The sequence below is a fragment of the Macaca fascicularis genome, chromosome X, assembly GCF_037993035.2.
Source record: "Macaca fascicularis isolate 582-1 chromosome X, T2T-MFA8v1.1".
Classification (NCBI taxonomy): Eukaryota; Metazoa; Chordata; class Mammalia; order Primates; family Cercopithecidae; genus Macaca; species Macaca fascicularis.
In genome coordinates, this window is record NC_088395.1 from 140,581,142 (window position 1) to 140,707,712 (window position 126,571).

The following is a 126,571-nucleotide window of genomic DNA, read 5'->3' on the forward strand; positions in this document are numbered from 1 at the left end:
AGACACAAAATCAGCATACAAAAATAAGTAGCATTTCCATATACCAATGAACAGCTATCCAAAAAAGAAATCAAGAAAACAATCCCATTTGCAATAACTACAAAGATAAAACACTTATGAATAAATTTAATTATAGAAATCTAAGACCTGTATGCTGAAAACTATGAAACATTAATGAAAACACTGAAGAAGATTTAAAAAATGGAAAGGTATCCTGTGTTCATGGAATGGAAGAATTGATTTTGTTAAAATGTCCATACTACCCAATATGATTTACAGATTCAATGCAATCACTATCAAAATTCCAATGACATTTTACACAGAAACAGAAAAAAATTCTAAAGTTTGTATGAAACCACAAAAGACCCCGAATAACCAAAGCAATCTTGAGCAAAAAGAACAAAACTGGTGACATCTCACTACCTGACTTCAAAATACATTACAAAGCTATATTAATCAAAACAGCTTAGTACTGGTATAAAAACAGACACATCGACCAGTGGAACAGAATGGAGAGCCCAAAAATAAACCCATACATTTACAGCCATTTGATTTTTGACAAAGATGCCAAGAACACACAATGAGGAAAAAACAATTCTCTGTAATAAATGATGTTAGGAAAACTGGATATACACCATGCAGAAGAAAGAACTTGGGCACTTACATCATATACAAAAAAAACTCAAAATTGATTAAAGACTTAAATATAAGCTCTGAAGCTGTAAAAGTCGTTTGAAGAAAACAGGTGGAAAACTCCACAACATTGGTCTACACAATGATTTTTGGCTATGATCCCAAAAGCATAGGCCACAAAAACAAAAGTAGACAAATAGAATTGCATCAAATTAAAAAGCTTCCATACCACAAAGAAAATAATCAATCGAGTGAAGAGACAACCTATGGAATGGGAGAAAATATTTGCAAGTCATATAACTAATAAGGGATTAATATCCAAAATATATAAGGAACTCAAACAACTCAATAGCAATAAATCAAATAACGATATTTAAAAATGGGCAAAGGACCTAAATAGACATTTCTCAAAAGAAGACATACAAATGGCCAACAGGTATATTAAAAAATGTTCAACTTCACCCATCTTGCAAGGAAAATGCAAATTAAAATCACAATGAGGTATCACCTCACACTTGTTAAAATAGCTATCATCAAAAATACAAAAGATAAGTGTTGATGAGGATATGGGGAAAAGGGAACCCTTGCACACTGTTGTTGGGAATGTAAATTAGTACATCCATTATGGAAAACAGTATGGAGGTTTTTCAGAAAATTAAAAATAAAACTACCAAACAATTCAGCAATATCTCTACTGGGTATATAGCCGAAGGAAATGAAATCAGTATGCGGACTCGATATCTGCACTCACATGTTTATTGCAACATTATTCACAATAGCCAAGAAATGGAATCAACTTAAGTGCCCATCAATGGATGAATGGATAAAGAAAATGTGGTACATATATACGTGCAATGGAATACTCTTCAGCCTTAGAAAAGAAGGGAATCCCATCATTGGCAACAACATGGATGGACCTGGAGGACATTATTATTATTATTATTATTATTATTATTATTAAGACGGAGTCTCACACTGTCACCCGGGCTGGAGTGGAATGGCGTGATATAGGCTCACTGCAACCTCGGCCTCCTGGGTTCAAGAGATACTCCTGCTTCAACCTCCCGAGTAGCTGGGATTACAGGCACCTGCCACCATGCCCAGCTAATTTTTTTGTATTTTTAGTAGAGACGGGGTTTCACCATGTTGGCCAGGCTGGTCTGGAACTCCTGACGTCGTATTTCACCCGCCTCAGCCTCCCAAAGTGCTGGCTGGAGGACATTATTTTAAGTGAAATCAGTCAAGCACAGAAAGACAGATACTGCATGAGCTCACTTATATGTGGAGTCTAAAATTGTTGAACTCATAGAAGCAGAAAGTAGAATGGTGGATATTAGATGCTGGGGGTGGGAGGTTGGGCAGGTGTTGGTCAAAAGTACAAAATTTATTTTAGATTGGAGAAACAAGAGATCTATGGTACAACACGGTGACTATAATTAATAACAATATATTGAATTCTTGAAAATCACTGAGAGTAGATTTTAATTGTTCTTACTATAAAAAATGATAAGTATATGAGATAATGCATATGTCAATTAACTCAATTTAGCTCTTCCACAATATATGCATATTTCAAAACATCATATTGTATACAATAAACATATACAATTTGTATGCATGATTCCACTTGTATGAGGTATCTAAAACAGTCAAACACATAGAAGCAGAGAGTAGAATGGTGGTTACCAGAGGCTGAGAGAGTGGGAAATAGGGAGTGGGTGTTCAATGGGTATAAAATTCTGGTTATGCGAGATGATAATTTCTAGGGATCTGCTATATAACATTGTGCCTATAGTTTAAAAAACTGTATTATATACTTAAAAATTTAAGAGGTTATCACGGGGTTGTTGTAAGAACTAAAAAATTGTCAACCTAGAAGTTCTTAGCACAGCCAAGAAATTTTTTATGTTACTTTTTTTTATTAAATGATGTTCATTTTTGTTATCAATGTAAAAAAATGTAGGCATTTAAATCATATGTGAGGTATATTTTTGATATCACAATCATGATTTAATTAAGCATTACAGAATTTTAATAGAAATTCTAATCCACGTTTCAAAGAGTTGAGTCTTTAAAATTGCATAACAATTTTATATCTTAAATTTATATTACTGTATCCTCAATGGTCCTCATAATTCTCATTTAGACAGTGTGCTCCCAATACGCTTTTAAAAAAATTATTATGGGTACATAATAGTTGTATATATTTATGGAGTACATGTGATGTTTTGATGCAAGCATGCAATGTGTAATGATCAAATCAGGGTAATTGGTGTATCCATCACCTTAAGCATTTATCATTTCTTTTGGTAGGAACATTCCAATTCCACCCTGTTGGTTATTTTTAAATACACAATATATTATTGTTAACTATAGTCACTCTATTTTACCACACTAAAAATTTTTTTTCAAGGTTGATAAGTACAGTTTTAGATTTTACAACTAGATGTCTTGGCACTGTGAGATAGTCTTAAAAGATACAGAAAAAAACTTGAAATGTAAGCCAACAATATAGACTGTAGTACCATTTCTGGATTAGATGCTAACAGATGGTGTCAATAATTCTGGAGCCTGAAAAAATGTATACTGATTTGGCTAAATTCATTTTGTTTATAAGTAAGTTGCCTTCCAACCAATTCACAAAAATCTTAGATTTTGTTTGTGGGGCTTTTCTTCTAACATTAATTATCTTCTTACCAAAAATTTTGTCTTTAACATGCTTCCCAGGAAGAGGTTAAACAATGGACGCATACACAGTACATGGCAAAATTACTCTACATTTTATGAACTGAATTGTTGTCTTCTGTAAGTCTATTTTTGAATAGCTACAGAGAATATTATTGTCAGTCAGTGAGTAACAAAATCATAGCTGATAAAACCAAGTCAAAGCACACCGGATCATTTTGTTCTCTCATCTTTGAGGTTTGTGCCATAAAATATATAATACCATCTGATATGTTGCACTTGTGTAGCATCTCACTGATTAGAAAAGTGTTCACATCTCTTTTCATCTGATCCTCACAACAATCTTGTGAATACACAAAATTATCCAGACCTTACAGATGAGGAAACTAATATTTAAAGAACTTAAGTGATTTGCCCATTTGCCTCACAATAAGAAAAGGCAGTTCCAGAATTCAAACACAAGTCTGCTGATTCTGGTCCCTTTACTGCACCAGAGCTGCCACGCTTTACCTTGTGAAGGATACATTAGGCCTCATAGCAACAACCTATTGCTCCATCAGTAACTAAACCATCCTGATTAAAAGTCCAAAATAGATGTTTCTTATGCTGAACTCCACTCCAATGGAAAGAGTTATAGCAAGTGCTACAATTTTAAAATATTTTGACATTTTAGTTATGATTTCCCAGAATGTGTACCAATACGTGTCATGAGAACAGACAAGCTATATCATTGTCTGATCTGGGTAACTGAATTGAGCACTAACCCCTATGTATTTTCTTATTTGCAGAAGAAACAATGTATAATAAATATGTTACTTGTGTCACCCCATAATAATAATTACATGCAATAATAATAGTACTACCTGTCAGATACTGAGCATCTATAATAAGCCAGATTCTGTTGGGCACTCTATGTACATTTCCTCACAGAATTATCTGTGAAGCATGTGTGTGTATCATTTTACAGATGAAGTATCCAGTGGCCAGAGAGATGTAATAATTAGATTGAGACCATATAGCTAATAAGTGGGAAAGCTGGGATTTAAACAGAGACTGACTCCAAAACAAATTCTGTTACCCAATACGCTCCTAACACAAGAGTATGAAACCATGTATGGTTTCAAAAATGAAAGGATGTTTTAATTTTAAAAATGAATGAATGAATAAATAAATAATAAAAGCAGGAGCACTTAGTCAAATTATGGGTTATTTTTAAAACAACCTTTAAGGGATCATTTCCTAATCAGGAATTTTATAGAATTTTCTCTCTCTCCCTCCCCCTCGTCTCTCTCCATAGGTATACTTTCTAGTATGATAGAATCTGTCTCTATCTATGCATCTATGTAGAGACATATACATCTACATACATATATATATTTAATACTTTCTAGTTCACATTCATTTTTTTCCTTAATTTCAGAGAAATTATAAGTGTATAGTGGTACTTTCAATTCCATTACAACCCTACAAGGTACTTCCTGCCTTCGCCCATTGTATGATTTTATCTCCCTTCTTAAAATGAGAAGCCTAGTTCTCAACAATATTAACTCATTTAATCCAATACACGTAGAATAGTGTATATCTGCCGGTATGTTTGTAACCATTAATCAACTTCTCTTTATCGCCTCCCACCCACACACTCTTCCCAGCCTCCCGTAACTATCATTCTATTCTCTACCTCAATGAGATCAATTTTTATCGCTCCCACATGTGCATGAGAATGTGCAATATTTGTCTTTCTGTGCCTGGCTTATTTCACTCAACATAATGTCCTCCAGTTCCAACCATGTTGCTGCAAATGACACAATTTCATTCTTTTTATGGCTGGATATAATAGTATTCCATTGTGTATATATAACACATTTTCTTTATCCATTCATCCATTGACGGACACTTAGGTTGGTTCCATACCTTTGCTATTGTGAATAATACTGCAATAAACAATTGGGTGCAGGTATCCCTTTGCTATACTGATTTCTGTTCTTTTGGATAGACACCAGTAGTGGGATTGCCAGATCATATGGTAGTTCCTTTTTTAGTTTTTTTGAGAAATCTCCATACTGTTTTCCATAGTGATTGAACTAATTTACATTCCCACCAACAGTGTACAAGAGTTCCCTTTTCTCCACATCCTTGCCAGCATCTGTTATTTTTTGTCTTTATAATAATAGCCATTCTAACTGGAGAAAGATAATAGTTCATTGTGGTTTTTGATTTGTATTTCCCTGATGATTAGTGATGAACATTTTTAAATATGCCTGTTGGCCGGTTGTATGTATTCTTTCCTCCTTCTCCTTCTCCTTCTCCTTTTCCTTCTCCTTTTCCTGCTCCTCCTCCTCCTTCTCCTCCCCCTCCCCCTCCTTCTTCTTCTTCTTCTTTTTGACAGGGTCTTGCTGTGTCACCAAGGCTGGAGAGCAGTTGCCTGATCATAGCTCGCTGCAGCCTCAAACTCCAGGCCTCAAACAATCCTCTACCTCCCAAAGTGTTGGGATTACAGATGTGAGCCACTCTGCCTGACCTGTATGTCTCCTTTATAGAATTATCCATTCATGTTCTTTGCCCACTTTTCAGTAGGATTTTTTGTTATTTTATTGTTCACTTGCTTGATTTCCTTGTTCTGGATATTATTCCCTTGTCAGATTAATAGTTTGCAAATATTTTCACCCACTCAACAGGTTATCTCTTCACTCTATTGTTTCTTTTGCTATGCAGAAGTTATCAGTTTAATATACTCCCATCTGTCCCTTTTTAAAAATTATCTGTGCTTTTAAGGCCCTAGCCATAAAATCTTTGCCTAGACCAATATCCTGAAGTATTTTCCATACATTTTCTCCTAGTGGTTTCATAGTTCGGGGTCTTATGTTTAAGTCTTTAATCCATCTTGATTTGATTTTTGTATATGGTGAGAGATAGGGGTCTAGTTTCATTCTTTTGCATGTGGATATCCAATTTTCCCAGCATCACTTATTGAAGAGGGTTGTCCTTTCCCCAGTGTATGTTCTTGATGCCCCTGTCAAAAATTAGTTGGCTGTGAATATGTGGATTTACATATGGGTTCTCTATTCTGTTCCATTGGTCTATGTGTCTATTTTTATACTAATACCGTGTTGTCTTGATTACCATAGTCTTGTAATATATTTTGAAGTCAGGTAGTGTGATGCATCCACCTTTGTTTTTTGTGAGTTTTTTGTGTTTTGGGGTTTTGTTTGTTTGTTTGTTTTGCTTTTGCTTAGGATTGCTTTGGCTATTTGGGCTCTTTTTTGATTCCATGTGCATTTTAGGATTGTTTTTTCTATTTTCATGAAAAATGACATTGGTATGTTGGTAAGAATTACAACGAATCTGTAGATTGCTTTGGGCACTATGGTCATTTTAACAATACTAATTCTTATGATCCACGAGCATGGGATGTCTTCTCATTTGTTTATGTCATCTTCAATTTCTTTCATCAGTGTCTTGTAGTTTTCCTTGTAGGGATCTTTTATCTCTTTGGTTAAATTTTTTCCTAGGTATTTTATTTTTTGTAGCTATTGTAAATGGGATTGCCTTCTTTATTTCTTTGTTGTCTATTTCATTACTAGTGTATAGAAATACTACTGATTATTGCATGTTGATTTTGTATCCTGCAGTTTTACTGAATCTGTTGATCAGTTCTAAGAGTTTTTGGTGGAGTCTTTTGGTTTTCTAGATATAAGATCAGGTGATCTGCAAAGTGGAACAATCTGACTTCCTCTTTCCCAATTTGGATGCCTTTTTCTTGCCTGATTGCTCTGGCTAAGACTTCCAGTACAATGTTGAATAGGAGTGGTGAAAGTGGGCACCCTTGTCTTGTTCTAGTTCTTAGAGAAAAGGTTTTCACTTTTTCTCAAATAAATATGATATTAGCTATAGATATGTCATATATGGCCTTAATTATTTTGAGGTATGATATTTGTATGCCTAGTTTGTCCAGAGTTTTTTTCTTTAATCATGAAGGGGTGTTGAATTTTGTCAAATGCTTTTTGTTTGTTTATTGAGATTATCATATGGCTTTTTTCCTTCATTCTGTTGATGTGATGTATCATGTTTTTTGATTTGTATATATTGAAGCATCCTTGCATCCCTGGTAAAAATCTTACTTGATCAATCCCATTGCTGGGTATATACCCAAATGATTATAAATCATTCTGCTATAAAGACACATGCACACATGTATTTATTGCAGCACAATTCACAATAGTAAAGACTTGGAACCAACCCAAATGCCCATCAATGATAGACTGAATAAAGAAAATGTGGCACATATACACCATGGAATACTATGCAGCCGTAAAAAAAGGATGAGTTTGTGGCCTTTAAAGGGACATGGATGAAGCTAGAAACCATCATTCTCAACAAACTAACACAGGAACAAAAAATCAAACACCACATCTTCTCACTCATAAGTGGAAGTTGAACAATGAGAACACGTGGACACAGGAAGGGGAACATCACATACCAGGGCCTGTCTGGGGGTTGGGAGTAGGGGAGGGATAGCATTAGGAGAAATACTTAATGTAGATGACAGGTTGATGGGTGCAGCAAACTACCATGGCACGTGTATACCTATATAACAAACCTGCACGTTCTGCACATGTATCTCAGAACTTAAAGTATAATTTAAAAAAAAAAAAACCTTACTTGATTAAGGTGTATTATCTTTTTCATATGCTGTTGGATTTGGTTTGTTAGTATTTTGTTGAGGATTTTGCATCTATGCTCATCAGGGACATTGTCTGTAGTTTTATGTTGTACCTTTGTCTGGTTTTGTTATAAGGGTTATGTTGGCCTCATAGAATTAGTTAGGGAGAATTCTCTTCTCTTCAATTTTTTTGAATAGTTTGAGAAGGATTGGTATTAGTTCTTTATACAAGTTCAGCAGTGAATCCATGTGGTCCTTGGCTTTTTATTGTTAGGAGACTTTTTGTTATGGATTCAACCTCAGTACTCATTATTGCTCTGTTCAGGTTTTCTATTTCTTCCTGATTCAATCTTGGTAGTTTGTATGTTTCTAGGAATTTATCCATTTCCTCTAGATTTTCCAGTTTGTTGGCATATAGTTGTTTACAATAGTCTCTGACGATTGTTTGTGTTTTTTGTGGTATCAGTTGTAATATCCCCTTTTTTTATTTCTGATTTTGTTTATTTGGGTCTTCTCTCTTGTTTTCCTGGTTAATTTAGCTAGTAGTTTATCAATTTTATCTTTTTGAAGAACAAACTTTCATTTCATTGATCCTTTGTATTTTTTTTAAGTCTCTATTTCATTTAGTTCTGCTCTTATCTTTATTATTTCTTTTCTTTTGCTACCTTTGGGCTTGGTTTGCTCTTGCTTTTCTAATTCCTTGAGGTGCATTGTTAGATTGCTTATTTCGAATCTTTTTTTTAAAATGTAGGCGTGTATTGCTATAAACTTCCCTTTTAGCACTGCTTTCGCTGTGTTCTATAAATTTGGGTATGTTGTATTTCCATTTTCATTTGTTTTAAGAAGTTTTCTGATTTATCACTTAATTTATTTATTGACTGAAAAATTGCTCAGAAGCATGTTGTTTAATTTCCATGTATTTTATAGTTTCAAGGTTCTTCTTGGTATTGATTTCTACTTTTATTCTCCTGTGGTCTGAAAAGACACTTGATACGATTTCAACTTTTTACAAATTTGTTGAGACTTCTTTTGTGATCAAACACATGATCAACCTTGGAGAACATTCCATATGCTGATGAGAAGAATGTGTATTCTATAGTTGTTTGATAAAATGTTCCATAAATGTCTGTTACGTCCATTCAGTCTAAAGTCCAGTTTAAATCCAATGTTTCTCTTTTGATTCTCTGTCTAGATCATCTGTCTAATGCTGAGAGTGGGGTGTTGAAGTCCCCCACTATTCTTCTGTTGAAGTTTATCCCTTTCTTTAGATCCAGTAATATTTACCTTAGGAATCTAGGTGCTCAGTGTTGGGTGAATATATTTTAGAATTGTTATAATCTCTTGCTGGATTGATCACTTTATTATTATATAATGACCTTCTTTGTATCTTTTGTTTTACTGTTTTTTACTTAAGGTCTGTTTTATCTGATATAAGTATAGCTACCCCGATTGCTTTTGGCTTCTGTTTTCATGGAATATCTTTTCCCTTCCCTTTACCTTCCATTTATATATATGTATTTACAGGCAAAGTGCATTTTTTGTAGGCAGCACATAGTTGGATCATTTAAAAAACCCATTCATCCTGGGCAAAAGCTGGAAGCATTCCCCTTGAAAACAGGCACAAGACAAGGATGCTGTCTCTCACCACTCCTATTGAATGTAGTATTGGATGTCCTGGCCAGGGCAATCAGGCAAGAGAAAAAAATAAAGGGCATCCAAATAGGAAGAGAGGAAGTCAAGCTATCCCTGTTTGCAGATGACATGATCCTGTATCTAGAAAACTCCATATCCTCAGCCCCAAATCTCCTTGATTTGATAAACAACTTCAGCAGAGTCTCAGGGTACAAAATCAGTGCACAAAAATCAGAAGCATTCCTACATACCAACAACATGCAAGCTGAGAGCCAAACCAAGGATGCAATCCAATTCCTAATAACCACAAAAAAGAATAAAATACCTAGGAATACAGCTAAACATGGAGTGAAAGATCTCTATGAGGAAAAGTATAAAACACTGCTCAAAGAAATCAGAGATAACACAAACAAATGGAAAAACCTTCCACGCTCATGGATAGGAAAAATCAGTATCATTTAAACGACCATACAGCCCAAAGCAATTTATAGATTCAATGTTATTCCTATTAAACTACCATTGACATTCTTCCAAGAGCTAAAAAAAACTACTTTAAAATTCATATGGAACCAAAAAGAGCCTGAATAGCCAAGGCAATTCTAAGCAAAAAGAACAAAGCTTCCTTCTGTGCCTCAGGTATTTCTCGTGACTTTTCTATTGGATTCTAGTGTTCTCTCCAAGATGTTCTATTCAAGGTGTGATTATCTATTTGTAATTTTGGTTCTTCTTTCTGGAGAGAACAAGTGTTAGATGTCTCTAGTCAAGCATCTTGAACCAAAAACCTCTCTCATGTTCACTTATGTGGACATAAATTTTCACTTCTCTGGGGTAAATGCGCAGGAATGTAATTGCTAGGTTGTATGTCAAGTGTATGTTTAATTTTATAAGAAACTGTCCAACTATTTTCCAAAGTGACTGCACCATTTTAGATTCTCAGCAGCAATGTATGAGAAATCCAGTTTCTCTACATCTTCACCAGCATTTGCTAATGTCAGTATGTTTTATTTTAGCCATTCTGATATATATGTAATACTATTTAATTGTGATTTTAATTTGCATTTCTCTAGTGGATAATGATGTTGAGCATTTTTCATGTGCTTATTTGCTTATTCATAGTTTTCAGCACACAGATCTTATATGTGTTTTGTTAGAATTATACCTAAGTATTTTATTTAATTTGATAATTGTAAATGGTATTGTATTTTCAATTCTGATTCCACTTGTTCACTGCTAGAATACAAAAATACAATTGATATTTATGTGTTTATCATATGTCTAGTGATCTTGTGCATGTGAAGTGCTTTGCATGTAAGATCTCAGTGCTTTCTGGTAAATTCATTAGGATTTTATATTTAGACAATAAAACATTTGCAAATAAGGGGAAATTTCCTTTTTTTTTTTTTTTTTTTTTTTTTTTTTTTTTTGACAGAGCCTCACTCTGTTGCACAGGCTGGAATGCAGTGGCGTGATCTTGGCTCACTGCAACCTCCCCCTCCCGGGTTCAAGCAATTCTCCTGCCTCAGCCTCCTGAGTAACTGGGACTACAGGTGCGTGCCACCATGCCAGGCTAATTTTTTGTATTTTTAGTAGAGATGGGATTTCACTGTCTTAGCCAGGATGGTGTCGATTTCCTGACTCCATGATCCACCCGCCTCGTCCTCCCAAAGTGCTGGGATTACAGGCGTGAGCCACTGCGCCAAGCCTATTTCCTCTTTTCTAATTTGTATGTCTTTTATTTCTTTTTCTTGCCTTCTTGTACTGTCTAGGACTTCTGGTATATGATGAATAAGTGATGAGCATAGACATCCTTGCCGTGTTCTTGTTCTAGGGGAATAGCATTCAGTATTTCATCATAAAGTAAGATGTTAGCTGTAGGTTTTCTGTAAATGTTTTTTATCACGTCGAGGATATTCTCCTCTATTCTTAGTTAGGCAAGAGTTTTGATCAGGAATGAGTATTGAATTTTGTCAAATGCTTTTCCTGAATCAGTTAATATGATCATGTGGTTTTTTTTTTTTCTCTAGCCTGTTAATATGGTAGATTACACTGATTTTTGAATATTGAACAAGTATTGCATTTCTGGAATGAACCCCACTTGGTTGTAGTATATAATTCTTTTTACATGTTGCTGGATTCGATTTGCTAATATTTAGTTGAGGATTTCTGCTCTTATCTTTTTTTTTTTTTTTTTTTTTTTTGGAGACGAAGTCTCCCTCTGTTGCCAGGCTGGAGTGCAGTGGCGCCATCTCGGCTCACTGCAACCTCCGCCTCCCGGGTTCAAGCGATTCTCCTGCCTCAGCCTCCCGAATAGCTGGGATTACAGGTACGTGCCACCACTCCCAGCTAATTTTTGTATTTTCAGTAGAGATGCGGTTTCACCATGTTGGCCAGGATGGTCTCAATCTCCTGACCTCATGATCTGCCCATCTAAGCCTCCCAAAGTGCTGGGATTACAGGCGTAAGCCACCACACCCGGCCTGCTCTTATCTTTACTATGTTCTGCTTTCTGCTTGCTTTGGGTTTATTTTGCTCTACTTTTCCAGGTTCTTGAGGCAACAGCTTAAGTTGTTGCTTCTAGAGCTTTCTTTCTTTTTTCTAAGCATGTAATGCTACAAATTTCTCTCTCAGAACTGCCTTAGCTGCATCCCACAAATTTTAATATGTTGCATTTTCATTTTCACTCAGTTCAATGTGGTTTTGATGTTCTTTGAGACTTATTTGAGCCATTAGATTATTTGCATGAGTGCTGTTTAATTGCCAGTGTTTGGAGATTTTCCTTTTATTTCTCTGTTACCGATTTCTAGTGTGAAAACATTATGGTCAGAAAACAATCTACACATGATTTCCATTCATTTAAATTTTTAGAGGTGTGTTTTATGGCTCAGGATATGGTCTATTTTAGTCAACACGCCATGTACTTTTGGAAAGTATGTACGTTTTGCTGTTGTTAGGCAGAGTGTTAGATTCAGTTGATTAATGGTTGTATTAGTTTTCTATGGCTGCTGTAACTAATTATTACTGGCTTAATAGCTGAAAACAACACAAATTCATTATTTTACAGTTCTGTCATTCAGAAGTCTAAAATGGGTCTCACTGGGCTAAAAAACAGTTTGTCAGCAGGGCTGCATTCCTTTCTGGAGACTCTAGGGGAAAATCCATTACCCTGCCCTTTCCAGCTTTGAGAGGCTGCCCACATTTCTCAGCTCATGATTCTTGTATTCCATCTTCAAAACCTGTTATGGGTTGAGTTTTTTCACTTTATATCACTCTGACTTCCACTTCTGCCTCCCTCCTCCACATTTAAGGATCACTGTGATTACACTTAGCCTGCTCAGGTAATCAAGAACTAACTCCCTATTTTAAAGCCAGTTGACAAGCAACCTTAATTCCATCAGCTACATAATTTTCCTTTGCCATGTAATGTAAGAAACATACAGGTTCTGGGGATTAAAACATGGATATCTTTAGGGGAGATATTATTCTGCCTACCACAATGGTGTCTTTCTGTTCTTCTGTATACATGCTGATTTACTATCTAATAGTTCTATCTATTGCTGAGAGGGGTTATTAACATCCCCAACTATAATTATGGATTTATCTGTTTTTTCTTTCAGATCTACCAGTTTTTGCTTCATATATTTTGAAGCTCTGCTCTGTGATGTACACATTTAGGAGCAAGGTGTCTTCTTGTGTGTTAAACCTTTTGTCATTATGCGATGTCCCTCCTTATATCTGGTAATATTTGTTCTGAGGTCTGTCTACCTTATCTGACTTTAATATAGCCACCCCTGCTTTATTTTGATTGATGTTTGCATGATATATCTTTTCTATTCTTTTACTTTCAATCTCCTTATATCACTACATTTGAAGTGAGTTTTTATGGAGAGCATAGAGTTGAGCCCTGTTAATTTATCCACTCTGCCAATCTGTGACTTTAAATAGATGTACTTACATTTACATTTAATAAAGATTAATGTGCTAGGGTTTATGTCTTCCATTTTATTATTATTATTTTTTCTTTGTGCTCATTCTTTTTCGTTGAGGTAAAATTCATACAATTTAAAATTAGCCATTTTAAAGTGTATGATTTAGTTGCATTTATTACATTCACAGTGTTGGGCAATCATGCAACTATGTAGTTCTGAAATATTTTCATAAGTTGTCTCTTCACTCTGTTGATTATTTTATTTGCTGTGAAGAAGCTTTTTAGTTTAATGTCATTCCATTTGTCCAGTTTTGCTTTTGTTTCCTGTGCTTTTGGGGTCATATCAAAAAGTCATTATCTAGACCAGTGTTGTAGCCTTTCCCTTAAGTTTTCTCCCATGAGTTTTATAGTTTCAAGTCTTATGTTTAAGTCTTTAATCCATTTTGAGTTGATTTTGTGTATGGTGTGAGATAAGTGTCCAAGTTCATTCTTTGGCATGTGGATATCCAGTTTCCCTAACACCATTTATTAAAGAGACTTTTTTTCATCGTGGGTTCTTGGCATCTTTGTAAAACATCAATTGGCAAGGGAGAGGTTTTCCAAGATGGCCGAATAGGAACAGCTCCAGTCTACAGCTCCCAGTGTGAGTGACACAGAAGACGAGTGATTTCTGCATTTCCAACTGAGGTACCGGGTTCATCTCACTGTGGCTTGTCGGACAGTGGGTGCAACCCATGGAGCATGAGCTGAAGCAGGGCGGGGTATTGCCTCACCTGGGAAGCACAAGGGGTTGGGGAATTCCCTTTCCTAGCCAAGGGAAGCAGTGAGAGATGGTACCTGGAATATCGGAACACTTCCACCCTAATATTGCACTTTTCCAACAGTCTTAGCAAACCAGGAGATTATATCCCACGCCTGGCTCGGAGGGTCCCATGCCCACAGAACCTCGCTCACTGCTGGCACAGCAGTCTGAGATTGAACTGCAAGGCAGCAGTGAGGCTGGGGGAGGGGCATCCACCATTGCTGAGGCTTGAGTAGGTAAACAAAGTGGCTGGGAGGCTCAAACTGGGTGGAACCCACCGCAGCTCAAGGAGGCCTGCCTGCCTCTGTAGACTCCACCTGTAGGGGCAAGGCATAGCTGAACAAAAGGCAGCAGAAACTTCTGCAGACTTAAACGTCCCTGTCTGACACCTTTGAAGAGAGTAGTAGTTCTCCCAGCATGGAATTTGAGATCTGAGAACGGACAGACTGCCTCCTCAAGTGGGTCCCTAAACCCCGAGTAACCTAACTGGGATGCACCCCCCAGTAGGGGCCGACTGACACCTCATACAGCCAGGTGCCCCTCTGAGACAAAGCTTCCAGAGGAAGGATCAGGCAGCAACATCTGCCATTTGCAATATTTGCTGTTCTGCAGCCTCTGCTGGTGATACCCAGGCAAACAGGGTCTGGAGTGGACCTCTAGCAAACTCTAACAGACCTGCAGCTGAGGGTCCTGACTATTAGAAGGAAAACTAACAAACAGAAAGGACATCCACACCAAAACCCCATTTGTATGTCACCATCATCAAAGACCAAAGGTAGATAAAACCACAAAGATGGGAATAAACCAGAGCAGAAAAGCTGAAAATTCTAAAAACCAGAGTGCCTCTTCTCCTCCAAAGGAATGCAGCTCCTTGCCAGCAATGGAACAAGGCTGGATGGAGAATGACTTTGATGAGTTGAGAGAAGAAGGCTTTAGACGATCGGTAATAACAAACTTCTCCGAGCTAAAGGAGGATGTTTGAACCCATCGCAAAGAACCTAAAAACCTTGAAAAAAGATTAGATGAATGGCTAACTAGAATAAACAGCATAGAAAAGACCTTAAATGACCTGATGGAGCTGAAAATCATGGGACAAGAACTACGTGACACATGCACAAGTTTCAGTAGCTGATTCGATCAAGTGGAAGAAAGGGTATCAGTGATTGAAGATCTAATGAATGAAATGAAGTGAGAAGAGAAGTTTAGAGAAAAAAGAGTAAAAAGAAACAAACAAAGCCTCCAAGAAATGTGGAACTATTTGAAAAGACCAAACCTATGTCTGATTGGTGTACCTGAAAGTGATGGGGAGAATGGAACCAAGTTGGAAAACACTCTTCAGGATATTATCCAGGAGATTTTCCCCAACCTAGCAAGGCAGGTCAACATTCAAATTCAGGAAATACAGAGAACGCCACAAAGATACCCCTCAAGAAGAGCAACTCCAAGACACATAATTGTCAGACTCACCAAAGTTGAAATGAAGGAAAAAATGTTAACGGCAGCCAGAGAGAAAGGTTGGGTTACCCACAAAGGGAAGTCCATCAGACTAACAGTGGATCTCTCAGCAGAAACTCTACAAGCCAGAAGAGAGTGGGGACCAATATTCAACATTCTTAAAGAAAAGAATTTTCAACCCAGAATTTCATATCCAGCCAAACTAAGCTTCATAAGTGAAGGAGAAATAAAATCCTTTACAGACAAGCAAATGCTGAGAGATTTTGTCACCACCAGGCCTGCCTTACAAGAGCTCCTGAAGGAAGCACTAAACATAGAAAGAAACAACTACTACCAGCCACTGCAAAAACATGCCAAATAGTAAAGATCATCGATGCTAGGAAGAAACTGCATCAACTAACGAGAAAAATAACCAGCTAGCATCATAATGACAGTATCAAATTCACACATAACAATATTAACCTTAAATGTAAATGGGCTAAATGCTCCAATTAAAAGACACGGACTGGCAAATTGGATAAAGAGTCAAGACCATCAGTGTGCTGTATTCAGGAGACCCATCTCACATGCAGAGACACACATAGGCTCAAAATAGAGAGATGGAGGAAGATCTGCCAAGCAAATGGAAAACAAAAACAGCAGGGGTTGTAATCCTAGTCTCTGATAAAACAGACTTTAAACCAACAAAGATCAAAAGAGACAAAGAAGGCCATTACATAATGGTAAAGGGATCAATTCAACAAGAAAAGCTAACTATCCTAAATACATATGCACCCAATACAGGAGAACCCAGATTCATAAAGCAAGTCCTTAGAGACCTACAAAGAGACTTAGACTCCCACACAATAGTAATGGGAGACTTTAACACCCCACTGTCAACATTAGACAGATCAGTGAGGCAGAAAGTTAACAAGGATATCCAGGAATTGAACTCAGCTCTGCACCAAGCGGACCTAATAGATATCTACAGAACTTCCCACTCCAAATCAACAGAACATACATTCTTCTCAGCACTACATCACACTTATTCCAAAATTGACCACATAGTTGGAAGTAAAGCACTGCTCAGCAAATGTAAAAGAACAGAAATTACAATAAACTGTCTCTCAGACCACAGTGCAATCAAATTAGAACTCAGGATTAAGAAACTCACTCAAGGCCGGGCGCGGTGGCTCAAGCCTGTAATCCCAGCACTTTGGGAGGCCGAGGCGGGTGGATCACGAGGTCAGGAGATCGAGACTATCCTGGCTAACATGGTGAAACCCCGTCTCTACTAAAAATACAAAAAAGTAGCCGGGCGTGGTGGTGGGCACCTGTAGTCTCAGCTACTTGGGAGGCTGAGGCGGGAGAATGGCGTGAACCCGGGAGGCGGAGCTTGCAGTGAGCCGAGATCACGCCACTGCACTCCAGCCTGGGAGACACAGCGAGACTCCGTCTCAAAAAAAAAAAAAAAAAGAAACTCACTCAAAACTGCTCAATTACATGGAAACTGAACAACCTTCTCCTGAATGACTACTGGGTACATAACAAAATGAAGGCAGAAATAAAGATGTTCTTTGAAACCAATGAGAACAAAGACACAACATACCAGAATCTCTGGGACACATTTAAAGCAGTGTGTACAGGAAAATTTAAAGTACTAAATGCCCACAAGAGAAAGCAGGAAAGATCTAAAATTCACACCCTGACATCACAATTAAAAGAACTAGAGAAGCAAGAGCAAACACATTCAAAAGCTAGCAGAAGGCAAGAAATAAGTAAGATCAGAGCAGAACTGAAGGAGATAGAGAGACAAAAAACCCTTCAAAAAATCAATGAATCCAGGAGCTGGTTTTTTGAAAAGATCAGCAAAATTGATAGACTACTAGCAAGACTAATAAAGAAGAAAAGAGAGAAGAATCAAATAGATGCAATAAAAAATGATAAAGGGGATATCACCACCAATCCCACAGAAATACAAACTACCATCAGAGAATACTACAAACACCTCTACGCAAATAAACTAGAAAGTCTAGAAGAAATGGATAAATTCCTGGACACATACACCCACCCAAGACTAAACCAGGAAGAAGTTGAATCCCTGAATAGACCAATAATAGGCTCTGAAATTGAGGCAATAATTAATAGCCTACCAACCAAAAAAAGCCCAGGACCAGACGGATTCACAGCTGAATTCTACCAGAGGTACAAAGAGGAGCTGGTACCATTCCTTCTGAAATTATTCCAATCAATAGAAAAAGAGGGACTCCTCCCTAACTCATTTTATGAGGCCAGCATCATCCTGATACCAAAGCCTGGCAGAGACACAATAAAAAAAAGAGAATTTTAGCCCAATATCCCTGATGAACATCGATGCAAAACTCCTCAATAAAATAATGGCAAACCGAATCCAGCAGCACATCCAAGAGCTTATCCACCATGATCAAGTTGGCTTCATCCCTGGGATGCAAGCCTGGTTCAACATATGCAAATCAATAAACGTAATGCAGCATATAAACAGAACCAAAGACAAAAACCACATGATTATCTCAGGTGTGGAAAAGGCCTTCGACAAAATTCAACAGGCTTTCGTGCTAAAAACTCTCAATAAACTAGGTATTGATGGGACGTATCTCAAAATAGTAAGAGCTATTTATGACAAACCCACAGCCAATATCATACTGAATGGGCAAAAGCTGGAAGCATTCCCTTTGAAAACTGGCACAAGACAGGGATGCCCTCTCTCACCACTCCTATTCAACATAGCGTTGGAAGTTCTGACCAGGGCAATCAGGCAGGAGAAAGAAATAAAGGGTATTCGATTAGGAAAAGAGGAAGTCAAATTGTCCCTGTTCACAGATGACATGATTGTATATTTAGAAAACCCCATCGTCTCAGCCCAAAATCTCCTTAAGCTGATAAGCAACTTCAGCAAAGTCTCAGAATACAAAACCAATGTGCAAAAATCACAAGCATTCCTATACACCAATAACAGACAAACAGCCAAATCATGAGTGAACTCCCATTCACAATTGCTTCAAAGAGAATAAAATACCTATGAATCCAACTTACAAGGGATGTAAAGGACCTCTTTAAGGAGAACTACAAACCACTGCTCAACAAAATAAAAGAGGACACAAACAAATGGAAGAACATTCCATGCTCATGGATAGGAAGAATCAATCTCGTGAAAATGGCCATACCACCCAAGGTAATTTATAAATTCAATGCCATCCCCATTAAGCTACTAATGACTTTCTTCACAGAATTGGAAAAGCCTACTTTAAAGTTCATATGGAACCAAAAAAGAGCCCAATTGCCAAGACAATCCTAAGCAAAAAGGACAAAGCTGGAGGCATCACACTACCTGACTTCAAACTATACTACAAGGCTACAGTAACCAAAACAGCATGGTACTGGTACCAAAACAGAGATATAGACCAATGGAACAGAATAGAAGCCTCAGAAATAACACCACACATATACAACCATCTGATTGTTGACAAACCTGACAAAAACAAGAAATGGGGAAATGATTCCCTATTTAATAAATGGTGCTGGGAAAACTGTCTAGCCATGTGTAGAAAGCTGAAATTGGATCTCTTCCTTACACCTTATACAAAAATTAATTTAAGATGAATTAAAGACTTAAATGTTAGACCTAAAAACATAAAAACCCTAGAAGAAAACCTAGGCAATACCATTCAGGACATAGGCATGGGCAAGGACTTCATGACTAAAACACCAAAAGCAATGGCAACAAAAGCCAAAATTGACAAATGGGATTTAATTAAACTAAAGAGCCTCTGCACAACAAAAGAAACTGCCATCAGAGTGAACAGACAACCTACAGAATGGGAGAAAATTTTTGTAATCTACCCATCTGACAAAGGGCTGATATCCAGAATCTACAACGAACTTAAACAAATTTACAAAAAAAAAATCAAACAACCCCATCAAAAATTGGGCAAAGGATATGAACAGACACTTCTCAAAAGAAGACATTTATGCAGCCAACAGACACATGAAAAAATGCTCATCATCACTGGCCATCAGAGAAATGCAAATCAAAACCACAATGAGATACCATCTCACACCAGTTAGAATGGCAATCATTAAAAAGTCAGGAAACAACAGGTGCTGGAGAGGATGTGGAGAAATAGGAACACTTTTGCACTATTGGTGGGACTGTAAACTAGTTCAACCATTGTGGAAGACAGTGTGGCGATTCCTCAAGGATCTAGAACTAGAAATACCATTAGATCCAGTCATCCCATTACTGGGTATATACCCAAAGGATTATAAATCATGCTGCTATAAAGACACATGCACACGTATGTTTATTGCAGCACTGTTCACAATCGCAAAGACTTGGAACTAACCCTAATGTCCATCAATGATAGACTGGATTAAGAAACTGTGGCACATATTCACCATGGAATACTATGCAGCTATAAAAAAGGATGAGTTCATGTCCTTTGTAGGGACATGGATGAAGCCGGAAACTGTCATTCTGAGCAAACTATCACAAGGACAGAAAAACAAACACCACATGTTCTCTCTCATAGGTGGGAATTGAACAATGAGGACACATGGACACAAGGAGGGTAATATCACACACTGGGGCCTCTTGTGGGGTGAGGGGAGCGGGGAGGGATAGCATTAGGAGATATACCTAATGTAAATGACGAGTTAATGGGTGCAGCACACCAACATGGCACATGTATATATATGTAACAAACCTGCACATTGTGCACATGTACCCTAGAACTTAAAGTATAAAAATAAAAAAAATCAATTGGTTGTAAATATGTGGGTTTATTTTTGGACTCTCTATTCTGTTCCACTGGTCAATGTGTCTGCTTTATGTCAGTACCATGCTGTTTTATTGCTATCACTTTGCAGAGTATTTTGAAGTCAGGTAATGTGATGTCACCAGTTTTAGTCTTTTTGCTCAAGATTGCTTTGGCTACTCTGGGTTTTTTGTGGTTTCATGTGAATTTTAGGATTGTTTTTCTATTTCTGTGAAAAATGTCATTGGAGTTTTGGTAGGGATTGCATTGAATCTATAGATCATGTTGGCTAGAATGAACATTTTAACAATATTAATTCTTCCAATCCACAAACACATTTCATATTGTTTTTTGGATCTTCTTCATCATTTTCATCAATGTTTCATAGTATTCAGAATACAGGTCTTTCGTCTCTATAATTAAAATTATTCCTAAGTATTTTATTTTTTGGTAGCTATCGTAAATGGGATCGTTTTCTTGATTTCTTTTTTGGCTAGTTCCTCATTAGTCAAAATCACACAAAATCATACTGATTTTTGTATGCTGATTTTGTAGGTTGCAACTTTACTGAATTTGTTTATTAGTTCAAATGATTTTGTTGGTGGAGTCTTTATGGTTTTCTGTATATATCACCCTGTTGTCTATAAGCAGGAACAATTTAATCTCCTTCTTTCAAATTCAGATGTGTTTTTTTCTGGTCTAATTGCTCTTGTAGGACTTCCAGTACTATAGAGAGTAAAGTAGTAAAAGGAGACATCCTTGTCTTGCTTCTGATTTTAGAGGAAAATCTTCCAGTTTTTTAACATTGAATGTAGTGTTACTGGTGGGTTTGTCATATGTGACCTTTATTGTGTTCAGGTACATTCTTTCTATATCTAATTTGTTGAGAATTTTTATCATGAAAGGATGTTGAATTTTGTCAAATGATTTTTCTGCATCTATTGAGATGATCATATGGTTTTTGTCTTTCATTCTGTTAATGTGATATCACATTTATTTATTGATTTTCCCATGTTGATCTAGCCTTGTTTTCCAGGGGTAAATCTCAGCTAGCCATTGTGTATAACCCTTTAATATGCTGTTTAATTCTATTAGCTAGGGTTTTCTGTTTGTTTGTTTGTTTTTTGAGACAGGGTATCACTTTGTCACCTAGGCTGGAGTGCCTCTCACTGCAGCTTCAACCTCCTGACTCAAGCAATCCTCCCACTTCAGCCCTCCAAGTAGCTGGAACTACAGGTGCATGCCACCATGCCTGGCTAATTTTTTGTATTCTTTGCAAAGACAGGGTTTCGCGGTGTTACCCAGGCTGGTCTCGAAATCCTGAGCTCAAGTAATCTGCCCATCTTGGCCTCTCAATTTGCTAGTATTTTATTGAGGATTCTTGCATTTATGTTCATCTGAGATATTGGCATGTAATTTTCCATTTTTGATATCAGGGTAAGGCTGGCCTTATAAATTGAGTTTGAAACTGCTCCCTCCTCTTCAATTTTTTGGAAGAATTAAGAAAAATTGTCCTTCAAAAATGAAGAGATAAATGCTTTCCCAAACAAAAGCTAAGCAAGTTCATTACCACTCAACCTCTTTTTCATGTGTGTAAGATTAATCTATGTCATAGATTCATTTCAATTACCTAGTTATTTATATATTTTGTGCCTATACAATCATGCATTACTTAACAATGGGATACATTCTGAAAAATGTGTCATTAGGCAATTTTGTCATTGTGAGAACATCATAGTATACTTACACAAGCCTAAATAGTATAGCACACTACACATCTAGGCTGTATGGTATAGCCTATTGCTCCTAGGCTACAAACCTGTACAGCATGTTACTATACTGAGTACTATAGAAAATTGTAACACAATAGTAAGTATGCATGTATCTAAACATATCTAATCATAGAAAAACATTTCTAAACAGTAAGAATATGCTGGGGGCAGGTGGTGCACACCTGTAATCGCAGCACTTTGGAAGCCTGAGGAGGGCAGATCACTTAAGTTCAGGAGTTCGAGAACAGCCTGGGCAACATGACGAAAACCTCTCTCTACAAATAAATGCAGAAATTAGCCAGGCATGGTGTCACGCATCTGTAGTCCCAGCTACTCAGGAGGCTGAGGTGGGAGGATAGCTTGAGCCCAGGAGGTCGACATTACAGTGAGCCAAGATCATGCCACTGCACTCCAACCTGGGCAACAGAATGAGACCCTGTCTCAAAATATATTTATATATGGTATAAAAGATAAAAAATGGCGCATCTATATAGAACACTTACCATAAATGAAGCTTATAGGACTAGAAGTTGTTCTGAGCATGTCAGTGAGTAAATGGTGAGTGAATGTGAAGGCCTAGAACATTACCGTACACTACTGTAGACTTTATAAACACTGTACACTTAGACTATACTACAGTTATTTTTGAAATGTTCTTGCTTTTATAACAAATTAACCTTAGCTTACTGTGAATGTTTATAAAGCTTACTTGATAAACTTTTTTAACTTTTGAACTCTTTTGTATTAACACAGCTTAAAACACAAGCTCATTGTACAAGTGTACAAAATATTTTCTTTCTTTATATTCTCACTCTGTAAGCTTTTTTATATTTAAAATTGTTTTCACTTTTTAAACTGCTTGTTAAAAACTAAGACACAAACACATGTATCAGCCTAGGCCTATACAGAGTCAGTATAGGTCTTCTACCTCCATATTTTGTCTCACTGGGAGGTCTTCAGGGGCAATAACACAGAAGAAGCTGTCATCTCCTATGATAACAATGCCTTCTTCTGGAATATCTCCAGAAGGACTTGCCTGAGGCTGTTTTACAGTTAACTTTTTCTATAAGTAGAATGAATACACTCTAAAATAACAACGAATTATCTCAGAATAGATATGCTTATTCTGACCTTCCAAGTTTGACTTGCATAACATTGTTGTCATCTATACTCATCTATATCACCCTAAGTTCATATTTTTTGATATGCACCTTGCAGGATGGCCTCAGCACTATGTGGATTGAGTAATTGGATTTGAACAAATGTATTAAATATCTCCATAGCTGGGAAACATGGGGACAATTTAACATTGGTTTCTGAAAATATTCATATATTTTGGAATACCAGGTTGCTCAAAACTCAGTTCTGATATGTTGTGTCTTTGATTTTTATCCCCAGTGGCAGTTTTTTAATTGGCCTTTTACCTGGATATAAAATAATAGTGCCTACCACCACCATCAAATTGACCTGGTGCTCTAATGCCAGTTGTACATGAAACACTTGCTGGCATGTCTTCATTGGCACTATAAAATGTGGCTACAAAGATAGGTTCTCAGAGTAAGAAGTCTACGTCGGTTAGGATTAACTTTGCCCCAGAACTCTGTTATAAGGCTCTCTCAAATGTGACTGTATGAATCTGGATGGGATGATGGACTCAGTTCTATCTGCTCAATGCCATTTTGCAGAGAAGCACCCTAATGTATAAGCTTTTTGTTCCCACCAAAATTCATATTAAGGCTTGGCCCCAGTGTGGCAATGTTGTCAAGTGGGACCTTTAAGAGGTGGGGCCTAATGGGAGGTGTATCATACTTTATTTTTTGTAGGGAACAAGCCATATTTAAACAATAGCAGGTAGACTTACTTTTTAAGTAAGTAATAAAAAATAAAGTATGATACATTTTTCTATGAAACTTTCTTTTCTGGTTCGTTCTGTTTCACATTTTACTTAAAATGATCAAAAAAAGAGGATGTTTAGGTCATTTACTGAGTCAAACTTCCTGATTCAAGCTTTCTCATTATAGCAGTTACAGTCTGTGAACTCCTAAGCACTAGTCAATAAAAGTCTATGAAAGTACAAAGCTTTATTATTCATTGTGAACTCCATTAAAAACTCAACCAGACAAGATGGCGCCGAAAGCGAAGAAGGAAGCTCCTGCCCCTCCTAAAGCCGAAGCCAAAGCGAAGGCTTTAAAGGCCAAGAAGGCAGTGTTGAAAGGTGTCCACAGCCACAAAAAAAAGAATATCCGCACGTCACCCACCTTCCGGCGGCCCAAGACACTGCGACTCCCGAGGCAGCCCAAATATCCTCGGAAGAGCGCCCCCAGGAGAAACAAGCTTGACCACTATGCTATCATCAAGTTTCCGCTGACCACTGAGTCTGCCATGAAGAAGATAGAAGACAACAACACACTTGTGTTCATTGTGGATGTTAAAGCCAACAAGCACCAGATTAAACAGGCTGTGAAGAAGCTCTATGACATTGATGTGGCCAAGGTCAACACCCTGATTCGGCCTGATGGAGAGAAAAAGGCGTATGTTCGACTGGCTCCTGATTATGACACTTTGGATGTTGCCAACAAAATTGGGATCATCTAAACTGAGTCCAACTGCCTAATTCTAAATATACATATATATATATCTTTTCAACATAAAAAAAAAAAACTCAACCAAACTTTACATTTTGTTCTCAGATGTCACTCCTGAATCTAAGATTAAAATTTTGAGTTTACTTTTCTCCCTGAAATGATATTTGCTTTAAGAAGCACTTAGGAACATTTCAAAATTTTGTTATATTATTCTTCAGACTTTCCTCAGCCTTCTGTAACCAGGAAGTCTGGCCCACTATTTTTCTCTGTAACGATATAAAGGAATTAGAGTAGAGGCTGGGGTCTCTGATGTGATTACAAAAGAGTCTCTTGTAAACTAAATAGCTGAAAAAGAAACTAAAGTTTCCTAGGTCAACCTGCTTTTGTTTAGGTCCAAATGAGGTTTGGTGAAGAAATTGGAAGGTAGAAGGTGAATAGACCTTATGCAGTCTCTAGGGTAGGAAAGAGGAAAGCATTTTCATATCATTATAGACTTTTCAAGTCTGGAATAATTAAGGAACCTTAAAGATTATCTACTCAAATCACCCATCTGATGCTAAAATATCCTTTATAACACCATCACAAACTATTTGTCTAGCCTCTGCTTAGACACCTACAACAACAGTTAATAAAGCCAATTCCAGTTTTCTCACATTGATTTAAAACCTTGGCTTCCACCAATTAATTCTAGTTCTATTTTATGAACTCATTCAGAAAGAGATTAACGCCTCTTCCTCAAATATTTGAAGACAGCTTTCATATCCTCCACAACATGGCATCACTAGGTTGAACACCCTTAGTTTCTTCGTGTGTTCCTCCTATGAGAGTGGTGGTGGTTAATAAATATTTGTAGAATGAGTCAATAAGTGGTTACTCTTCTTTGAATATATTTCATCTTGTCTACATAATTTCAAAAACTAATATTTATGAAGTACTTACTATGTGTTACTTGATTTAATCTTCACAGCAACCATATTATTATCTTTATTTTACAAGTGAGGAAACTGAGACATCAAGAGGTTAAGTCACATGCCTAAAGTCATAGATTTAGAAAAACGAAACTGGGCCGGGCACGGTGGCTCACACCTGTAATGCCAGCACTTTGGGAGTCCGAGGCAGGTGGATTGTGAGGTCAGGAGTTTGAGTCCAGCCTGGCCAAGATGGTGAAACCCCGTCTCTACTAAAAATACAACAATTAGCTGGGCACGGTGGCGGGCTCCTATGATCCCAGCTACTCAGGAGGCTGAGGCAGGAGAATCGCTTGAACCCGGGAGGTGGAGGTTGCAGTGAGCCAAGATCGCACCACTGCACTCTAGCCTGGGGGACAGAGCAAGATTCCATCTCAAAAAAAAAAAAAAAAGATAATGAAACTGGAATTTGATGTAGGGCAGGGTAATGACAATAAAGCTCATATTACACTATTCTCTGTTTTTAAAAGTGTAACTGGAAAATGAACACCAACACCTGAAGTGTGGAACAGAGTAAAGTATGACCAGCACCTCCATTTTCGATATTACATTTCTACTAACATAACCTAACATCAGATTAATGTTTGAAGGGACACTTAAACACTATTGGCACACATTCAGCTTACTCTTTTAAAGGGACAGCATTCTCAAACTGTACTCATGCCATTGGTTTTTTGAACGCAAGTACATGAACTTGTATTTTTCCTCTGCGAAATTCTTGTCTCTTGATTCAGTCAGTCTCTCTAACTCATCAATCTCTTTGACTTTGAATATTGCTGACTAATACAGTTATCATTCCTCCATGTTTGTGTTGACTGCAAAACAAATTAGCTAATCATACCTTCTATATCTTCTTGAGAAAACTGATGGGCAGAAAAAGTCTGCAGGAAGACCCCTGTGGCAAACCACTGGAAACTTCCTTCAAGGGTACCATCATTTCACTTTCACTTTCATCATCACCCTTTGAGTACAATCATTCAGCCAGTTGCCAATTCACCAGATTGGTTAAACAGTCAACCCATTCATTATTCACAATAGCTGAAAAGTAGAAGCAACCCAAGTATCCATCAACAGATGAATGCATAGGCAAAATGTGATATATGCACACAAAAAAATTCAGTCTTAGAAAATGTATGAAATTCTGATACATACTATAATATGAATGAACCTTGAAAACACGCCACGTGAAATAAGCCAATCACAAAAAGACACATATTGTATGATTCCACTTATATGACATACCTAGGTTAGTCAAATTCATAGAGACAGAATGTAGAATAGAGGTTACCAGGAGCGAGGGGAAGGAGGAAATAATAAGTTATTGTTTAATGGGTACAGATTTTCTGTTTGGATCAATGAAAAAGTTCTGGAAATGGAGACTGGTGATGGTTTCACAAAATTATGACTGTACTTAATGCCACTGAATTGTATGTGTTAAAATGGTAAATTTCATGTTTCGTGTATTTTAACATTTTTTAAAAGCCAGTCAACCCATATTTGTTCACTTGTCAAACAACCCTTGTCAAATGCCTTACTGAAGTCCAGAGCACTATACCTATGTTATATGATCAAGCAGTTTGGTAATCCAGTCAAATCTGCCTAAATTACCCTGCCAAAGAGAGAAATGAAATTATATATATATATATATATATATATATATATATATATATATATACACACACACACACACACACATATATATATATATAAAATTCCAATTGGTCCCTTTTCTATCCAGGTACTCAAAAGCATTTTAAATAATGCTTGCTAGAATCTTACTTGTGTCAACATCAAACATGTCTTTGGACAAAAATACTCTGTAGTATATTAAGTATCAAGCACCCAGCATTCATCATTCAAATCATTATTTTACATGTTAGGTATGTCGTCGTTTTACATGTGGGAAAAACTGAGTCTCAGAGAATTATTTATGTGACTTAACCAAAGTCACATAGTAGTAAGAGTCAGAGCCAGGATTCATCACATTGTTGTCTACTTCCAATGACTTCACATATTCCTCCAAGCTCTTTTGCCTACTTTCCCTCCTGTAAAGTATTTCTTTTCTCCACAATTCTTCAATCAGCAAAGAAAGGAACACAATAAGAGTTGAAGAATTAGATCCTTCTCTATGTCATCTATCAAACTGCATCATCAGCTCGAAGCACTAGGTATATATCTTTCCTAATATTCCTCCTCCTGCTGCTCTGAATATAAATTTCCTAAGAGTCTTTTTCAGTTTGCAGCATTTATTGCAAGTTTCAGATCTTTTAGAGCTCCTTGTCACTATTCAAAATTAGTTATGCCACCCTTTATGTATTTGCTTTTGCTTATATGTCCTTCCCTTTTTGTTTTCATTCACTCATTTTTTTTTTCAGTTAGCAAATGTTAACTGAGTACCATATGGGTTAGGCACTGAGAGTATGGTGGTTAGCATGATGAGCACCATTCCTGTCCTCATGGAGTTTATATCTAGTGAGAAAAACAGTTGAGAAGACACTTGGATTACAATGGAAAAAGTGCTATGATAAGGGTAAACCACTGAGTTCTGTGAAACCTTAGAGGAGGGAAACCTAATCTTAACCCTATTAAAGGTGCATGGTAGGACAAGTGAAGGGAGGTAAGGCAGGACCATGGAAATCTTCCAGGAAATAACACGTGAAGTGAATTTTAAAGGATTATTGTGAGGCTTGGAGGAGAGGTCAGGGAAAGCAATTCACACTAGAAGGGCCAAAATGTTCAAAGGCCAAGAAGTAAAAGAGAGTTGGATGACTTCAGGGAATATGAATAATGTGGTGTGGCTGAAATATAGGATGAAAGCAGAGGAGTACATTTGTTGGAGATGGAAAAAGTATGTAGATCACAATCGTGCAAAACCTCGTAAACTATACATAAACTATGCTAAGGTGATTGGACTTCATCCTGGAAGTTATAGGAAGTGTTTGATGATTTGAAGCAGGGAAGTAGCATGAAATGAGCGTCTTATTTTCTAGCCAATCTGAAAGCAGAGTGGAGAATGAATTGGGTGGGGATATGAAGAATGGAAGTGTCAAGACCAGCGAAGAAGATGCTATATGGGGTAGGAGGTTAAAACTTAAGAGAAAAATCTCTGAAAATCAAAGCAGAGTTTTCTAGTCTCCTGTTGCTGAGGAGGCAAAGAGCAGCATTAAGGACTCTCCAAGGGGAGAGCCCTGGTAAGCATTGCAGGCCCTGGAGGGGTCTGCTCTGGGAACAAGTGAGAAGCAAACCAGCCCAAACATTACCAAACTGCAACCAACCTTAACTAGCTAAGCCCCTGACTCGGATAAGATGATTGAGCACCAGAGCAAGGATTCATCACAATGTTGTCTACTTCCAACGACTTTATATTAGATTGGTGAAAAAGTTATTGCAGTTTTTGTCATTACTTTTAAATGGCAAAAACCACAGTTACTTTTGCACCAACCTCATATATTCCTCCAGGCTCCTTTGCCTTCTTCCACTCCTGCAAGACATTTCTCTTCTCCACAATTCTTCAATCAGATGAGGATAAGATGATTGATCACTCATTCTATCTGTCTAGCAGAGGAAAGCTCTAAGAAAAGGATGAACACTTTCTGAAGGAAAAGAACATGATCAGGAGTCAGAGTCTCTACAATGTTTAGATACAATGTCCAGCATTTAATTAAACATTACTAGGTAGGCCACAAGAAACAAAACTATAGAAATGGACCCGTAGGGAATCCAGAAATTTGAGTTAACAAAAACTTTAAAGTAAAGATTATTGATGTGTTGAAGAAAACAGAGAAAATTGATAAAATAGATAGTAAGTTGGAGAATTTCACCAGAGAACTGGAATCTATAAAAAAATAATCAAATAGCCGGGCAAGGTGGCTCACACCTGTAATCCCAGCACTTTGGGAGGCCGAGGCAGGCAGATCACCTGAGGTCAGGAGTCTAAGACCAGCCTGACCAACATGGAGAAATCCTATCTCGACTAAAAATATGAAAAAAAAAAAAAAAAAAAAAAAAAAAAAAAAGCCGGGCATGGTGGTGCATGCCTGTAATCCCAGTTACTCGGGAGGCTGAGGCAGGAGAATTGCTTGAACTTGGGAGGCGGAGGTTGCGGTGAGCCGAGATTGCGCTATTGCACTCCAGCCTGGGCAACAAGAGTGAAACTCTGTCTCAAAACATAAAGTAAAATAAAATAAAATTCTAGAATTGAAAATCAGTATTTGAAATTAAGAAATAAATATAAGCATTTAACAACAACATACACCTGGGAGAAGACAGAATTGGTGACCTGGAAGACAGTTAAATGCATAGCGCCCAAGTCAAAGCAAAGCAGAGAGAAAAAAGAATAAAAATTTTAAAAAGAACAAACAAACATGTGGGACACATTGCAAATGTCTAATATACATGTAATTTAAGGCCCAGAAGGAGAGGAAAAAGAACAAATGGGGCAGAAGTAATTTTGACGAGAAAATGGATGAATATTTCTCTAAACTGAGTAAAGATGTCCAAGAAATTCTGTGAACCACATACAGAATAAATACACATATACAAAAAGATACACATAGGCAGATCATTGTAAAACTGTTGAAGAGCAAAGACAAAATCTTAAAAGTGGCCCAAAGAAAAAGGACAAATTATCTTCAAAAAAGCAAAATAAGTTTTAAAGCTGACTTCTCCATTCCACCTTTTAGCATTTTAAAATCAACTCACTTAAAATCAGGGATACATTTATGATTATGCCTTTAGTTCTTCTCATTACAACTCCAACTGTCAACACAGTCACTTTCTTTCAGTGCTATCAATACTTCCATATTATCAACAGGTTCTTCAGAGTGAGGCACATACTCAGTGGGAGGCATTGCGGTATGACAGAAACAGCATGGTTCTGCCTCTAATGAGCTGTGTGACCTTGAGCAAGTTGGTTATCTTCTCTAAACCTCGGTGATGCTTCTCATCTGTAAAATGTAGATGGAATCCACCTGTTAGTGTTAGCGTGGCAATTATGTAAGAAATACTTTTAGCACAGTAGATATTATGATATAGGATGTCTATGAAGGCAGCCAATATCTTCTTTTTTGTTCTTTTTTAAAGACTTTTTTTTTTTTTTTTTTTGAGATGGAGTTTGGTTCTTGTTGCCCAGGCTGGAGTGCAAAGGTGCAGTCTCAGCTCACTGCAACCTCTGCCTCCAGGGTTCAAGCAATTCTCCTGCCTCAGCCTCCTGAGTAGCTTGGATCACAGTCATGAGCCACTACGCCCAGCTGATATTTCTTTTGTAGCTTTAGTAGAGACAGGGTTTCACCGTGTTGGCCAGGCTGGTCTTGAACTCCTGACCTAAGGTGATCCACCCACCTTGGCATCCCAAAGTGCTGGGATTACAGGCGTGAGCCACCCCGCCCAGCCAGCCTATTTTTTAAGAGCGGTTTTAGATTCACAGCAAAATTAAGGGGAAGGTAAAGAGATTTCCCATATATCCCTTACCCCCACACATGCACAGCCTCCCAATATCTTGTTTTAAGATGTAAAATTTTCAGCAGAGTAAGTAAACAGTTGACCAGATGCTTCACTTTCTGCAGAAAGAGAAGCAACTTCCACCATCTGATGATGAAGAGTATGATGGTGATCATGATGACTGTAACTACCATTTATTAGAGCATTCACTATGTGCCAATTTACCCTTATTTACTCTGAACAGCAGCCCTATAAAACATGAGCTATTATAATTCCACTCTACAACTCGGGAAACTGAGGCTTAAAGAAGTTAAGCGACATGCTTAGAGTGGCAGAGCCAAGATCCAATTCAATAGGTACCTGACCTGGAAGTTTGTGCTTGGATTGTTAGATGACCCCCACCACTTGCCTATGCCAGGCTGGCCATGGCCCTTGGCAAGTCTGTTCACACAGTCCATATGAAAGATCTGTGTTATACCCCACAGTGGCACCACTTCCATGCCTCCTTCCATTAGCCTGACTCAGTTTATTCCTTGGTTTCTTCACTTTGTGATCTTTGTACTTGCACATGAATGCCTCTGGAGTCCCAAAATATATTTCCCTGTGATTTTATCTTTTAATGTAGTTACCATTCCGCTGTATTTTGAACTTTCCTTTCTTCTCCACTTTGCACTTGTCTCAAAGGCATCTCAGTCCTTTCCCACAAGTTTCCAGTCTCCTTTAGTAACACTGTTTCAGTTTAGTAATTAAGATTCAATCATGCTGATTTCTAAGCTTCACTCTTTGATTCCATTCAAAGCACTCTTTTCATAGGGCAGGAAAGAGTTTCCAACAGGGGTCTAGAAGAGAGTAGGGAGTTTCCTTCTCTCTTGCTCTCTCTGCCCTCTTCTCTGCACCAAGGACTTTAGAGTTGGGATAGGAAAAAGTGAGTGGAAAGCAGACTGTCATTTTGTCTGACCATCTGTGGTGAGATTCTGCTCCCCTATTTATGGGTCATCATTACAGCAGAGTGGATAGTAATGATCCTCAGAATATATAATACACCCAGAGGAGATTCAAGATGTTCCGTTTGTGCTATAAGAAAACACTAGAACTTCTACCTATATTTCTTCTAATTCAAATAAAATTTTGAAAGTCAGCTTTACTAACGTTTAATGTGCATATCGACATCAAAACTTCCCCAAATCCATGTATCAGATGATCACACACAAGGCCTAGAGGATTCTTGAGTAAGAGGGAGAGTTCCACAAAGCAAACGGCTTGCCAGTAGTACTCTACCACACGCCTTGGTTTTTGCAATTTACCTGTGGAGGATTGCTATGGTTCAAAGATGGCGTCCCCTCCAAAATTCATGTTGAAACTTAATTCTCAATGCAACAATAGTAAGAGGTGTAGCCTTTGGGAAGTGATTAAGTCACGAGGCTCTGCTCTTATGAATGGGATTAGCACCCTTATGAAAGGGCTTGACGTTGAAGGGAGCATTCTTTTCCCCTTCCACCTTCCACCATGAGAGGATACAGATTTCCTCACCTCCAGAGGATGCAACAACAAGGCACCATCTTGGAAATGCAGATCAGTCCTTTAACAGACACTGAACCTGCCCATACCTTGATCTAGGAGTCCCAGACTCTAGAACTGTGAACAGACAAAGACAAGGGTTAAATGTATTCATGTATATTATCTAATTTTAGCTAAACCAATCCTAATATAATGTAAAAATGATTTGAACAGACCTTTAAAAAGAACCCATGGAGGGTGGGTGCAGTGGCTCGTACCTGTAATCCCAGCACTTTGGGAGGCCAAATTGGGCTGATCACTTGAGGTCAGGAGTTCAAGACCAGTCTGGCCAACATGGCAAAACCCTTTCTCTACTAAAAGTACAAAAGTGAGCTGGGCAAGGTGGTGTGGGCCTGTAGTCCCAGCTACTCTGGAGGTTGGGACAGGAGAATCACTTGAACGCGGGAGGCAGAGGTTGCAGTGAGCTGAGATTGCACCACTGCACTCCAGCCTGGGCAACAGCGTGAGACTCCATCTTATAAAAAAGAACCCATGAATTGAAATGAATGCTAATAACGTAAGCACAAACAAATGAGAAAATGGCAAAGCAAATGTTTCTCATTCTCCCAGTATAAGCGCTTCTTCATCTCTATTTCCTGGTGAAGACTGAAATACTGTAATTAGATATGAAAAAGTCAGCTAAAAGTTTTTTTTTTTTTTTTGAAACAAGAGTTTCACTCTGTTGCCCAGGCTGGAGTACAGTGGCATGATACAGGCTCACTGCAACCTCCACCTCCCAGGTTCAAGTAATTCTCCTGCCTCAGCCTCTCAAGTAGCTGGGATTACAGGTGGGCACAACCATGCCTGGCTGATTTTTTTAATTTTTAGCAGAGACGGGGTTTCACCATGTTGGCCAGGCTTGTCTTGAACTCATGGCCTCAAGCAATCCTCCTGCCTCAGCCTCCCAAAGTCCTGGGATTACAGGCGTGAGCCACCATGCCTGGCCCAAAAGTCTTTCTAATTATCAAGAAGACTATTAGAAATATGGATTTACATTCACATTTTTTGTCTAGTTTGCTTTACTATGCAGTGTTATTCTATACACTTCAGTATAAATAGTTGAAACATAAGCATCTCTCCTGATCCAATTATGTTGCCTGTTCCCTTTATTCTTTGATACAATATAAAGAGATAGAGGGGCCGGGCATGACGACTCACTCCTATAATCCCAGCACTTTGGGAGGCTGAGGTGGGAGAATTGCTTGAGCCCAGGAGTTTGACACCAGACTGGGCGATGTAGTGAGATCTTGTCTCACTATGTTTTTTTTATTATTATTATACTTTAAGTACTGGGGTACCTGTGCAGAACGTGCAGGTTTGTTACATAGGTATACACGTGCCATGGTAGTTTGCTGTACCCATCAACCCGTCATCTACATTAGGTATCTCTCCCAGTGCTATCCCTCCCCTACCCCTCTACCTCCCAACAGGCCCTGGTGTGTGATCTTCCCCTCCCTGTGTCCATGTGTTCTCATTGTTCAACTCCCACTTATGAGTGAGAACATGCGGTGTTTGATTTTCTGTTGTTTGCTGAGAATGATGGTTTCCAGCTTCATCCATGTCCCTGCAAAGGACATGAACTCATCCTTTTTTTATGGCTGCATAGTATTCCATGGTGTATATGTGCCACATTTTCTTTATCCAGTCTATCATTGATGGGCATTTGGGTCGGTTCCAAGTCTTTGCTATTGTGAACAGTGCCACAGTAAACATACATGTGCATGTGTCTTTATAGTAGAATGATTTATAATCCTTTGGGTATATACCCAGTAATGGGGTTGCTGGGTCAAATGGTATTTCTGGTTCTAAATCCTTGAGGAATCGCCACACTGTCTTCCACAATGGTTGAACTAATTTACACTCCCACCAACAGTGTAAAAGTGTTCCTATTTCTCCACATCCTCTCCAGCATCTGTTGTGTTCTGACTTTTTAATGATCGCCATTCTAACTAGCAGTCTCACTATATTTTTTAAAAATTAGCCAAGTGTGGTGGTGCATGCCTGTATTCCCAGCCACTCTGGAGGCTGAGGTGGGAGAATTACTTGAGCTCGGGAAATGGAGGTTGCAGTGAGCCGAGATTGAGTCACTGTACTTCAACCTGGGTGACAGAGCAAGACCCTGTCTAAAAAAAAAATCAAAATCAAAAGAAATAGATGGAGAAAAAGAAGGATTCCAAAATAATTTCAAAGTTTTGATCCTGGATGATTGGAACAGTTAGGATGTAGAAAGTTGAGAACACAATGCTAGATAATGTTGCTTTTGGGCAAGTTAAGACTGAGGTCAAAAGAAGATGTTTCTGAAAAGCCTCAGTAATGCACACACACATGCACAAACACACACACATACAATAGTGCATATAGAGATATATACTTAAAGAGTTCCACTTTGAAGAACTTGAAAAAGTAGATTTGTAAATTAAAATTTCTATAAATGGAAGCGTATTGCCACAGAATGCTAAAGCAATGTACTATATGAGACTTTTTATAAAAATATGGATATTAAATGTTGAGTGCATTTGTAACTAATAACACATTTGGAGTGAAAAGTGTCAGTTCTAAAGTGGTAGTACATAAAACAGTGTAAGCACCATGCCATTTTAGTCACACATTTTGCAAATAAAACTTTTTATTTATTTTATTTATTAATTTTTTTTGAGACAGAGTTTTGGCTCTTGTTGCCTAGGCTAGAGTGCAATGGTGCAATCTCGGCTCACTGCAACCTCCACCTTCCGGGTTCAAGCAATTCTCCTGCCTCAGCCTCCTGAGTAGCTGGGATTACAGGTACCCGCCATCACGCCTGGCTAATTTTTGTATTTTTAGTAGACTCTACTAAACATGGTGGTTTAGTAGAGTCTACTAAACATGGTTTCACCATGTTGGCCAGGCTGGTCTCGAACTTCTGACCTCAGGTGATTCGCCCACCTCAGCCTCCCAAAGTGCTGGGATTACAGGTGTGACCCACTGCGCCCGGCCAAAACATTATTTTTAAAACATGATTTCTCAACAGAAACAATGGTAGAGGAAACACAAAGTAATGGCACTGTTACAGTGTGAAAAAATGACTGCAAAATCACAAGTCCATAACCAGTGAAAATACTCTTTAAAAATAAAGGTACCATAAAGACATTTTGGGCAAACAAAATCTGAATGAATTTATAGTTAGCTAGCCTGAACTGAGTGGAGTTCTTCAAGCAAAAGGGAACTAATCCCAGATAGACAATAAAAAATGCAGGAATGAATGAGGAGCAATGGACAGATAAACATGTGGGTAAAAAGAAATCAATTTGATTGTAGATAGCAGTAATAGTAAACTTTCATAGAATTAAAATGCATGATAACACTATGGAATTTGGATGGGGTTCATCCCAATCCCTAATTTCAGGGTTGGGCATGCAATACTGACCTGGCCAATAAAATACCATGATGACTGGTTAAGCGAGGGGTATATGACCAAAGATGATGCCATAAGAACCAGCAAGTACCAGCCCTAAAATTAATCAAAAGTATCATGATGTAAGCATTCTTTTTTCACTGGGGTTGCTAAACAGCAGGATGTAAGCCTTGAGATTCCAAGCTATCTTAATGTAACAGTGAGATGGCTTATCTGAAATGAATCCAGAACAGAAGAAAGCAGAGATAATAGATGGAGAGAGATTGATATTGGATTTAAGTTCCTGGATCCAGCCATATCTGAACCTAGTCCTACCTCTGAAATTTGCAAGTGTATGTGTCAACTTCTTTCTTTCTTTTTTAACAGTGAACACAATAATGGAAAATGAGGGTGTAATTGGAGTTAAAGAGCTTTTGGATTAAAATATTATTGGGAAAGTGGGAAAAAATAATTAGTATTAGGCCCCAGTAAGTCAAAGATGCATGTGTAATCTCTAAGGTAACCACTAAAAAGTAAAAAAAAAAAAAAAGTACAACCAACCAAGCTAATAGAATAGAAAACTTGAATAACAACGATAAAAGATTAATCTAAAAGAAAATGAAAAAGAAAAGTGAAGGAAACATAAAATAGTATGATCAAACAGAAAAATATGTGGGAGTTGGCCGGGCACGGTTGCTCACGCCTGCAATCCCAGCACTTTGGGAGGCTGAGGCAGGCAGATCATGAGGTCAGAGGATTCAGACCATCCTGGCTAACATGGTGAAACCCCGTCTCTACTAAAAACACAAAAAAATTAGCCGGGCGTGGTGGCAGATGCCTGTAGTCCCAGCTACTTGGGAGGTTGATGCGGGAGAATGGCGTGAACCCAGGAGTCGGAGCTTGCGGTGAGCGAAATCGAGCCACTGCACTCCAGCTTGGGCGACAGAGCGAGACTCCGTCTCAAAAAAAAAAAAAAAAAAAAAGAAAGAAAAGAAAAAGAAAAATACGTAGGAGTTAAAAACCCCAAATATATTGCTAATTAAAAGTAAATGACTGGTGATGAAAATGTTCTAATGTTGATTGTGGTGATGCTTGCATAACTCAGTGACTATACTAAAAGCCATTGAATTATACACTTTAAATGGGTGAGTTGAGTGGCGTATGAATTGTATCTCAATAAAGCTGTTTCAAAAGTGAATGGGGGCCAGGTGTGATGGCTCACACCTATAAACCCAGGGCTTTGGGAGGTTGAGGTGGGAGGATCACTTGAGGTCAGGAGTTCAAGACCAGCCTGGGCAACATAGTGAGACCCTGTTTCTATGCGCACACACACACACAACAACAACAACAACAACAACAACAACAACAACAACAACAAAATTAGCCAGGGGTGATGGTGCGCACCTGTAGTCCCAGCTACTCAGGAGACTGAGGCAAGAGGACCACTTGATCCCAGGAGTTCGAGGTTACAGTGACCAGTGATGGCACCATTGCACTCCAGCTTGGGCAACAGAGTAAGACCGTTTCTGAAAAATGAAAAACAAAAGGCCAGATGCGGAGGCTCACGCCTGTAATCTTACCACTTTGGGAGGCCAAAGCGGGAGGATCACTTAAGCCTAGCAGTTCGAGAACAGCCTGGGCAACACGGTGAGACCATATCTCTACAACAACAACAAAAAAAAATTTAACCAGGCATGGTGCCATGTGCCTGTGGTCTCAGCTACTCAGAAGGCTGAGGTGAGAGGATCATTTGAGCACAGGAGGTCAAGGCTGCAGTGAGCTGTGTTTGCACCACTGTGTCACCCAACATGGGTGACAGAAAGAGAATCTGTCTCAAAAAAAAAAAACAATAAAAATAAATAATAAAACTAATTTCAAGTGAATGGATTAAATATACCAAACAATCAAAATTGTTAGACTGAATAAAGATAAAACCCAACTACATACAGCTTACAGAAGATACACCTTAAATATAAGGTTGAAAGTAAAAGAATGGAGAAAGATATATCCTGCAAGTACTAACCACAAGAAAGCTGATACTGTTGTACTATGTATAATATCAGACAAAACATGACTAGAGATAGAGAATAATATTTTATGGTGATAAAAGAATCAATCCACCAGGGAAATACAGCACATTTTAAAGCTACATGCACCCATAACAGACATAAAGCAAAAATTAATGGAACTAAAGGAGAAATAGACAAATCCACAACTATCATAGAAAGTTTAAATAAATGCTTTTTTGATGGCTGCATAGTATTCCATGGTGGATATGTGCCACATTTTCTTAATCCAGTCTGTCACTGATGGACATTTGGGTTGATTCCAAGTCTTTGCTATTGTGAATAGTGCCGCAATGAACATACGTGTGCATGTGTCTTTATAGCAGCACGATTTATAATCCTTTGGGTATATACCCAGTAATGGGATGGCTGTGTCATATGGTACGTCTAGTTCTAGATCCTTGAGGAATCGCCATACTGTTTTCTATAATGGTTGAACTAGTTTACAATCCCACCAACAGGGTAAAAGTGTTCCTATTTCTCCACATCCTCTCCAGCACCTGTTGTTTCCTGACTTTTTAATGATTGCCATTCTAACTGGTGTGAGATGGTATCTCATTGTGGTTTTGATTTGCATTTCTCTGATGGCCAGTGATGATGAGCATTTTTTCATGTGTCTGTTGGCTGTATGAATGTCTTCTTTTGAGAAATGTCTGTTCATATCCTTTGCCCACTTTTTGATGGGCTTGTTTGTTTTCTTCTTGTAAATTTGTTTGTGAGTTGATGGGTGCTGATGAGTTGATGGGTGCAGCACACCAACATGGCATAAGTATACATATGTAACAAACCTGCACGTTGTGCACATGTACCCTAGAACTTAAAGTATAATAATAAAAAATAAAAATAAAAAATAAACTCTAATAAAATCCTAAAAAAACAAAACAAAACAAAACAAATAAATGCTTTTTAGTAGATGATAGAACAAGGAAACAAAAAATTATTAAGAAGATAAGGCCGGACACGGAGGCTCAGGCCTATGATCCCAGCACTTTGGGAGGCCGAGGCAGGCGGATCATGAGGTCAGGAGATCAAGACCATCCTGGCTAACATGGTGAAACCCCGTCTCTACTAAAAATACAAAAAAATTAGCCAGGCGTGGTGACAGGCGCCTGTAGTCCCAGCTACTCGGGAGGCTGAGGCAGGAGAATGCTGTGAACCCGAGAGGCGGAGCTTGCAGTGAGCCGAGATGGCGCCACTGCACTCCAGCCTGGGCGAAAGAGTGAGACTCCATCTCAAAAAAAAAAAAGAAAGAAAAAGATAAAAGATTTAAATAACAAAATTAACCATCTTCTCTCTCTTTTTCTCCCTCGTTTTATATATATATAAGTATATATAGAGCGAGCCATGTGCTACATGACAACATTTTGATCAACAATGAACTACATGTATGACGGTGATCCCATGAGGTTATAACGGAACTAGCTGAAACTTTCCCTGTTGTCTAGTGACAGCATAGCCATCATAACATCGCAGCACAATTACTTTTTAAAAATAAATTTAGTAAGGCCAGGCATGGTGGCTCATGCCTGTAATCCCAACACTTTGGAAGGCTGAGGTGTGTGGATCACCTGAGGTCAGGAGTTCAAGACCAGCCTGACCAATATGATTAAACCCTGTCTCTACTAAAAATACAAGATTAGCCGGACGTGGTGGCAGGCACCTATAATCCCAGCTACCCGGGAGGCTGAGGCTGGAGAAACGCTTGAACCCAGGAACCGGAGGTTGCAGTGAGCCGAGATTGCGCCACTGCACTCCAACCTGGGCAAACTCCGTCTCAATAAATAAATAAAAACAAAATAAAATAAAATAAATTTAGTGTAGCCTCAATGTATAGTGTTTACAAAGTCTACAGTGGTGTACGGTAATGTCCTTGACCTTCACATTTACACACCACTCACTCACAGAATCACCTAGAGCAACTTCCAATCCTGCAAACTCCATCCACGGTAAGCGCCATGGATGTTGTGTCATTTTTTCTTTTAAACTTTTTTTTTTTTTTTTTTTTTTTGAGATGGAGTTTTGCTCTTGACACCCAGGCTGGAGTGCAATGGTGCAATCTTGGCTCACTGCGACCTCCGCCTCTTGGGTTTTAAGCGATTCTCCTGCCTCCGCCTCCCGAGTAGGTGGGATTACAGGGATGCGCCACCATGCCCAGCTAATTTTGTATTTTTAGTAAATTTTGTTTTTAGTAGAGATGGGGTTTCTCCATGATGGTCAGGCTGGTCTTAAACTCCTGACCTCAGGTGATCTGCCCGCCTCGGCCTCCCAAAGTGCTGGGATTACAGGCGTGAGCCACTGCGCCGGACCTAAACTGTTTTTTGTTTGTTTGTTTTTTTACTGTACCTTTTCTATGTTTAGATATACAGATACTCACTATTGTGTTACAATTGCCTACAGTATTCAGTACAGTAAAATGCTGTACAGATTTGTAGCCTAGGAGCAATAGTTTATACACTATAGCCTAAGTATATAGTAGGCTATACCATCTAGGTTTGTGTAAGTATACTCTATAATGTTCACACAACGACAAAATCACCTAATAGCACATGACTGTATATGGAATGAGAGACAGAGAGGGAGGTTTGTTAATTTTGTTATACACACACACACACACGACACACACACACACACATAAACACTCTACTCAACGACAGAATATGCATTATTTTCAAATACAAATGTAACATTTACCAAAATTGACCATATACTAGGTCCTAAAGTGAGTATCAACAAATTTCAAAGGATTCAGATTATTCAGAGTATGTTCTCTCACCACCATAAAAGCAAGCCAGAAATCCATAACACAAAGGTGACTAGGAAATTATTGACCGGGCACTTTGGCTCACGCCTGTAATCCCAGCACTTTGGGAGAGTGAGGCAGGCAGATCGCTTGAGCTCAGGAGTTCAAGACCAGCCTGGGCAACATGGCAAAACCCCATCTCTACCCAAAATCCCAAAATACAAAAATTAGCTGGGTGTGATGGTGCACACCTGTAGTGCCAGCTACTCAGGAGGCTGAGGTGGGAGAGTCACTTGAGCCCAGGAGGGAGAGGTTGCAGGAGCAGAAATCATGCCACTGCACTCCAGCCTGAGCGACAGTGTGAGACCCTGTCTCAAAAAAAAAAAAGGAAAGGCAGGAAGGAAGGTAGGAAGGAAGGAAGGGGGATTCTCAACTATGTGGAAAGTAAGCAACATACTTCTAAATAACGAATGGATCAGACGGTAAATCACAATGGAAATTTGAGAACATTTTAACTGAATGATTATGAGCATACAACATTTCAAAACTTCCAGAATCAAGCAATGCATAAAAGGTCATTTATAGCCTCAAATGCATACATTAGAAAAGAAAAAACGCTGAAAACCAGTAATCTAGTCTTCCATCTCAAGAAGCTAGAAAAAGAATAGCAAATAGATACCAAAAAAGAAGAAAGAATGAAATGATAAAGTGAAATAATTAATTAACTAAAAAACTAACATGCAATCGAAAAAAATCAATAAAGACAAAATTGGTTTTCTGAAAAGGATAATAAGTTTTATAGCCCTCTAGAAAGATTAATCAAAGAAAAAGAGAGAAAAAACACCAATCACCAATATGAGAATAAAAAAGCCTACATCACTATAGGTCCTATAAACATGAAAAAATAATATCAGAATATAATGAACAAAATTTAAGGCCAATAAACTTGACAATTTGTATGAAATAATGAATTGCTCAAGAAACATAACTTAAAGCTGGGTATGGTGGTGCACACCTGTAGTCCCAGCTACTCAGGAGGTTGAGGAAGGAGGATTGCTGAGTACAAGAGTTTAAGTCCAACCTGAGCAACATTGCAAGACCTCATCTAAAAAAAAAAAAAAGTCACAAAACTTACCACAAGTGACTGCTATAGTCTGAATGTGTTCCCCAAAATTCATATGTTGAAACAATTGCCAGTTGATAGTATTGAGAGATGGGGCCTTTAGGATATGATTAACACATGGAGGGCAGAGCCCACATGAATGAGATTAATGATTATATAAAAGAGGCTTCAGAGAGTTGTCTAGCCCTTTCATCTCTTCCACCATGTGAGGACACCGCAACAAGATCTTGCCATCTAGGAAGTAAAGAGCAAGCCTTCACCAGATGTCAAATCTGCTCTAATGGGTGATGTCTGTGAAAATGAATTAATAAAAATGAAAAAAACAAAAAAGAACACTGTATTTCCTGAATTTGAATGTTGGCCTGCCTTACTAGTTTGGGGAAGTTCTCTTGGATGATATCACACACCGGAGCCTATTGTGGGGACGGGGGATGGGGGAGGGATAGCATTAGGAGATATACCTAATGTAAATGACAAGTTAATGGGTGCAGCACACCAACATGGCACATGTATACATATGTAACAAACCTGCACGTTGTGCACATGTACCCTAGAACTTAAAGTATAATAACAATTTAGAAAAATAATGCTACTGTCCCAGACAACAATTATATTTCTTGTATCCAGGAGCAGGTTATTCCTAAAGCCTATACTTAATGGCAATTGCTTTAAGGTTTGCCTAAGGAAAATGTTTAAATATTAATAAACCAGTAACCCATTCATTGATAAAATTCAAAAAACAACAGAAAAACAAAAAAAAAGAAAAAAAAAAGAATCAAAAAATCTGCTGGTGCCTTGATCTTGGACTTCCCATCTTCCAGAACTGTGAAAAATAAGTTTCTGTTGTTTATAAATTATCCAGTCTAAGGTATTTTGTTATAGCAGCAGGAATGAACTAAGATATTGACACAAGAAAAAATAGGAAATCTAGTTATCCATTACAGAAATTGAACCACCTTATTAGGCACCTTCCCAAAGAAAACCCTAGAACCTGGATGGCTGTACAAGTGAATGCTTCTAGAAATCTAAGGGAAAAAAGAAAGTTAATCTTCACAAGCACTTTCAGAGAATAGAAAAAAATGAACACATTTAAATTATTTTTATGAGGCCAAAATGACATTTTCCTCAAAACTTGACGAGGATTATAAGAAAAGGAAATTACAGAAAATTATCTCATGAGCATAGATTCAGAATTCCTAAATACAATATTACCAAAGAAACCAAGAGCTACATACAAAGAATAATATATCAGAAACGAGATGAATTTATTCTGGGAATGTAAAAGTTAACATTTTAAAATGAATAAATATATTTACAATATAAACAGAAAAAGGAATAAATCTTATGACCATCTTGATAATGCCAAACAAATTTTAAATACAACATTCATTCATGATTAGAAAAAATACTCGTAGCAAATTAGCAATAGAAAGGAATGCTTTTAATCTTATAAAGTATATCTACAAAAAATCAACATTAAACATCACTTAAGGATGAATTTTTATTTATGTTTTAATTTTTTAAACATATATTTTAGGTTTGGGGGTACATGTGAAGGTTTGTTGCACAGGTAAATGTGTGTCATGGAGGTTTGGTGTACATATTATTTACTCACCCAGGTATTAAGCCCAGTACCCAATAGTTATCTTTACTGCTCATCTCCCTCCTCCCACCCTCTCTCCTCAAGTAGACCCCAGTGTCTATTGTTTCCTTCTTTGTGTTCATAAGTTCTTATCATTTAGCTCCCACTTTAAGTGAGAACATGCAGTATTTGGTTTTCTGTTTCTGTATTAGTTTGCTAAGGATAATGGCCTCCAGCTCCATCCATGTTCCTGCAAAATACATGATCTCATTCTTTTTTATGGCTGCATAGTATTCCATGGTTTGAATGTACCACATTTTCTTTAATGATGAATTATGCGAACATTGTTTCCTGAGATCTGGAATGGGAAAGTGTTACTACCACTTCTGCTCAACGTTAAACTTGGTGTCCTAGCCAGTGCAATAAGACAGGAAAAAGCAATAAATAAAGAGTACATGATAGGAAAGAAATAAAACTAGTATTTGTAGACAATATGATTGTGCACAAAGAAAATCCAGAAGAATCTACAGAAAATCTATTAAAATTAATGAGCAAATTTAGCAAGGCTGCTAGATAGGTTTATCTTTTAAAAACAGATCAAGTATACTTCTATATGTCAGCATTAAATAAATATAAAATGAAAAAAACATTGTTTTTTTGAGATGGAGTCTCGCTCTGTCACCCAGGCTGGAGTACAGTGGCACAATCTTGGCTCACTGCAACCTCCTCCTCCTAGGTTCAAGCAATTCTCCCTGCCTCAGCCTCCCAAGTAGCTGGGATTACAGGCACCCTCCACCACGCCCAGCTAATGTTTGTATTTTTAGTAGAGATGGGGTTTTGCCATGTTGGCCAGGCTGGTCTTGAACTCCTGACCTCAGGTAATCCACCCACCTCAGCCTCCCAAAGTGCTGGGACTGCAGGTGTGAGCCACCACACCCAGCCGAAATTTTTAAGATACCATTTACAATAGTATCAAAAAATCAAATAATTAGGGGAAAAAAATCTAACAAAGGATATCCAAGAGCTTTATACTAAAAACAAAATATTGAGAAAATTCATTAAAATTTCATTTTAAAAGTATTTTATAAGAGAGGAAAAAGCAATAAATAAAGAGTACATGATAGGAAAGAAATAAAACTAGTATTTGTAGACAATATGATTATGCCCAAAGAATATCCAGAAGAATCTACAGAAAATCTATTAAAATTAATGAGCAAATTTATATAATTTATATAAATTATATAATTAATGAGCAAATTTATATAAAAGTATTTTATTTTTTAATTTTATTTTTCCATAAGTTATTGGGGTATGGGTGGTATTTGGTTACATGAGTGAGTTCTTTAGTGGAGGTTTGTGAGAACCTGGTGCACCCATCACCCAAGCAGTATACACTGCACCATATTTGTTGTCTTTTATCCCTCACTCCCCTCCCCCTCTTCCCCCAAGTCCCCAAAGTCCACTGTATCATTCTTATGCCTTTGTGTCCTCATAGCTTAGCTGCTACATATCAGAAAGAACATACAATGTTTGGTTTTCCATTCTTGAGTTACTTCACTTAGAATAATAGTCTCTAATCTCATCCAGGTCATTCCAAATGCTGTTAATTCATTCCTTTTTATGGCTGCATAGTATTCCTTCATATATATATGCTATCATATATATATATGCTATTATATATATATGCTATTATATATATATACATATATATATATCTATCAGAATTTCTTTATCCATTCATTGATTGATGGGCATCTGGGTTGGTTTCACAATTTTGCCATTGTGAATTGTGCTGCTATAAACATGCACGTGCAAGTATCTTTTTCGAATAATGACTTTAAAAACAGAGGAATATACCATATATACCATGTTGATGGAGTATAAGAATCAATAAGATGAAGATGTCAATTATTCCCAAATGGATCTATAAACTCAGTGCAATGGCAATCAGAATCTCAATAGGTTGTTTCGATTCCATTAAGAAATTAACACATTGATTCTAATATTTATGTGGAAATGCAAACAGCCAAATAGCCAAGATGATCTTGAAGAACAATGCTGGACGACTTACACTGTAACACATCAAGACCTATTGTAAACCTGTAGTAATTAAAACAGTGTGGTGTTTGCACACAAAAAGACAAATAGATTAATGGAAAAGAAAATGGCCAGAAACACATTCACATATATATAGCCATCTGATTTATGATAAAGGTGATAATAAATAAAATGGGGCAAAACTATCTTTTTAGTAAATGGTGTTAAATGTACTGGGTATTCCTGTATACAATAATTAATAAATCTTGATCTCTTACTTCACACTATATATATATATGTGTGTGTGTGTGTATATATACACACACACACACAGATATATGTAATACATATAATTTTCAGATGTATTGTGGATCTAAATGAGAACAGTAAATCAATAAAACTTCTACAAGAAAGCAAAGGAGAATATCTTTACGAACTTAGCAAAAGCAATGATTTCTTTAAATGGACTTAAAGAAAAATAAATAAATAAATAAATAAATAAATGGAACAAAAGGCACTAACTGGCTGGTCATGATGGCTCACGCCTGTAATCCCAGCCCTTTGGAAAGCTAAGGTGGGCGGATCACCTGAGGTCAATAGTTCGAGACCAGCGTGGCCAACATGGTGAAACCCCGTCTCTACTAAAAATACAAAAATTATCTGGGTGTAGTGGTGAACGCCTGTAATCCCAGCTACTCGCGAGACTGAGTCAGGACAATTGCTTGAACCTGGGAACCTGAGGTTGCAGTGAGCCGAGATTACACCACTGCACTCCAGCCTGGGTGACAGAGGGAGATTCCATCTCAAAAAAAAAAAAAACAAAACACACACACAAGCAAAACAAAACAAGGCATTAACCATAAAAGAAGAGCTGATAAAGTGGACTAAATTTAATTCAATAAATTATTTTTATTATGGGATGCTATTAAGATAATAAAAAGCAAGACACAGAGTGGGAAACTATATTTGTAAATTAGATAGCTGACAAAGGGCTTACTTCTATTTAAAATATATATGGAATTTCTGTAAATTGGCTGGGCGTGGTGGCTCATGCTTGTAATTCCAGCACTTTGGCAGCCTGGGGCAGGAAGATTGTTTGAGGCCAGAAGTTCAAGATCAACCTGGGCAACATACTGAGATCCTATATCTACAAAAAAATTTGAAAAATTAACTTGGCATGGTGGCAAGCACCTATAGTCCCAGCTACTTGAAAGGCAGGAGGATCCCCTGAGCCCCATTTGAGGCTGCAGTGAATTATGATCACACCACTGCACTCCAGCCTTGGTGACAGAGTAAGACCCTGTCTCTAAAATAAATAAATAAATAAATAAATAAATAAAATTTTTAAAAAAGAATTCCTGCAGATAATTAAGAATAGGGCAATCAGGTAGAAAAATGGGCAAACAATCTAAACAGGCATTTCCCTTTTAGCACTGCTTTAGCTACATCCAACAGAGTTTGATATGTTGTCTTTTCATTTTAATTCGTTCAAGATAATTTCAAATTTACTTTCAAATTTCCACTTTGACTCATCGATTGTATAGAAATCTGCTGCTGAATTTTTAAGAGCTTGGAGAGTTTTTTCTTTTGTTTGTATCTTTCTGGAATTGATTTCTACTTTAGTTCTTTATTACAGTCAAAGAAAATCTCAATTCTACCAAATGTGTTTTGTTTTATGACCCAGGATATGGTCTAGCAGGCTTACTTTACAAGAAATACTAAAGGAAGTTCTTCAGGCTGAATGTAAGTGATCCCAGATGGTAATTTGAATCTACTTGAAAAATCAAAGGCACCAATAAAGGTAATTTTATAAATATGTAATTATAAGAGACAGTATCAATGCATATTTCATCTCATTTCTTCTCTTAATTTAAAAATCATTTTATTAAACAATATGTGTACAATTATATTGTTGTACCTATAACATAAAAATGGCATATATTTGACAATAAGAGCACAACAGAGGTGGGTGGGAGCAAGTTGTATTAGAGTAAAAAAATGATGCTAAGTGGTAACTCAAATCCACAGGATCAAATGGAGAGAACCAGAAATGGTAAATAAGAAAGTAAACTTCATGAATATATACCTGTTTTCTTTCCTCAGCTTCATTAGTAGACACAAAATTGTATATTCTTTTTTTTTTTTTTTAGATGGAGTCTCGCTCTGTCTCCCAGGCTGGAATGCAGTGGCACAATCTCGACTCACTGCAACCTCCGTCTCCCGGGTTCAAGCGATTCTCCTACCTCAACCTCCTGAGTAACTGAGATTACAGGCATGCACCACCACACCCAGCTAATTTTTGTATTTTTAGTAGAAACAGGGTTTTGCCATGTTGGCTAGATTGGTCTCAAACTTCTGACCTCAGGTGATCCACCCGCCTCGGCCTCCCAAAGTGCTGGGATTACAGGTGTGAGCCACTGCGCTCAGCCAAAATTACATATTCTAACAACTATAACTGTATATTTGGGTTTGGAACACACATACATGTAATATGTATAACAACAGCAAAAAGGGGGAAGAGAGAATAGAGCTATATAGGATTAATGCTTATTATATATGTCACTGGAATTAAGCCGGTATAAATGTGAAGTAAATTCTGATAAGTTGAGATGTACACAAGAAGCCCTAGAGCAACCACTAAAAAAATAAAAATAAAAAATAAAAAAACCCAAAAAATACAGTGAAAAAGATCATCAAAGGAATGAAATAGTTACGCTAGAAAATATTCATGTTGTGCAAAAGAAAGCAGTAAAGAAGGAATACAGGGATAGAAAGGACATGGGATATATAGAAAACAAAATGTGAAATCGCAATGTAAATCCAACTATATCAATAATAAAATTTAAAATAGATGGACTAAAGAATCTGATCCAAAGGCATAGAATGTCAGACTAGACAAAATAAAACAAGATCCAACTATATGCTGTCTACTGGAGGAGACACACTTTAGATTCAAAGATACTAAGAGGCTAAAAGTCAAAGGATGAACAGAGATATATCATGCAAACAGCAACCGTAAGAAAGCTGGAGGGGGTATACTAATATCAGACAAAAGTCATTACTATTGACAAAGGATATTTATATAAATAAAAGAGTTGACCCATCAAAAACATACACCAAGTATAAACTTATATGCACTTAACAACAGAGCCCCAAAATGATACAAGAAGCAAAAAACAAGATGTAAAGGGAGAAATTAAATAAATCAACAATAATAACTGGAGACTTGTACCCCACTTTCAATAATAGATAGTCAGCTGGGTGAGGTGGCTCACTGCTGGTAATCCCAGCACTTTGGGAGGCCAAGGCAGGCGGATCACTTGAGATCAAGATTTCAAGACCAGCCTTGCCAACATGGTGAAACCCTGTCTCTATTAAAAGTACAAAAAGTAGCCAAGTGTTGTGGCACACACCTGTAGTCCCAGATTCTCAGGAGGCTGAGGCATGAGAATTGCCTGAATGCAGGAGGCGGAGGTTGCAGTGAGCCGAGATCATGCCACTGCGCTCCAGCCTGGGTGACAGAGCAAGACTCCATCTCAAAAAATAATAATGATAATAATGGATAGAAAAATTAGGCAAAAGATCAAAAGAAAATGAAAGTCTTGGAAAACACTATAAACCAACTAGAGCTAACAGATGTATATGGAGAGAACACACCAAACAACAAAAGCACATGCATTTTTTTCAAGTGCACATGGAACATTTTCCAGGATAGACCATGTGTTGGGCAATAAAACAAGCCTTAATACATTTTAAAATATTAAAACCACACAAAGTGTGTTTTCTGATCAATATGGAGTAAAATTAGTAGACATTAATGACATAGAGAAATGGAGAAATTCATAAATTTGTGGGAATTAAGTCACACATTCCTAAATAATGAGCCAAAGAAGAAATCACAAAATTACAAAATACTCTGAGATAAATGAAAATGTAGACACAACATATTAAAATTTATGAAATGCAGCTAACATATTATTTGTAGCTATAACCACCTACGTTAAAAAAAGAAGATTCAGATCAATAGCTTAATCTTCCACTGTCAGAAACTAGAAAAGAAGAGTAAACTAAATTCAAAGCAAGTAGAAGAAAATAATAAAGATTAGGATGGAAATGAATGAAATAAAGAATAGAAAAAAAATAGAGAAAATCAATGAAACAAAAAATCAGTTCTTTGAAAAGAGTAAGAATATTGAAAACATTTAGCAAGACTGGCCAAGGGGGGAAAAAAAAGAAAGAAAAGTCAATTCACTAAAAGCAAGAATGAAAGAGAGGACATTACTACCAACTTTTCAATAGAAAAAGGATTATAAGGGAGTACTATGAACAACTGTATACCAACAAATTAGATAACTTAGATTAGATAATTTGTCCAAATTACTAAGAAGACACAAACTATAACTGATGTAAGAGAAAATCTGAATAGACCTATAATTAGTAAACAGATTAAATTAGCAATTTTAAAAGTATTCACAAAAAAAGGCTGCACTGGGCCGCGCGCAGTGGCTCACGCCTGTAATCCCAGCACTTCGGGAGGCCGAGGCAGGCAGATCACCTGAGGTCGGGAGTTTGAGACCAGCCTGACCAAAATGGAGAAACCCCGTCACTACTAAAAATACAAAATTAGCCAGGCATGGTGGTGCACACCTGTAATTCCAGCTACTGAGGAGGCTGAGGCAGGAGAATTGCTTGAACCCAGAAGGAGGAGTTGCTGTGAGCCAAGATGGTGCCATTGCATTCCAGCCTGGGCAACAAGAGCGAAACTTGTCTCAAAAAAAAAAAAAAAAAAAAAGAGACTGCACTGGTAAATTCTACCAAATAATTAAAGAATGAATACCAGTCCTTTACAAATTCTTCCAAAAAATAAAAAAGGAGGGAATACTTCCTAACTGATTTTATAAGGCAGTATTACTCTGACACCAAAACCAGACAAAGTCATAGCAAGTAAAGGAAACGAAAGACCAAAAATTCCTTATGAAAATAGAAACAGGCCGGGCGCGGTGGCTCAAGCCTGTAATCCCAGCACTTTGGGAGGCTGAGAAGGGCGGATCACAAGGTCAGGAGATGGAGACCATCCTGGCTAACACTGTGAAACCCCGTCTCTACTAAAAAAAAAAAGATACAAAAAACTAGCCGGGCGAGGTGGCAGGCGCTTGTAGTCCCAGCTACTCGGGGGGCTGGGGCAGGAGAATGGCGTAAACCCGGGAGGCGGAGCTTGCAGTGAGCTGAGATCCGGCCAGTGCACTCCAGCCTGGGCGACAGAGCGAGACTCCGTCTCAAAAAAGAAAAAAAAAAAAAAGAAAAGAAAAGAAAATAGAAACACAAATCCTCAACAAAATACTAGGAAAGTAATCCAGCAACATTTAAAAAGGATTATACACCATGACCAAGTGGGATTCGTCCCAGGATTACAAGACTGTTTTAATACCCAAAATCAATTAATGTAATACACCATATCAATAGAATAAAGGACAAAAACCACATGATCATCTCAATAGATGTAGACAAAGTATTTGACAAAATTCACCACCTCAATGATAAAAGAACTAAACAAACTAAGAATTAAAGAAACTTTCTCAACTTCATAAAGGACAACTGTGAAAAACCCATAGCTATTGTAACATGACTCTTAATAGTGAAAGATCGAAAACTTTCCACCTAAGATGAGAAACAAAACGTGCTTGTCTCATCTCAACACTTTTATTCAACATTATATTAGAGGTTTTAGTGAGAGTTTTGGCAAAGGAGAAAAAGGCATCCGGATTGGAAATGAAGAAGTAAACCTGTCTCTATTTGCAAGTAACATAATCTGGTATGTAGAAAATCTTGAGGAATATACTACAAATGCTAGAACTTTTAAGTGAGTTCAGTGAGGTTGGGGATACGAGACCAACATACAAAACTCAACAGGATTTCTATATACTAGTCATGAACAAATTGAAAATAAAAATTTTTAGATTATTCAATTTACCATAGCATCAAGAAGAATAAAATACATAGGAGTAAATTTAACAAAAGAAGAGCAGACTTGTACACTGAAAACTACAAAAAAGTGTCAAAAGAAATTAAGGCCACATGCAGCGGTTCACACCTGTAATCCTAGCACTTTGAAAGGCCCAGGTGGGAGGATCACTTGAGCTCAGAAGTTGGAGACCAGCCTGGGCAACATAATGAGACCTCGTCTTTATAAAAAATTTTAGGCCAGGCGTGGTGGCTCATGCTTGTAATCCTTTGGGAGGCCGGGATGGGTGGATCACTTGAGGTCAGGCATTTGAGACCAGCCTAGCCAACATGGTGAAATCCCATCTCTACTAAAAATATAAAAATTAGCAGAGCATGGTGGCACATGCCCGTAATCCCAGCTACTCGGAAGGCTGAGGCAGGAGAATTGCTTGGATCCTAGAGGCAGAGGTTGCTGTGAGCCAAGATCATACCACTGCACTCCAGCCTGGATGACAGAGCAAGACTCTGTGTCAAAAAAAAAAGGGGGGGCTGGGTACAGTGGCTCACGCCTGTAATCCCAGCACTTTGGGAGGCCGAGGTGGGTGGATCACAAGGTCAGGAGATTGAGACCATCTGGCTAAGACGGTGAAAACCCGTCTCTACTAAAAATACAAAAAAAAAAAAAATTAGCCAGATGTGGTGGTGGGCGCCTGTAGTCCCAGCTACTTGGGAGGCTGAGGCAAGAGAATGGCATGAACCTGGGAGGCAGAGCTTGCAGTGAGCCAAGATCGTGCCACTGCACTCCAGCCTGGGCAACAGAGCAAGACTCCATCTCAAAAAAAAAAAAAAAATTAATCAGCTGAGTGTAGTGGTACAAACCTCTTTTACTACATTCCAGACTGCATGACAGAGTGAGACCCTATCTCAGAAAAACAAAAAAGAAATTAAAGACCTAAAAAACGAAAAAGCATACGATCATGGATCAGAAGACTTATTATTGTTAAGATGGCAATAATCCCCAAACTGATCTACAGATTCAATGCCATGTTTTATAAAAATCCCAGCTTGCTTTGTTGCAGATTTTGATATGCTGATCCTAAAATTCATCTGTAAATTCAAAGGACCCAGAATAGCCAAAACAATCTTGAAAAAGAACAAAGTTGGAGGATTCACACTTTCTTATTTCAAAACTAACTACACAACTATAGTAATGAAGATAGTGTGGTACTGGCATGAGGCTAAAATATCAATCAATAGAATAGTATTGAGAGTCCAGAAATAAACTCTCACATTTATGGTCCACTGATTTCAACAAGGGTGCCAAGACAATTCAACAGGGGAGAGAATGGTGTTTTCAACAAATGGTGCAAGGACGACTAGATACCCACATGCAAAAGAATGAAATTGAACCCCTACCTCCCAGTATGTACAAAAATTAAAACAAATTTATCAAAGACTTAAATGTAAAAGCTAAAATGTCCTCTCAAAAGTGTTTGAGCATGGAATATATATATTTTATTAAGCAAAAACATCAGGTTTTTAGACTTGTAGGAATTAGTTCCCAGCTCCTGAAAAATGTTCATTCACTTTATAGTGTCAGGCTGCTTTTGGTAAACCAGCTGTTTGTCAATCAGGTTTTCAGCGTCTATAAATTAATCATATAGGTTTATTCATGTCTAGAATGTCCATCATTTTTAAACACTGCAAACCATATTGGATGCCATCATAAGTTAACCCTCTCTTTCTTAGAGAAAATGGCTTTAAATTACAGAAATAACTTGTAATTGTGAAATCAAAATTGAATTCCAAAGAAGTTAGTGGTTTGGTAAGGAAACTGAGAAAGTTTTATTTAATTTGACTGTTCTTTTCTGGTGACATTTTATTTGGCGTTCTAAAGCTGTCTGATTTCCAAAATTTACATTTGTACTGTCTGCTGAATATGCAAATAGATGAGCAAAGTTTAGTTTGTTTTTAGACAAGATATCAACAATCTTTTTTGTTTTATATTTTCTGCAGTTTAATTTTGATCATCATAGAAATCAAGAAGGTGATTTGAAATTCCATTTTTCAAATCAAAGTACCTAAAATGTAGGAGAAACAGTGATTTGACAAGTCGCTTGATATACTACTGTACAAAGCTTGATTTCTGGTAAAATCTGACAAAATCAGAGCTACACTGTATGAGGGAAGCACATCTCATACCCAGATTTCCCCTTTTGTTCACCCACAGGACATTTAAGTTGCAATCTCTTAAACAGGAAATGTAACTTTATTCAGTTTCATGTATGAATGATACAATGATACATATTTCTGCATGTGGCATATTTAGGTTAAATCAGTGGCCATCAATTTTGAGTTAACATTAGTGTCTTTGGGGAAGATCAAAAACTTTTCATTGGTTTATAGTACTTATCCATCTCACCCTGGACTGTGAGATTCAGTTTCCATACGTTCTTTCATATCCGTCTCTGCCGTGCCTAGTCCCAACTTGTTTTCTGCTTATTGCCCAGTATGCTCTGTTTTGGTTGTTTACCTCCCTAATGCAAGTTGTATGTGTCCTTCTATCTATTATTAAAACAATATGGTCATTTAGCCTTCTTTTTTGGTAATTTCTGGGTCAAGCTGGGGTTAGTATTGTAATCATTCTCCTTTTATCTGAGCACTTAGAACACATGGTTAGCATATTTATAATGTTAAAAATCAAAGTAGCCCTATCTCCATACAAATCACACCAAGTAATCCACAGGCAAAGTCAAAGATACAATGTTAACTGTTCATGATTGCAATGCTCAGAAATTGCACACTTAAGTTGCATCCCTTGGAGTGATGCAACAATGGATAATCCATTATTGTGAACTGCAAATCATGGTTGCCATCATGAGTGGTCAGGGTTAAAAACAGTAACAGGACCGGGCGCAGTGACTTATGCCTGTAATCCCAGCACTTTGGGAGGCTGAGGCGGGTGGATCATCTGAGGTCAGGAGGTCGAGACCAGACTGGTTAACATGGTGAAACCCCATCTCTAGTAAAAATTCAAAAATTAGCCGGGCATGGTGGTGCGCACCTGTAATCTCAGCTACTCAGGAGGCTGAGGCAGGAGAATCACTTGAACCAGGGAGGCGGAGGCTGCAGTGAGCCGAGATCACACCATTGCACTCTAGCCTGGGCAACAGAGTGAGACTCCATCTCAAAAGAAAACAAAACAAACAAACAAACAAAAAACAGTGACAGTGACTATGGGCATCTATGCCATATCCACTTGACACTAAAAATAGTATTGCTTTCAACCCTTATTTTGGGAGACCGGGTATGGATTTGGTACCTTTGCCCTAAAACTTGAGCAACCATTGCTGAAAAATGAGACTTTTTTGCATTCTGGGGAGGGCTTTCCTGGAATACAGGATTTTTAGCACTAAAACTGGGATAGTACCAAGGAAATCAGGATGATTGGTCACCCTATTATGCCTTTAGTAGCTTTCCAGAGCACTGAAATAATTGTTTTTGATGTTTTTGTCCAGCTTTATAGTAGTTGCTTTTGGAGATCTGTTAACTTCCTTAATTCATCATGCTGGAAGTGAATCTCTGACACTATTATGTACTTTACATATTATTTTTAGTGTGTCTCTGTCTCATTAAAATGTAAACCCAATGAAAATAGAGATTTTTGTCTGTTTTGTTCACTGCTGTATTCCATGTACTTGATACATAGTAGGCACTCAATAAATATTTTTTGATGACTAAATGAATTAATGACATTTGAAGGAATGTGGAGGAGAGAATAATCAAACTAGGATAAACTAGTTAGTAAGGTAGTAGAATGGTCCAGATTAGAGATTGTAGAGATACTGGAGATAATGAAAAATACACTGACTCAAGAGACAGTTAAGAAGCAAAATTGCAGGCTGGGCACGGTGTCTCAGCCTGTAATCCCAGCGCTTTGAGAGGCCAACATGGGCAGATCACCTGAGGTCAGGAGTTCGAGACCAACCTGGCCAGCATGATGAAACCCCTCTACTAAAAATACACACACACACAAATATTAACTAGGCGTGGTGGCAGGCACCTGTAACTTCAGCTACTCGGGAGGCTGAGGCAGGAGAATCGCTTGAACCTGGGAGGCAGAGGCTGCAGTAAGCTGAGATAGTGCCATTGCATTCCAGCCTGGGTGACAAGAGCGAAACTCCATCTCAAAAACAAAAAAAGCAAAATTGCCATGATTAATGATGAAGTGGAGATGAATGTGGGGAGTGAAGTAGAGGGCAGTGTCAAGAATAATTCCTTGGTCTTTGGCCTGCAGAACTGAGTGGATAGAAGTGTAGTCACTGAGTTGGGAAACAGTGGGCCAGTACCAGGGAGAAGATCATGAGTTCTCTTTTAGATAGATTGTTTGAGATGCCTTTGAGATAACTAAGCAATTTCAAATAAGCAGTTGGATATATGATCCTAGAATTGAGGGGGAAAATGTTGGCTAGAGAGATATTGGCTGGAGAGATAAATGAGTGTGTCATCAGTCCCAGTGGTAATGAACATGGTAAATAATGTGATGAGTGTGAATGATTACCAAGAAGAGAGAGGGCCTAAGATTAAGCTGCGATTGTTACTCTGTCTGCACTCAATTTTTACTTCGATTAATGAAATAACTTGAGTGTAAACTGGAACCTAAGTTAGGATTTTAAATCACAAATATCTTAAAGATTTTGAAATGCAACAATTAGAAGAGATTTTCAGGTTTTCTCCTGTTTTTCCCTTAGGGCTCATTTTTAGAGATAAGGTATGTTTCACAGTAGAGTTTAGTGTCCATTGGTTATTTTGTTTCATTTTAATGTTGGTTATAGGTGACTATGGAGCGTGATGGTTCTAACTTTTTAGGTATTTATCAAATCCGCTTGTGTGCGCAGCACTGTGCTAGGTGCTATGAAGATGTACATAAGACATATATCTGTGCTTACTTGAGGAATTTTCAAACTATTTGGAGGAAGAATTGTATATTAAACTTGAAAGAGGGTCGGGCACGGTTGCTCACGCCTGGAATCCCAGCACTTTGGGAGGCCAAGGCTGGTGGATCACCTAAGGTCAGGAGGCTGGCCAACATGGTGAAACCCCATCTCTACTAAAAATACAAAAAATTAGCCGGGTGTGGTGGCGGGCACCTGTAATCCCAGCTACTTGGGAGGCTGAGGCAGGAGAATGGCTTGAATCTGGGAGGTGGATGTTGCAGTGAGATAAGATCACGCCATTGCACTCTAGCCTGGGCAACAAAAGTGAAACCCTGTCTCAAAAAATAAAATAAAATAAAAATAAAAATAGAAAACAAACTTGAAAGAGACTTTAAAGATCTTCTGGTCTTCCTTCATATTTTACAGAATATAAAAGCATGTCCCAGAAACAAGAAATGACTTTCCAAGTTCAAAATGAAGTGATAGAAATCTGAGTAGAAGCCAGGGCTCCCAATCTCTAGCCTAACCAAGTGCACCGCTCTTTTTATAAAATCATTTATTCATTCAACAGATATTTCTTGAGTGCCTACTGTGTGAACGTACTGCTGCAGGCAGTAGTATTAAATCATGCTACTTTTTCATCTGCATTCACCTCACCTCTGGTGACTAATAGTTGTATTCCTAGTACTGGGGCATTCAGTAAGCAGAGTTGAGTGACAGCTGGGTGTGGCTTACAGCTGGATCATCCACTTTCAATTTATAATCACTTCTTAGTGCCTGAAGGAAGAGGAAATAAGTGCTGGATTAACATATGAAGCAATTAGAGAATAATATATGTTATACGATATATAATTAAGTGCTAAATTGTATTGCATGACTGTAAGGGCAACAGGGAGGAACAGGAGCCAAGGCCCAGAGTACGGACAGCTATCTTAGGTAGGACAAGCTCTTCCAAGAGTAGTAACCATCGGATCTCTCACGTGTTCATCTGAGAAAGTTCAGCAAATATTTATTGTACAGGCAGTGTGCTAGGGATATCTCCCAGGGATATAAAAAGAATAAGACATGGTCCCTTCTCCCAAAGATCTAGTGGGAGAGACAGATGAAATACTTTTAATTTAAATATAATACAGTAAGTGATGAAATAGAGGTCTGGCCAGAGCGCTATGGAAGCAAAGAGGAGGGCAGCTTCACCTAATCAAAGGATAAGGTCAAGGCTTTTTGGATGCTGACATGTGAACTGAATCTTCAAGGCCACTAGGTCTCAGCTAATCCAAGAATGTTGCAAGAGGAGTTCTAGGAAGCAAGAACAGCATGAATAAAAAACAAAGACCCAGTCGGGGCGTGGTGGCTCACGCCTGTAATTCCAGCACTTTGAGAGGCTGAGGTGGGTGGATTATGAGGTCAGGAGTTCGAGACCAGCCTGACCAATATGATGAAACCCTGTCTCCACTAAAAAATACAAAAATTATCTGGGTGTGGTGGCAGGCGCCTGTAATCCCAGCTACTCAGGAGGCTGAGGCAGAAGAATCGCTTGAACCTGGGAGGCGGAGGTTGCAGTGAGCCGAGATTGAGCCATTGCACTCCAGTCTGGACATCAGGGCAACACTCCATCTCAAAACAAATAAACAAACAGCAGCAACAACAACAACAAAAACCCAAAAAGAAACAAAGACCTTTGTCTCCTATTCTCCTTATCAGGAAAACTGGAGACAATTAACTTAGCTATTCCTAAGTAAAATAAGATAAAAACCACTCGGTATCGCTGATTATAAACTAGCTCTTGTAGCTAACTTTTATTGAGCTCTATGAGCCAAAAATTGTGGTAAGTTTCTCACACAATTCTTATAAAACTCCTTGAGAAAGGTACTCCTAGCATCCTTAGTTTACAAATGAGACAATGAAGACACTGAGAAGTTAACCTGAAACCAGGATTTGTGTCCAGGCCATTTGATTCTTTGCCTTCCTGTCTGAATTATGTCCTATTGTGAATATTAGCTTCCCACAAATCTTATCCATATGGAATTACTCTACCTTTTAGACTTATTATTATAATATTTGAGAGTAGTGTATATCTGTCTGATCATGTTATTTAACCAACAACCAAAATAGGGCTGTTGGTTACAGGAACAAAGGTTCTCAGGCTCACTGGAGACCCAGTGGTAAAGCTAGTTTTTCGTGTGGGTCCTCACTAAAATACATGCCTAAGAATGATATTAATCAGAATGAAGTCTCTTGGACATTTCAATGTAACTGATGAGACAGCCATGTTATTATTTTTTTCTTTTTTCACTGTGATGGCTGCAGGTCAGTGGTTCTCATATATTTGTGTATATCACGATCTCACCTGGGGAGCTTGTTTTAAATATATAGTTGCTGGGCTCCATTTCACACATATGCCAGAGTCGCTGGGGTAGGACTCAGGCTGCTAAATTATAAACAAATTCATGAAATGATTTCATTCCATTTCAGTTCCACTTCTCCCCATTCTTCATTAGATTCTCCTTCTCTCTCCAGGGCCTTACTTCAGTAGATATTTACTAAGTGCCTACTATTAACCAGGCACAGAGTTCTATGGGCTAAGGATAGAGCAGTGAACACAACAAAACAAAGCTCCTGCTCTAATAGAGCTTCATTCTAGTCGGGAGACAGATAATAAACACAGGAGCAAGTAAATAAGAGGTAGTACAGCACAGTGATTAAGAGCTTGTGCTCTGGAGCTAAAACAAATGTAGCCCTGAAACATGGTCTTTCCTCTTCCTGGTTGTTTGAATTTGAGCAAGTTACTTAATTGCTCAACAGTTTCTTCCTCTGTGAAATGGGACTAATAATATTCCCTGCTTCTCAGTGCTATTGTAAGGATCTAATAAGACCATATACACAAAGTACTGAGTGCAGTGCCTGATACATTGTCTGCAGTCAGAGTTAACTCCTTTTGAAATGACTCATGATTGCACCAGTACTGGAAGTTTAGTTACTTCTGCAATATTGCCATCAACATATTAAATTAAGTTCAGCTTCTGTGTTTATTCAGCACTCAATAAACAATGTTGTAGAGATGTTGCCGTGTCTCTAAGCATTTCCCCTGCCACAGTTGCTAGTTTCCTGAGCTGTGTCTATACCATGCCCAGCCTCAAATTGCTAAACAAGGAAGAGATATCAACAACAAAGTCCATCAGAGTCCCCAGCTCCTCAATTAGTTGCCTGAGTATTTCCATCGGCTGGATAGAATTAAGAACGTTGACTGGACACAGTGGCTCATGCCTGTAATACCAGCACTTTAGAAGCCCGAGGCAGGTGAATCACCTGAGGTCAGGAGTTCGAGACCACCCTGACCAACATGGTGAAACCCCGTCTCTACTAAAAATACAAAAATTAGCCAGGCATGGTGGCAGGCGCCTGTAATCCCAGCTATTCAGGAGGCTGAGGCAGGAGAATGGCTTGAACCTGGCAGGCAGAAGTTGCAGTGAGCCGAGATCGTGCCATTGCACTCCAGTCTGGGCAACAAGAGCAAAACTCTGTCTCAAAAAAGAACAAAAAAGAAAAAAAAAAAAAAAGAATGCTATAAAGCCTCACCAATACAGTAAGTGAAAATTTAAAAATAAGCAACAAAAACTAAGTAGACGCTGGGAACCAACACTAGTAGGTAGATCAATCAGATGATATGACAGTGAAGGGATATAGTTTTAAAAACCATCTTTCATATTTGTTGGGACAAGAACATTCACAATCATCATAATCTCTCTTGTGTCTCATAACAACCTTGCAATTCTCATTTAATTGATGTGTAAATTAAAGCTAAGTGCAGCAAATGAATTGCCCAAGTAACCTCTGCTAGTTAGTGGCAGGCCAGTGATTAGTACTCAGGACATCTGAATCTTATGCAGCATTTCATACAGATAAATAGCTTTTTTTCCCCCCACGGGAACATTTAAAATGCTTAATCCATCCACTTGAAAAATAAAGAATAAGAAATACAAAATGTATTCAATATACAAAACGCAAATACATAATACTTCATTTTCTTTTTGCATTTGTCATGTTTGCAAGTTTACATTTGTTTATGCGATTACATGATTCGAGCCCATCTCCCCAACTACACCAAAATGAATCATATCAATTTTTAATCTGACACATAGTAGGTGATCAAGATGTATTTAATGAATACATGAGTGATCTACTGGTGTTGATTATAATCAGGAGATCACATGTAGGTGAATTTAGTTGTTGGTTTAAGGAGGAGCAGAAATGCTAGCGGTATTTTATACAGAAACACTGAAAATGGGCAAAGGAGTCACTTCCTAGTTGCTGAAGAGGATGATTTGCATGTACTGGAGTTCGTGATTTGAAGTCAAGAGCAGGGCTGATCTAAGCAGAGCAGATGCGGTTGCTAAGCATTGGTTTACAGGGTAGTGAAAGTCAAGGGGCTGTCTCAATTCTTTAAAAAAAAAAAAAAAAAAGCGGGGGGGGGGGGTTTCTTAATGCTTAGTCCTTAACAGATCTACATCAGAATACCTGGGTAGTTTAAGGAGGCAGATTCTTGGATCCAAACCTTCAGAATTTCCAGGGGGCAGTGCCAAAAAATCTGCACTTATAACAAGCTCTCCAGGTATTTCTCACTTCCAAAGTTTAAGAACTACTAGACCTGGAATAGGTCTAAGACTGTATCTGGGGAAGAGTCAGCCTTATGTTAATATTATAAAGTAAGAAGAAGAGAAACCTATGAAAGAAAAGAAGAGCAGCCAGAGAGCCAGAGTCAGGGCATTGTTGTTATGAGCCAAGGGAAGTGAAAGTTTAAGAACAAGTAGATGACCAAAAATGTCAAATGTAACAGAGATATCAAGAATGAAGACAGACCAGCCTGGGCAACATGGCAAAACCCCGTCTCTACAAAAAAAAGTACAAAAGTTAACTGGGCGTGGTGTTGCGCACCTTAGTCCCAGCTATTCAGGAGGCTGAGGTAGGAGGATCACCTGAGCCCAGGAGGTCGAAGCTTCAGTGAGCTGTGATCACGCCACTGTATTCCAACCTACAGAGCAAGACCTTGTCTCAATTAAAAAAAAAAATGAAGATAGAGAAAAGCTGTTGAATTTGGCAAAAAGATCAACTGTGGCCTTGGAGTATATTTTTTGTAAAGTTGTGATGTAAAATACAGACTTTTCTGGGCCCTGACCTGTCCTTCAAGACCCAACTAAAAACATTGCCTCCCAGTGATGTATTTCTTGGACTGAGTCCACCAATCCCTGTGGTAGATAATTCTATTATAGCAGTTCACCTATTATACTAAAATTCTGTTCACCTGTTTTTCTTCCTTATTAGACTGAGAATTTATTGAAGGCAGAAGCTGTGCCCCCTTTTTTTTTTCATCTGTTTGCCCCCCACCAGCTTTATTGAGATCTAATGGACAAATAAGAATTGTACATATTTAATGTATACAATTTGGTGTTTTGATAAGAAGCCATATCTTGTTCCTTTTCAAATCTCCAGGGTCTGGCATAATACCTGGCATACAGAAGATGTGTGTAAATGCCTGCTGAATGAATGACTGGAGAGCAATTGGAGGCAAAGGAGCAATTGCAGTCTGGCAGTGAAAGGAGATGAATCCCATAGTTTGAAGGCAAATGAGAGCAGGGCAGTAGATGCTGCTGGAGCAGGTGATAAGTAGGGAATCGGATTCTCCAGAGCATGGAAAAGATGTAATTAAAAGCACAGCTTTGAAAAGCTTTAGAAAGCAAGCGGGACAGCTCTTTCTCTGAGTCTTGAAGGCAGCATGAGAGGGTAGGTGTATACGATAAAGTAGCTTAGCTCAGATGGCCCTTTGCTAAATAAGTCATGAAGTTAATGCCTTTGCTGAGAATGAGGTGGAAAAAGTGAGATCTCGAGCCTGAAGAAAAAAACTGGAAGAGCGTTGGTAAGAGTGTATTGGTGAATCAGTAAGAGATGACTAGATCTCATGCTATATCCCCAGGCATTAAGGGCATGTTATCACAATCCGATTCCTTTCTGTAGACCTTGAAATAACAGGCTGCATCTATCAGTCATGCTAATTGGGACTGGCTACCAGACTTGGGGCCTGGAAGTAACTGGAGTCACTGATATCTCCCTCTCCTGAACTCTCTCTGCACTTCCTTTCCACCTTTTAAGGCACTTAGTGTAGTTTATCTCCTATTGTAACTATTTATCTTTTTCTTGGTAGACTGTAAACAATTGAAGGCAAGGGCTGTGTCTTAGTCACTGTTGTGTCGTACCTCAGCATAGTGCTTTGTACATAATAGGCAGATGTCTGTACCAGCCACACGTCTCTAATATAGCATTTATCACATCATACTGTATATGTCTGCTTGCTGTCTCTTCTTTTTGACCATGAGCTCAAGGGCAGGGTTTGAGTTGTATTGATCTAGGTCTCCATTGTGTTTGGAACTTAGTAGTTTTGCAAGTGTTTATTGAATCAAAGTTTGTTGAAATGAATGCATGGATGAAATAATGAATAAGGAATAAAAGATAGCAAAATGTGGGGATTTGGGGCGGGGACTTAAAAAGATGGCATACTGCCTAGGCATTGTATTTTGTCAGTCTCATCCTGGCATCAGTAAGTGTGTAAAGCTGGTAGAAAATGATGCTGGGAAACCTGTCTTCTTGTACACCATAAATGTTTGGAATACACATTCTGGATCTTCTTATGTAAATCTTTAGCCACTCCCTTTCACAGCATAGGGCCTTGGGTAAAAGGGCTAAGGGTTCCTTGCAGCTAAATGGCTGATTTGTCCACCCTTATTAGGTACCTATTTGAAGAGTTCAACGTCACACCACCATGGTCACTGTTTGCTTGGGAAATTACACTTTAAAGTTGACATTGCAGAGAAAAGTAAAAAGATTGACGAAACAGTATAGAAACAGCACTGGATCAAAACAGTGGAAATCCACCCCCACTACAGGAAAAATGGCTCTTGAAGAGCATCTTTAAAATTTCACTAGTTTGTTAAGGCTTTTGTTGTTGTTGTTGTTAAAGTCTGTGAAGCCCATAGCAAATAACAAAAGCTAACACTTACATAGGGCACACTATATGCCTAGGCATTATTCTGTGTGATTTACATGTATTATCTCATTTCTCACAACTACCTTTTGAGACAAATACCATTATGATCTCCATTTTGGACAGGATGAAACTGAGGGACTGAGAAGTAATACAAAGCAATCAAGGTCATACAGCTAGAAGTGGCGGAGCTGGAGTTCAAACCCAAGCATGGCTCCAATACACCAAAGAGGAAAGCACTCGTCTAGGTGTCTGGTTTACATGTGTAGATTATAAAGAAAATCACCTTATCATTTCTGATTATGATAATCCCAGCATTTATGGAGAGTCTATTATATGCCAGGGATGCTAATAACACGCTTTAGTTGCATTATTTCATTTCTTCCTTACCACAAACCCGTGAGGCACTATTTTTATCCCCATTTTAAAGACCAAAAAAAAAAAAAAGGTATAAAGGTTAAAACGATTCGCCCAAGGATTGAAATGCAGGCAGGCTGACTCGACTACGAGCTTCTCAGTCTTTCCTGGCAATAAAATGAACGGAGGACCTGAAAGAGATGCCACGAGAGTACAATGAAATAATGGATGTGAAAAGGCCTCGGTGAACAAGTGCAAGGGATAAGGCCTGTCTACGTGAATCACTGTTGTGAACTGGTTACCCAGGGCCCCTGTCCAACGGTTTCCAGTCCCAACCCTGCCCCTTCTCCGCCCAACCCACAGCGATATCTTTGAATCTCTTTATCTCCTCGGATCCTGCCCCCAAACACTTGGCGGAGCAGCGGAGCGGAGAATAGAAGGTCCGCGCGCGAACAGGAGGCGGGGCCTGCCGCCTCGAGCCGTACAGGGGGTGGTTTCTGCACATGCGCTGTGTCTCTGCGGCTTCAGCGGCCCCCTCTCTGCGGCCAATCAGGGCCCGCGGCGCGCTCGGGACGTATAAACGCTCTGTGGGTCGTGTGCGTGCGAGGGGGGCGACGTAAGGGCGCTCCGCGAGCCCGTCTCTCCTCGAATGAAAGGAAACAACCTCCGGCGACAGAGCCCCGCTCTCAGGCACTGCCGGAGAACCGAGACCGACTTCTTTCTCTTTACCCTCATTGGCGCTTCTCTCCTGCCGTCCGCCTCTGGGCCCTGCCGGTGAGTCCCCACGGAACCCTGGGGCCCCCCATTCTCTGCCCGGCGGGAGAAGACAAGGAGGATGGCGGTGGCCAGGCCGCCGCCCCTGCCCGTTGTTAAAGGGGACTCTTGGTGGTCTCGCTTTATTGTCAGGGACCCCAGAAGCGCCGCTCATTGTAGACGCTTGGCGGAGAGGCTGCTGAGAAAGTGCCTTGGAGGTACAGAAGGAGAGGTTAGGCTTACGCCTAGACTTCGGGGGAGGGGGCGCAACATTTGAGGAGGGAAAAAACTGGGAATTTTTAGTTTTTGCCGTTGCTTAGAACATATTTGGGAAGGAGGGAGACTCCCAGTTTGGGAAGAGTAAGAGGAAGATTGTTAGGATGGCAAAAGAGCTAGCCTTACGGAATGAGGAAAAACTCCGGGGTGGGGGGAATTAGGGGTGAAACTGGGGTATAAGGGGAAGCTTACAACGAAGACTGTGAGAGGGCTAACTCTTGGGGGAGGGGGCATAAAGAAAGTGGTAGGATGATATTTTCCTGGATTCGGGAGGATTGGAAAAGGACGTTTAGGGGACCCTGACTTTACGACGGAAAGGAACCTGCTGAAGTGTTTTAGAGGAAGATAGTTTTGTGACTTTAGCGCTTGATTAGAGGGAGATCTTGGAGTCTAGTGTGTATTGGGGGAATAAATAACGGAGAGGATCCGGTACTTTATGTGTATTGTCTTTCATTATATGGATGAACACCACGATATTCTTTTCCAATTTCTGTTCGTTTTGATATTCTGCGTGGAAGTTAGAAAATCTTTTGTTTTTAGAAAACCTTTTATTTTCATCGCCTTACTACGTAATGTCAGGTCTTATTTATACTGTTCAAATTATTTCTCTACCCTTGGGTTTGAAACAACTGGAAAATTCCTTTAGTTTCCTTTTGAATAACCGCAAAAAGCAGTGCGAAGCATGTAATAATATCGTGCAACCAAATTCAGGTGCCCTTCCGGTATATCTTATTCGTTTATTTCTGTCCACTGTAACTTTCCTGTTAGAAATACTGCTTCTTTGGGGAATCACGTTTGTTATCTATTTTGATTTGTATATTTCAACTTGCTGTCGCGTGGAATGTTTTAATCTTCCGGAACTGCAGTTTTTGTTGTTTTGTTTGTTTTTCTGTGAAAATGCTTTTTCAGATACCAGGCATTGAACGAGCTCTGGAGTTGGTTCTTGAATGCTCTCTCTGATGTTTCAGGTTGTTTCTACCTTGGTGCTTCACAGCATCTTGGAAAATCAGAAATGCATTGATTGCTTAAGCTTAACTAATCTAGCTTTTATTTTTTTTCCAGGCATTTAAATTATGTATTACACGCTGTTATTGTTGCCTCTCTATTTCTGCTTTGTAGTGTTTTCCATAATGCGATGTTTCTTTTAAAGAAAAGGCTTCATTGTTGCGTGAAAGCATCAAACTTTGATCTCTGCATGGCCTGAAAAACCTTTTAGACTAAAATTAAAATGTCATATAGCTGTGGATCATTATGAACCCCTTAGTATTGGTCCTTGGAATGCCCTTATTCTACTTAAGTAGAGACCACAAATGTGACAACATTAGATAAAAATCTGTACTTTTATGATAAAGACATTTTTTGCTAGGAGTCATTGTTTCCATGATGTTCTCCACTTCATGTTTTACAAGGAGACTAAAAAAATTACCAAGATATGCACAGATGTATTATTTGAATTTTAGTGGAAAAATCCATTTAGTAATTGCACATTGGGGAAAGTTTTTAATTGGTTTGGTGCACTTTTTTTGTGGCTCTTGTTACTTTACAAATTAAATTTAAACTGATTACAGAAAAAAATACACTAGAATATTTTTGAATGCAAAATAAAGTGTACCTTTTTTCTCTTTTAGATTTTGGGGTCTTTGATATCTACAAAAGCAGGTTCTCAAAATTAGAATGAGAAATTAGCCTGTTTATAAATTGGAAGAGGCAGAATTCAATATAGATAGAATTTTGGGGATGCCATTTCGGAATTAATTTTAAGAATACGAAGTGATTTTTTCCATTCTAGAAATTTTCTTTATCCTAAGCCAGTTTTATAGCCAGTGCTAGGATTGTTTGGAAATTACACATTAAAGATGTCTGTACGGGATTTGATTTATACTGTGCCATCCTTTCAGCTGGCCAGGATGACCGGGAGTAATGCTGAATACATTATTATGGTGATTTCAGAGTGCCTACTATTCATTGCACAGTAGTAAAGAAACTAATTTAGAACTCAAATATAATAGCAAATTCTGATGCTGTTTATGGATTTTGGTATTTTGCATAGTTGATTCTAAAAATTTGGGCAGCTATATTCTTGATAAAGCAACCGAACACATACTTGCCTGAGCAAATGCAAACACACTTCCCTTTTGTTTCTTTTGTTTCTCTGTTATGTCCTTTTTTTTTTCTTTAATCCTAAAAGTATTTGCTGCCTGTTTTCAATCAGTTTCACGGTTTATAGCCAGTGCTATGAATACAGTACTATGGTAAAGTATCCGTTGCCATTTGGAAGACTGAGATATTTAAAATTATAGATAGCATTAAGAGTTTGTTAAACCTATCAAAGCAGAGACTGTCAGGGCCTTTGAAGTTGTGTTTAAAAGAAAATTCTAGACATAAATGGATGAGAAGACATGTTTTCTTTGTAGCTTCAGGTTAGATTTTGATTATCTGAATTTTATATTGAAAAGCACTGAATAGTTTGTAGATATTACCTTCCTAGCATACAACTGCTACTGTTCTTGTTGGTGAACTAATGCTTCTCGGAAAGCTGCAATGTAGTGTTAGAAAATTTTTTTTAACATAGTGTTATGAAACTGTTCAAATGTATAGACAAATGGAAAGAATTTAGCAAATTAATTTTAAGACAAAAGTTTGAGATTTTTCTTGATTGTGATGTGTGTTGTGGCAACCTGGATCTTGAACTGCTTAGTCCTGTTGATTTGGGAAAACTATACAAATCAAGTAACTGGTTTTAAATTTCTTCTGAGGAATCCATATTAAGATTGATGATCTAAATCTGAAACCTTTCATGTTACAGCTTTCCTTCCCTTTTTTTTGACTACCCTGTACTACCTATAATTATAATGTGACCAAATTTAAGGCTCATGCAGAAAAAAATTTCTTCCTTTACACAATATTACTAATTTAAGTATGGAAGTTACTACATTTAGAAAACCACTATCAGTTTGTGACTTTAATTGATAAGCAGGCTTGGAGTAAATCTTAGAGTCATATAATATGGTTGTTTTATAAATAATTGGGTCTTAAAGTTTGCATTTTTAAATAGACTGTTAGAAGCTTAACTTTTTATTTACTTGAGAATGGAATAGAATAGCAAAAAGTAATTTATTAAAGACATATACCTGATTTTTTTTTAACTCAGAAGTAATTTTTAAAGTGCATCAAAGTCGTAGTTAGGTAAATTCATTTTACTTTTATTGTTTTATCAATATGTGAACTTTGAGAAATTGTTCAGTTGTAGAATTCTGTTCCCACGGAGTATTCTGAAGTTTCCTTAGTAGCTTTTGCCCTGTTCTTAAGAGGTATAATTCTTTATCTCCTTGAAAGGGCACCTAGCTACACACGAAAAATATTTTACATTAATTATGCCAGCAGGTGATAATTTAATATTATACATTGTACATTTTTATCTGCACAGAAATAGTGTCAGTTATTTCACATATCCTCCAATTTGGGAGCGGTTTGATTTTTCTCAGTTACTCTAAACTTCATTTAGCTATCTGTCTATCTGTCTGTCTGTATTGATTATGGAGGCATCTTAGATTTTAATGTTAATTTATGTATACTAAATAACCATTTAAAAATGTATGTATTAAAACCTAGGTCAAACATTAAACAACTTACTTGAATATGTATAAACTGATTTTAAAACGAAATGAATTTTGTTACCTTTCTTATTCTCTGTAGCATTTCTTGGGGCTTCAAGGGGCTTAATTTGTCTGTACTAAATAAATATTTTAAAATGTGTATATTAAAACTTAGGTCAAATTTTGAACAGCTTTAATGAATATGTATAAACTGATTTTAAAATAAAATTAACATTGTCGCCCTTTTTATTCTCTGTAGCATTTCTTGAGGCTTAAAGTGGCATTCTAAAGGCAATTTAAAAATCATGTCAAGCTCAGTTGAACAGAAAAAAGGGCCTACAAGACAGCGCAAATGTGGCTTTTGTAAGTCAAATAGAGACAAGGAATGTGGACAGTTACTGATATCTGAAAACCAGAAGGTGGCAGCGCACCATAAGTGCATGGTAAGTATACCAGCAGTAACAGAGACCTTGAACCGATTCATGAGAATCTTAATAACACATGAATGTTCCTGAATACTAAAAAAAAACAAAAACCAAAGAAAACTCAGTTAAATTTTAAGAAATGGTTTATCACTGATGCTATGCCATTTTTACTAGAAAATTACCATTTAAATTTAACATCTTATTTACTGTTTTACTGTAATTTATATATGAACCTTGATTTTTTTTTAATGTAATTTATAGCTCTTTTCATCTGCTTTGGTATCATCACACTCTGATAATGAAAGTCTTGGTGGATTTTCTATTGAAGATGTCCAAAAGGAAATTAAAAGAGGCACGAAGCTGGTAAGTTGTTATTTCTGCCTCTTGAGAATAAAAATTATTTAAACTCATTAAAGAGGAAATTGCTTATTTTAGATTGTATTGCATTATTAACTGAGTATATTTTTAAATTGCAGGCTTTTTTTTTTTTTTTTCCTGAGCCAGCAAAATCCAAGGCCGGGTTTATCTTATTTACCACTCAACAAAAAGGAATGAGTCAATATTTATACTATTCAATTTTTTTTTGCTTTTCAAAGAGAATTAAAATCTTTTTGGAGGCTGTTTACTTAGAAAACAAGCAGTTTGGTTAATTCGAGTATATATTGTGTTAAAGTCTTCATGCAAGTTTATTTTTCATAATTCTGATATGTTTTCATCTCCATCATAAAGTTATTATGGTCATTACAAATGAAGATGACAGTAGCCTCTCAACAGGAAAGTGTTAGCTCTTGCCGAATGAAGTATTTTATTGTAGTTCAGCTGTATAACACAACATTTATGACTTTGGATAACTTTCAGTGAATTTCACAGGAGCTTTTCTGAAGCTGTGTTAGAGTAATGTTCCTGTAATTGTCTTCACTACCAATAACCATATTAGTAAGATATTACCTTGCTCTATTGGAATAGTAGTGTCATCTCAGTTGGTACTTATGACACATTATGGTTTACTTTGAAACAATTAATGGGAAGATTTATTTTTATTTTTCTCATTTGAACCCTTTATTAAAATTACATCCATAAATGTACCTTTAATAGCTTTGCTCTCCAGTTTCATTTTTTAAAAGATAGGTTTTGCCAAACATATAACTGTGTTTGTAGTTACTACATAACCTCTTATTTCACAAAGACTCTGAGATGGTAGTTTTTGGATGAAATGGTAATGGGAAGGGGGGGCTATCATTTTGATGATCAGGAATGATATGTTTTGAAAAGTAGTCTTCTATTAATAGTTTTACATAAAAAGCAATATGAAGAAATATGGGTTCAAAGATGACATTTGAGATTTGCTTTAGGATAGTCTCAAATCCTAGTATCAGTATTAGTACAAATGAGAATTCAGAGGTCAGACCATTTTTGTTGTAGTGAGACCTTAATTATGAAAATGTTTATCTTCCCCATCCTAAAAACTGTAGGTAGTAATAGAAAGCTCTGTTTTGTTTTGTTTTTCTTTTTTCTATCTTTTTTTTTGAGACAGTTTCACTCTTGTTGCCTAGGCTGGAATGCAGTGGCGCAGTCTTGGCTCATGGCAACCTCTGCCTCCTTGGTTCAAGTGATTCTCCTGCCTCAGCCTCCCAAGCAGCTGGGATTACAGGCATGCGCCACCATGTCTGGCGAATTTTGTATTTTTAGTAGAGACGGTGTTTCACCATGTTGGTCAGGCTGGTCTTGAACTGTAGACCTTAGGTGATTTGCCCACTTCGGCCTCCCAAAGTGCTGGGATTACAGGCGTGAGCCTCTGTGCCCAGCCTAGAAAGCCCTGTTTTTTAAATGTCAATTTTATTTGATGGTTTTAGGTTTCTTCATGTTACTGTGCTGATTTCTGAGAACTATAGCACTATGTTTTTATTTCCTAGTCCTTAAAACAAATGCAGATATAAAAAAGAATGATACTTACTTGAAAGTGATTGTGCTGTAAACCTTATTACCCCTTTATTTATTGCTTGACATGAATATCCCTGGAAAATATTTCTGTATCTTGACTTGTTAGCATTTTGTCACTTGACACAGCTCCTATAGTCAGAACAAAAGCAGTTTTGGTCCCTAATGTTGAAACATTATTAACAAATGCAATGCCTAGTGTTACATGTTATGTGAAGCAACAGCACACATCTGTCAATATTGCTAAGTTCAGTGGAGATTTAATATATTTGGACCTATTTGTTGAAGCATCAGAACTTTGTACGAGTTTTACTATTATAAATTGTTTTGATTAATTTTTAGTGTTATAGTGTAGGGAGATAATTCCTTCCCCAAGTGTAGTGTGTTATAAATAATGAAACTTGTTCCTTGATCTAGGGAATGGAACAATACTGGGAATTGAGAACACATGCTTTAGTAACAGATTTGAGTTTGAATTCCAGCTCTGTCCTTTACTAGCTAAGTGATCCTGAGTAAGTTATTTACTTCTCCAGGCCATGTTTTCCTCACCTGCAAAAGGGGATAGATAATGACAGTACTTGCCTCCCAGAATTATTGCCAGAATTAAAAGAGGAAGTATATAGGATTTAAGGTGGTGCTGGGCACATGATTAGGACTTGATAAATAGTAGCCACCACTTATAGTTATTGTTTTTGTTTGTTTGCTTGTTTGTTTTTGAGATGGAGTCTTGCTCTGTTGCCCAGGCTGGAGTGCAGTGGTGCGATCTTGGCTCACTGCAACCTCCACTGTGTTCAAGCAATTCTCCTGCCTCAGCCTCCCGAGTAGCTGGGACTACAGGTGTGTGTCACCATGCCTGGCTAATTTTTAAAATGTTTTTTATCTTTAATAGAGACAGGGTGTCGCCACGTTGGCCATGCTGGTCTTGAACTGACTTCAGACCATCTCTCCGCCTCGGCCTCCCAAAGTGCTGAGATTACAGGCATGAGCACTGAGGAATACTGGCAGAAGGGAAGAACTTTTGCTCCGTTTCCTTCCCTTAGAATGTCACAGTTTAAACAACTTATATAGGGGATAGGAGTGTAACATTTACACGTTTAGGTTTGAAATAATTTTTGAAACTCCTTTTAGCCTTCAGTTTTGCTGCTTTCATTATATCATTTTTACGTGATGTGCTATCAGGTAACCAAAATTCTAGATTTAGGTTTTATTCTCTACTATTCCCTGTGTCAATTTGTCTAAGCAATAAAAGGGCTATCAATCAAATAGGAGGGGGAAAAAAAAGAGTGAAAAGCTTTATGTAACTAGATAAACTACATATAAACTAGTATAAACTAGGTAATCAGCTTCCCTGATTGACTTTTTTTTTTTTTGAGACGGAGTTTTGCTCTTGTTGCCCAGGCTGGAGTGCAATGGCGCGATCTTGGCTCGCTGCAACCTCCACCTCCTACGTACAAGCAATTCTCCTGTCTCAGCCTCCCAAGTAGCTTGGATTACAGGCATGCACCACCATGCCCGGCTAATTTTTATGTATTTAGTAGAGACAGGATTTCACCATGTTAGTCAGGCTGGTCGCGAACTCCTGACCTCAGGTGATCCACCCGCCTCGATCTCCCAAAGTGCTGGGATTACAGGCATGCGCCACCATGCCCGGCCTCTAATTGACTTTTGAAGGCATTTTATCCTGTGAGCCTGTGAGCCTGTTTGCTCTGGCTCCTGTTCATCTGGATTTCTAGGTGAAAAGTAAGTCATGAACACTCATTGAAAATCATCGAAAACTGGAGTACTGACCCCTCTGTGCTTTCAAGACAAATTTCAGTCTGTACCTGGTGTTGACTCCAAAGTTGCTTGCTTGCCCCAAAGAAAAGAACAGAGATAAGGAGGCTAGGGCTTGAGGTTAAAGTGTATGTATCAACAGCCAGGTGGGTCAGAGTTGAGGATGAGAGGGCTCAGTAGAGCAGGAGGTGCGTGTGTATGGTTTTTATGTTCTTGCTGCCACAAGCAATTTTCCAAGGTTCATGTCAGCCACAAGGATCAAAGGCGGAAAGCCATTCTGCATGAACATTTTCATCTCCTTGACACCATCTTTCATTATATAGCACCAAGATGGACCAGGAAAAATTTGCCAGAATACTAAGGCTTTTATGATTTGATGCCCTGTTTTTTCAATTTAGACAGATATATATTTTTCCAGTATGATTCCCAGTTTCTACTGAAGCCATATGGAGATACCACATCTGTACCATCTATTCTTACTCTCCAGTCATCTAGCCAAGAAATGCAAATTTCCAAGTAAAATTATGAGTTATCACTGCTTTTTTGAATTTGTTTAAGGAGATACTTGAGAGAAGGATATTTGAAGAATTTACTGTTTCTGGATGAAGCTAGCTGGTGAGATTACTAAGGGTATCTACATTGGATAGCTTTTTTTTTTTTTTTTTTTGATGGAGTTTCGCTCTTGTTGCCCAGGCTGGAGTGCAGTGACGTGATCTCAGCTAACTGCAACTCCACCTCCCAGGTTCAAGCAATTCCCCTGCCTCAGCTTCCCAAGTGGCTGCGATTATAGGCACCTACCACCATGCCCAGCTAATTTTTTGTATTTTTAGAAGAGATAGGGTTTCACCATGTTGGGCAGGCCGATCTCAAATTCCTGACCTCAGGTGATCCGCCTGCCTCTGCAGATAGCTGTTATTCTAATTGGTACCGGTGTCAGATTAGATCACAGATTACAAGAAGAGAAAAGAGTTCAGAAGGCCATTTAGTTCACCTTTCTTACCCCTATGCAAGATTTCCTACAAGCCACTCAAGATAAGATCTTTGGCCTGAGGATTGGCTGACACATGTAATCCCAGTGCTTTGGGAGGCCGACTGGGAGGATTGCTTGAGGCCAGGAGTTGAAGACCAGCCTGGACAACAAAGCGAGACCCTATCTCTACAAAAAAATATAAAAATTTTGAAATGTGGTGTGTTCCTGTAGACCTAGCTACTCAAGAGGCTGAGGTGGGAGGATTGCATAAGCTCAGGAGTTCAAGGCTCTGGTGAGCTATGATTGTGCCACTATATCCATCTAGCCTAGGTGATAGAGTGAGGTCCTCTCTTTAAAAAAAAAAAAAAAAAAAAGAAAAATTTGCCCTGTTCTTAAATATATCAAAAAATTGTGATTCTACCCAAGTAACCTGAAACAAGACCAGTAATATATAACACTCCTCAGAGTTGAGAAATTCATACTTCTGTATAAATTAAGTATTTCTCTTAATTTAAAGCCATTTTAGATCTGTCTCCTTCCATTAAATAAATATTTGGGTTTTTTTTTTTCCTTATTAAAAAACCCTTTATATACTTGATGACTGTCCTCAGGTCACTCCTAAACGTTCCCTGTTTTCAAACTAAATTTTACTCATGTCTTATGAAATCCTCTGAACAGTTTTCCTGCTTTTTCTAGTAGTAGAAATAGCTAACATTTGTTAGACACTTAACGTGTGCTAGGGACTGTGCTAAGTTTTTAAATTATATGATCCTTTTTAATGCTTATAATCATGTTGTGAGATAGGGAAGTATTCTCATCTTACATGTGAGGAAATTGAGGCTCAGATGAGTTAAGTAACCTGACTGTAGCTAGTAAGTGGCAGAGCTGGGATTTGAATCCAGGGTCAGTTGACTCCCAAGCCAGAACTCCTAATCACCAGGTTACGCTAGACTGTCTTTTAAGCTACACTCCAAAATCGCATTTAAAGAAACAATGATTACAGCTTAGCAGTTTTCTAATAAAGATGGAAATAGTACTGAATTTAGGACATAATCAGACTCCCATTAATATGTTCTATTAAGTAGTAATATCTTGTTAATTTTTAGGACAAAAACCCTATACACATCCTATGTAAGAATATTGTGATATTACCCTCCACATATATTTGTAGCCTCTGAAAATAAAAAGACGATTTCCACATAGTCTTCACTTTGTTATTTATTCAGTACCAGTGTAGTACTTAGCATTTTAAAGAACAGGGTGTCTTCTGTCTGGGAGGAGTCTACCTGTTGAGATAGTTCAGACTGCTTCCTAGAGCTGGTAAGATTAAAAAAATGGAATGAGTCTAGGAAATATTAATAGGTTAGCCATACCAGAATAGGTCTTTGAGACCCATCCCAGTTGAGTAAGGTGGGATGATTGCAGGGGCTTCCAGCATTAGAGAGGAATTTCAACTCAGATAGGAAGGGATGGGGAAGGGTAAAAGCAGGATTTCTCAGGAGACAGGTGATACACAATAGTCACTGTGAAGAATGAAGTATAATGATGGCAGCATATTTGTCTACTCTACATAGATGTTCTGCAGGTATGTTAAACTCAACCTGTCTAAACCAGTTCATCACCCACCCCTCCCCAAACCTGATCCTCTTTCTGAATCCTTTACCATCAACTCTTCCTTCTTCCATATCAGTCATGTCAGTCCTATTTGTGGGATGTCTGCCTTTTCTTTCTTAATGCCACCCTATGTCCAGTCTTGCTCCTCCCACCCTTCCAGCATACTACTGATAGTTACCTGATCTCTGCTTTTAAAAGCTAATGCCACTCCCTAACTGGAAACCTTTCATGATTTCTTACTGCATACAATACAATGTCCAGAGGCCTCAGCCTGCCATTCAGAAGTCTTGTCTTAACCCACTTTTTCCATCCTTATCTCATTCTCTCTCCTCTGGGTTTTCCAGGCATCCTGTCTCTGACCCCATTGCGGTGCACATACTGATTTTCACCTCTGCTTGCGGCTCTTTTTTCCTCCTAGCTGCCTCTTAAAAGTTCTATCTCTTTTTGAGATCCAGCTCAAGCTTCACACTTTGTTTCTGTCATATAGCATAACACAGTATGCATTGTATTTGATACACATGTGCAAGCCTTTCTTCCCCACTGTATTGTTGACTCTGTGAGAGTAAGACTGTATTCTCTTTGCCCAGCCTAGCATGACATGGGGATAATGCATAGAAAACTCTTCATATGGTGCTTGATGTCTTCTTTGTGCTCAATAGTGTTCTAATAAATAAGTGGGCACTCATTGTTGGTGGACTTTGAAGATAGAAAGGGCTTCAGCTGGATAATAGTGTGAAGCCTTAATAACAGGCTAGGTATAAATTGACTAGGGAAGTCATGGTGTAGCACAAAATTCCTCTGTTTTGGTTAATTAGTGTTTTAGTGTTGTTTGCAACTTGAGCGGTTTGAAAAGGGAGGAGAGTAATTTAGAGGGAAAAATCAGGTTGGTTATTTTTTTCCAGAGAGTATAGAGAGCTGTGTGTGCCTCAAACATGAGAGTTTTCATGTTTTTTCAGCCTTCGCTCCCTCAGTATAGTTTTGTGTTTATTGTTTCCTTGGGTATTAGTCAAGTTCCCATACAATATAGAGTTTAGAATTTACCTGTTTATCAAATACTTGAGTGCCCACTTTCTACCAGCACAATGCTAGGTACTTTGAATGTAAACATGAATAAATATGGTTTAGCCTTAGAAGTATGTAAAGAATGACACAGGAGAGCTGGGAAAGAGGATCACAATTAATTATGAGAAGTCAGAAGACTCCATAGAAAATGAGAGTTGAAATGTGTTCCTCCAGGAGAGGGAAGCTATGGAAGTCAAAGATGAAGAGTTTCAAGGAGGAGGAAGTGGTCAAAAAATATTAAATAAGTATTAAATGCCAGTGCTATTTATAGTAGATTGTGTGATTTACTTAGCATTCAGTAGGGGCAAAATGGAATACCCACATTGTATAGAATGCTGCCACTTTGCTTTCTGCAATCACAGAAGCTGAAGATTCTAGATGACTCTTGGTGCTACTAAATCCTTAGAGCAGTGGTACCTAACCAACTCTACTAAATCAGAAAAGGGGCAGGGGTGAGGGTTGGGTTGTGCTGCAGACAGGTATCTTTTGAAAAAGATTCCCAGATTTTTTTTTTTTTTAGACGGAGTCTCACTCTGTCGCCAGGGTGGAGTGCAGTTGTGTGATCTTGGCTTACTGCAACCTCCATCTCCCTGGTTCAAGCGATTCTCCTGCCTCAGCCTCCTGAGTAACTGGGATTACAGGCACGCACCAGCACGCCCAGCTAATTTTTGTATTTTTAGTAGAGATGGGGTTGGGGGTTTCACCATGTTGGCCAGGATGGTCTCGATCTCCTGACCTCGTGATCCGCCCGCCTTGGCCTCCCAAAGTGCTGGGATTACAGGCGTGAGCCACCATGCCCGGCCTCCCAGGTGATTTTTGATGAACAATGCTGGTTATGGACCATTGCCTTGGGTCAGGGGTTGGCAAACTTTCTGTAAAGGACCAGACAATATTTAAGGTTTCGCAAGCTATGTAGTCTCAGTTGAAATCACAGACAATACACAAAGAAATGAGCGTGGCCGTGTTTTAATTAAACTTTTTATTTACAAAAAACAAAGTTTTTTGTAAATAAAAATATTTTTACTTTAATTGTAAAAAAATGTAAATAAAAATATTTACAAATAAAGTTTGTAAATCCCATGGATTAGGCCCACAGGATGCCTTCTGTAGGGAGGAAAAGAGGTAAATTTTCTTCCTGAAGATTTGTTCAGTGGCCTCATTGTCATCTGTGTACCTTAGTGTACATGCATTGTGAATATATTCATATAAATGTGAATTTTTTTAAAAGCTCCAATTATGGCATGCAGATTAATTTTAATGTATGCAGATATTTTACCAGTCATTTATATTAAAATGAACTTTGCTTTACTTTTGAGGTGATAAAGGAGAATGAATGTAAGGTCAAAGAGAAACTTGGAAGTGTAGTGGTGGAGAAAATTGGGTCTTTGGCTATTACTGAATAAATTTTTTTTAATACACAATTTTTTTATTTGCCTCCATTTAATACTTTTTGGCAATTGGGAATACTGTCAAGTAATTTCATTAGAAAATCCTCATTTATTTTTGCTAATGGAGGAGATCCAAAACCAATAATATAAACAAAACATATTCTTGGTTTTGGGGGCTATCTCGGTACTTATTTGAGCATAGATGTGGACGAGGTGTTCTTCACAGACTAAATATAGCAAGCGGCATAGCAGTTTAGAGTACCCTCAGCTGGAAAAACCCATACCCGAGAAAAGCTTGGACATAAAAATCTGAGCTCAGAAAATGTCTGTCTGAATCTTTCAATACACAAAAAGAAACTTCAGAAACTCCAATAAGAGAATTTATATTCCTCGTCGGTCATGATGCAGAAAGTTGGGTAGAGTTGGAGTGTGTTATTCTGAGCAAGGTCAGGAGATGAGGTTAAGGCTTAGTTCATTTCCCTCCCATTTCCAAGACATCTGAAATAACCTATTCAGTAACTGCTTAGATTTAGCCTGTTAAATCTAGTAAAAATTTAACAAGTACTTTTCAGTGGCCCTATTTTTTAGAAGTACCTGGAATTTAAGGTCCTAATCTGTTTTTCAAGCAACTTGTCACTTTTCAATGACTGACAGCTTTCAGATTTCACTGTTGTTTTCTGGCTTTCCATTTAAACCTTAAAAGTAGTGTTAAGTTTGTGTTTTTATGAGACCTCCTTCAAAATGCTGTTTTTAACAAATAGTAACTAAAGGATCATACAAACAGTTTTAAGTTCATATTCCACCCTCCCATGAAGTGGCACTTTTTAAGGAATTTTTAACACATAAATTTAACAAATAAAAACTAAAACAGCAGTTAACCAGATAATTCAGAGCCATTCTGTTGTCTAGTTATTTGGATATGTGAGGTATTACTATAAATAAAGCAATGAAGCTGGAGTTAAGGAGCATTTTTGGGTGCATCTCTGAAAACTTGCCCCAACTGTACTGTCACTTTCTAGTATTTATTGGGGGTAATATTATCTGTTATTAAAAACAAAACCAAAAGTCAAGCACCTGCGTAAGGTAAGCTGCTCTCACTTTGTTTTTGGCTCATATCTCCTGTGAAAATATCCTCGATACAGTGTTCCCTACTCCAAGAGCTTTTGGCATTTTTTTTTTCTTTGCCTACAGGCTCAAGAACGTGACCTCTTTTTGTACCCTCCTTTGCCTTGTCTGTGCATTCGTAGCAGTTTTCTTGGAGCAGATTTCTTGAGAACAGTTGACTGCTTGGCTGTGAGAATGTCTGTCTATACACTGGTAGTCAGTTACTGACAGACATATTATAGGGCGATGAAGCTGGACAAATCTAAGTTGCAGGCAGCCTTTCCTCCCTCAGTTCCCTATGGCTCTGTCTGACCATTAGGTTCCAGCTTTTCCCCAAGAGCCTATCGTAGAAGTTGACAATCTCATTTTCATTTTACTCCCCTATAGTTACTGAGAAAGCAGTATTTTGCCTTGTGCTCTTTAAGACTTCTTTTTGCAAACTGAATTTCATTCCTGTCCTAGTTAAGTTGACTGAGGAGCAGGTATGTCCCAGCCTCTGGCTCCTACCCGACGTTAGCTAAGTCTCAGTCCATTTAGTTCCTTGTGTCTCCTCTCATGCGTGACTTAGTTCCTCTTTCGTCAGTGGGTCAGCTCCTTGAGACTCTGCTTATGTTGCACAATTTAACCTTAAGTTAGTGTAGCTTATAGAGATGCCGTGCAAATATCTGTAATAAGACAGGGCCTCTTTTTCCAGTATCCCTAATTTGAAGCTGGTAATTAATTACTAAGGTTTGCTAGGTCGACTAGGTAGCAAACTGAATAGGAGAGTAAAAGAAAAATCATTGTTAATGAAGAAATTTTCACCTCTATCTAAATCAAGAACTTGAAATCAGGATACAAGCAGGATAAGCTGAGAATTAACATGTATGCCTATGATGGGGGCAGGAAATTAGCCCTCAACAGAATGTTTGATACACGGAGCAGGCCTTTTTTGGGGGGATTGGGGGAGAGAGCTTCCATTGTTCTTGAAAAACACGTTTCTGTCAGGTTAACTTTCATTTTCCCACGTTTAAGGAAACCATGGATACTGTGTAAGCATGATGGTACATGGCAGTTGACAGTCATTTTGCTGAAGCCCCAGTAGGGACTGTGGTAAATTGGAGAGCAAATGTTTTGTGTAAAGGGAGATACTGGAGCCATTATTAGGGTATAACCAACCAGGTGCCTTGTGGTAGAGGGGTCCCCATTTTCCAGTTATTTCACATTTTTCTAGGGAACACCTCTGTTTTATTTTTATTTCCTGTAACATTTTTTAAACTGGACTAGCCACCTATCTGGTTTCTCAGCTCCTTTAATTTTTCTTTTTATCTCATCTTAGTTCTCAACCTTGTTTCTAGTGGGGCTAATCTTTTCTCTGAAACATTCTTGCCGCTGTTGATTCTGTGCTCCTCCATCTGGATTGATCTCCCCAATTTCACCATTCCCAGTCCTAGATCAGAATGTTTAAATATTTTTAGAAGTAGCTGAAGATAATTATGTTAAATCTGCAGGTATTAGAAACATGAATGAGAAAAAATATGCCGTAAGATTAAAATCTTCAATAATAGAGTATGTTTGCAGTGACATACTTACTGAGCACTACTTTGTAAGACACAGTGTTAGTCTTCAAAAATAAATTCTGTCTAGAATGAATTGATTGATAAAATTTATGTATTTATAAAGATAATTAGCCATATAATGGAGTAAAATGATAAGCGCCAAAATGAACAGTTTATATATATATGTATCTGTTAAGTCCCTTAGGAGTTTAGAGAAAAAGGATTGTTTTAGAGGTTGGAATATAGCATGGTAGACTAAGATAAGTTTCCCTTTTTGTATTCATAGGTAAGCAAGCAAATGTAAACATTGTATTTTGGTTATATTATGGATAATTTTTGCTATTTTGTTAGCACCTTGCCGGAAATTCGACTGCTTATATGTGAATGCTGCATAAAATAGGTCTTGTGAATTCTAAGTTAGCAAAATTCCAACTCCTAACCTTGTAAAGAAGTTTCCACTCTGAAAATATTTTTTATTGATATGTCTTCCTCTTTCTTCTCTTTCTTGAGTGAAACTGACTATAAAAGTAAAGTAAGCTTTAAAAAAATTACCTGTCTTGAGTTGCTATAGTTAACTGGTTATTTGCAAAATGCATTTGTTTCACCATAGCAGCTTAAAACCAGTTACTTTGGGCAGATTTAAATTTATAACCAGCCAAAAACTATTTTGGTATATTTTGGGTTTTTGGTTCCCATCTTATTCTCACCAGACTGAGAGATGGGTATTGAAAGCATTTACTAGAGTTTTCCTAATTTGTTTTTTAAATAATATTTTTGCATATGAAAGTACTTTTGCCCATTGTAGAAAAATCAAAATACAGGGCATTATAAAGAAAACCAGCCACCCAGAGATAGCCACTTAGCATTTTGCTGTTTTTACTTCTACCTGTTTTAAAGAATCTATGTTATAAACATAGTTGGGTTCATAATTCACATAGTTTTGTATTCTGCCTCATTTTTTTAACTTAACATGACACATAGATCTTCCTGTGCCATTCCAATTTATTTGAAAAGAATGGCTGTAGAACATTTTCTCGTGTGTATAATTTATTTAAACATTTTTCTTTTTCTTTTTCTTCTTTCTTTTCTTCTTTCTTTCTTTTTTTTTTTTTTTTTTTTTGAGATGGACTTTCACTCTTTTTGCCCAGGCTGGAGTGCAGTGGTGCAATCTCGGCTCACCGCAACCTTCGCCTTCTGGGTTCAACTGATTCTCCTGCCTCAGCCTCCCGAGTAGCTGGGATTACAGGCATGCACCACCACACCCGGCTAATTTTGTATTTTTAGTTGAGACGGGGTTTCTCCGTGTTGGTCAGGCTGGTCTCGAACTCCCAACTTCAGGTGATGTGCCTGCCTTAGCCTCCCAAAGTGCTGGGATTACAGGCATGAGCCACTGCGCCCGACCCTAAACGTTTTTCAGTTGTTGATAGGTGGTTTTACATTTTAGACTGTTCTAAATAATTCTACAATGAATGTGCTTGTGCATTAATTGCTTGAGTCTGATTAATTTTTAGACTAGATTTATAGAGTAAAATTACTGGCTTAGAGAATACAAATTTAAAAAAAAAACCTTGTTAAATCAGGCAAATTGCATTCTAGAGAGTATGTACCAATTTCCAGCTGTATACAAGAGTGCCCATCTTAACTGTATCTTGTCAATGTTGAGCTCAATATAGTATTTTAAATGGCACCTCTCTTTTCAGTTTTGCTTGCTAATTGAATTTAATAATTTTTTTTTCGAAATGTACCCGTCTAAACCTGTTTTAGATGTAAGTTTCAAGATAAACTACTTTCCCTAAAGTTCTTAGTGAAGTGGGATAGTGTTTGATGCTTTAAAAAAATAGATTGCAAAATAGCATGTGTAGAATTACGTTTCACGTAAGCATTGTAATACTGTGAGGCATCTCTGCTTGGTGAGTATGAGTGATTTAAAAATTTTCTTTGTGCTCTTTTGTGTTTTCTAAAATTTCTTTAATATAATAGAACTTTGTAATTAAGCAACAGTTCAAATGCTCTACCTCCTTAAGAATGTATAAGCCATGCAAAAGCTTTGCCTTCTTGATAATTTGGCATAGTATTTCTTTTTACAGTAATACTTTGAAGTTTCTGTATTTATTTAAAGAAGAAAGGGGTATTTCTTGTATCAATAGTGGGCACTGACCCTCATGTTTTCTGGGAAACAGCTGTAGCAAGACTGTTTCTGTTTCTGACTTATATATGAATATTTTCAAAATGATAGCTTGAATGAGAGTGTGAGTGTTTGACTTGCTTAGAGAAATGTAAGAAATTTTATTGGAATTTATATTAGCCTCTTGATACACCAATATTGCTTAGAGGCCGAGTAATCCAAAAGTTAGGAATGCTAAGTGTTCTTCATGTTCAAATTAATAAAAAGAGGGATGAGAACACTTTAGAACAAGATGTCCAGCAACCAAGTAACAAATGAACAGTTTTTTAGATTTAGCTTGTTGTGAATCTATTTGGGCATGTCATCTACAGTTAAATGGCCTCATTATAAATGTTCACTTGGTACAGTACATTATGATATGTTAATCAAAACCACTGAAAGTCATTGTTACATAACTTTTTAAAGATAACTTTTTTCCTAAATGTAGAGTATGAGCTAGTTAATCAATATGAATTATCCATTAAATTCAAAAGGTAAGGTATAATAAAATACATTGAAAGCATCTGTTATATGTTTACCTGAATTCGTAATGCAAGAGGTAAGTGACATAGATTAAACTGAAGTACCGTGCATATTTTCACAATATAATCAACTTGACATCATAAAATAGTCTCAGAGCTCAAGGTATTAAAAACACTACCTAATTCTTTTATCCTCTCTCCTTCCCTCACTTTAAATGGATTTTACCAGGTTTTCAAATAGTTATGTGAGATTTTTTTCCCACAGAGTCTCATTAATTAAGTGGAATTTCTTTTTTTTTTTTTTTTTTTTAAGACGGAGTCTCGCTCTGTTGCCCAGGCTGGAGTATAGTGGCGCGATCTTGGCTCACTGCAACCTCCACCTCCTAGGTTCAAGCAGTTCCGCTTCAGCCTCCCAAGTAGCTGGGGTTACAGACGTGCGCTACCACGCCCAGTTAATTTTTTTGTATTTTTAGTAGAGTTGGGGTTTCACCATATTGGCCAGGCTGGTCTTGAACTCCTGACCTTGTGATCCGCCCGCCTCTGCCTCCTAAAGTGCTGGGATTACAGGCATGAGCCACCATGCCTAGCAATTAAGTGGAAATTTTAAGAGAAACATTTTTTTCTGGTATGAGACATTTTCTCCAGTTACTTATACCCAGGAAGATCTGGATTGCATAAAAAGTTCTCTTTTATAATGTTACATACAGCTCACATTCCTGAATTACAGTATTTCAAATTTTCTCTTGACCATAATGAAATAATAGACATTAATAATATTCTGTTAATTTTGTCAGTGTTTAACGTGGGAACAAAATACCCCAGAAGAATTTTATTCTGGTTATTCTAAGGAGAGAAAACAAGAAAAATAGCATTAATTACAGAAGTTTTCAATAACCAATTTGTTTCCTTGACAGAAATTGATATGCCTCTAATCTGATATACAGCCTTAGAAAGTCACATACTAATAATAATATTTTGTCGTTTTGCCTTAGATGTGTTCTTTGTGCCATTGTCCTGGAGCAACAATTGGTTGTGATGTGAAAACATGTCACAGGACATACCACTACCACTGTGCATTGCATGATAAAGCTCAAATACGAGAGAAACCTTCACAAGGAATTTACATGTAATTATTTAACTTCTCTTTAAGTTTTTTTTTTTTTTTTTTTAACAATTATACTTTCTTTGGGCTTTTGTAAAAATTTTTCCCATTTCAAAGCATTTCATCGTCATCATAAAGGGTGTTTTTGATAAGAAATTTAATACTTAGAGAAATAGTACAGAAAGTTTAATAATATTTTTTGAATCCAGCTAGTGAATGGGGGTGAAGTGTACTGCTCATTTTCTTAACTTGAAAAGTGAGTTTAATTTAGTTTGCTTACTAATTTTTGATTTCTTCATTTTTTATAGGGTCTATTGCCGAAAACACAAGAAAACTGCACATAACTCCGAAGGTACATCATTTAGCCACGTTTCAGCCACTTTTCAGTTTCAAGAAGAAATTTGAGTACAAATTAGTGAATTGTACTATATCAATTTTAACCATAAGATATATCTCAACATTCAGTACATTTAGAAGAATTGAGAAAAGTATTAGGATAAACTAATGTGCATAGTAAAAAGATCTGAACTTTTTTTTTTTTCTGAAACGAAGTCTTGCTCTGTCACCCAGGCTGGAGTGCAGTGGCGTGATCTCAGCTTACTGCAACCTCAGCCTTCCAGTTTCGAGCGATTCTCCTGCCTCAGCCTCCTGAGTAGCTGGGATTACAGATGCGCACCATCATGCCAACTTATTTTTGTATATTTAGTAGAGACAGGGTTTCACCATGTTGGCCAGGCTGCTCTTGAACTCCTGACCTCGTGATCCACCTGCCTCAGCCTCCCAAAGTGCTGGGATTACAGGCATGAGCCATCGCGCCCAGCCAAGATCTGAACTTGTAAGAAAACTTTTACCCCAAAGTCCTTGTAAAGTATATGTTGAAAATCTATCTTTAGTAAGAAATTACGCTGGTGGCTGCATGTTTCGTTTCTTTCTTTTTTGAGACGGAGTCTCACTCTGTTGCCCAGGCTGGAGTGCAGTGGTGCAATCTCGGCTCACTGCAAGCTCCGCCTCCCAGGTTCACACCATTCTCCTGCCTCAGCCTCCCGAGTAGCTGGGACGACAGGCGCCTGCCACCACGCCTGGCTAATTTTTTGTATTTTTAGTGGAGACGGGGTTTCACTGTGTTAGCCAGAATGGTCTTGATCTCCTGACCTCGTGATCCGCCCACCTCGGCCTCCCAAAGTGCTGGGATTACAGGCGTGACCCACCGCGCCTGGCCTCGTTTCTTTTCTGTTTTCTTTCTTTTTTTGAGACGGAATCTTGCTGTGTTGCCCAGAGTGCAGTGGCGCAATCTCGGATCACTGCAGCCTCTGCCTCCTGGGTTCAGGCGATTCTCCCGCCTTGGCCTCCTGAGTAGCTGGGATTACAGGCACCCACCACTACACTCTGCTAATTTTTGTATTTTTAGAAGAGACGGGATTTCGCCATGTTGGCCAGGCTGGGCTTGAACTCCTGACCTCAGGTGATCCACTCTCCTCGGCCTCCCAAAGTGCTGGGATTACAGGCATGAGCCACTGTGCCTGGTCAGCTGTGTGTTTCTTTAAGGATGCTAATTGGTATCCTTGCTACTGTCATATTATAAATGATGTGAACTTGGTAATAGTAGTACATTTTGTGATCACCAGGCTTTCTGTTAAATTTTTATTCACATTTGTAGTACTTAAAAAAATGCGAATGTGTTAATAAGTAACCAAATTTAAAATACAAACTTTAAACATTATTTTATAGTTTGTTTCTACTTAAATTTATATAAAACCAGGTTAGTCATGTTTATATGTAGTTAGCCAAGTTGTACTTGGTCTGTAAAAAGTATGGGAAAACTCTGATACTGAGTTCTGACTTGTTTCAAACATTTTCAAACAGATGGTTTTGATACTTTTACTAGCAATATAAAATGGCTTAGATGTAATCTGCAATTGTTCTATTCCTTCATTTAGATTAGAAATCTTTAAAATTTTTGTTTGCTTTTGAGAATATGTTGCTTAGAATTATAATGGTTTGAGCACTGTTGTTTTAGGAAGTTGTTTCTTTTATAAAGATTTACCTAATTATTGGTATTCGCATGTTAAAATTGGTGGTCCTTTTTGATCTCTAGATCTTGGCTTTTGTAATACAAAACAATATTGTTTCCACTTCTGGACTTGAGATTAGTCCAGATACTTTAAAGTATTGGTTAAAAACACAGTCATTAGCAAAATCTAGTCTTTAAGGTAAACAAACTGGATAAATAATAACAATGTTTTTCGAGGTGATAAAATATGACGCAAAAAACCTTAATAATGCTTTTCTTCTGTTTTCTCCTCACTGAATTCTAGAATTGAATTGGAAAATCCTTTGTGAAAGATTGAGTATGCTTTTCCACCTTTAATTATTTCAGATTTTAACAGTACATTTATTTCATACTCTTTAAGATTATAGTGGCCCTATATGGTTTTTTCTTAATCAATTTTTAATTTTCGTGAGTACAGAGTAGGTGTATATATTTATGGGGTACATGAGATATTTTGATACAGGCATGCAATGTTAAATAAGCACATCATGGAGAATGGGGTATCCATCCCCATTTCAAACAATCCAAGTTAAGCTGAGGATTTAGACAATGTTATGCTGTATGTTAAGCTGAGGATTGAGACTATGTTATGCTGTATGTTAAGCTGAGGATTGAGACTATGTTATGCTGTATGTTAAGCTGAGGATTGAGACTTATGATCTGATGAATACAAGTATGAGCACACTGAGACAGGATATTTGAGATAATTAAGGATGATTAATATATACTGATTAATATAAACAGCTCCCATTTTATTCCCTGAATTTCTGAAGCTGATAGTACCATCTAGTGGTAGGGAGAAGTCACTGCAAACTATATAAAGGAGAATAATTTTGGCCATGTTTTAGCCCTGTGAAACTTAATAGTGAGAGATCTAAATTCATACTTTTCAAGACAACTTTTCTTTTAATGTAACTGGCAGCATTATTATAACTTCAGATTTGTGATACAATTAATTTGAATTTGGGATTCGATGTGTATGTCTGTAGAACAGTGGGCGGGGGTTTGTATCATTTTTATATATAGTGTATTTATATTCACATTGTGGACCTTGAAAGAATAATTCTATAAAGTATTAAAGCTTTATGTTTATTGATTTCTGGCTTTTATCACATTGATCTATCTCAAATTTAGTTGATTTTGAGTGCTTTGTCAGAAACAGAACTTCCAATTATTCCATTGTTCTAATGGGAAACGTATGTTCTCCTTTATGATCGTGATTTATGATGGGAGGTTATAGGATTGTATTTCAGGGACTGTCTTTTAAGAATTGTGCTGCACTAGTCTCCAGAGCAAAGAGGAATGAATATCTATGGTAATGTCTTGGTCATTTGCCATCTGTGGCTCAATACTTACTTTGCTAATACTTGATATGATAAATGCTATTAATATATCATTCAGTCTGCCATGTTAGCTTTATATAAAATGAGCTCTTTTGAAATACTAAATTCGAGAATAATTGCATAATATAGCAATTCAATTTTCCCATCACAAATAAAATATTATTGAATATTAAATACCTAAAACCTATGTCATCCGTTTTGCTTCAGAAAAAGTGGACTGTGAATTTGAAAAGCAATTTAAAATCTATATGGAGTTTTTAACTATCATTATGTCACTAGGTTATTAGAATGCCCATCCCAGGAACTATATGTATTTACCTGTTAGTGGTGATGGGCTTAGATAAGCTGCCTATAAAATCATTCCAAACATACAAGAAAGCATTTCTGGGCTGGCGCAGTGGCTCACTCCTGTAATCCCAGCACTTTGGGACGGCAAGGCTAGTGGATCACCTGAGGTCAGGAGTTCGAGACCAGCCTGGCCAACATGGTGAAACCCCGTCTCTACTAAAAATACAAAAATTAGCTGGGTGTGGTGGCGCACACCTGTAATCCCAGCAACTCAGGAGGCTGAAGCGGGAGAATTGCTTGAACCCAGGAGGCGGAGGTTGCAGTGAGCCGAGATTACGCCATTTGCACTCCAGTCTGGGTGACAGAACAAGACTCAGTCTCCAAAATAAAAGGAAAGCATTTCTGATGCAAAATATCTCCCCTATCAATGGTGACAGTTAACTGAGGACACAGTCCTTCTGGAATTATATACAAGCTGGTAAATATATTTCAGCTACTATTTGCCAGGCCTGTTAGGTAATTGGGGAGATAGGGATAAATTAGATGGGTCTCTGCCCCAAAGGGCTTGAAGTCTAATGTGAGAGATGTACACTAAATAAATAGTTGCACAAGTAATAGGTTACAATTGTAATAAATCATATGAATGAGAAATTAGAGTGCCATGAGCAAATGTTTGGGGGGACCTGTGAGAAAATTTCTTTTAAATTAAGTCTTAAAAGACTAAAGAGGATTGGAGGCACATTCTATGCAGAAGGAACAGGATCTTTGAAAACTTAGACAGGAAGGAACTTGATACTTCCAAGGAATTGATAGAAAGCTATGTAAGTAAAAGATAGATCGGGGCAGGCATGGTGGTTCATGCCTGTAATCCCAGCATTTTGGGAGGCTCCAGTGAGGAGATGGCTTACGGCCAGGAGTTTAAGACCAGCCTGGACAACATAGCGAGACCCTCTCTCTACAAAAAATTTAAAAATTAACTGAGCATGGTTCTGTGCACCTATAGTCCCAGCTACTCAGGAGGCTGAGGCAGGAGGATTACTTGAGCCCAGAATTTCAAGGCTGCAGTGAGCTACGATCACGCCACTGCACTCTAGCCTAGGCAACAGAGTGAGACTCTGTCTCTTACTCAAACAAACAAAAATGATAGGTAGAGTGGCACATGAGGTTGGGAGGAGAATACATGGGCCAGATTGGTAGGGATTTTGAATACCATCCTAAGAACAGCAAGAGATAATTGAGGGTTTTAAGCAAACAGAATGGCTTGTTGTAGGAATCCTGTTTGGTAATGATAGCAGGCTTGGACTAGAGTTGTAATTACGGGGTTGAGCAGAAGTAGACAAATTTAGGAAGAGTGTTTGAAGATAGAATTGATAGCACTTAGCAGGTGCATCCAGTATAGAGGTGAGGGAAAAGAGATATTAGAGATGACTCCAAGGTTTCTGGCATATGCAAATGGGTGACTGATGTTGCCATTTGCTTAGATAACAGGAGAGGTGAAGTAAGCTTTTGGGGAAAGTTGATGACTTAAGTTTGAAAGATCAAGTTTAAGATACCTATTGGCCGGGCGCGGTGGCTCAAGCCTGTAATCCCAGCACTTTAGGAGGCCGAGACGGGTGGATCACGAGGTCAGGAGATCGAGACCATCCTGGCTGACACGGTGAAACCCCGTCTCTACTAAAAAATACAAAAAACTAGCCGGGCGAGGTGGCGGGCGCCTGTAGTCCCAGGTACTCGGGAGGCTGAGGCAGGAGAATGGCGTGAACCCGGGAGGCGGAGCTTGCAGTGAGCTGAGATCCGGCCACTGCACTCCAGCCTGGGTGACAGAGCGAGACTCCGTCTCCAAAAAAAAAAAAAAAAAAAGATACCTGTGAGCTAGTTAAGTGGGGATATCAGAGAAGCAGATGGATTGATTATATGGTTCTTGTTCTCAGAATAGAGACCTTGGCTAGAGATAGAAATTTGCCAAGTGAGAGTATAAATAATTGCATCTTTGTGAGTGGAGTAAAAATCCCCTAAGGAGAGAGTTCAGAAGAGGAAAGGGCTTAGGACTGAGCCTTGAGGAACTTTTAACAATTAAAGGCTGGGTATAGAAGGATGGGCCTTCAAAGGGAGAGAGAAACAATGGCTAGAGAGGGAGGAGGAAAGTCAGATTAGTGTTACATCCTGGAAACCAAAGGAAGGAAGAGAGTAGTGTCTGAAGGAACCAAATGGTCAACTTGGTAGACTGTTGAAAAAGCATCCATTGGATTCAGTGACAACGGAGCCATGGGTGACCTTAGAAAATAGTTTGGATAAAGTAATAGGTGCAAAAGCCATATTGATATGCACCTCGGCAAATGGGAAGTGAGAAATTGGAGATTTGTGACATGGCATGTTACATACATGTCAAAATTCATAGAATGTACCACACTAAGAGTACCCTAATGTAAACTGTGGACTTCAGGTAATAATGATATGCCTATATTGGTTCATCCATTGTAACAAATGTACCACTCTGGTGTAGGATGTTAAGAGTAACACAGGTAAGCCTCCTAATAAGTTTGCTTGTAAAGGGGAGGGGAATAGTTAGAAGGAAGTTAAAGGGTGGCTTTTTTCCCTTGATTAATAGACTTTATTTTTAGAACAGTTTTAGGTTCATAGCAAAATTGAGCAGAAAGTACAGAGTTCCCATATATCTCCTGTTCCCCAACCCCTAACATACACACACACACACACACACACACACACATGCACACACACACACAGCCTACCCACTATTAACATCCCACACCAGACTGGGTGATACTGGCACATCATTATCACCCAAAGTCCATAGTTTAAGTTAGTGCACTCTTGGTGTGGTACATGCTATGGGTTTTGACATGTATATAATGACATGTACCTACCATTACAGTATCATACAGAATCATTTCATTGCCCTGAAAATCCCCTGTGCTCTACCTGTTCATCCCTTTTCCCTCCCAAACCTCTGGCAACCACTGATACTTTTACTGTCTCCATAGCTTTGCCTTTTCCAGGATGTCATGGTTGGAATCATACAGTGTATAGCTTTTTTCAGATTGGCCTCTTTCACTTAATTGCCTTTTATTTTTATTTATTATTTTGAGACAGAGTCTCACTCTATCACACAGGCTGGAGTCCAGTGGCTCAATCATGGCTCACTGCAGCCTCAGCCTCCCAGGCTCAAGTGATCCTCCCACCTCAGCCTCCTGAGTAGCTAGAACTACAGGCATGTGCCACCACACCTGGCTAATTTTTTTTTTTTTGGGTAGAAATGGGGTTTTGCCACATTGCCCAGGCTGGTCTCAAACTCCTGGGTTCAAGCAGTCCTCCACCTCAGCCTTTCAAAGTGCTGGGATTACAAGTGTGAGCCACCACTCCCAGCCTTTGGCTTTTTTTTTTTAAGGAGGAGAATTAATTGATTGATAGACACTTATGAGAAAGGATGCTTTGGGCAGGAAGAGATTGAAGGTAAAGGAAAAAGGATTCAGCACACAAGCAAAACAACTGGCCTGTGATAGGAGGGCATTTCCACTGTAGTAGGAGGGAACAAAGAGGATAAGTGGCTCCTATCTGGTCTGTCTTCTCTGTGAAGGAGAATGTAGCGAAAGGTGTGAGGGTTGGAAGCTGGAGGAAAGAGAACTATTTGAAAGAATAGCTCTGAAGACAGGGAGAGGAAGTTTGCTTGGAGAAATGTAAGGTTTCCAGAATAGGTTAAGGGCGCTGTTGAGGTTAGTACCTATGAGTTTATGCAGTGATTCCCATCAGTCAAGTGATGTGACTTTTCCACCAGTAATTCAGGATCCTGTATGTGCATAGAGAAAGTGGCTAGTAGGGTAAATAAAAATTGGGATCTTGCCAAGTGAGTTTAATGAAGTAAAGGGATATGGGAGTTTCAGATATTTGCAAGAGAGCAGTTTGAGTGAGATAGGGAGGGAAGTGATGGCAGGAGAACAAGAAACAAGAAGTCATCAATGGACTGGAGGTCCTAATAGGGTTGAAGAACAATGAGAATGAAAGTACTTAGGAAAACAAGCATTTGTGGTCCCAGAGTGTGACATAGGGATGTCAGAAATAGAACCATTTTATGTGATTATAAGGTTTTTGAGTATGGTAAATTGGGGAGAGTAATGCCCAATTTACCAGTACACCAACACTCCTCCTAGTATTATAAAGCCCTGTCTGTCCCTTTACTGATTGTCTTCTCTTCTTAACCACTGTTTTCCTCATCTTACCTTCTTCCTAGTTTATGCTCCATCTTCCTCCTCCTAAGTTCTCACATCATTTAACAGTGTGAAGTAGAAAGGATATCTGGACAGAAAGGATATCTGGACAGAAAGTCTGAAACTGCCCCACGAGGTCTTAACTTGTTTAACTTATTCACAAGGTGAAGTGTCCTCATGTATCAAATGAGACAAATTTTAGTTTTGGGGGAGTTGGGGAGGGCATAATTTAGTGACAGATATGTAACAAACATTAAAATACAGTGGTGACATCATGGCTGCATTTTACTCTTAAACCTTTCAGGAAAAAATGTGTATGGTTATTGAGAGAGAATGAATGATAAAGCAAATGTGGTAAAATATTATTTTTAGAATCTGAGTGAAGGGTATACAGGAATTTTTATGACAACTTTTTTTATAAGTCTGAAATTACTTAAAAAGATAAAGTGGTGATAAGTGTTAGAACTACAGTGACCCACAAAATCCCGTGCTTTCTGAGATGGTGTAAAGGAATCTTTTGTGCCTAACCTTGGAGGCTATAGTCTGTATTTTATTCAAGAACCTGGTGGATTCCCTAATGGACAGTTCTGAAACATTATATTAGAAATTGCTTGTCAAATGATATAACTCAGTTTATGTTTCAGGAAATAGGGTCACCATAGTTATGTTAAAAGTATCTTAAAAATGTTATAATTTATGTAGATTTGCAGCCTTTACCTGCTTTAATATTTACTTAGTGTTTTGTTTGTTTTTTGTTTGTTCGTTTGGTTGAGACAGAGTCTCATTCTGTTGCCCAGGCTAGAGTACAGTGGCACGATCTCAGCTCACTGCAACCTCTGCCTCCCTGGTTCAAGTGATTGTCCTGCCTCAGCCTCCCAAGTAGCTGGGATTACAGGCAAGCGCCACCGCGCCCAGCTAATTTTTCTATTTTTAGTAGAGGCAGGGTTTCACCATGTTGGCCAGGATGGTCTCAATCTCCTGACCTCGTGATCCACCCGCCTTGGCCTCCCAAAGTGGTGGGATTACAGGCGTGAGCCACTGCACCTGGCCACAGTTTGCATTACTTTTATTAAATAGAAATATAGGGAGATTTCGATGTTGGTATTAAGCTCTTTAAAAACCTTTTAAGTTGAGTAGCACTGAATAGACTTATGAAGTACTGGGAAGCAGTATTATATACTGGTTAAGAGTATTGGCTTTGAAATAAGGTCTGTATTTGAATCTTAGCTCTGCCACATCCTAGGCACATGATCTGGGGCAAATTACTTGATCTCTCTCAGAGGAGAGCGTTAGATATTGCATCTGTAAAATTTGTTTTGTTTTGTTTTGTTTTGTTTAAACCTACCTCATAGGATTATTCTAAGGATTAAGTGAAAAATAATGTGTGTACAACTCTAAACAATGGCTCAGTACAGGCATACCTTACTTTATTGCACTTCAGTTTATTGTGCTTCACAGATACTGCATTTTTTACAAATTGAAGATTTGTGGCAACCTTGCATTGAACAAGTCTGTTGGCATCATTTTTTCTGACAGGATGTGCTCACTTTGTTTCTGTCACATTTTGGCAATTCTCACAATATTTCAAACCTTTTCATTTTTTTTATCCGTTTTGGTGATCTATGATCAATAATCTTTGATATTGCTATTGCAAATTGTTTTGGGACATCATGAACCGTGCCCATGTAAGACAGTGAACTTAATTGATAAATGTGATGTGTGTTCTGGCTGCCTCCCCAACCAACCATTCTCCATCTCTCTCCCTCATTTTGGGCTTCCCTATTCTCTAAGACATAACAGTATTGAAATTAGACCAATTAATAACCCTCTAATGGCCTCTTAAGTGTTTAAGTAAAAGGGAGAGTTGTACTTTTCTCACTTTAAATTCAAAGCTGAAATTATTAAGCTTAGTGAGGAAGGCATGTTGAAAGCTGAGACAGGCCAAAAGCTAGGCCTCTTGTACCAAACAACCAAGTTGTGAATGCAAAAAAAAAAAGTTCTTGGAGGAAGTTAAAAGTGCTATTCTGGGGAACACACAAATGATAAGAAAGTGAAACAGCCCTATTGCTGATATGGGGAAAGTTTTGGTGGTCTGGATAGAAGATAAACCAGCCACAACATTCCCTTAAGCCAAAGCCTAATCTAGAGCAAGCCTCTAATTCTTCAATTCTATGAAGGCTGAGAGAGGTAAGGAATCTACAGAAGAAAAATTTGAAGCTAGCAGAGGTTGGTTCATCAGATTTAAGGAAAGAAGTCTCCATAACAATAAAGGTGCAAGGTGAAAGCAGCAAGTGCTGATGTAGAAATATAGTGAGTTATACAGAGGATCTAGCTAAGATCATTGGTGAAGTTGCCTACACAAAACAACAGATTTTTAATATCAATGAAACAGCCTTGTATTGGAGGAAGATGCCATCTAGGACATTTGTAGCTAGAGAGACGTCAATGCCTGGACTCAAAGCTTCAAAGTACAGACTGAGTCTTGTTAGGGGCTAATGCAGCTGGTGACTTTAAAGCCAATCCTCATTTACCATTTAAAAAATCCTAGGGCCCTCAGAATTACAATAAATCTACTCTGTTTATGCTCTATAAAATGAATGATAGCACATCTGTTTATAGCATGGTTTACTGAATATTTTAAGCCCACTCTTGATACCTACTGGTCAGAGAAAAAGATTCCTTTCAAAATATTACTGCTTATTGACAATGCATCTGGTCATCCAAGAGCTCTGACAGAGATCTACAAGGAGATGAATGTTGTCTTCGTGTCATGCTAGTACAGCATTAATTCTGCAGTCCGTAGAGCCCATGGACCAAGAAGTACTTTGGACTTTCAAGTCTTATTATTTAAGAAATACATTTCATAAGGCTGTAGCTGCCATACATAGTGATTTCTATGATTAATCTGGGCAAGGCAATTAAAAACCTTCTGGAAAGGATTCATCATTCTGGATGCCATTGAGAACATTTGTGATTCAAGGACAGAGGTCAAAATATTGACGTTAACAGGAATTTGGAAGAAGTTTATTCCAACCCTCACGGATGACTTTGAGAGGTGTAAGACTTCGGTGGAGGAAGTCACTGCAGATGTGGTAGAAATAGTAAGAGAACTAGAATTAGAAGTGGAGCCTGAAGATAGGACTGGATTGCTGTAATCTCATGATCAAACTTTAACAGATGAGGAGTTTGCTTCTTATGGATGAGCAAAGAAAGTAGTTTCTTGAGATAGAGTGTACTTCTGGTGATGATGCTGTGAACATTGTTGAAACGACAACAAAGTATTTAGAATATTCTGTAAACATGGTTGATAAAGCAGTGGCAGGGTTTGAGAGGATTGATTCTAATTTTGAAAGAATTTTTCCTGTGGGTAAAATGCTATCAAACAGCATCTCATTCTATAGAGAAATATTTCATAAAAGAAAGAGTCCATCAGTGCGGCAAACTTCAGTGTTGTCTTAATTTAAGGAATTTTCACAGCCACCCCATCCTTCAGCCATCCACCACCTTGATCAGTTAGCAGCCAACAGCATCAAGGCAAGACCCTTCACCAGCAAAAAGATTACAACTTACTGGAAAGCTCAGATGATTGTTAGCATTTATTTTTAGCAATAAAGTATTTTTAATGAAGGTACATATCTTTTTATATACATAATGCTATTATACACTTAGTAGACTACAATATAGTGTAAACATAACTTTTAAATGCACTGGGAAGCGAAAACATTCGTGTGATTTGCTTTACTGCGATATTTGCTTTACTGTGGTAGTCTGGAAGCAAACCCACGATATCTTGAAGATGTCTGTAAATACTGTGTTCTATATCATTATTATTCCTTTAAACTTCCACCTGCTTTTATCACCATCTTTTCATGTGCTCTTCCTTAGATGACAATGGAATTTAAATTCTTTGTACTTTAACTTGGAAAATTTTAGTAGTGTATTCATATTGTGGTCTTTGCACCGTGTAAAACTGACTCCATATTCTTTTTTTGTTTGTTTGTCTCATTCTGTCACCCAGGCTGGAGTGCAGTGGTGCGATCTCGGCTCACTGCAGCCTCCACCTCCCAGGTTCAAGCGATCCTCCCACCTCAGCCAAGTAGCTGGGATTACAGGCGCCCACCACCATGCCCAGATAATTTTTGTATTTTTAGTAGAGGCAGGGTTTTGCTACGTTGGCCAGGCTGGTCTCGAACTCCTGACCTCAGGTGATCTACCCGCCTCAGCCTCCCAAAGTGCTGGGATTATAGGCGTGAGCAACTGTGCCTGGCCTACTCCATATTCTTTCTGATTCACCCATGTGCAGAGTACTGTGTTAGGCATTGTGTATGCCCATGTTTGATTTAGCACATTGTACAAACTTTCATTATAGGAAATTTCAAACTTAAGCAAAAGTAGAAATAACAGCATAACGTTTCATCTTTACCCCCCACTCACTTTCTTCGTCTGGATTATTTTGAAGTAATCCCAGGCATCAGATTTCATTTTAGCACACTTAATTAATAATATATTTTGGGTGTATGCTACAAATTTGTATATCCATGTGTATGTATATGTGCATGTGTTTGTATATGCATGTGTATGTGTATATATATTATATACATATATATATGTATATAAATCATTTACCTGATACCTTTCCTGAAAAAGCAGGAAACTGAGTTCACAAATGACTCCGCACTTCCAGAGTAAATGCACATCATGTTTACACTGGAAAAAGCAGGACGAATGTCCTCCAGTTTTCCTTTTGCAGCAACTATGAAGATTCAAAGCAGAGGTGGTGATGCTTGCCTCAATCTTAATGCCTGTCCTTTTTGTTTGTTTCTTTTTTTTTTTTTTTTTTATAACTCTGACAAGCATTTATTGAGTGCCTGCAAGGTGTGAGCACCTTGGGGAATTTAAGAAAGAGTCCCCATGTGGACAAAGAGTTTACAGACTACACAAGATATGCCAAGAGTATTAACTAACAAATATAATTTTATAGTTTACAAAGCATTTTTCACAAGTAATTTCTTCAAGCAGCCTTGTAAGAAAGGTATTAACATTAGTCCCATTTGACACATGAGGACACTTGTGAATGGTAAGTAACTTAACCAAGTTAAGACCTAGTAAGTGGCAATTTCAGACGTTCTGTCCAGTTATCCTTCTACTTCACACTGTTAACTGATGGGAGAACTTAGGAGGAGGAAGGTGGAGCGTAAACCAGGAAGTTGTAAAATGAGGAAAACATTGGTTACTAAGAGAAGAGAATCAGGAAAGGGACAGACAGGGCTTTGCAGTACTAGGAAGAGAGTTGGTGTCCTGGTAAGTTGGGCATTCCCCTCCCCATAGGGGCCAGAAAAGAGCAGAAGGGTAATAGAGAGGGGCCTGGCCATTCTAAAGTGACACAGACATCTGCAAGCTGTGCTGATAAGAGGCTCGGAATGTTTGGTGGCTTGGGAAGGAGGACAACCCTGTTTTGTCACCTACTTTATCAGCCTGGATTTTTAGAAATTGCAGTTGTGAATACAAGTGTAAAATTTTACCTTTTATCGTATTTATTTTGAATAGGTACATGAACATTGTACAAAAATCAGGCTTTCCTGTCACCTGTGCCCTTGTATCCTTTTCTGAATTCTTCTGCTAAAAGCAAACACTACTATCTGTGAGTTTCTTGTGTTTCCTTCCAGACCAATTATGTGCATACATAAGCATAACTGTTCTTTTTCTAACATCCAGGAGCATATGGAAATGTGTATTTCCATGACAATGAATATTACTATTTTAAGAGCATCCTTGTAGTTATTCACTGACATATACGTATTTGTCCCAGCTCTGCCATTCTCTAGCTTTGTGACCTTGGGCAAAATTACTTAACCTTTCTAAACTTCCTTATCTGTAAAACAGGGTGGTGGGGGATGAAGGGGGGGTTGGGAAGATGACCGTTACAACTTTGTGGAGTGATTGTGAGGCTCAAATGAGATAATGCATATAAACCACATAGCGTATCTGGTATAGTGAAAACTCGAAAGCTCAGATGTTAGCTCTTACTATTCTATTACCAACTTATACACACGTATTTACAAATGAAAGCTGTTAAGATACTGTACAAGTGAGCAAAGATAAATGGAGAAAGATGTTCATCACATTTGTAACAGCAAAAACACTGAAAACTTACAAGTCATAACCATAGGGGGCTGGTTAAATATGATGGATTACTATTAGCTCTTACATGGAAGGAGGTAAATTGCTATATACTGACATGGAAAGTTGTCAAGCTATATTAAGCGGAAAAAGCAAGATGCAGAATAGTGTGCTTAGAATACCATTTTAAAAACGTGCATATGCAGAGAAAATAATAGCATTTACTGAAAGTGTCTTATATGCCAGGCACTGTTTTAAGTACTTTACATGCAGGAATTCATGTAATTAATTTAAGAACACCCTGAGGTAGGTTTCAGGTCCAAAGATACACAGTATGTGGAAGATCCAAGATTCAAACCCAGACTCTTATACACTGAGGTTGAGAAAAGAAGCAGTTAACAGTGCTTTCCTTGGTGGGAGGTCAGGAGGTTAGGGAGGGAAGCAGGTTAGGGAGCCCGAGGAGCCAGCTGGAAGCACAGAGCAGGTGGAAGTAGAAGGTGAAAGGAAGATTTTCACTTTTTTTTTTTTGAGACTTGCTCTGGCTCCCAGGCTGGAGTGCTATGGCGTGATCTCAGCTCACTGCAACCTCCGCCTCCTGGGTTCAAGTGATTCTTCTGCCTCAGCCTCCTGAGTAGCTGGGATTACAGGCGTGCACCACCACACCCAGCTAATTTTTGTATTTTTAGTAGAGACGGGGTTTCACCATGTTGGTCAGGCTGGTCTTGAACTCCTGACCTCAAACAGTCCACCTGCCTTGGCCTCCCAAAGTGCTGAGATTATAGGCGTGAGCCACTGTGCCCAGGCCTAAGGATTTATCTATTAATAAAATTGGTTATATCTGTTTTTTCATGATTACAAATAATACTGCAACACCTTCCCTTATACATAATATACTTATGTACTTATACGAGTGACTCTATGAGATGAAAGTCTTAGAAATGGGATTGCCAAGTCAAAGGGTCTATGCATTTAACGTGGGGAATGATTACTGTCATGTTGCTTCTGAAACTGTTTACCTAGTTTATGTTCCCACCAACAGCGTCAAATTCCCATACCTGTGCTAGGTGTAAGTCTTTTTGTCTGATTATTTCATTTAATTTTAATTTCCATTTTCACTGGTGAGGTTGGGCATCTGTTCATGTTTTTTTGTCATTTATATTTCTTTTGTGAATTGCGTTTTCCTGTTCTTTGTGCATTTTTCTCTTAGAGTTTGTCTTTTTAAAATTGATATGCAGGTGTTCTCTATAATATAGATATTCTGTCACTATATGCAAATGATCTTCCAATTTATTTATTTATTATTATTATTATTTTTTAGACAGAGTTTCGCTCTTGTCACCAGGCTGGAGTGCAGTGGCGCGATCTTGGCTCACTGTAACCTCCGCCTCCCAAGTTCAAGCGATTCTCCTGCCTCAGCCTACCGAATAGCTGGGATTACAGGCACCCTGCCACCACGCCCAGCTAATTTTTGTATTCTTAGTAGAGACGGGGTTTCGCCATGTTGGCCAGGCTGGCCTCAAACTCCTGACCTCAGGTGATCTGCCCACCTCGGCCTCCCAAAGCGCCGGGGTTACAGGCCTGAGCCACCGCGCCGGGCCCAATGTATTTCTTTTAACTTAGTTTATGGTGCCTTTAGCTGTACAAAAGTTACTAATTTTTAGTCAAATCTCCCAGTCTTTTCCTTTAGGGCTTCTTACATGTCCTGATCCAAGATTATTTTTTAAAATTCTCCTCTATTTTCTCCTATTGCATTAATAGTTTACTTTACAATTAGATTTTTAATCCATCTGAACTTTTTCATATAGTATGATGTATCCATTTTTAAAAGATGGATAGCCAGTTGTGCTGTTATGTCTTTTCTACTCACCTGAAATGCCGCCATTACCATACTTTCAATTTTCATGTGCATGTGCGTCTGTTTTCAAACTTGGAGATTCTCTTCCACTGGTATGTGTCTATTCTTGTGCCAGTGGTTTAACTGCTATTGCTTTATAGTATATTTTGATATCTTCTTTTCAAAAAGATACTCTTGTGTATTCTTTTTTTCATCTTGTGTATTCTCGTCCATTTTCCAGAAGACCACAGAATCAACTTTAAGTTTCATTTCATAAAGTCAGATTAGTGAGAGCTGATTTTCTGTCTATCATGTTCATTCAGAAACATAGTCTCTCTCTCCATTTAGGGGCACTTGTTTTATATTTTCTTTCTAACACATATTTTGTTGGGTTTATTGTACCTTTTTTTTTTTAACTTGTATTTTAGATTCAGGGGGTACACGCTCAGGTTTGTTACCTGAGTATATTATGTGATACTGAGGTTTGGCGTATGAATGATGCCATTACCCAGGTACTGGGCATAGTACCCAATAGTTAGTTTTTCAACCCTTGCCCTTGTCCCTCTCTCCTCCCTCTAGTAGTCCCCAGTTTCTATTACTGCCATTTCCATGTCCATGAGAACCCAGTGTTTAGCTCCCACTTATAAGTGAGAGCATGTTGTATTTGGTTTTCTGTTCCTGCTATATCCTTATTGCCACAAAGGACATTATTTCATTCTTTATTATGGCTACAGGGTATTCCATGTAGCAGGGCATTCCACTCCAAACCACATTTTCTTTATCCAGTCCACTGTTGATGGACACCTAGGTTGATTCCTTGTCTTTGCTATTATGAATAGTGCTGTGGTGAACATACCAGTGCATGTGTCTTTTTGGTGGAATGATTTGTTTCCTTTTGAATATATACCCAGTAATGGTGGTGTTGGGTCAAATAGTAGTTCCGTTTTATGTTCTTTGAGAAATTTCCAAACTGCTTTCCCCAGTGGCTGAGCTAATTTACATTCCCACCAACAGTGTATAAACGTTCCCTTTACTCCACAGCCTCACTAGCATCTATTGTTTTTTGACTCTTTAATAATAGCCATCCTGACTGATGTGAGATGGTATCTCATTGTGGTTTTTATTTTAGCTTTTAATAACTATTTAAAGTCTGCTGTTTTGATAGGTGAAAATGATATATCACTTAATTTGCACTTTGGTTCTGGAGAAGTTAAATATTTTTAAACTGTGCTTATTAACTACTTATATTCTGAGAATTATCTGATTATATCCTTGATCTATTTTTCCATTTGGGTCTTAATCTTGTATGAGTTTATCATGTCATAACGATACTAATTCTTTGTCAGAGGTACAGCAGAAGCAGATATTTTTCCAGTTTTATTTTATTTTATTTTATTTTATTTTATTTTTGAGACAGAGTCTTGCTTTGTCACCCAGGCTGGAGTACAGTGGCATGATCTCGGCTCACTGCAACCTCTGCCTCCTGAGTTCAAGTGATTCTCCTGCCTCAGCCTCCCTAGTAGCTGGGTTAACAGGCACATGACACCATACCCAGCTAATTTTTTTTGGAGTTTTAGTAGAGATGGGTTTTCACCTTGTTGGCCAGCCTGGCCTCGAACTCCTGACCTCAAGTGATCCAACCACCTTGGCCACCATGCCCGGCCTTTTTCCAGTTTATTGTCTGCCTTTTAATTTGCCACTTTTTTTTTTTTTTTTTGAGACGGAGTCTCACTTTGTCGCCCAGGCTGGAGTGCAGTGGTGTGCTCTTGGCTCACTGCAAGCTCCGGCTCCCAGGTTCATGCCATTTTCCGTCTCTGCCTCCCGAGTAGCTGGGATTACTGGCATGCGCCACCATGCCCAGCTAGTTTTGTGTTTTTAGTAGATACAGGTTTCTCCATGTTAGTCAGGAGGGTCTCGAACTCCCAATCTCAGGTGATCTGCCCACCTTGGCCTCCCAAAGTGCTGGGATTACAGGCGTGAGCCACCGCACCCGGCCCAAATTTATCACTTTTTAATTTATACTTTTCAGAAGTTCGAAAGTCTAATATAGTTAAATATATGAATTTTTCGTGACTTTTACTATTGATTTTAAAGTTGTTAAAAATTTTTGTGGAATGATTTCATATTTAGAACAAATATGCCATGTGGGAAACTAATCATGTTGGCTTGATCATGGAATCAGTTCTTAAGTAATTTTTATAGATGTTTAATAATGTTATTTATTAAACATCTTATTTGTTTATTAATGTTATTTGTTAAACAACTATTAAATGTTATTTAATAGTGTTATGTATGGTGTTAGTGATGCTTATTTTCATAATAGATAACTGAATATATTATATGTGTATACATATGTATAAAACTGAATGTTTTATATATACATACACATAGATGTCTTAGAATGATTGAAACGGTTACAATTTTTCATTTTGAGAAATTTTAATATTTGGCAAGTGCAAGTAATTCTTTTTTGAGATGGAGTCTTGCTTTGTCACCCAGGCTGGACGTGCAGTGGCACAATCTTGGCTCAGTGCAACCTCTGCCTCCCGGGTTCAAGTGATTCTTCTGCCTCAGCCTCCCAATTAGGTGGGACTACAGGCGCACACCACCACGCCCAGCTAATTTTTTGTATTTTTAGTAGAGATGGGGTTTCACCATATTGGCCAGGCTGGTCTTGAACTCCTGACCTCGTGATCTGTCCGCCTCGGTCTCCCAAAGTGCTGGGATTACAGGTGTGAGCCACCGTGTCCAGCCAAGTGCAAGTGATTCTGACAGCTTTTAGTGAAATTCCCTGTATTAAAGATTGTCAATTTGAATATTTAAATTAAGTAGTATATTCTGACATGAAATTTGCTATTGTGTTAAGGAGAGAAAACATCTTTAATTGACTTCTCTGTCTTCACAGGAAGTTATTCACATGAATTTATGTTGTTGCCTATAAAACACTATCCAATAACTTTTACCTTTTCCCCTTAACTCCCTCAGGTCCTACCACAGCTCTGTGAAGTTGCACTCATGTATATTGTTATTAACTGTTTTGCAAACAACCTAATACTTGTAGTTCCCTTAGTTTATATATATTCAGGTATACCAACTGAATTGCCCTTTTCTTATAATAAATGTACTTTCGTTTCTAATAAACAACCTTCGAAGTAGTAGGAAAGATATTAACATCTGAGCATAGGAGTTGATATGGTTTCTCATTGAGAAATTAGTCTCTAGAATTATAATCAGTAACATGGTAAAGGAAAAAATGGTGAAGATATTAGAGCCGTACCTAAAACTTTCCATAGTTTGACCTTATGGCAAGTGAACATTTGGTTTTTATTACCCTTTTAAACACTAAATATTAATACATTATCTTATACAGAGGCCCTCAATAAATAAAATATTTATAGTAAACTACTGATGAAACACCTTTCATTATGGTAGAAATTCTTTTCAGATTACTGAGAAATGCAGTTCTCAAATTTCTGCGTCAGTTTTGCTTAATTCATTAAAGCATATGCAACTAACTAGCAACATACTTCTTTTACTGCTTGTATTAGAAATTCTTTTTGTACTTAATATTTGTTTAATTACTTGATCCATTAGTTCAATTGTAAATGACTTCCTTGTTGAATTTATTCATTCAGTTTTCATGATAGTTTGAAGAGTAATCTAGACCAATGTTATCCAATAGAACTTTTTTTGTGACAGTGACACTGTATATGTGCTGTCTAATACAGTTGCAACTAGCCGCATATAGCTAATAAGCTCTTGCAGTGCAGTCAGTGTGCCTATGAGACTGAAGTTTTAATTGTATTTAATTATAACTGACTTAATTTTTTTAAGCCACATGTTGCTAGTGGCTACCACATTGGATAGCACAAATATATCTACTTTATTTTCATTTAGTTTTCCAAGTTACAATAAGTGTATTTTCTAGGTAAGTGTTCTACTTTTACAAACTCTTTGAAACCTATGGTAAAAAAAAAAAAATACAAAAGCAAACTCTAAAAATTAATTTACTAAACTATTTGTATTTGATTTTTATTGCATTTATCTGAAACATTGGATTGCTATATTGAGCATACCACAGACCATTTCTCCTCATTTCTGGAGACAGTTTCATTCTAAGAAGAAACATATGTCCTAAAGACCCATGAACTAATACTTATTTTGAGATTGGTCCATAAAAGGTTTTTGTTCATTTTTAAGCAGCTGATTTAGAGGAAAGTTTTAATGAACACGAACTGGAGCCCTCATCACCTAAAAGTAAAAAGAAAAGTCGCAAAGGAAGGCCAAGAAAAACTAATTTTAAAGGACTGTCAGAAGATACCAGGTCCACATCCTCCCATGGAACAGACGAAATGGAAAGTAGTTCCTATGTAAGTAAAAAAAACTGTTGGATTCTTACTTTTTGTTGCACCATGAATATTTCATTTAAACTATAGGTGAAGTTCATCATTTGAAATGTTAAATAAGCTTGAAATACTGATAGCATATTTTCATGATTTTTTTTTAAGTTCTTTTTTTCTTTTACATTTGCAGAGAGATAGGTCTCCACACAGAAGCAGCCCTAGTGACACCAGGCCTAAATGTGGATTTTGCCATGTAGGGGAGGAAGAAAATGAAGCACGAGGAAAACTGCATATATTTAATGCCAAGAAGGCAGCTGCCCATTATAAGTGCATGGTAACCATGGTTCTTTTAAGCCCAATTTTGTTTTTTTGTTCGTTTGTTTGTTTTTTGTTTCCCCTGTGATCTAAAAGCCCAAGTGATTTTTTAAAAATCATTTAGCTAGTAACCAAAAAACTTCCCCCACAAGTATTAGTATTTTAGAGTTATGAATAGTATATCTTATAATCCCAAATCTTAATAAAATTTAGATTTTGTTAAATTATAGCCTTTATGTTTTAGTAGGATTTGAAGTAATTCTAATTATAGTTACTGTAGTTAGGATAATCTGTAATTAATTATTTCATAACTGTAAAAATTTTGTCTTTATAAGCATGTCATGAAATATATTTTAGACTTTTACTATAACCTAATAATTATCTCTGTTGTACTTAACACACTGTATTACAGTTATTCATTTATGAACTTATCTTCCCTAACAGACTCTTAAATTCCTTGAAGATAAGAATAAGTTTTTATCTTGACATCCTTAGATCCATGCCTGACTTACAGTATACATAAATATCTTTGACTTAGAGTGTATTGAATGACTCATCCCATTGATAAGGTTTTTAAAATTACATTATTTATGTCACAGGTTCTTAACCAGAGTACATATCATATTTACCTGGTGAGCTTTTTCCAAAATACGTGCATCTAGGAACCCTGTGGAATAGATCTCATATGTGTCTAGTTTGAAAAACAAAATCCCCCAAGTGATTCTGATCTGCATCTATGGTTGAAATTTGCCAATTTAAACTGTTTTTTAAAACTTTGTGGAAATGTAAAATAGTTGAGAATAGAGTGACATTGTTGAAATTTTCATTGCTTGAAGCGATTTAATCTTGGCTTCACACTGGCAATCTTCATTTTTATTTCAATGTCCATAATTTTGGCTGTATTTTAATCAGACATGTAAATATATTAAAAATATTTGAGCAGATACTTGATTATTAAGGAAAGATTATCTTTCTTCGGAAATTAAATATAACACACTTGTTACCACATTTAATGTTTTCCTCATAAGGATTCTGAATGTTAATATTCCTGCATTTTTCTTCTCTAGTTGTTTTCTTCTGGCACAGTCCAGCTCACAACAACCTCAAGAGCAGAATTTGGAGACTTTGATATTAAAACTGTACTTCAGGAGATTAAGCGAGGAAAAAGAATGGTCTGTAGTTTTTATATTTGTTATGCAACATTACACTTGACTTGCTGCTTTAAATTTAGAGTACATCCCAAATTTATCCAGTCATCAGAAAATTTAATATAAAGTAGTTCATATGTTAAAGCAAAGTATATTGACTTATTTGTAATATAATAAAGGATGTTGATGTTACTGAAACTTATTTTTCTTTCTATGTAACTTCATTACTTAAGAGGATTATACTGAGATTTATATACATTTCAAGGCATTTGCAAGCCTTTAACAAAATAAATGAAGATACGAATGTGACAAACTTTATTAAGTTTAAAATGTTACATTGTGTAAGCTTGCTTAAAGGAAATTTTTTTCAGGGCTTTCTTTTTAAAGTACACATACACAGGACTGCCTCTTAAAATGTTTGTCATAGCGTTAAAAGTTTTTTAAATAAAATAATATAAAATACACCTTAGTCTCATGTTGTTAAACATACTGAATTACCAACAAGTAGCTCTAAGAAATATTGGCATCTTTATTGATCACTTACTCCTTTATAGCTTATGAATGCTATAATAATATCAGTTGTCTCTAGAAATTAATTTTTAAATTTTTTGTTGGGAAATTTTCAAACATACCACAATTGGAAAGCCTAGTAACACGTATCTGTCCATCATCTTGCTTCATCAATTACCAAAATTTGTGGCACTTGTTTCATATAGGCCTTCTTTGTTGTTGTTGTTTTGAGACAGAGTCTCACTGTCGCCCAGGCTGGGGTGCGGTGGCGTGATCTTGGCTCACTGTAACCTCTGCCTCCCGGGTTCAGGTGATTCCCGTGCTTCAGCTTCCCAAGTAGCTGGGATTACAAACATGCACCACCACACCTGGATATTTTTGTATTTTTAGTAGAGACAGGGTTTCATTATGTTGGCCAGGCTTCTCATGAACTCCTGACCTCATGCAATCCACCCGCCTCGGCTTCCCAAAGTGCTGGGATTACAGGCGTGAGCATCCAGCTGAAAAGGAAACTTTCATAACAGAGCCTGTGGTACTGAAAAAAGGAAAAACCACTTTATTGTATTATTCAGAGCAGTGTTGTATAATACAGCTAAAGTTCAAATAGGTGACTAAGATAGCAATTCAATTATCTTGCCAACTTATTGTTTACCTCTGCACCATTGAGGGTTGGGGTAAACACTAACCTAGCATTTCCCCCAAGTGTGCTCTAAAGGAAGTTAGTTCATCAAGATGTTCCCCCACCCCTCCAGAGATAAAAGGGCATCTAGATTTCAATAAACTTGAAAACTGTTTACTCTGTGCCCCCACCCTTGGAGAAAAGGCTGTGAGAAGTCCTGCAATAAAGTGATCTGCTTAACCTATCCTTTCTCAAACTTATTTGACTTGAAACCCCTTTTTCAACAGTTACCTTTTAATCTCCGAACATTCTTCAGGCAAGGCTTATCTAGGCCAAACTGAGAAGTCTTGAAAAGATTTCAGCCCCTTTAGTCGCCCTCTGCACTTTTGTCTACTGGTAGTGATTCTTCTGTGGGGGAACTGCTTTTCTGGTTTCTTATTCTTTCCCCTAATCATAATAGGAAAGGATCTGATCTTAGGGAGGGAAAGAAACCAACCACTAAAATATACAACATCATTTTTTTGTGTATTTGGCAGTATTGAGGAGAGTCTTATCTACATTTAGATGTCAGACCTGGGATGGTCAGTAGTTTTTGTAACAAGCCGGCAGTTTATAAATGTTAAATAATAGAAACATCAGGGGATGGCAATATTAGAGGGCTTATCAAAGTATGGTTTCAGTTGCAGCGTTATTTCAGTTATATGCTACGTGATAATTTCAGTGTATTCTTTTTCAATAGAAAATGGCTGCTGTTTTCTTGAAATACTGCTTACGATTATTTCTCTTTCCTTATACAGAAATGTACACTTTGCAGTCAGCCTGGTGCTACTATTGGATGTGAAATAAAAGCCTGTGTTAAGACTTACCATTACCACTGTGGAGTACAAGACAAAGCTAAATACATTGAAAATATGTCACGAGGAATTTACAAGTAAGAAAACAACAATTGTCTATTTCCCTAAACATGTTAGTAAGTAACTGTCCTTAAATAGATGACATTAGTTTACTCAATCTCTATTCTTAGGTGATATTTAGTTAAGTATAGAATAGAATACTGAGCACATTGTGTAAGGAATGAGTACTACAATTGGCATTTTCCTCTGACTACATATCCCTGGATTAGCATTCATCCATCCAATGTTAGTTATGCTTCCTGTGTGCCAGCCATTGTGCTTGAAGCTGGGCATATAACAGTGATCAAAACTACATATGCTGGGCCGGGTGTGGTGGCTCACATCTGTAATCCCAGCACTTTGGGAGGCCAAGGCAGGTGGATCACCTGAGGTCAGGAGTTCGAGACCAGCCTGACCAACATGGTGAAACCCCGTCTCTACTAAAATACAAAAATTACCCAGGTGTGGTGGCAGGCACCTGTAATCCCAGCTACTCGGGAGGCTGAGGCAGGAGAATCGCTTGAACCCAGGAGGGAGAGGTTGCAGTGAGCCAAGATTGTGCCATTGCACTCCAGCCTGGGCAACAAGAAGCTTACAATCTATTGGGAGAGACCTATTATTTAAGTGGCCAGACAAATATGCAATTACAACATAGCAGCATAAGTGTTCCAGAGAAGTTACAAAGTGTTATGAGAGCATGTAAGAAGGAAGAGGTAACCTAGTCTGTAGTGGGGAGTCTTTAAGAATTTTCTGAAGGAAATAGTGCTCAGCTTTAAGCTGAGATATTAAGGACAAAGGTGAGCCTTGGTTGGGAGAGGTATTCTGGGCAGAGAGAACAACATATGCAAGTGCCCTGGGTGAGACACAAGCAGAGGTGGAAATGGGGAGATGTGTTAGGAGGCTAGTGCTGGTGGTCCAGGTGAGAATTATTGGTAGCTTAGAATAGGATGTGATAGATAGAAGGCAAAAGGTTCTCTTGAGAAGATGGTGAAAAAATAAAGTTTGAAGATTTGGGTTTGGGGGTCACCCTCTTTTTTATGGGTCTTCCACTTACCTGTGCTGCCTTGGGCTAGGTGGTGTTAATGTAATGGTTCCATTTGTTTAATCAACTGGAGTATAAGTTGGCAGGGACTCCTGAAGTTTTTATTTGCTGTCCAGAGTTGTAAAGCACTTCCTTACTCTCACATGCCTAGAATGCAATAAACCAATAACTTCCGGGTCTAGTATTCTGTGTAAAAGACAATGTGCACAAGCAGTCACCAAGCCATTTGGGTGCTTACATAAGGTGCTATGCTATATAATAAAATTTGCTAAATTCTGTTTAATAATCAAGGCACAAATGTTTTCAAGGGAGTTCTATAAAGCCTTTAAGGAACAAATAATCCCAATGTTATTTAAGAGATCCAGCACGTAGCAAGAGATGGAAAACTTACTGCTTCATTCTGTAAAGCTTACGTAACTGTGGTACCAAACCTAACAAAGATACGTTAAAAGACAGACAAACCAACTGTAGACCAGTCTCCCTTTTTTTGCTTTGAGACAGGATCTGACTCTGTTGTCCAGGCTGGAGTGCAGTAGTGTGATCATGACTCACTACAGCCTTGACCTCCTGGCCTCACGTGATCCTCCCACCTCAGCCTCCCAAGTAGCTGGGACTATAGCCAAGCTAATTTTTTTAATTTTTTTTTTTTTTTTTTTGAGGAGGAGTCTTGTTATGTTGCCCAGACTGGTCTCAAACTCCTGGGCTCAAGTGATCTCCCTGCTTCAGTCTCCCAAAGTGCTAGGATTACAGGCATGAGCCATGCCCAGCCACAATTTCACTTTTATAAATATACAAAAATTTTAAATAAAATATTAGTAAATCAAATCCAGGTCTGTATTCTAAGAATTGAAAGACTGTTCAGGCTGGGCACAGTGGCTCACACTTATAATCTCAACACTTTGGGAGGCTTAGGTGGGAGGATTGCTTGAGGCCAGGAGTTCCAGATCAGTGCAGGCAACAAAGCGAGACTCTCGTCTCTAATAGAAAGAAAAAAGACTGTTCAAAATTAGGAAATATATTAATATAATTTGTTAGAGTAAATAAAAATCTTATCACCTTCCTTATAGATGGTGAAAAGACATTTGATAACATTCAACATCAGTTTCTGAATTTTAAAGTAACAAGTGCTCTTGGTAAGCTAGGAATCTTAATAGGTGTTTATGAGAAAAACAACAGCAAATAGCTTATTTGTTGTTAAAGTAAAGGAGCAATGGTTCTTAACCAGGAGTGAACCTCAGAATCACTGTGGTGTGGATAAGACCCTCTTTTAAAATGTTCATGCCTGAGCCCTACCCGTAGAGATTTAAATTTAGTAGGTCTGGGTTGGGGCCCAAACCATGCACTTTTATGACTCCCCAAGTGATTCTTATGTTCATCTCTAATTGAAAACCATTAGACTATACTTTAATTCAGATTAGGAAGAAGACAAAGATGCCAACTACTAGCATGACTTTTAACATTCTTCTAGAGGGTTAAGCTGATGCAAGACAAAAAGAAAGAGGCCCAGTGCAGTGGCTCACGTCTATAATCCCACACTTGGGGAGGCCGAAGCAAGAGGATTGCTTGAGGCCAGGAATTCGAGACCAACCTGGGCAACACAGTAAGACCCATCTCTACACAACATTTAAAAATTAGCCACGCAAAGTGGCACACGCCTGTAGCCCCAGCTACACAGGAGGCCCACACTGGAGAATTGCTTGAGCCCTGGAAGTAGAAACCAGCCCGGGCAACATAGTGAGACCCTGTCTCAACTTAAAAAATAAGGCCAGGCGCAGTGGCTCACGCCTGTAATCCCAACACTTTGGGAGGCTGAGGCTGGCAGATCATGAGGTCAGGAGTTTGAGACCAGCCTCGAGATTGCCCCACTGCACTCCAGCCTGGGTAACAGAGCTAAACTCCATCTCAAATAAAAATAAATAAAAGTGTGTAATAAAATGATCAATATTTGTTACTTATATCATTGTCTACCAAGAAAATTCAAAGGAATCAACTTTGAATTTATTAAAATTAGTAAGAGCTCAGTAAGATTGCTGAATGTGAGATGACTTTTAAAAAGCAATTCCAGTAATAACTAGTTAGAATATGTAAACGAAAATCGTCTGCCATACCCCGCCAAACACACATACACTAAAGATGAATTTTTTCCATTTAAAAAAAGCACACACAGCTGCATCTGAGAGAGCAAGTTATGTTTGGAAATAAAATATTTCTTTTCTCTTTTTAAAAAAAAAAAAAAAAGCACACACACAAAGCTTTGTTTTGGGGTGTGGGTCGGGAGACAGGGTCTCACTCTGTTACCCAGGCTGGAGTGCCACTGCATGATCATGGCTCACTGCAGCCTCGACCTCCTGGGCTCAGGTGATCCTCCCACCTCAGCCTCCCGAGTAGCTGGGACTGCAGGTACACGTGACCATGCCTGGCTAATTTTTGCTATTTTTTGTAGAGACAAGGTTTCACCATGTTGTCCAGGCTGGTCTCAAACTCCTGGACACAAGTGATCCACCCACCTGCGCCTCCCAAAGTGCTGGGATTACAGCTGTGAGCCACCATACCTGGTCAAAAATTGCATTTTACAAAGGACTGAAATGAGTGGTGAAATGTATTATGTTCCTTGATAGAAAACTCAGCTTCGAAAGACACCTATTCTCACCAAATGTATAGATTTGGTATAATTTTGATCAAATCCAAATTTTTTGACAGTTTTATTTGAAAGGCTAAATGTGATATAATTTTCACTTGTAATGGTTGTGTTTACCTTATATAACAGAAAAAAAAAATAGCAGCTTAACAAGAGAGAGGGTTGCTTTCTCACCTAAAAGATATGCAGAGAAAAGCAATCCAGATGTGGTAGGCAATTTTTCAGTGTCGTCAAAGACCCACATCACCATCCTTCTGCTCACCCCTCCTTAAGGTCTCCTTCCACATATGTGTGTGTATGTTTTTGTGTACGTAGAAAAATCTCTAGAAACGTATTCAACAAGCTTAACGGTTATATTACTTCTCATTAGTTACATAGGGATGGAGGAGAAGAGGCAAGTTTATATTCTCCATGATAGGATTCTGTAGTGTTTGAATATCTTCATGAGCAGTATATTATTATTAAAGTAGCCATTAACATTTTAAAATAACAGGCTGATTTTAAATATCCAAAATCAGATTATATGGAGAACTATTATATTTAAAATGTAACTTTTAGATGCTTTTATTATAATAGTTTTAAATGGAAAATATTTCCATTTTCATTTTGGAAGAAAAATGGAAATATAGATGAGAAAAAATACTTAATGTCAACTTTAATTCTACCACGCAGAGGTAATAATTTTAAATCTTTTGGAATGTTTTCTCTTAGACGTTTATGTGATTATGTGCATGTATTTATAAAAACAAGATTTTCTGCTGTTCTGCCTATGGGGCAGCCATCCTTTTATTCCTTTGCTTTCTTAAAAAAAAGATTTTCTTATCTATGCCGTTTTATAATCTCTTTTCCACTTATCTGAGACATTTTTGTGTGACATTAATCAATTTTACATCTTAGTTTTTTTTGGTTTTTGGGTTTTTTTTTTTTTTGAGACACTCTCACTCTGTCACCTAGGCTGGAGTGCAATGGTGCGATTACAACCCCTTGCAGCCTCAACCTCCCAGGCTCAGGTGGTCCTCTCACCTCAGCCTCCCAAGTAGCTGGGACCTCAAGGGCACCCCATTATACCCAGCTGATTTTTTTTGTACAGACGACATTTCACCATGTTGCCCAGTCTGGTCTCAAACTCCTGGGCTCAAGCGATCCACCCGCCCCAGCCTCCCAAAATGCTGGGATTACAGCATGAGCCATTGTGCCCAGCCTACATCTATTTTAATGATTGCATGGTATTCCATTATATAGGTATATCAGTTTATTCTATTGGTTCCTTTTTCAGACGTCTAGGTTGTTTTTGCTTTTTAGCTATTAGACAACCATATTTCAGTGACCCTCTCAAAACAAAAATATTTGTACTTGGATCCATAATGATTTGAATTGCTCTTTTATTTTTTTCCTATTGAGATTTGTTTCTGCAATCCACTTGTAATGTAGATTCCAGATAGAGACCATTGAGTTCAAATGAGAACCCATATAGGTGGGTAGTTTGGCGAGAGAAGAAGGGACAAATAGGAGGAAATACAGGGAGGAATATTTCTGAATGAAATGGCTTCCCTGGCCGGGTGCGGTGGCTCACGCCTGTAATCCCAGCACTTTGGGAGGCCAAGGCAGGCGGATCACGAGGTCAGGAGATCGAGACCATCCTGGCTGACACGGTGAAACCCTGTCTCTACTAAAACTTCAAAAAATTTGCCAGGCGCAGTGGTGGGCGCCTGTAGTCCCCAGCTACTCGGGAGGCTGAGGCAGGCGGAGCTTGCAGTGAGCCGAGATCGTGCCACTGCACTCCAGCCTGGGGCGACAGAGCAAGACTCCGTCTCCAAAAAAAAAAAAAAAAAAGAAATGGCTTCCCTGTCTCCTAACTATGGCTTTTCTTCCTTACCAGCCCTTTCTGGGTCCTGACGGTATTCCTATTCGAAAGACGAGGGAGGGGTACATAATAATTGTTATTTATGTTTATCCTGTATTTATTGTATTTATTGTATTTTTAACCATTTAAATATGGATTCTTTTAAAATGTCAGCCTCCCACCATAAAAAATGGAGTTCTGGCCGGGCGCGGTGGCTCATGCCTGTAATCCCAGCACTTTGGGAGGCCGAGGCGGGTGGATCATGAGGTCAGGAGATCGAGACCATCCTGGCTAACACAGTGAAACCCCATCTCTACTAAAAATACAAAAAGTTAGCCAGGCATGGTGGTGGGCGCCGGTAGTCCCAGCTACTCAGGAGGCTGAGACAGGAGAATGGTGTGAACCAGGAGGCGGAGCTTGCAGTGAGCCCAGATGGTGCCACTGTACTCCAGCCTGGGCGAAAGAACGAGACTCCGTCTCAAAAAAAAAAAAAAAAAAAAAAAAAAAAACAGAGTTCTGTGACAGCAGGGACCTTGTTTGACCAGTTGACACCTGTGACCTTGGCACCTAGACTAGTGAAGGCCATATAAGGGCCTATGGGAAATATTCTGCAAGTAAAAACTAATCCCATAAAATGATTAAAAGTTGCTCCAACAACAAAGCACTTGTCCTTTTAGAGGAAACTTTCTATTAAAAAGATGATTTTCAATCATGGGGAGGGGGGAGGGGGGAGGGATTGCATTGGGAGTTATACCTGATGTAAATGACGAGTTGATGGGTGCAGCACACCAACATGGCACAAGTATACATATGTAACAAACCTGCACGTTATGCACATGTACCCTACAACTTAAAGTATAATAATAATAAATAAAAAACGATTTTCAAATGTAAACAAAAACAGAATAGTATAACAAGTCCTCATATCAGCAGTTACCAAGTTATTGCCACAGTTGCTTTATCTAATTGTTTATTTTCCTGAAGTATATATATTAAAGCAAAATTCCAGATCTCTTGTCATTATATAATTATTATTCCATTATCACACTTTGTAAAATTAACAATTATTTCTTAGTATCATCTTATACCCAATCCATTTTCACATTTGCCCAGTTGTATAAAAAAAATCTCATTTTAGACTTAATTTGTTCAAATCTGGATACATGCAAGGTCCATCCATTGCATTTGATATGTCTCTTAAGTCTAAATACGGACATACTTGTCCCCTTACTTATTGAAGAGCCTCGATAAATTGTCCTAAGTCCCACATTCTAGATTTGTCTCTTTGCCATTTCATGATGTCATTTAACTTGTGTCTCTATCCCTCTCTCCCATTTCTTGTAAACTAGAAGTTGGTTCAGAAGTTTAATTAGATTCAGGTTATATTTTATGGGAAGATTCTTCGTAGGTGCTGTTGTGTAGGAATCTCACTCTTGATATTTAAACTCATGATTTAAAAATGTAAAAAGGTAGTTCCCAATGTGTAGTATTTGAAGTGTACAAATTCTCCCTAGCTCTTTGAAAGTTATTGAAAATGTTTTAAGACTAAAAAGAAAAATAATGAACAAAACTAGATTAAAGTCAGTTGTTATTGTTGTCCACTGTGTCCTGAACCCCACCTCTGCCTTTTATTCTACTCAAGTATTAGACCTAGTTTAGGTAATCTAAACTAGACATGTGAATTCCTAGATGATTTCTTTTATCTATTGCTGACCACAAGAGGGCATCCAGTGAACATGTTCTAAGCATTCTTCCATTGTCGTCTTATGTATAATAGACATAAAACTGAGGAATCGCCTCCCACTCATAGGTGGGAATTGAACAGTGAGAACACTTGGACACAGGGTGGGGAACATCACACACCGGGGCCTGTCGTGGGGTGGGGGGAGGGGGGAAGGATAGCATTAGGAGATATACCTAATGTAAATGACAAGTTAACGGGTGCAGCACACCAACATGGCACATGTATACATATGTAACAAACCTGCACGTTGTGCACATGTACCCTAGAACTTAAAGTATAATACAAAAAGAAAAAAAAGGGCTCAAATCAGCCTGCCCTTGTTTGATTGTCCAAATCACCTATATTATGATTTTTATTAAAAACTTAATGAATTTTAAATATACAGTCTGTATACCCAAATAAAAGGTTAGAACCAAGCATGATAAAGTGTCACTCCAGAGATAACTTGCCAGATTTAAAGGGGAAAACCTACCTTTACAATGGAGGAATCTGGCCATCACCACTACTTTAACCAAATGATCAAACATAGTGTTACCCAGTAGCAGGAAATTAGATGCCTCCTGAAGTATGCAGGATTACCTACAAAATGTCTTGACTGAAAAAGAAAAGCTGAACCTGAAGCTGACCAAGGCCTTAGACCTTATTCCCAGTGTATAGGAAATACAGGGCAAGAGAGAACCAAATAAAACAGTACCACAATTAGACAAGTCCAGAATGTGCTACAGTTGACAGACTGTCTGGTCTGATCTCATCCTAAAGAGTCAGTGTCATGTAAAAACAAGAAGGTGGAAGGACCAGTCTAGATTAAAAGAGACATAGCCAAATGCAGTGCCGGAAAACTGTTAGATGACTCATGTAGGTATTCCAGTGAAGGCTAGGATGCTGATAATGAAAAGACATTTGAAGAGTTTGAGTAAAATTGTTTCATCAAATGTGAGCAGAAGGCAGCAGTATAGATAGAATATATATTTCCTGAAATGTGATTTTAAATTAAATATATGAAACACATTTATAGAATTTGATTATTTCATCAGTATACCTGAAGGTTGGTATTTTTAAGTTGGCCAAAACTTTGCTTTTAATCTCATTGGGCAAAATGAGGAATTGCTTTATGATAACTGTCATCTTAAACCAGAGATTTTGTTTCAGATGAACTTTTATTATCTCAATAATAGTGTGTTTTCCTATCTTTTAGATAAAAATGGGTCTGTGGCCGGGCGCGGTGGCTCAAGCCTGTAATCCCAGCACTTTGGGAGGCCGAGACGGGCGGATCACGAGGTCAGGAGATCAAGACCATCCTGGCTAACACGGTGAAACCCCGTCTCTACTAAAAAAATACAAAAAACTAGGAGGGCACCTGTAGTCTCAGCTACTCGAGAGGCTGAGGCAGCGTAAACCCGGGAGGCAGAGCTTGCAGTGAGCTAAGATCCGGCCACTGCACTCCAGCCCGGGCGACAGAGCGAGTCTCCATCTCAAAAAAAAAAAAAAAAAAAAATGGGTCTGTAACTAATTGGGGAGTATTTTTTAAAGTGTGGATGAGGAAACCCATGTTTTAAATGGGCACTAGCCTCATTCACTAATGTTGGTAGGAATGTTCAACAGTGACAAAGCATTTTGAGATTTTTGTCTTTCATCGTTGTAGATTATACTGTAAAAATCATAGCGGAAATGATGAGAGAGATGAAGAAGATGAGGAACGAGAGAGTAAAAGCCGAGGAAAAGTAGAAATTGATCAGCAACAACTAACTCAGCAGCAACTTAATGGAAACTAGGTATGAAAGTTAATTATATGGGATCTGTTGTGAGGATACAATACACACTGATATATACATGTTGAAGTAATGGTATGCAGTAAGATTTTTTTAATCCTATTATGTTTAGTTAAGAGCATGTTACTAAAATGCTGAGGATTTTGTAGGCTTGCATAGTAGTTGTTTTTTTGTTTTTTTTTTTAACTAGCTGATTTTGTAACCATAAAAACAAGCTATCTGCTTTATCAATAAGTATAGTTGTAATGTCAAATCAATAAGATAATCACACTCCTCAATAACATTATATTGATTGTGTTCCCCTCAAGCATCATATTTTACATTTTTTTATCATCTTTTAAACAGGTTCATGGGACAGAGTTAGAAAACTGGGAATGAATAAGACATCCATAACTACTATTCTTTTTTCACTGTTTTCTAAAATCAAAAAGGGTTTGTAACTTTTTACTGCCCAACTCTTAGATCCTTCATTGAACTGCCTAAAAATGTCTTGTTTGTTTTATGAGCCTTCACTAGAAGGCTGAGTTTGACATGTTGATACTACGTAGCTATAGTTTGCAGTTTCTGGGAAGCAATTGAAACACTATTAACCCTGTGTATAGTGTCAACAGTTAAAGCAGATGAAACAAAGTAAGCTATATTTCTGGACTGAACATAGTTCTGCTGTTTAGAGTGTTTAAGTTTGTTTAGTGGATCCATACTCAAAGGAAAGCATAAGCAAATTTTCCTTTACAATGCAAACATGCCACTGGTGGCAGCACATGGTAATTTGTGGATTTTTTTTTCACACTCAAGTAATGGAGGCTAGAAATGAAGAGAACCTTCTTTTTCTCTTGGCTTTAACAGCACATGCTAAAAATCTCTTCCAAGAAGTACGCTAAAGCTTTTCATTTGGTTCCTGTTAAAGTTGTTCTCACTGACCAGCATGGACTCAGGCAACTGCTAATTATAAGCTATGAGCTCCAGTGCTTTTGCCAAAATTCTCTTGACAGCACACCTCCTCTCTTTCCATGTTATACAGAGGACTTCTGGCAAAATGATTGAGTCCTTCAAGTTTAAACTAACATTTGGCAACAGCAAATTAAATGTTTTTAAGATGTAAAGAAAGGGTTACCGCTTGCTAAGGACTTCAGACATCATGTCCGAGACGTGTTCCTCTCAAGTGCCCTGTTGTGTGGAACACTTCCCATACTGGCGCAGAGTACGTAAGGAGGTCTCATGTGCTGTAAGAGTAAAAAAGTCTTTGCATAAAACAGTATTTATTTTTACTTTTGTGACCACTATTTTAGAAACTTTATTTAATATTTTAATGTTTTCAGTCATTGCTTTGGTTATCTATAAAATAGGCTTTTGTGCCCTACTTTTCTTCTTGTAGGGCTTGGTGGTGTTTTATCGATTGTCAGAATTGGTTTTGAAAGCCTAAGAACCCAGCTTTTTAGAAAGGATTTTCACACTGGCATTTCTAGGTAGTGATATTTTCTTCCACTTACCTGCTGAAGCACATTTATGCATTTCTTTATGGCAAAACCAAATAACTTTAGTTGTGGTCTGCCTGATATTACCATAGCACCTCAATACCAAGGGAAGGAATTTTGACTAGTTGAATTATTAAGCCACCACAATAAAGCAGATTTTTAAATAAGGAATAATCATGTTAACTTGACTGTACATTGAGATATCCTACATCTGATAGAGCAGCATTTTAAAAATGTAACAGGTGGAAAATTACACTGTGCTTAATGACTGCTTTTTTAAAAAACTGTGAGTCCCTTAAAGTCATGTTTGTCAAGTGTGTATTCACACATTTACTTAAATCAAGGGACTCAATGCTTGCTTTTATTTTAACCATCTTTTACTATTTTTAGAAGGAAACTAGCTTTAGTAGTGGGTTGCCCTGTATGTTTTCTCTTTTTGCTCTTAATATGCCATTGGATTTTTGTGTGTATGTGATTTTCAAAATTCATGACTTGAAGTGCAAGGACAGATCTAGCTGTTTGTTTACCAAGCTATGTGACTTCTCCCAAAGGATCTGTACTTTCTTTCCTTACAACAGCTTGAAAATCATTATTTTAAAATCCTTAAATCACTGTGTCTAGATCATTTTTTACATTGTGTGCCATAGACTTACCCATGGGACAACAGAGCTCCTTCATTTTTGAACAACTACTGTAATCATTTTTTTTTTTTTTTAGGAAAAATGGAAGGTGCCAGGGGTAATCATGGCCAGTCAATAATTATATAAAGGAGTTCAAATACTATAGCTGTCAGTTGATGAATTTGTTATGTAGTAAAATGTATGACTTTGTATGGGTTTCTTCAGCCCTTTTTCTGCCACTAGCAACCAGAATAGCACTTTACCTTTTGGTTGGCTAGATAAGTGGCTGACTACCTGTTTTTCTCACTGTGGTGTGATTGGCTAAACAATCTTGCATTAAAAATTCAAATGTAAATTGAATTCACATGAAAAATCATGTTTGGTTGTAAACCTCCAATGTTTTGATTCTCTAATCATGTTTTCGTCACATGCTGAGTAAAAGTGCCTTACAATGTAAAAATTGTACAGTACTTATGTTCCCAAGTAGCATCATCATCTTCTGGGTAGTAATTACATTGTGGTATTAATATTTAGAAAAATGGACCTCAGCAGTGTATTTACTGTACATCTCTTAAGTCTTTAACTGTAGTTTTAATAAGCATGACATTATTTGATAAGTATATAACATTTACATCATTTCAAAAAATACTGCCGTTACTGTCTTTTATGCATATTTTAGCCTGAAATTTTGAAGCGTCTTTTTTCTTTCTTTCTTTTTTCTTTTTTTTGTTTTGTTTTTTGTTATTGATATTAAACAGTGTAATCTTTGCAAGCGTATATTGAAGATTATTCTGGAGCATTTATTGCCTTACCAGAAATGTTAGTAGGAAATGTTCTTTAGAGTAGAAAGATAGACTTGAGTTTCTATACTTTTAATAAGAGCTCTTTGTTCCTGGCGGGGAGGGGGGTAGGGGGTGAATTTTACTTTCATCTCAAGTTATTAAAAACCCACAACTGAGGTAAATTTTATTTCAAGGATCAGCAGTTTTAGAATTTCAGATAGTACTTGCTCAGAAGTACATGCTACTCAAGATATTAAGCGATAACAAGATCTGTAGATCTGCTATTGAATCAGAATCTGTGTACTTGAACAAATGTATGAATCTCAAATATCTCAAAGCAAAAGAAAAAGTGTTCTAGAGTGTTGTTGCTTTTTAAAAAAAGCACTGAAGTTAGACCAAGGTATGCAGTTTTGTTCTAACAAGACATTTAGGTTAATTGTAAAGATAAGGAATGCATTATGGGTCAAAAATCAAACATTCCTCTCATGTTATGTATATTTTGTTCCTGTTATATTGGCTTTATTTTCAAAATTGTAGTTTGTAGTATTAGTTTCCTTTTATTGGTATTCTTGCATATACTATTCATTCAATAAATGACTTATGACTTTCATATTTGTTTGTCTTTTTTGTGAAAGTGTATACTGAAGCTTATTTGATAACAGCAATAGTATTGTGTTCCTTTTAATCTTGCTTTATTTCAGAGTAAAATGCCTAGCTTAATAACTTTTCATTAAACAAGTGTGGGAGAAAAAAAAATGCGAATTTGAATTCAGTTCAAAGTTTCACAATATAAAGGTTTTATCATGAAGAGAAACTGCAATCTTGTAAGTACAATGGAACTGCATTACATCTTGGTTTTTTTATTACATGGTTCAGATACCCATAGTTTAAATCAGATCCTCTGGAACCTAGTTAGAAGGTTATTTTGAAAATAAACCAAAACTCCTAGTACAATTTATCAGATCGGTTATATGGGTACAGGATTAATATCCTTGTCATTGTCATAAAGGGATTTTACATTATATCTTTAAATGTACTCCCATTACCATGGACAGTGTGCTTCTAGTACAGTGCTTATATATTGAGGTTTGTCACATCCCGGGCAGAAATCAAAGTTGTAATTAGTAGGATATGCTCATTCCATACACACAATTCCTAACCTGCAGAGTGGGGGGAAAAAAATCAAGTAACATGTTCTAATTAACTCCGGAACATAGGATGGTGTACTTCACTGCCAATGTTACCTAGTAGTGCCTGGCACATATGTGCCTGTGTGTGTTTAAAATCCATTATTAAGTCTCAATTGCCACCAATTTTTAAAGTCTCATTTTAATTGCCATAAAAATATGGAGATGGGGAGTTGTGTGCTATTTTTTAGCTAATTGAAGCTATTTAAGCTGGTTTTTTTGTTGTTGTTTGTTTGTTTTTCCAACTGCAGTCGCCAGCAGTTGCTAAAGTTCCTCCAAAGGATGGACCTGGTAGAATTTCTTAGGAAAATTCTCTAGCCAGCAGATGGCTAGTTTATCTTTTTAAGAGAAAAACCCAATCCCTTTTATATTTATATATTAGACTAAGTCCTCAGTTGTGTAGGCAAAATGCTGCTTTATACATCAACCAATGTTACATAATACTGCCTTGTTCAAATAATGAGGTAACTGAATATTAATGATGTAAAGCAAAAATGTATTTGTGATTTTTATTCAGAAGATGAAAGCTATAAAATAACCAATTACTATATAAGTTAATGGTGGCATTTGGAAAGTGTTACACAATAGCAGACATGATCTACACATGGTCAGTGTACTGAAGTCAGTCAACCAGACCTGCATCCTTGTCAAAAGACAGCAGATCCATAAACATCCAAATTATACCTTTGCCTATACCTCTCAGTGGCTATAAGTGGGTTTTTATGCTAGTGGTCGGGCAGTGGTGGGGAGATAGGGAAAATAAAATGCAGCTGGGCAAAGAGCTAGCTAGCTCTACTGTGTGAACAATAATATTCCAATGAAAACAAGAGTACTGTTTCAGCGGGTAACCTTTTAAATGGAACCTGAGAGACTAGATAATGAAGACAGTATTAGGAGTTGGGAGACAGAAACTACACTTTAATATGGAGACTGGATTTAGAGTTTTTGTTGAGTTTCTATAAAGTAATTGGTACAGAAGGGTAAGTTGTTTCTGAGTATTTTAAAAATCAGACCTGTTTACAGATTTTGTATTAAAGTAATATATAGTCATAAAAAGGAATGAATTACTGATACATATGCCAATGTGTATGAGCCTGGAAAACATGCCAGGCACAGAGGTCACATATTGTATGATTCCATTTATATGAATTGTTCAGAGAGGCAAATCCATAGAGATGGAATACAGATTAGTGGTTCCCAGGGACTGCAAACATGGGGGAATGAGGAATGACTATTATGGGGTATACTGTTTCTTTTTGGGGGTGGTGAAATGTGGAATTAGGTAGTGGTTAATGGCCGCACGACTTTGTGAATGTACTAAAAATCATAAATTATACCCTTTAAAAAGAGTGGATTTTTTTTTAATTATTTTTTTTTTTGAGATGGAGTTTCACTCTTGTTGCCCAGGCTGGAGTACAATGGCACGATCTCCGCTCAGCACAACCTCTGCCTCCCAGGTTCAAGCGATTCTCCTGCCTCAGCCTCCCAAGTAGCTGGGATTACAGGCATGCGTGACCACGCCTGGCGAATTTTGTATTTTTTTTTTTAGTAGAGACGGGGTTTCTCCATGTTGGTCAGGCTGGTCTCGAACTCCCTACCTCAAGTGATCCACCTGCCTCGGCCTCCCAAAGTGCTTGGATTACAGTCGTGAGCCACCACACCCGGCAAGAGTAGATTTTATGTGAATTTTATCTCAATTTTTAAAGTGCTATGTAGCCATTTTACAAAATTAAAATACAAAGGTATATGAAGCAAAATGTGAAAATCTCCCCTTCTGTACAAGCCTACTCCCTAGAAGTATTTGATACATAGTCTTCTAAATGCTTCTGTACATATATAACAAACACTTCTTTTACATAAATAGAATCATACATAACACAAATAGAATCATGCATAAAAAAAGAATATTTTTTACCATAAATAGAATCATACCTACAGTTCTGCACCTCATCTTTTTTACTTGAACAATATTACAAGGTGTCAGTACATCTAGATTTCTCAATTTTTTTTTTTTTTTTTTTTTTAGTAGCTCCATGGTATTTCAGTGTATGGATGAACTGGAATTGTTCTCTCCAGCCTTACATATATCCTTTATGCAAGTAATTTCTTAGAATAAATTTCCAGAAGTAGAACTGCTAAGTCAAGGGTATGTACATTTAAAGTTTTGATAAAAATTGCCAACCAGGGCCGGGCGTGGTGGCTCACGCCTGTAATCCCAGCACTTCAGGAGGCCAAGGTGGGCGGATCACGGGGTCAGGAGATTGAGACCATCCTGGCTAACACGGTGAAACCCTGTCTCTACTAAAAATACAAAAAATTCACCGGGCGTGGTGGCGGGCACCTGTAGTCCCAGCCACTTGGGAGGCTGAGGCAGGAGAACGGTGTGAACCCAGGAGGCGGAGCTTGCAGAGAGCCGAGGTCACGCCACTGCACTCCAGCCTGGGTGACAGAGTGAGACTGCATCTCAAAAAAAAAAAAAAAAATTGCCAGCCAGCCCTTTTTGGCTCACATCTGTAATCCCAGCACTTTAGGAGGCTGAGGCGGGAAGATCTCCCAGGAGTTCAAGACCAGCCTGGGCAACATAGTGAGAACCCCATCTCTACAAAAAAACAGAAAAAATAGCCGCACGTGGTGGCATGTGCCTGTAGTCTCAGCTGTTCAGGAGGCTCAGGTGGGAGGATCCCTTAAGCCTGGGGAGTCAAGGTTGCAGTGAGCCATGTTGGCTCCATGGCATGCCAGCCTGGGCAACAGAGCAAGACTCTATATCAAAAAAAAAAAAAAATTACCCATCCATTCTAGGGATTAAGCTGTGTCCACTTCTCCACTCCAGAAGAATGCTTTTAAGTGTGGTGCCTTTAAGTGTTTTTTAAGAAAAAAACACACACTCCAGAAAATTCTATGGGGTTTGATTGTATTGTAAAACCCATATAGACTGTATCTGAAAGTGGCATATGAATCATCTTCGGGAAATGGAGCACTACATTTCGTTTGTGAAAAGGCTAAATTGAAAAGTGTATTTCATATGTATTAACAGCCGTAGCTGGTGAATCACTTCCCTTCCTGCTTTCTGAAAAGTAACAGATTGCTCATCACTGTCTATTGTTTCCAGATGGACCTGCCCTGTGTCCAGAGTCATATGTAGCTCAGTTCAGGACACCTGAAGGGGCTGTGCACTGTTTTGTTGAAGAACTCCTATGACCTTTATCTGTCATGTGATGATTCTTATTCCCAAAATTATGACTGTGCCTAACAAGTGGTCAGTACGTGAAACAAGATGAAATCATCTGAAGTTTTCACTTCAAGTAGTTGTTTTGTCCTTTTATGAATAAAATCTAAGCCTAATCAGAAAAATTGTCATGATGCTTTTAGCTCATTTGCCAAAAATGAGCTATTATTTTTATCATTTAGCAATTTCAAGCAACAGTTACCTGCATGTCTGAAAATAAATTGGTAAAAATAACATGGATACTGAATTATGCTGGTCAGTCAGCATGGAAGTTTTAAAATAAAGAATAAATTGAATGTAGTGAAGGATAAATTAATGCTACATGAAAATTAGTTTTTTCTAATTCTCAAAATCACATTTGGTGCTAATTAGTATTTATAACATTAGCCAAACAACAATTTTATTGAAAAAGGTTTGTAACTTAGAACTGTAGCAATCATGGAGAGTGCTGTTATTTTTATTTCAGAGGCTAGCCAGACAATTTAACACAAAGGCTTATTTTCAAACGTTCCTGATCCTTAAGCCCAATAGGCTTATGTTCTATATTTAGTATTGATTTAGTATTACCAGGAAGTAATAATTCTTTGGACCCTGTTCTCATATGTTCCTGGTTAGAGAGCAAGCACAAAAGATAAGCAGTTTCTGAAAGTTAACAGATCAAAGAGCTGGAATTTTGGCATTATCCTCAAATACAGCATTCTTTCTGGACATCCCTTAGAAGAATTGTTATTAAGTGCTTCAACCTATTCCATGTGCCCAAACAGCTAAGGGCAGCTAGACAGTGTGCTGGGGATGCTGGGGGAGAAAAAAGCATTAAAGAAAACATATGTTGCTTAGCAAAGAGGCAGGGTAGGAGAGAAAAACTTTAGGCAGCCTCTACTGTGGTCTTTGGAGCATTTAATAACTGGGGACACACCATTGCATGAAACTTGGAAATGCACCCTACAGTTTATAGGCCACTTCCTAGAAAGACTGATGCAAAACTTCAAGCAGTCACAACTTTATTCTTTTTTTCCTTTGATGCCCTCCGGGAAACCCTCTTTCCTTAGTTCCCGTATCTGTACCACGCCTTCAAGACCACTCCTTTTTTGACTCTTCTCCCTACCCCTAACATAAGTGTCACCTGGTTCTGGTCTTTGCCATCTTGGATTATTATTCCCTATCACCACGATCTGCTTACAGGTGCCACCTGTGTGTTCCACATGATTATCTTCCACTCACTGCAGCTTCATGCTAAGTCTCAACACTTCTTCTGGACATGTCTACCCAATCTGGTGGCTACCCAAATGTGAGTCCCAAACTAAGTTGTCCTGACCTAAATTTTATCTGTTAATGACACCATCAGTCAGTAGGGTTACAATTGGTCTACTTGGATTTCCACATCCACTTGCTAAGTTCCACAAAATCTACCACTCTGCCTTTTGGATCCATTCTCTCCATTCTTATTGCTGATAAGCTAGTGTGGTTTCTACCTTTTTTTTTTTTTTTTTTTTGAGATGGAGTCTCACTCTTGTTGCCGAGGCTGCAGTGCTCACTGCAACCTCCACTTCCTGAGTTCAAGCCATTCTCCTCCCTCAGCCTCCCGAGTAGCTGAGATTACAGGTGTGCACCACCACACCTTGCTAATTTTGTATTTTCATTCAAGGCAGGGTTTCACCATGTTAGCCAGGCTGGTCTCGAACTCCTGACCTCAGGTGATCTGCCTGCCTTGGCCTCCCAAAGTGCTGGGATTACAGACGTGAGCCACCGCGCCCAGCCGTCCATTAATTACGTCTTGATACCACTGACCTCAGCTTCCCCACTTCTCTCATTTCACCTCCCCATGCCTAGAATTTACCCCACTCTTATATCTGGGGAAGATGACCTGCTAAAGAACACCACAACAGTGCAGACTGATGCCACTGCAGATATTTGGCATTTGGTCTCAGGTTCTCCACATCAGTCTTCTATCCTTTTTACCTACTTGTCTTTCCCATTATAGTACCTAGAAACTATGACAAACATAAGCATGCAGACTCTAGATTTTGGTGGCCCAGGTTCAAATTCCATGTAAGCTTGCTTAATTTATTAAGCCTCTCTCCACTTCCATTATCTCATCTTTAAAATGCAGATAGAGGCAAGGCACGGTGGCTCACACATGTAATCGTAGTAATAACTGATTTGGGCAAGAGTCATCAACGGGTGCTAAAACTAGTGGGTGAAGGCTCGATGAGGAATAGGATACTTATACACCCCCGAACTAAGCCACAAATTGTTAATTACAAAGGAGAAAGTAGTGATTTTACAATGGCAAGACACTTA

The 126,571-nt window shown here is 38.0% G+C and overlaps 1 protein-coding gene and 1 pseudogene across 4 annotated transcripts; both read left to right on the forward strand.

Moving 5' to 3' along the window:
• The first annotated feature begins 24,455 nt into the window (after positions 1-24,455).
• On the forward strand, positions 24,456-24,998 carry LOC102140128 (large ribosomal subunit protein uL23 pseudogene; annotated as a pseudogene).
• A 39,722-nt stretch (positions 24,999-64,720) lies between these two features.
• On the forward strand, positions 64,721-120,467 carry PHF6 (PHD finger protein 6). 4 transcript variants are annotated; one of them, XM_005594615.4, is made up of 11 exons: positions 64,721-64,847; positions 68,958-69,141; positions 69,385-69,486; positions 84,149-84,282; positions 84,567-84,610; positions 104,317-104,486; positions 104,650-104,793; positions 105,842-105,946; positions 107,849-107,982; positions 116,854-116,983; positions 117,326-120,467. In XM_005594615.4, the coding sequence occupies exons 2-10, from the start codon at positions 69,004-69,006 to the stop codon at positions 116,981-116,983; spliced, it is 1,101 nt and encodes a 366-aa protein (XP_005594672.1). In that variant the 5' UTR covers positions 64,721-64,847; positions 68,958-69,003; the 3' UTR covers positions 117,326-120,467. The 4 variants fall into 4 exon arrangements, with proteins under 4 accessions (XP_005594672.1, XP_005594673.1, XP_005594674.1 ...); XM_005594616.4 differs by having other exon boundaries at positions 119,173-120,467; XM_005594617.4 differs by having other exon boundaries at positions 104,320-104,486.
• Positions 120,468-126,571: the final 6,104 nt, after the last annotated feature.

What these genes read in the sequence shown, in the direction of transcription:
- PHF6 (XM_005594615.4), top strand. Translation starts at nt 69,004, where the DNA reads ATGTCAAGCTCAGTTGAACAGAAAAAAGGGCCTACAAGACAGCGCAAA. An exon ending in AACTGCACATAACTCCGAAG is followed by an intron (nt 84,611 to 104,316) that starts GTACATCATTTA and finishes TTCATTTTTAAG; the next exon opens with CAGCTGATTTAGAGGAAAGT. An exon ending in TTAAGCGAGGAAAAAGAATG is followed by an intron (nt 105,947 to 107,848) that starts GTCTGTAGTTTT and finishes TTCCTTATACAG; the next exon opens with AAATGTACACTTTGCAGTCA.